Here is a 142,795-nt window from a genome sequence, read left to right on the forward strand (position 1 = left end):
CCCACCTGCAAAAGCAGATATACCTATTTTGCCTGGTATCTGTGGGAACTGGCAGTTAGAGATAATTTTTGCACAGTACCCAGTATAGTTCCCCATCACGGGGAGCTTTTATTATGGAAGCGATTAGAGTTGGTGGATAAACTGTCTACTTGATAGGTTAACATGTCTGAGAAGGGTGTGGCTGAAGCTGAAGGGAAAGGTGGGGGATGGGGTCCCCGTTAATCTTACCCTCTGTACAGTTAATGGTAGCTGGGAAGATACTGCTCTAACCTGAACCTTTTTAGTGTTTCAGCTGAACTGCCTACTCATCTTCAAGCCATCATGAGCTGTAAGAAACGCAGGTCACAGAAGGTCTCCTTGGACACAAAGAGAAATATGAAAATTGAGGACTATTTTCCTCAGGTACAATATGTTTGTAAATAGTGTTTACAGACTGTATAAATCCTAGACTTAGCCATCCTTGACACTGGGCTTCATAGTCCTCCTGTCCAGAAATTATCCCATTGAATGAAGTGGATGTTACATAAGTTAAAACCTTTCTCATTCATGTTTATTCTTTCCGTTTTCATGGGTGGTGGTGGTGAGGAGGAGTTTTAATAAAAATCCTAGCCATAGCAAATCAGCCTTTAACAAAAAGCGATTGTAACACTTTCTGAACAACAAAAACATCAAATATAATGTACAGTAAAATATGGGATGAAAACAAAATTAAAGTTATTTCATAGCTGGACACTCTATACAATACCTTGCAAATGTGGCTGATCTATTTGATAATGACAATACAATTGTGTAAGGCTCTACAATTTATGAAACAATTTTTAATATATTTATTCTTGGTATAAGCTTATTAGGCAGGCAGGCAAGATTTTCTCATCCTCAATTTGGTTTATAAAGAGAGGAGAGACGTGATTTGTTCTTAAGGCCATAGTGGGATGGAGCCTTGGACTTAAGTTTGCTGACATTAAGTGAGGGTGCTTTCTACTAACTGGGCTCTGTTGTTACATTGAACCACCGAATCCCACCCTGAGTCTAAAATGCTCCTTGGGTTTATTAAGAAAAAGAAAGGCTGAGAGATGATGAGCAACTGAGAATGCAATGTAGAACCCCCTTTAAGTTTTGTTCTGATTCTAATTAGAACATCCAAGTAGGTAGAAAAGCCCAGCCAAGCCTAGTTCTGCTTTTCCCTGTCCCACTCCATGGCAGTGCAAGCCAGTATCACGGAGAGCCGATTCTGGGTCCCCTTTTAGGAAGTGTCTGTATCTTCCCCAGAATCCTTGGAAGAGCCACAAATCCCTCAGAGTGTTCCGAGGGCCATATGACAAGGATGTTTGTAGCAGCAATAGGCTGAAGAGGATGCTCTTTGCGAGTGTGGATGTGTGTCCAGAATAAACATACATTACCTTATGTTTCTTCTCCTGTATCTAGAGTATTAGTACCATGACAAAGAAGGAAAATAAAAGTTAACCTACCAGTGTGCTGATCATGGTGCTAGGCATTGTCACACAGGATGTGACACTCAATCTTTACAACAACCCTGGTGTTGTTATTCCCGTTACCAGCAAGTGGCATCTCTCACCACGCATGCCATGATGACTCTGACTTGGCAAAAATGTATCTTTTAGACGTAGGAATCAGATGCTCTTAATCGTTTATTGAATTTTTGCCATTTGACTGATCCTCCTCATGTAATTCCTCTCCCATCCCCCAGCCCTGGTTTTTAAGATAATGCCCTATAAAAACAGGAATTTACCAAATGGCAAAAAATGTTGGACTGTATTGGAGTCCTCACACTCACGTCATTACCTGGTTGTGATGTAACCTTAAGAAAGGCACTTACAGGAGAAACTTTCTGTGCCTCAGTTCCTCCATTAAGAGGACAGAAAGGCCACATTTGTTTCTCTTCATTTCATAGGAATTTTGAATTAATTGATATAATGGGGGAAATAATTTGAGTTCTTTGCATGGTAGATGCCGGGTGAAACACAGTTTTATTTTTACAAATAACAATATTATCAGCAAATATTTAGCTAACTAATGATGGTTTGTTTAACATTTAATTCTCCATTATAAAATTAACAATAGTACTTCATTCACACTGATTTTGGTGTTTTAAGGACAATTTTTGGTGTAACCCACCACTGTGGTCAGAAATAGTAAAAATCGTGCAGCTGAAACTAGTAAACAAGACCTGAGAGAACACTGAGAACTGGCAGACTTTTAAGCATCTCTGTTTTTGATGCACATACAAAACAGTTGTTTTTCCTCTTGTTTCTCATAAAGATGTACAAGTCCAGCAGTATCAAAAGCTTATCTAACTGATGGGACAGGAAACTCACCTTATATTTTGTCTCTCAACTCAAACTCTGATTTAATTCTATTCATTGGAGCTTTGCAGGTTGGTTCTGAGTTTTCTGTAGAAATTTTCGAGTTGCATTAATTGATCTACTGTCTTTAACGTTTCCTTTTAGGTCAGTAAAGAACAACAGGGTAATTCCAGTGTTCCTCAAATGAAGAATGGCTCCAGGAGAAGTCCAAAAGATATAACTAATACTCAGGCTCAAGGACCCAAAGACCAGGCTATATCCCAAAATAAGGTACTTGACATGATCTTAGATGTACCTCACAGGAAAAACAAACAAATGAAATACCAGATCACATGTAATGAGAGGCATACCTTATCAACAGCACTTGACACCCTTCAGGTTGTCAAAAAAGAGAGAAACCCAGCAAGGCAAAGAAATGCTGTGGCAGAGCACAGAAGGAATTGAAGGCTACCTAAACCTTGGAATGCCCCTCAGTTGTTTGCCTGAAAATTGCCACCTGGCAAATTACATTTTTAAAGTAAAAGTTATGGTACTTTATTATCACTGATTTTGGTGTTTTGAGAATCATTTTTGGTGCAACCCACCACTGTGGTCAGAAATAGTAAAAATTGTGCAGCTGAAACTAGTAAACAAGACCTGAGAGAACACTGTGAGAACTGGCAGACTTTTAAGCATCTCTGTTTTTGATGCACCTACAAAGCATTTGTTTTTCCTCATATTTCTCATAAAGATGTACAGGTCTAGCAGTATTAAAAGCTTACCAACTGATGGGACAGGAAACTCACCTTATATTTTGTCTCTCAACTCAAACTCTGATTTAATTCTATTCATTAAGGCTTTGCAGATTAGTTCTGAGTTTCCTATAGAAATTTTCTTTTTTTTTAATTTTACTTATTTATTTTTAGAGAGGGAAGGGAGGGAGATAGAGAGAAAGAGAGAGAAACATCAATGTGCGGTTGCTGGGGGTCATGGCCTGCAACCCAGGTATGTACCCTGACTGGGAATCGAACCTGCGACACTTTGGTTCACAGCCCGCGCTCAATCCACTGAGCTATGCCAGCCAGGGCTGAAATTTTCTAATTGCATTAATTGATTTACCGTCTTGAACGTTTCCTTTTAGGTCAATAAAGAACAACAGGGTAATTCTAGTGTTGCTCAAATGAAGAACGGCTCCAAAAGAAGCCCACAAGATATGAATAATATGCAGGCTCAAGGACCCAAAGGCCAGGTTATATCCCAAAATAAGGTATTTTACATCACCTTGGATGTACACCACAGGAGAAACAAAAAAATGAAACACATGGTCGGAGGTAACGAGAGGGATAGCTTATCCACCGCACTTGACACTGTTAAGGCTGTCAAAGAAGAGAGAGAAACTCAGCAAGGCAAAGAAATGCTGGTGCAGGGCACAGAAGGAATTGAAGGCTACCTAAACCTTGGAATGCCCCTCAGTTGTTTGCCTGAAAATTGCCACCTGGTAATTACATTTGCCCAGAATAAAAGTGACCAGAATGAAGAGAACCAGATATTTGGTCGGCATGATAAGCCATCTACTGACTGTGTCAAATTCTTTATCAACCCAATTGGAAAGACGAGGAAAAGGATTGTCAAACGCGGGGAACTTCACAAAGAAGGGGTCAGACTCTGTGTCTATGCTTTCAAAGGAGAAACCATCAAGGAAGCTGTGTGCAAGGATGGCAGATTTCTTTCCTTTCTGGAGAACGATGATTGGAAACTCATTTTAAACCTGGACTCTGTTGTAGAAAACACACAGTGTGTTGATGACCTAGAGGGCAAGCTCTTCCAGGTTGAGGTTGAGAAAAGGAGGTCGTCTAGGGCAGCAGCCACTCAGAGCCGTGACTTGGCAACCACTGAGAACTATGGTGTGGTAACTGCTGAGAGCCGTGATTTGGCAGCCACTCAGAATTGTGATTTGACAGCCTTTCAGAATTCTGAGTTGGAGGAAAGAAACATGTCTGTGGTGACAGGAGAAATTGTGGCCCAGTACCCTAGTTTGAAAAGAGAAATTGGAAAAATTAGAGAATGCTTCCAGAAAAAGATTTTTAAAAGACAGGGAAAAAAATTATATCTTGCACACAAAACAAAATTTGGGAAACTGACAAAAAATGCTACTCCAGTTGAAATGCTCAAATGTCTTTCTCGTCTCAGTGACTCAGTTGGGTACTTGTCATGGGACAACAACGGAATTCGGGGTTGTGCCACCTGCTTTGTTTTTAGAGGGTTGTTCATTTTCACTTGTCGGCATGTAATACAGGACATTGTGGGGAAAGGAATAGAGCCAAGCAAGTGGGCAGACATAATTGGCCAATGTGTGAGGGTGACATTTGGTTACGAACGCAGCCAGGAAAGAGGGGACTACTTTTTCGTCAAGCCTTGGTTTGAGATATCTGATGAAACTCTTGATTATGCTGTTCTGGAACTGAAGGAAAATGGACAGCCAGTACCTTTGGGACTCTATAATGGAAAATGTCCTGTGCCCCTTAGTGGGCTGATATATATTATTGGCCATCCAGATGGAGAGGCAAAGTCTGCTGATGCTTGTGCTGTAATCCCTCAGGCTCAGCGAGCACAGAAATTTCAGGAATATCTGCAGGCTCAGAGTTTCAATGAGCATATGCAGGGTTTCTATGAGCATATGCAATTTATCCATATGTTCACTCAAAGAAGTTTCCAGGAAATGGCTCCCAGACGTGATGTGATTACCTATGACACCAGTTTTTACTTTGGGTCTTCTGGCTCACCAATATTTGATTCAAAAGGTTTATTGGTGGCCATGCACAGTGCTGGCTTCTATAATAACTACCAACCTGGGTATTCCAGTATCATTGAGTTTGGCCCTACTATGGAATCCATCCTATGTGATATTAAACAAAACCACAAAGCTTGGTATGAAAAAGTATGCGTAATTCCACAAGACATAGAAATGGTGAGTGTTGAGGATCGAGGTAGTGAGAATCCCCTCTATTTCTGAAATTTAAGAGAATTAGCTATGGAATGTTATTCCACAGGCGCGGATGATAGTTTTCTAAATTCAAAATGGTTGATTGCTCCCTGACCAATGTGGCTTGCTTGGTTGGCCCTTGTCCCATAGAGCAAAAGGTGGCTGGGTAGATTTCCAGCCATGGCACACCCCTTGGTTGCGGGCCCAGCCCCTGGTTGGGGCATGGGATAGATGCCCCATGCATGTGAAAGAATCTCTCTCTCTCTTCCCCTATCTTTAAAAATACATAAATAAAATATTTTTTAAAGTTATTAATTTCATCAATAATAATAATTCATATTTCTGACCACTTCTTTGCACCAAGCATTTTTCTAAGCACATGTATAAACTAATTCTAACAACTCTATGAGGTGGATTGTTATCTCTATTTTATTGTATTGTTTAAAGACTTAGTTTTAGAGAGTGTTTGCTTTTTCCAGAGTGTCATACCATGTAATCACATAGTATATAGCTTTTTTCCAATTGACTTCTTTTACTTAGCAATATGCAGTTGAAGTGCTTCTGGGTCTTTTTATGGTTTGATAGCTCATTTCTTTGTATCACTGAATAATATCCTGTTATATTGGTATACCACAACTGTTTATTCATTTGCCTTTTGAGAAAGTACTTACTTCCTTCTAGTTTTCAGTGATTACAAATAAAGCTGTTATAAGCATTTGTGTACAAATTTTTGAATGAACATATGTTTTCAATTCAGTTGGGTAAATACCAAGGAGGGTAACTACTGGACTGTGTGGTAAAGTCATGTTTAACTTCATAAGTATTATATCTGCTGAACTGTGTTCTAATGGGGCTATACCATTTTGCATTCCCACAAGCACTGAGGGAGAGTTTATATTCATTCACATCCTCACCAGCATTTGGTATTATAACTTTTTTGGACTGTGAACTATTAATACTGTTGAAATGAATAATATTCTTCAAGGGATTATAAGATTAATTCATGAAATTGGGGCTGTCCTCAATTTAACATACGTAAGTATAGTTACAATATCAGTCTATATTCTGTCAGGAGAGTAAAAATTACTGTCAGTACTACAAGAATGTGGTGTTTGATTAGGATGAGGGGTTAGATGAATGGGAGGAGCAGGGGAAGAGAAGATCTCTAAGGCTGCATCCAGAGGAGTGAAGTAGCTGATGTGGGGAAGTCTGAGATGGTCCCACCTCTTGTCACCATGATGGCAAAGTACTCACTCACAGAGAGGTTGCGAAATTGCCACATCAGACACAATTTACAAGTGCGAGCTTGTGTAGATATTACACAATCCTCTCACTTCCATGATTATCCAAAAAATAATGCCTAATACTTCATTTTCACCTTCCCAGTTTCCTCAGAGTTATTCTCATTGATAAATGCTGACCTTTAACACACAGGGATTCTAGGAAAAAGTAGTTCTCAGCTTTATAAAGAGGTGGTGTTGGCTAGATTATATATATATATATATATGTATATATATACACTAACACACTATATGCACATGTATATAAAGATTGTTAGTGAAGTTGCAATACAGTTTTTATTATGAAATGTATGTCACAACTTTGATTACTAACTGCAAAATATCGGCATATTCCTATTGCTATTATTATGCTATATTTAAATCCTATCACCAGGTGTTTTTTGTTCAGAGGAAATAATCTAACACAGGGAAGTATCAAGTTAACAAATCAGGCTAAAATTTGACACAGGTAGAAAAAGAAAATATTTTCTTCCTGTTTCCTTTTGACCTTTCATACTGCTCACCTCTTTTCTGTCCTTGCTTATTTCCACATGGGAATTCCAGATGAGCTCACAAAGCCATTAAACATGGCCCTTTTTTTTGACATCAATACTTTTGACACCAAAGCATTAGTTTTTGTGTGTGTCCCCACAAAACCATATGTCCAAGTCCTAGCTGTCTGTTATCTGTGAATGTGAATTTGACTTTGTCAGAGATCAAGTCTTTGCAGATGTAATTAAGTTAAAGATTTCTAGATGAGATCATTGGGATTTCTGGTGGGCCCTAAATCCAATGACTTGTGTCCTCATGAGGGATGGAAGAAGGAGGTTTGACCCAAGAAGAAGGCCTTGTGGAGGGAAGAAAAGAAGACATGAATATGTCTCAGGGAGGTGGTCCAAAGGGAGAGGAGAAAGAAAACCAAGAAGCCCACCAGCTCCCTTCCAGGCTGGAACCCATTTTTGAAGCCAGTGCCTCATTTAGAACCACCCTCCCTTCTTACACAGCAAGAGCCGACCTTGTCATTTGTTTGCCAGCCCCCAGGTCTCTCCAGTCCGTTCACTTCCTCTACTAAACTTCTGAACGCTGTCCAGAGCTCTCACTGCAAAGATGCTGGAATCTGTGAACAGGGAGTGGGACTCTGTCTCCATTGCATGGCACAGGCATTTGGAAATCTAAGACCTGAGGTGTCACCAGGGCAAGACATATGGGAAGGGGCATGAAGCTTCCTACAATCTCCAGCGCCTCCACTCTCCCAGCGCCTTCCCATTGCTCAACAACTGATCTTGCTGTTTGATGGCAATTACTATTGAGGAGCTTTAGGTGAGCTAAAACTTGAAAGTTCATTTGGTTGAACCCATGGAATATTAGAAAAAATAATGAGCCCTGGTCATGTGGCTCAGTTGACTGGAGGGTCATCCTGTGCACTTAATAGTTGTGGTTTGATCCCCGGTCAGGGCACACACCTAACATGCACCTTCAATCCGAGGTAGTGGTGTGGACCAAAGGCAACCAATCTGTGTTTCTCAGTTCCATCCTTGTGTCTCTCTTCCTCTCTCTTTCTTCCTCTCTCTCTAAAATTGAACAAGCATATCCTCCAGCGAAGATTTTAAAAATGAAAATATGTCAATAATTTAGAGTATCTGTGGCTGCTTTCATAAAGCATGATGAATATACTTTCTTAATTAGAAAACTTAATTGGAAAAACTAAAACACAGAAGTTCATTTGGTTGAACCCAAAGCACCACAGCCACTCAAAACCAAAAATAAAAGCATGTAGTCCCTCTTGTCTCCCTCCTCACCCTTCCCCTGATCCCTTTTACCCCCTTCACCAAAGCCTCCACTGCTTTTGGAGAAAGAAAATTGAGATGGAGCTGAGATCCCCCTGACCCCAAGAAATCCAAAGGCCATCCACTGTTGTGTGAACACCAGAGGGAAGGAATCTAACTTGGCCCAGTTGACTCCAGGTGCCCAAATTACCTTCCTTCTCTATTCCAGAAAAGGAAAAGACTCTGGGCACAGGAGTGGTCAGACACCAAGAACTGAGGGATGGAGCTGAAGCATTGGGGTGGGGTGGGGTGCAGAAAGGCATCCTGGGTCTGGGTGCTTACAAGACACTGAGAGGAGGACCTGGGAGAGGACCTAACACTGTGCCTAGATGTCAACCTTGGAAAAATAAGACAAGGTCGGGAGAAAGACTGGAGTGACCTGTCAGATGGGGCTCAGTGGACAGTTGTGGGCATGATGTGCTCTGTGCCAGCACTTCTCTCTCATAAGTGCCAGTGGAGATTCTCCTATTCAGGAACTGCTTCATATGGAACATATAGATGGTCCCCAAACCATTTCGCTGTCCCCTCTGAGTATTCCAGCAAAAATAATATAGAATCCCAAAAGAAGGAAGGCAAATCCCAGCTTGGGTTAAACACTGAATGGCCACCAGCCATGCAGAGGCCATTTCCTGGTCCACACTGCCACCTGCTGGATGCAGCCTCCAGGGCACCCCTTCCAAACAGAGGCAGCCCTTATTAACCTGTTGCTAAACTGTGTTGAAACTAATGGCTCCACCCGAGGGGGTGTCTTCCATCTGGCATTCCTCTTTGGGGGTAGTTCAACTCAGACTCATTGACTTAAGAAGGAAGGATACAAAATACCTTGGTAGTAAAATGCAAATGGTATGTGTGTGTATATTCAGGAGCTCAGCCAGCCTGGCCTTGGCATCCTCTTGGATTTTACATGAAAAAAAAAAAGACTGTTGCCTTTCTTGGGGGAAACTTTATCCCCTACTTTATCATCGGGATTTTGTTCTTCTCCTCTAGACAGGGCTCACCCTGTCGACTGATAGGCAGAGTGATGTAAGGCCAACCTGACTCAGCCTCTAGTCACTTCCGTCCCTGGCTAGTCACTTCCATCCCACAGAAGTGACTAGAGGCTGAGTCATAGAAGGTTAAAGCTCTGTCTACCTCTGGTTGCTCCACATCTTGAGTTTAGCCTTCTGAGGGTCCCAACAAAGAGCCTGGGACATTTACTAGTACCCTTTCCCTGACCCAGCCCTGCACTCCAATTTTTACCTTGTCAGCACTCTGCCCCACTCTTCACGGACTCACCAGGGTGGAGGGGGGCAGGGAGCAGGACATGAAAGGTAGTGAAGTCCTTAAGGGTCTAAAGAATATAGGGATAATTGACTTCCGGCCATGATGGAGTCATACGTAGACACGCTGTGTCTCCTCACACAACCAAAATAAGGACAACAAAAATTTAGAAACCAGGAGTGACAGAAAATTGAACTGTACAGAAGTCTGACAACCAATGAGTTAAAGTAGACACATTCATCCACACCAGTAGGAGGGGCAGAGTCAGGTAGCTACAAAAAAAAAGTGGTGGCTTGTTGACCCCAGTTGTTCAAGGCAGCAGCTGACAGACCCTGGTGCTCAGGCAGTGGCTGGCAGACCCAGGGCATGGGGTAGCAACGGGCAGACCCAGCAAAGCACACAAGGTCGCTACTTGACAAGGTGGTCATATATTCGCCCGCAGATAAACCAGGTGAAACTGGGGATTGAGACAGACCTCATAAGCCAGGGCTCCAGCAAGGGAAAATAAAGCCTCAAAACACTAATTGCAAACACCTGTGGGGGTTGAGGTGCTGAGAGAGACTCCCAGCCTCACAGGAGAGTTCGTTGGAGAGGCTCACAGGGTCCAGAATGTACATAAGTCCACCCACCCAGGAATCAGTACCAGAGGAGCCCAGTTTTTTGGCGGAAGCGGCAGAAGGCACTGGAATCTGACAGAGGGTGAAGCAAGCACCCCTCTCCCACAAACAGTGTCACAACACAATGACTGGGTTGACCCAGCCTCGTGAACGCCTAAGGCTATGCCCCTCACTACATAACAGGCGGGACAAGACAAAAAAAAATGGCCCAAATGGAAGAACAGATCAAAGCTCCAGAAAAAATACAAGATAGGTTGTATAGGTAGCCAACCTATCATATGCACAGTTCAAAACACTGGTGATCAGGATGCTCACAGAATTGGTTGAATTTGGTCCCAAATTAGATGAAAAAAAATGAAGGCTACACTAAGTGAAATAAAGGCAAATGTACAGGGAACCAATAGTGATGAGAAGGAAACTGGGACTCAAATCAACGGAGTGGACCAGAAGGAAGAAAGAAACAATCAAACAGAAAAGAATGAAGAAAAAGAATTCAAAAAAATGAGGAGAGGCTTAGGAACCTCCAGGACATCTTTCAATGTTCCAACATCCAAATTATAGGGGCAACAGAAGGGAAAGAAGAAGAGCAACAAATTGAAAACTTATTTGAACAAATAATAAAGGAGAACTTCCCCATTCTGGCAAAGGAAAGAGACTTCCAGGAAGTCCAGGAAGCTCAGAGTCCCAAAGAAGTTGGACCCAAGGAGGAACACACCAAGGCACAACAGAGTTACATTATCCAAGATTAATATGAAGAAGAGAATCCTAGAAGCAGCAAGTGATAAGGCGACAGTCACCTACAAAGGAGTTCCCATCAGAATGTCAGCTGATTTCTCAAAGGAGACTTTATAGGCAAAAAAGGGCTGGAAAGAAGTATTCCCAGTCATGAAAGGCAAGGACCTACATCCCAGATTGCTCTATCCAGCAAAGCTTTCATTTAGAATGGAAGGGCAGAAAAAGTGCTTCTCAGATAAGGTCAAGTTAAAGGAGTTCATCATCACCAAGCCCTTATTATACAAAAAGTTAAAGGGACTTATCTAAGAAAAAGAAGATAAAAAACATGTACAATAAAATGACAGCAAACCCACAATGATTAACAACTACACCTAAAACAAAAACAAACAACTAGAACAGGAAGAGAACCACAGAAATGGAGATCGCATAGAGGGTTAGCAACAGCAGAGTGGGAGGAGGAGGGAGGGGGAAAAGGTACAGAGAATAAGTAGAATAGGTGGTAGGAAGAAAATAGACAGGGGGAGGGCAAGAATAGTATGGGAAATGTAGAAGTTAAAGAACTTATAAGTATGACCCATGGAACTAAAGGGGGGGAATGTAGGTGGGAGAGGGTGTGCAGGGTGGAGGGGAGTGAAGGGAGGAATGGGATGATTGTAATAGCATAATAAGTAAAATATTTCTTAAAAATTTTAAAAATAATAATAAAAAACGTCTGCCTTGTGAAGGCACTGTTAGGGAATGGAGTCCCAGTGCCACACAGTGCAGAGTACGTGTGGGCAAGGCTGGAGGAAGTCCTGCGAGTCTAAGCACTGGGACTCTAAGGCACTTCTCACCACCCCTGGACCCTGTGGCATCTGCAGCACACCAGAAGTCACAAGCACCCACTCTTGAGAGAGAGAGAGAGAGAAATAATAAATGAAAAGATAAGCCACAGCCTGAGATAAAATATTTGTGAAAGACACATCTAATAAAGGACTGTTGTCTAAAGTATACAAAGATCTTTTTAAAACTCAACAATAAGAAAGCAAACACCCCACTTAAAAAACGTGGGCCGTAGAACCTTAACAGGCATTTTTATCAAAGACACTTAGCAAATAAGCAGGTGAAAAGGTGCTCAATGTCATATGTCCTTAGAAAACTGCAACTTAAAACAGCAATGAGATACCTCTACCTGTGTTCTGTGAGGTCCACGTCAAAACCCAGAGAATGCACAACACCAAGAGTGAACTTAATGTAGAATATGGACTTTAGATAATAATAACAGATTAATATTGGCTCACCAATTGTACCACATTAACACAAGAGGTGACATCCTCTTTGATTCCATATACATAACATTCTTGAATTGGCAAAATTACAGACATGAAGAACATATTAATGATGGCCAGGAGTTAAGGGTAGGGAGGTAATGGGGAGAATTGGGTGCAGCTATAAAAGGGCAACATTGTGGACCCTTGTGGTGATAGAAACTATACTGCATACACTTGTATATAAAATGTATATTGTATAATATACATTTACATGTATATAACATATACAAATACGTTTGAGGGCATCACCCACATACGTGCTTCTGAAACAGGAAATGATACTGTATGAATTCACCATGCAAAAAGTGCCTTGTTGTACCAGGTGACTGTCTGCTCAACAGAATATACATTTAATATCATTGGGGTCATAGACAGACATAGGTAGTAACAGTGCTAATATCTACTGAGAAGAGACTGTGTACCTGGGATTATGCTTTTCACTTCCTGTGGATTATCTTATTTAACATTTAATACAACCCTCTGCAATAAATATTACTCTCCCTCTTTCACAAAAGAAGAAAGTAAAACCCAACTTTATGAAAGTAACAAAAGTCATGGACTTCACAGCAAAGTTTTCTGAATGCAGTCAGTCAGGACCTAGTTTCTGACCAGCCCTCTCTTTTACTGAACAATAAGCAAAATGGTATTATTAAATCGTGGTAGACACAAGTGGTTTTAGGGAGCAGAGAGAAGGAGGCTTATTTGTTTCTATATGAATATGTACCCTTGTTTACACTTGAATATGTTTACCTGTTTGTCTATCTAGCCAATCTTCTGATTTATCAAGCATTTCATTATATTCCCTTAGTTTTCTTAAAACTGGGTACACATAGAAGCTAAACAGATACTTGATGGGAATTTTTCAAAGGGGATGTTTCAAATGTCCAAATGATGCATTAAGTATGTCCGGCTGTACTAGTAAGGGAACAATGTAGACAGACTTAAAAACAGTCAAATCAGATGACAGTTCATCTATCCATCGGCAAACATTTGTAATACCACTACCGCGATGCTTTAGAGAGTCAGCCACACAGTCCATCTTATTCGACAGTGGGGCGGACTGACGTGACTTATCTGGAGAGCATCTTGGCCGTGGATTTGTTGTGAAATACATTTACAATCTTTATCTCAGTATTTCCACTGCTGGGAATCTGGCCTAGGGAAATAATTGGATGGACAGACAGAAATGTTTTCAGTGTAGAAATGTTTGTCATGTTAGAGTAGTTAAACACTGGAGATAGTCTAAATATCCAGCAATGGAAGAATCGAGTAAAAGTTACTGTGCACTAAAATGTAATATGCCCCATCAAAATCTGTTTTCAAAGGCTGTCTAACAACTTGAGAAAGCAATGGTGGATTGCTCAGTGACAAACACGCTCTTCACCTAGTACAAGTCAAGTAACTTAAGATTTCTCTCTGCATATCAAGTCTTTGAAATAAAAAGATAATGCAGAGTGGTTATTTCTGGTGTTGAACTAATGACTGATAGTTTTCTCCATTATTCATCATCCATCATATTATCTAATTTTTATGGAGAATATCTATTAGTTTTCCAATTATAAAATATGAAACATCATTATTGAGGGTGATTCTTATGGGAAGTTTCATCTTTCCTTTGTTAAGGATATTGTCACAAAGCAGACACGTTCCAGCACAACTGTTGGTCCTTCTCCATCTGACAGGGGCAAGGGCAGCGGCACCGTTCAATGTGAAGTCGGTGGGCATGAAGCATCCCTTAAAATTCGGGACCCAGATGTGAGCAGGAGTGACAAGTGTTCTTTCCACTTTACTTTCAAAGAAGGCTCTGGGAAAAGAGACCATAGCGTGTTTACAGCATGTGGTGAACTCAATGAGAGTATCGACTCAGCTCTGAGAGCTAATGAGAATGTCCTCAAAAAGATAGAGAATTGTTTCAATAAGAACATTTTTGTCTATGGGAAGGAAGCAATAGAAGGATATATCAATTTAGGAATGCCTCTCAAGTGCCTACCAGAAGGTTCTAAGCTTGAAATATCAGTTGGTCAGAGAAAGGGGAACCAGAAGGAAGGTGATCAGATATTACGCCACTATGAAAATCCCAACATCGAGTGTGTTCTTTTTCATGTTGTGGCTATTGGGAAGACGAGGAGGACGATTGTTAGCAACAGGGCCCTTCATGAAACGGGAAGTACACTTTGTGTCTACACCTTGAAGGGTGAGACTGTCAGAGAAGCCCTGTGCAAAGATGGCCGATTTCGGTCTGACTTGGATGAATTTGAGTGGAAACTCAGAGAAAACCATAGAAACATTCATGGAAAACAGTCCACGGTGGAGGAAGTAGGAAAAACCTTAGAACTGGATGTTTCTAAAAAGCCGCCAGTCAGGAAACATACCCCCCTAAAAACTAGGCAGAAGAATGGAAATGCCACACATGAAATCAGTCCCTATGATGTGATGCCAAAGCAGAATCAGGACCACCAGCCGGAGAACGATAGAGAGCCTGAAGGTGTAGAAGATGACCAAGAAAACGTTCTGCCACCTCGAGGTCTAGAGAATGACCTGGAAGGTAAAAAATGCAAGACAATTTCCAGAATGAAACGTTATTACAGTGAGAGCAACAGAAAATGTGGGAAACAAACTTCACATGCTTGGGAAAGGCCCCGTCTGCATATGGAACGTGCTATTAACCAGGGTATCCAGGGAGAGGCAGCTCAGCACTGGCTACAGCACTGCATGGTGCTGAGCAACGTTATTATTATGTGGCGCTATCCTCGTTTCAGTGAAGATGCACGTTGGGTGAGAAAGGATTTTGAGGAGGAACAGAAGAGAACCAAACTGCCACCATCTCAACAATTCAAAATATATAAAGAATGCTTTGTCAATGTAACTAAAAATTCTGTTTCAGTTGCAACCTCTAAATGTCAAACTTGACTTAGTAAGTCAGTTGGGTTCCTGAGATGGGAGAATAATGGCATCAAAGGCCACGCCACTTGCTTCGTCTTCAATGATGGTTATATCTTCACTTGTCGACATATTGTACACATGTTGGAGGATACACACCTCCACGTCTGTGGCCACATATAAGAAGCAAATGTGCAGGAGTAACCTTCACTTACAAAGAATTCTGTCCCCCTGCTGAGGAATAGTTTTCCCTCGAGGCAGGTGTTGAAGTGTCTGCTGGAGATCTAGATTATGCCATTTTAAAACTAAGAGCAAATGGAAATGGATTCCCTCCAGGACTAGTTGGCCACATTTCCTCTCTGCCACCTAGAGGTTTGATTTATGTAATTGGTCACCCAGAAGGCGGGACGAAGGAAATAGATGGGTGTGCTGTGCTTCCTCTACAAGAGCATGAAGGGGGGTACTCCCAGCTCCACCAACATGAGGTGGCGGGACTAGAATCTGCCACTCATGATGTTTGTTCTATGTTTACCCCAAGAAGTTTCCCACCAGAGGCTTATGTAAATAGAACTGACATACTGAGGTATGATACTTGCTTTACAAGTGGGTCCTCTGGCTCCCCAGTGTTTAAGGCAGATGGCAAAGTGGTTGCTGTGCACTCCTTTGGGCAGTTTTATAAAAGTGACGGTAAGGAGCATGCCTTTATTAAATTTGGCTATTCTATGGATTCAATTCTTTGTGATCTCAAACAGAGGAAGGAGCCCTTGTATAAACTGTTAACTGGTGAGAAGAAATATGAGAATCTCAATCAAGAGAAAAATAACAAACAAGAGTCATCACTTGAAGATGATCAGATTGAACCCATGGAACATTAGGGAAAACATAGGCCCTGGCCTGGTGGTTTTGCTGGTTGAAGTGTCGTCCTGTATACCAAGAAGACTCTGTGGTTTTGATCCCCAGGCAGGGCACATACCTGAGTGGCATGTTGGATTCCTGGTCGTGTCACATATGGGAGGCATCAGATTGATGTTTCTCACACCAATGTTTCCCTCTCCCCCTTCCCTTTGTTCCTTCTCTCTCTCCCTCTCTCTCTAAAATTCACGAAACATATGATCATGTGCATACTGAAAAAGAACATATGCCAATAATTTAGAGCCTCTGGAGCAGCTTCTTTAAAGTATACTGAATATGCTTTCTTATTTAGAAAACTTTTAGAGAATTGTGTGGATGTGCAGAATATATATTGGAGCTGAAATAAACACTGATTTTTTTTTTTTTGCTCATTGGCTTATTTTCCATTTGAAGGGATCTCAAACCTCACATGAAATACTTAGCTTCTTTTTGTATTTTATTTTATTTTACTTTATTTTTTTGCATACAAACAATTTGGCACTAGCCACCATCTTCACCACGGGAATCCAGTCTCCTTCCTGTGGCCTGCAAAGTGCTTAGTGCCAAGGGCACAGGCAAGCACCCCGTGAAGCACATTTCTTTTCTAGGGTACACTATCTGTCCTCAAGATGTCAGGCAACTTCCACAGCACCACTCCCTACCACCTCTTGCCTCTCCTTTTTCACGTCTACAGAGTCTACAAGGAGACAATCGCAAGTCCCCTCATACAGTAACTTGTTCGCCGCCTCTGTGTGAGTATGTGCTGGTACCAGCCTCCTGTACGACTCGAGGAAGATTTAAGGAATAACTGGGACTTGAAAAAACTCAGTTTTCACTTTTTTCTAACTTTTTTCATCCTATTTTTACATTCATGCTCTTAAGGCTTGCTCTGTGCAAACCCCACCCACCACCTGGAGTGGAGCAGTGACTGTACTTCTCAGTGGGTACCTCACATTAGGTCAAGTTAGGAAAAGCTTTCCCCTCCAGTCCACCTACATCGTCAACTTGCACGCACACATCTACTTTGCCCTGAGGTAGGAAAGGAGTTGTCCCCGTCCTCACGGAGCAAGCCTGTTCTCCCCCTCTTTGAGCTGCTTTTCAAACAGGTCACCCAGTGCTGAAGGGATCTGCCCTGTTCGGGTTCTTAAACCACAAGGTGTTTGTCTGAAGCCCCAGGAGGGCGCGCCTTTGGCCGTCGGTTGGGAGATGCCCGACTCCGGAGTCCTCCCTGGGGACCTTCGAGTTCCGCTTCTAGCAACGCGCCCCTCCCGGACCCCAGGAGCAGGGGCGCGGGGCTCCTCCTCCGGCAGCCAGACTCTGTGTGCATCGGCCCCTCGGACAAGCTGACTCACTTGCCTGTGGGGAAGTGGGGAGGTCAAGCGGGGGTCCCCAGGTCCCAGCAGACCCCACACCGCTGGAGCTGTGGGACCACTTGGTCCCCTGGAAGCGGGTGGAACACGGGACAGGGACCGACGCCCACGGGACTCGGACAGCTGCCTCTGTCGAGTCTGGGTGATGATCCTCAGCGGCCGCCAGGTTGTTGTCGGGATGCCAGTCCCACCGTTGCCCACCCCGCAGCGGCTGAGGGCAGTGACCGCCTCGCAAGAAGCACGAAGCACCCGGGGGCGGCGGGGACCCGCTATTCGCCCCGCAGTTCCTGAAGCTGAGCCCGCGGCTCCTGCTCCACGCCGGTCCGCGCACTCACAGCCCGGGACACTCACTGGTCACCCGCCTCCCCCCACGCCGGTCCCATGCTCGCCCAGCTCCGCAGGCTGCGACAGCAGACACGGAAGCGCGGGGAAGGGATGGAGGGACGGGATTGCTCCGCCTGTGTTGGAGAATGCAGAAGCCCGCGGAGCAGGAGCACCGAGCGCGGCACGAGTGGGTGGGTGGGATCTGGCGGGAACATGGTGATCCCAGGGCGGCTGAACAGAGTTCTTCCCGGACACTTGCTCCCCTTTCGCCAGTCCGATAGTCCTTTCCCGCCGCGCCACTGCCACTCCGGGTCGGAAACGTCTACAGCTAGTGTGCAGAAGCGGTGTCAGGTCTGGAGCGCGGGATTTTCCACTGCTTACTGGGCCATAAATTCACGAGACAGGCTGCTCATCGCGGCCTCCAAAGCTCCTGCCACTCCTAGGGCAGCAGCCAACAGCAAGGTGGAAGGCAGATTCTGGGCCTCTGAGAGCGGTTCTTCTGCGTTGGAGTCGGACCTGGAGCTCTTGGGGGTGGTACTCCTGGAGGTTTCGGGGTGGGGAGAGGAAGTGAAGGAGAAAAGGACAGAAGGAGGGAGGGAGAGGCACCTTCCCATTGTGGACAGCACCCCACACCTGGAATGTCACTTGGAGACAGTCTAGACAGCTGTTCCAATGGATGTTTTGTGAGCAGCTGCAGGGCAGGAGGTGGGCTGTGTTACAAGAGCGACCTCCAGGACTGCACTCTAGACTTACTGGATGGTGATGCTGGAGGGTGAGATCCTGTAACAAGTCCACAGCGGTTGGGATATTCGCCGGCACAATCAAAGTTTAATCTGAGCCAAGCTCCTTCCTTTACAAATGAGAAAACTGACACGCCCCCTGTGGGGTGTAGGGACAGGGTTGTTGGGGGAAAGATATCCCCTGCTTGGTTTTTCTTGGTTGTGGGCTGGGGGTGGGGATTTTTCTCTGCCCTTACGTAGTTTCCACCATTGCTGCCCTGGCCCTTCTCAGCTGAATACTTCAGGGGAGCCCTCTGCCTGTGATACAGAGTTCTCTGTGTCTCCTTGGCATCTCAGTTCTATCTCCTCCAAACAGGAATTCCACCCCCTCTGCCTTGCTGCCCCTCCTTGCATGCTGGCCTGGAACCTCTCAGGGCAGTCACCTCCAGTGCCACAGAGTGAATTTCACGTGGGACTGTCCCTAACTGCGTAATGTCCAGTCCTTTGCTAACCAAGGTTTCATTTATGTTGCCCATTTTGTCTTCTTTTGTTTCCAGTCAGGAGGGTAAGTCCAGATCCTCTCATTCCATTTGGCCAGAAATCCAGGATGATACCTGTTTCAATGTTCTTGTTCTGTCCAGGTGTCACCTCTGGGCCTGTTTCTGTTCATTGATTGATTACTCTCCTCATTAGGGGCAATATTTTCCTGCTTCTGTCTAGGCCTGATCATTTTGGATTGGATACAAGCTTGGCTAATTTCATATTAGGGGGTGATTGCTGGAGATGCTCCTATTTCTCTCACTGTGCTTCCACTTTGCTCTCATGCACCGTTACTGTCCTCAGAAACACTTGTGTCCTCCCAAGTCGTCCTTTCCAGGTCTGTCAGGTGGCACCAGAGCAGCCTTTGCTGGAGGGCTGCTTTTGTCTCGCTGGGGAGGCCACAGCTTTCTGAACGCTCTGCCTGGTAGTCTATGAATGATGAAGTTCTCTGGTGTGGCCTTGGGGCACAGAAACAATTCTCAGCCCTGTGTGAGCCACAGAGTTGTCCTGTGTTTCCCTTTGAGGGGGAGGGGTCCATCTCCTGGCTTCCAAGAGTGTCATCACTGTCCCACACTGACACAGACTTGGCTGGAATTTCTCGGGGAGCCCACCACAGGCCTCCAAGTCTTCATCTCTCTGTCTGGGTAGCTGCTGCTCTCCTCTCTCTCTAGTTCTCTGCCCCACAGACTCAAGCCTCCCAGCCCTCCCACAACTCTCAGCTTGTCTTCTCAACCCAGGGGAACTGTCAGGCGCTGTTGTGCTGCCCCTCCCAACACATGGACTGGAAACTCCGCCAAAGACATGTAGTCGTCCACAGGGCTTAGGTCAGTTGACTTCCCTCTCTCAGGGGTCAGAGATCATGGTTCTGAGCTGCCTGATGTCCAGTGTTTGAAAGCTGTGTGTCACTTCGTATATCTTGTCTTGTCGTGTTTTAGTCTTTTGGAGTGGGAGGACCAACCCAGTCCCTGTTTCTTCACCTGAGCCAGTAGTGGACGTGAGTGAGATTCTCTCAGGACTCATCATGAATCCCATGAAATGTGAAGAGAATGAGTTACTCGGTGCCACTGAAAATGACCAGTCCCCCAGACCTGAAGTCACAAAGGTATGCCTGCACTTTCCACCTTCTGCCTGGAACAGCACTCTCACCACAGTGCTGCACTGGGGCCCTCGGAGGGGTTAGTTCATAAACAATGGCAGTGGTAATGCCTTCTTGTGGTCTTCCAAATACATCTGGGGACATTATCCACTTAAGTGCTTCTGAAAAAGGAAATGATACTGTATGAATTTACCACACAAAAGGGCCTTGTACCAGGTGACTACTCAAGAGAATATACATTTAATGTCATTGGGGTCATAGACAGAGGTAAATAGTAACGGTGCTAATATTTACTGAGAAGTGACTGTGTACCTGGGATTATGCTTTTCACTTCCTGTGGGTTATCTTGTTTAACATTTAATGCAATTCTCTGTAGTAAATATTATTACCACCCCTCTTTCACAAATGAAGAGAGTAACATACTGAACTTTATGAAAGTAACAAAAGTCATGGACTACAGAGCAAGGATTTTTGCACCCAGTCAGTCAGGACCCAGTTTTTGATGAGCTCTCTCTGCTACTGAAAATAGGCAAAACGGTAATATTAAGTTGAGGTAGACACAAGTGGTTTTAGAGAGAAGAATGCTTATTTGTTTCTATATGAATATGTACACTTGTTTGCACTTGAATATGTTTACCTGTTTGTACATCTAGCCAATCTTGTGATTTATCAAGTGTTTTATTATATTTCCTCAGTTTTCATAAAACTGTGTACATATAGAAACTAAACAGATACTTAATGGAAATTTTGGAAAGGGGATGTTTCAAGTGTCCAAAAGATACATTAAGTATGTCCAGCTGTACTAGTAAGGGAACAATGTAGACAGACTTAAAAACAGTCCAATTAGATGACAGTTCATCCATCCATCAGCAAACATTTGTAATACCACTACCACTGTGATGCTTTAGAGAGTCAGCTCCACAGTCCATCTTATTCACCAGTGGGGCGGATTGATGTGACTTATCTGAAGAGCAGCTTGGCCGTGGATTTGTTGTGAAATACATTTACAATCTTTATCTCAGTATTTCCACTGCTGGGAATCTGGCCTAGGGACATAATCAGATGGACAGACAGAAATGTTTTCAGTGTAGAAATGTTTGTCGTATTAGAGTAGTTAAACATTGGAGACAGTCTGAATATCCAGCAGTGGAAGAATAGATTAAAAGTTACTGCACACTGAAATATAATATGTCCCATCAAAATCTGTTTTCAAAGGTTGTGTGATGACTTGAGAAAGCAATGGTGGATTGCTCAGTGACAAATACACTCTTAGCCTAGTATAATGCAAGTAACTTAAGATTTCTATCTCCATATCCAGTCTTTGAAGGAAAAAGATAATGCAGAATGGGTATTTGTGGTGCTGGACTAATGATTGATAGTTTTCTCCATTATTCATCATCCATGGTATTTTCCAATTATTATGTAGAATATCTATTAGTTTTCCAGTTATAAAACATGAAACATCAGTATTGAGGGTGATTCTTATGGAAAGTTTCATCTTTCCTTTGTTAAAGATATTGTCACGAAGCAGACATGTTCCGGCACAACTGTTGATGAATTTATAAGAACCTCTCTGTGTCTGGATTCTGTTCCACAAAATTTGTTTACAAAGAGTAACACACATGTCACTTAAAATGTGTTTTCCTGATGAGCTGCTTTCCAGGATAAAATACTCTAAGCAACAAACATTGATTAAGTCCTCAGGCATGTTCACCATTGAAAGAAGTGAAGCCTTCTGTATTCATATAGCTTGCTAGTGACATTCATATGGCATACTATTCCTCTTTGTTCAACATAAATTTACTGTTCTAGGGAACTTTTGTCCAGGCACATGACACTTGCAAATATCTTTATTGTTTATTCTGACACATCCTCAAGGCCAATTACTGTTCAGTAGAAAACATCTAAGTACCACTTATTTCCCAAGACTTGAACCCTTACCTTCTTATATCCACCAGTCCTATGCTGTTACTTAGGGTTGACAGCTTCCTAACCAGTCCTCCACATTCAAGTCCCAACTTAAACCATACTGCAAAATCTCAACAAATAACCCCACGTTGCTCTCCCCACCCCCCGAGACACTACCAAAATTCTGTCAAGTTATTGTGCTTCATGACTTCAGTAAGAAAGAAACTTGGGCTTGTTGTCAACAGGTTGTTTTGGTGATATTTCTGGGAGTCAGCATCTGACATTCTTGGAGACCCCAGCAAAACCCAGGCAGCCCAACATCCTCAATTCAGAATCAGTGTATTCTGAGGCCCCTTCATCCTTCTCTCCCCACGCTCTGAACTCAAGGTGGGGAAAGCACTCTTGCATTAGGTCAAACTCCAGTTTCTTTTTGTTGAGCTCTGCAAGTGCTGGGTTTATTTTCCCCTGGGAGTAAAGAACACTTTTTAGGGGTCTTTTTGATTATCTCATCAAAATTTTAAAAGCTCTTACACTTGGTGAAAATCTGCCTTCTTGGCAATACTGCATATACTGTCTCTATTCTCGTCACTTGTACTTGTGTAAAAGACAAGGTCAAGAGAACAAGCACAGTCTCCCCCAGTCTGTTTCTCAGACTGGTCTTGGGGACTAAGAAGTCCTGAAGGATGTTTCAGGCTGATAGGACTTTCTGAAAACAACATTCAGCTCCCCTGTTCAGCAAATGTCCAAAAAAGCAAAGACCTAAGTAGATGGGGTGGGGTGAGGTGGAGGAAAGGCTGAGATGGAAGGAGGATGCTATACCTGAAAGAGCCTGCTAGATATGAAAGTGAAAATAACACTGTTACCAGCAGAGAGGAAGTTCTGAAGGACAGGAAATCTTTTAATCCTCAACCCCACCCAGTGCCTTCGAAGCTGGTCTGAGCTAACTTGGTTGCTCTCCTGAGCAGTTCTAACAAGAACTGACCCAGTTTGGCTCTGCATTGGAGTCCTGGCTGCTGGTGACAGGAGAGGTGTGCCCTGGAGTGGGTAAGTGCAGAGTTTCTGGGGCGGTGGGATGCTCTGTTGGGCGGGCAGGGGCCTGGGAGTCTGTGTGGCTGGGAGAGAAGAGAGGTGGGTCCCATCCTTTTGGACTGTGTTGGACATTGCTGCCCACCTGCTGTCCCAAGACTGCACAGTTTTATTTCATGGCTACTTCTTGTCAGGCTCTGTGTATTGGGATGGATGAAGGGGCCTGGAAGCATGGTGATGGGCTTGGTGGAGGCTGAGGGTCAGCTGGGATCAGCTCTAGCATGCCAGGCCAAAGCAGAGAGAAGAGTGAGAAGGGAGAAGGAAACAAGAGAGGGGAGAGGGAGAGAGTAGAGCAGTAGGGGAGAGAGAGGCAGGTGTGGGGTGGGGTGGGAAGGAGGGTGAAGAGTGCCAACTGAAGAAGAGCCAGAGGGAGAGGGAAGTAGTGGGGAAGGATAGAGATCTAGAGGGATTGAGAGATTGAGAGAGACAAAGAGAGAGAGAGAGAGAGAGAGAGAGAGAGAGAGAGAGGGAGAGAAGCGATGAGGGAGGAGATGAAATCTAAGGGGAAGTCCTTGGGTGGGCTAGAAATGGACCAAGGACAGGTTGTATATTGCTCTTTATTGGAGGACATAGATCCAGCCCTTTAGGTCAGCAGAGCCTTGACCTCTCCAATGATAATGCTGGTCTTGGACTTGGATAGCTTAGGACACTTCACACTTTGATATAGCATGGTTCAGTCTGGATACCGAAAACTATGTTGGGGAAGGGATGTGGGGTATTTTCCTAACCTTCTGCACCTCTCCACTGTGATTGCTCAAATTCATTCCAATGGAGTGCAAAACTCACAATTGTTCCTGCCCACGTTATATATATATATTTTTGGTCCATGTGTACTAATCACTCCTAAAGCACCTAGGTCTTTTCTCAATTCCGTAAGATAAGTCAGCAGCAGCAGACACAGCAAAACTCCAAATTCTTTTAATTTGGGGACAGTAAGTTCCTGCCTTCAAGGACCTTATGCAACATGGCACATCTCCTCCATTATAAGTACCTCATTTTTGTTTTCCCAGGGTCTCTGCTATTTGAAAAGTCTCCCTGTGGTAAGTATATTGATGATAACAATAATACTAACCATAGTAATATTTACTGGGCAATCTGTGCTGTGCCAGGCACTGTTCTAATGACTTTCCATTCATTCTTTAATCTTTGTAACAGTGGAGGCTGATCACACCACTAATTCCGTCTTAGAGGAGTGGAGAGTAAGGGACAGTATTAATTAATATGCCCAAGGTCAAGCAGCTAGTAAATGCTAATCTCAAATTTGAAGCCATGTGGACTTACAAAAACTAACACTGATGTAGCACTTCCATATTCATTATCTCCTGTAGAACCATTGCCGCAGTGTACAAACAGGAAACTAAGACTGAGAGAGGCTGAGGTGAGCTTCCTGAGAAGCTCATTACCAGGAAATGATGAAGCCAGGGCTCCCACTGCATGGTGGAATGGTGAAGAGAGGAAGCATAGTCTCTGTTGATGTACTGTTGCCTCAAAATTTTTAAATGGGTTTTATTAGTATAGTTAATAAATAGCTAAGCTTGAAGCTGGATATTCATGCTTTCTAATTTTTTTAATTAACTGCTTACATTCAATATCATTTTGTGTCATTTGCAGGTGCACAGCACAGTAGACAGACACTCATTTACTTTACAAAGTAATCCCCCCATAAGTCTAGTACTCACTTTCCACCATACACAGGTATTACAATATTGTTGGCTATGTTCCCTATTCTTTACTTTATGTCCCCATGCCTATTTTGTAACTACCAATTGCACTTCGTAATCCCTTCACCTTTAAACCCAGCACCGTCAGTCACTTGGTTCGATGTATTTATGAGTCTGTTTCTGTTTTCTCCATTGATTTTGTCCTTTAGATTCCACACATAAGAGAAATCACATGGTATTTTTCTTTCTCTGACTCTCTTATCTCACTTAGCATAATACTGTCTAGGTCCATCCATATTGTCACAAATGGTAAGCTTTCATTCTTTTTATGGCTGAATAATATTCCATTCTATATATGTACAAAATCATCTTTATGAGACTGATGTGCAGTCTACTGCACTACAAGGGCATCTTCCAAATCATCTTTAGAGCATAGTCTTTAGGTAAGTTCTACTTGACAAGAACTACAGGGGCTGAGCATGAATTAAGCAACAACACGAAGAAGCAAACCAGGAGGTAAACTGTCTGCTAACAACTTTTCTGTTCTTTTCAATGAATCAATTCTTTTCCCAGAATAAAAAAAAAACTTAAGAGATATAATAATTAAAGACAACTTATGCATCTCAATTGGATCTGGACTTGAATAAATTAGTATTGTGATTATGTAAGAAAAAGTCCAAGATTTTTAGAGCCGGAAAGTGATAATTAGGGTTAACATGTCATGATATCTCTAACTGTAAAATCATGTAGTAAAACGAAAATATGATTTGCAAAAAAATTAGCAATTATTGGTCCTATGTGATAAGTACATGTAGGCTCTTTATGGTATTCTCTCTCTTTTTTCATAATAAAAAGTCATTAAAAGTATACTCTCTGGGCTTTCTGACCTTGAGTACCAGTAAATACCTTAACGTCTCTGGGTGTTCAAGTTCTTTCCCAGGAAAATGGGACTAATCACACCTACCTCATAGGGTTGTAAGAATTATGCAAGGTAGTTTATGAAAGGCATGTGGAACAGGGCATAGTGCATCATATGCATATGCCATTCATTCATTGACTGTATCTTTATAAATCTGTCTTTATGAGGGCTTGCCACGTGACAGGCATGCATTACATGTTGAGATACTGAAGACAGGAGGTTGCTGCCCATCCATGGCTTCCATTCTAGCGTGTTTGTCACTAGTGAAGATTTCACTCTTTTGCTTCATTGTTCATCCTCCTCTGGGGAGACATCAGAGGAGGCACAGAGGGGAAAATACCTCTTTAAACAAACAAAAAAATCTAAAGCAGCCACTAACTTTCCTATCTTCCCAGTCAAACTCCCATTGTAAGTTGACTTTGTCTGTATGTTGTTTTTGCTGTTCATTGTCCTGCAATTATACCATCCCCACGCCATCTCCAACTTAAGTAGAGGCCATAACTTAACATTAATGGAACCAGAACACACTTTTTAAATCTCCAACAGCAAACCCTCCTGAAAGATAGTTATTCCTGCCTTTGAATTCCATCTCTGCCATGTCACTCTGACTGTGGAGAGAGCTCACCTGCCTTCTGTGAGTTATACTTTCCCCCTCTGCAAAAGCAGATATACCTATTTTGCTTGGTATCTGTGGGAATTGGCAATTAGAGATAATTTTTGTAAAGTATCTGGTATAATTCTCCATCATGGGGAGCTTTTGTTGTTGGGGTGATTACAGTTGGTGGATAAAATATCTACTTCCTAAGTTAACATCTCTGAGAAGGGTGTGGCTGGAGCTGAAGGGAAAGGTGGGACACAGGGTCCCCATTAATCTTATCCTCTGTACAGTTAATGGTAGCTGTGAAGATACTGCTCTAACTTCAACCTTTTTAGTGTTTCAGCTGAACTGCCTACTCATCTTCAAGCCATCATGAGCTGTAAGAAAAACAGGTCACAGAAGGTCTCCTTGGATACAAGGAGAAATACGAAAATTGTGGACTATTTTCCTCAGGTACAATATGTTTGTAAATAGTGTTTACAGAATGTATAAATACTAGACTTAGCCATCCTTGACACTGGGCTGCATAGTCCTACTGTCCAGAAATTATCCCATTGAATGTAGGGAATGTAGGGAATGTAACATAAGTTAAAATTCTCATTCATGTTTATTCTTTCTGTTTTCATGGGTGGTGGTACAGAGGAGTTTTAATAAAAATTTTAGCCATAGCAAATCAGCATTTAACAAAAAGCTATTGTAACACTTCGTGAACAACAACAAAAAAACAAATATAATGTACAGCAAAATATGGAATGAAAACAAAATTAAAGTTATTTCATAGCTTGGCAATATATATAATGCCATGCAAATGTGGCTGATGTATTTGATAATGGCAGTACAATTGTGTAAGGCTTTACAATTTATAAAACAATTTTTAAAATATTTATTCTTAAAGTGTCGCAGGTTCGATTCCCAGTCAGGATACATGCCTGGGTTGCAGGCCATGAGCCCCAGCAACCACACATTGATGTTTCTCTCTCTCTCCCTATCTCCCTTCCTCCCCTCTCTAAAAATTAATAAATAAAATCTTTTAAAAAAATTTATTCTTACTATAAGCTTATTAGGCAGGCAGGCAGGATTTTCTCATCCCCCATTTGGTTTATAAAGAGATGAAAGAAGTGATTTGTTCTTAAGGCCATAGTGAGATGAAGGCTTGGACTTAAGTTTGCTGACATTTGGGTGTTCAAGTTCTTTCCCAAGAAAATGGGACTAATCACACCTACCTCACAGGGTTGTAAGAATTATACAAGGTAGTTTATGAAAGGCATGTGGAACAGGGCATAGCGCATCATATGCATATGCCATTCATTCATTGACTGCATCTTTATTATTGACTGTAACAATATTAGTATTCATTTATTATTATTTATTAACAAGTAAATTCATTGGTTATTTATTAATCAATTATATTGATATATGATGATACGATGCATTCTTTATTATTTTTATTAATCTATTATTTATTGATAATATTATTATTTATTATTGACTGTATCTTTATTCATTGACTGTAACAATATCATTATGACAAAATAATTACTTAACTGATGATGATTTCTTTAGCATTTAATTCTCAATTATAAAATCAACGATGGTACGTTATTCTTGCTGATTTTGGTGTTTTAAGAACAATTATTGGTGCAATTCATCACTGTGGTCCAAAGTAGTAAAAATTATACAGCTGAAAAGAGTAAACAATACCCAAGAGAACACTGTGAAGGCTGGCAGACATTTAAGCATGCATCTCTGCTGTTGTTTTTTAAAAGATTTTATTTACTTATTTCTGGAGAGGAGCAGGGAAGGACAAAGAGGAAGAGAAACATCAGTGTGTGATTGCCTCTTGGGCACCCCCTACTGGGGACCTGGCCTGCAGCCCAGGCATGTGCCCTGACTGGTAATGGAACCAGTGACCCTTTGGTTCACAGGCAGGTGCTCAGTCCACTGAGCCACACCAACCAGGGCAGCATCTCTATTTTTGATCAAACTACAAAACCGTTGTTCTTTCCCCCTCACATTTCTCATAAGTATGCACAAGTCTAGTAGTATTAAAAGCTTATCTCATTGATAGGAAAGGAAACTCACCTTATATTTTGGCTCCCAACTCAAACTCTGATTTAATTCTATTCACTGGGGCTTTGGAGACTGGTTCTCAGTTTTACAAAGAAATTTTGTGAATTGCATACTAAAAAATGAAACAAAAGGCAGGTTGCATAAATAGTTTTACAGACTCTAATATTTCCTTTTAGGTCAATAAAGAACAACAGGATAATTCCAGTGTTCCTCAAATGAAGAATGGCTCCAGAAAAAGCCCACATCATGTAACTAATACCCAGGCTCAAGGACCCAAAGACCAGGCTATATCCCAAAATAAGGTACTTGACATTACCTTAGATGTACCTCACAGGAGAAACAAACAAATGAAATACCAGATCACATGTAATGAGAGGCATACCTTATCAACAGCACTTGACACTCTTCGGGTTGTCAAAAAAGAGAGAGAAACTCAGCAAGGCAAAGAAATGCTGGTGCAAGGCACAGAAGGAATTGAAGGCTACCTAAACCTTGGAATGCCCCTCAGTTGTTTGCCTCAAAATTGTCACCTGGGAATTACATTTGCCCAGAATAAAAGTAAGCAGAATGAAAAGAACCAGATATCTGGTCGGCATGACAAGCCATCTACTGATTGTGTCAAATTTTTTATCCACGCAATTGGAAAGACAAGGAAAAGGATTGTCAAATACAGGAAACTTCACAAAGAAGGGGTCAAACTCTGTGTCTATGCTTTCAAAGGAGAAACCATCAAAGAGGCTGTGTGCAAGGATGGCAGATTTCTTTCCTTTCTGGAGATCGATGATTGGAGACTCATTTTAAACCTGGACTCCATTGTAGAAAACACACAGTGCGTCGATGAGCTAGAGGGCAAGCTCTTCCAGGTTGAGGTTCAACAAAGGAGGACGCCTAGGGCAGCAGCCACTCAGAGCCGTGATTTGGCAACCACTCAGAACTATGGTGTGGTAACCACTCAGAGCTGTGATTTGACAACCACTCAGAATCCTGAGTTGGAGGAAAGAAACACCTCTGTGTCGAAAGGAGTAAGTGTGGCCCTGTACCCTAGTTTGAAAAGAGAAATGACAAAAATTAGAGAAAGCTTCAAGAAAAAGATTAAAAATAGACAGGGGAAGAAATTATATCTTGCACATAAAACATACTTTGGGAAACTGACAAAAAATGCTACTCCAGTTAAAATGCTCAAACTTCTTTCTCATCTCAGTGACTCAGTTGGGTACTTGTCATGGGACAACAATGGAATTCGGGGTTGTGCCACCTGCTTTGTTTTTAGAGGGTTGTTTGTTTTCACTTGTCGACATGTAATACAGGACATTGTGGGAACAGGAATAGAGCCAAGCAAGTGGGCAGACATAATTGGCCAATGCGTGAGAGTGACGTTTGGTTACGAAGACAGCCACGAAACAGGGGACTACTTTTTTGTCAGGCCTTGGTTTAAGATATCTGATGAAACTCTCGATTATGCTGTTCTGGAACTGGAGGAAAATGGACAGCCAGTACCTTTGGGACTATATAATGGAATTGGTCCTGTGCCCCTTAGTGGGTTGATATATATTATTGGCCATCCAGATGGAAAGCTAAAGTTGGCTGATGGTTGTGCTGTAATCCCTCAGGGTCAGCGAGTACAAAGATATCAGCAACATTTTCCGTCTCAGGATTCCAATGAGTGTATGCAGGATTTCGATGAGCATATGGAATATATCCATATGTTCACTCAAAGAAGTTTCGAGGAAATGGCTCCCAGAACTGATGTGATTACCTATGACACCAGTTTTTACTTTGGGTCATCTGGCTCGCCAGTATTTGATTCATACGGTTCATTGGTGGCCATGCACAGTGCTGGCTTCCGTAATTACTACCATTCTGAATTTTCCAGTATCATTGAGTTTGGCCCTACTATGGAAGCCATCCTCCATGATATTAAACAAAAGCATAGAGCCTGGTATGAAGGCACATGCATAACTCAGCAGGAGGTAGAAATGGTGTGTGATGAGGATTGAGGACAGTGAGAATCCCATCTATTTCCAAGCTTTAAGGGAATTAGCTATAGAAATGTTATTCCACAGCCTGTGATGATAATTTTGTAAATTTAAAGTGCTATTGCTCCCTGACCAACGTGGCTCACTTGGTTGGTCCTTGTGGCACAGAGTGAAAGGTGGCTGGGTAGATTTCTGGCCACAGCACACACCTTGGTTGTGGGCCCAGCCCTGGTTGGGGCATGTGATAGATTTCTCTCTCTCTCTCTCCCTCCCTTCCCCTATCTCTAAATATAAATAAATAAACAAACAAACAAATAAATAAATAAATAAAATCTTTAAAAAATTATTGATATCATCAATAATAACAAATACTCTTGACCACTTCTTTGTACTTTCTAAGTGCATTTTTTCTAACCTCATGTATAAACTAGTTCTAAAAGCTTTATGAGGTGGATTGTTATCTCTATTTTGTTTTATTTTTTAAAGACTTATTTTTAGAGAGAGTTTGCTTTTGCCAGAATGTCATGTAATCACCTAGTATATAGCTTTTTTCTGATTGACTTCTTTTACTTAGCAATATGCAGTTGAAGTGCTTCTGCGTCTTTTTACGGTTTGATAGCTCACTTCATTGTATCACTGAGTAATATCCTGTTATATTGGTATACCACTACTTTTTTGTTCATTCATCTTTTGAGAGAGCTCTTACTTGCTTCAAGTTCAGTGATTATAAATAAATTTGTTATAAGCATTTGTGTACAAATTTTTGGATGAACATATGTTTTCAATTCAGTTGGGTAAATACCAAGAAGGGTAATTACTGGACTGTGTGGTAAAGTCATGTTTAATTTCATAAGTGTTGTACCGGCTGAACTGTGTTGTAATGGAGCTACACCATTTTGCATTCCCACAAACACTGAGGGAGAGTTTATATTCATTCACATCCTCACCAGCATTTGGTATTGTAACTTTTTTGGGTTGTGAACTATTAGTACTGTTGAAATTAATAATACTGTTCAAGGGATTATAAGATTAATTCATGAATTGGGGCTGTCCTCACTTTAACATAACTAAGTATAGTTACAATATCAGTCTATATTCTGTCAGGAGAGTAAAAATTACTGTCAGTACTACAAGAATATGGTGTTTGATTAGGATGAGGGGTTAGATGAATGGGAGGAGAAAGGGAAGAGAAGATCTCTAAGGTTGCAGCCAGAGAAGTGAAGTAGCTGATTGATGTGGGGAAGTCTGAGATGGTCCACCTCTTGTCACCATGATGGCAAGGTAGTCACTCACAGAGAGGTTGCAAAATTGCCACATCAGACACAATTTACAAGTGGGAGCTTGTGTAGGTATTACACAATCCTCTCACTTCCATGAATATCCAAAAAATAATGCCTAATACTTCATTTTTACCTTCCCAGTTTCTTCAGAGTTATTCTCATTGATAAATGCTGACCTTTAACACACAGGGATTCTAGGAAAAAGTAGTTCTCAGCTTTATAAAGAAGTGGTGTGGGCTAGATTTTATATATATATATATATATATATATATATACACACACACTAACACACTGTATGCACATGTATGCAAAGATTGTTAGTGAAGTTGCAATGCAGTGTTTATCATGAAGTGTATGTCACAACTTTGATTACTAACTGCAAAATATCGGCATATTCCTATTGCTATTATTATGCTATATATAAATCCTATCACCAGGTGTTTTTTGTTCAGATGAAATAATCTAACACAGAGAAGTATCAAGTTAACAAATCAGGCTAAAATTTGACACAGGTAGAAAAAGAGAACATTTTCTTCCTGTTTCCTTTTGACCTTTCATACTGCCCACCTCTTTTCTGTCCTTGCTTATTTCCACATGAGAATTCCAGATGAGCTCACAAAGCCATTAAACATGGCCCTTTTTTGACATCAATACTTTATTTCTTTCCCAAAGCATTAGTTTTTGTGTGTGTCCCCACAAAACCATATGTCCAAGTCCTAGCTGTCTGTTATCTGTGAATGTGAATTTGACTTTGTCAGAGATCAAGTCTGTGCAGATGTAATTAAGTTAAAGATCTCTAGATGAGATCATTGGGATTTCTGGTGGGCCCTAAATCCAATGACTTGTGTCCTCATGAGGGATGGGAGAGGGAGGTTTGACCCAAGAAGAAGGCCTTGTGGGGGGAAGAAAAGAAGACATGAATATGTCTCAGGGAGATGGGCCAAAGGGAGAGGAGAAAGAAAACCAAGAAGCCCACCAGGTCCCCTCCAGGCTGGAACCCATTTTTGAAGCCAATGCCTCATTTAGATCCACCCTCCCTTCTTACACAGCAAGAGCCAACCTTGTCACTTGTTTGCCAGCCCCCGGGCCTCTCCAGTGCATTCATTTCCTCTCCTAAACTTCTGAATGCTGTCCAGAGCTCTCAATGCAAAGATGCTGGAATCTATGAACAGGGAGTGGGACTCTGTCTCCATTGCATGGCACAGGCATTTGGAAATCTAAGACCTGAGGTGTCACCGGGGCAAGACATATGGCAAGGGTCACAGAGCTTCCTACTCTCTCCATGGGCTCCACTCTCCCAGCACCTCCCTATTGCTCAACAACTGATCTTGCTGTTTGATGGCAATTACTATTGAGGAGTTTTAGATGAGCTAAAATTTGAAAGTTCATTAGGTTGAACCCATGGAATATTAGGAGAAATAATGAGCCCTGGCCATGTGACTCAGTTGGTTGGAGCCTCATCCTGTGCACTTAATAGTTGTGGTTTGATCTCTGGTCAGGGAACACACCTAACATGCACCTTCAATCCAAGGTAGTGGTGTGGACCAAAGGCAACCAATCTGTGTTTCTCAGTTATATCCATGTGTCTCTTTTCTGTCTCTCTCCCTTCCTCTCTCTCTAAAATTCAACAAACATATTCTCAGGTGAAGATTTAGAAAATGAAAATATGTCCATAATTTAGAGTATCTGTGACTGCTTTTGTAAAGTGTAATAAATACACTTTCCTAATTAGAAAACTTAATTAGAAAAGCTAAAACACGGAAGTTCATTTGGTTGAACCCAAAGTACCAAGCCACTCAAAACCAAAAATAAAAGCATGTAGACCCTCCTTTCTCCCTCCTCACCCTTTCCCTGATCCCTTTTTTCCCATCACCAAAGCCTCTGCTGCTTTTGGAGAAAGATAATTGAGATGGAGCTGAGATCCCTCTGCCCCCAAGAAATCCAAAGGCCATCCACTGTTGTGTGAATACCAGAGGGTAGGAGTCCAATTTGGCCCAGTTGACTCCAGGTGCCCAAATTACCTTCCTTATCTATTCCAGAAAAGGAAAAGATTCTGGGCAGAGAAGTTTCAGGCACCAAGAACTGAAGGATGGAGCTGAGGCATTGGGATGGGGGGTGGTGCAGAAAGGGGTCCTGGATCTGGATGCTTACCAGACACTGAGAGGCACCTGGGAGAGGACCTAACACTGTGCCTAGATACCCACCTTGGAAAAACAGGACAAGGTCGGGAGAAAAACTGGCGTGACCTGTCAGATGGGGCTCAGTGGACAGTCGTGGGCTTCATGTGCTCTGTTCCAGCACTTTTCTCTCTCATAAGTGCCAGAGGGGATTCTCCTATTCAGGAACTGCTTCATATGGAACATATAGATGGTCCCCAAACCATTTCGTTGTCCCCTCTGAGTATTCCAGCAAAAATAATATAGAATCCCAAAAGAAGGAAGGCAAACCCCAGCATGGGTTAAACACTTGAAAGGCCACCAACCACGCAGAGGCCATTTCCTTGTACACACTGCCACCTGCTGGATGCAGCCTCCAGGGCTCCCCTTCCACACAAAGGCAGCCCTTATTAACCTGTTGCTACAGTTTGTTGAAACTCATGATTTCACTCAAGGGGTGTCTTCCATCTGGCATTCCTCTTGGGGGTAGTTCAACTCAGACTCATTGACTTAAGAAGGAAGGATACAAAATTCCTTGGTAGTGAAATACAAATGGTATGTGTGTATATTCAAGAGCTCAGCCATCGTGGCCTTGGCATCCTCTTGGATTTTACATGAAAAAAAAAAGACTGTTGCCTTTCTTGGGGGAAACTTTATCCCGTACTTCATCATCTGGAATTTGGTCTTCTCCTCCAGACAAAGGTCACCCTGTCGTCTGATAGGCAGAGTGATGTAAGACCATCCCATCCTACTCAGGGACAGATGTGACTGGAGGCTGAGTCACAGAATGTTGAAACTCTACCTCAAATTGCTCCATGTCTTGAGTTTAGCTTTCTGATGGTCCCACCAAGAGCTTAGGACATTTACTAGCACCCTTTCCCTTACCCAGCCCTGCACTCCAATTTTTACCTTGTCAACACTCTGCCCCACTCTTCACGGACTCACCAAGGTGGAGGGGTGCAGGGAGCAGGACATGAAAGGTAGTGAAGTCCTTAAGTGTCTAAAGAATAGAGGGATAATTGACTTCCGGTCATGATGGAGCCATATGTAGACACACTGTATCTCCTCACACAACCAAAATAAGGACAAGAAAAATTTAGAAACCAGGACTGACAGAAAATTGAACTGTACAGTAGTCCGACGACCAATGAGTTAAAATAGACACATTCATCCAGACCAGTAGGAGGGGCAGAGTCAGGTGGCCCAGAGAGGGGCTACAAAAAAAAAAGCGGTGGCTTGCTGACTCCAGTTCTTCAAGGCAGCAGCTGACAGACCCTGGTGCTCAGGCAGTGGCTGGCAGACCCAGGGCATGGGGTGGTGGTGGGAAGACCCAGCAAAGCACACAAGATGGCTAGTTAACCAGGTGGTCACACATTCACCCACAGATAAACCAGGTGAAACTGGAGATTGAGACAGACCTCGAAAGCCAGGGCTCCAGCAAGGGGAAATAAAGCCTCAAAACACTGATTGCAAACACCTGTGGGCATTGAGGTGCTGAGAGAGACTCTCAGCCTCACAGGAGAGTTCGTTGGAGAGACGCACATGGTCCAGAATGTACATAGGCCCACACACCCAGGAATCAGTACCAGAGAGGCCCAGTTTTTTGGTGGAAGCAGTGGAAGGGACTGAAATCTGACAGAGGGTGAAGCAAGTGCCATTGTTCCCTCTCTGACCCCTGCCCCACAGTGTCACAACACAGTGACTGGGTTGACCCACCCTCGTGAACGTCTAAGGCTCTACCCCTCACTACATAACAGGCGTGACAAGACAAAAGAAATGGCCCAAATGGAAGAACAGATCAAAGCTCCAGAAAAAATAAAAGTAAGCAACAAAGAGATAGCCAACTTATCATATGCACAGTTCAATACACTGGTGATCAGGATGCTCACAGAATTGGTTGAATTTGGTCACAAATTAGATGAAGAAAATGATGACTACACTAAGTGAAATAAAGGAAAATGTACAGGGAACCAATAGTGATGGGAAGGAAACCGGGACTCAAATCAATGGAGTGGACCAGAAGGAAGAAAGACACAGTCAAACAGAAAAGACTGAAGAAATAAGAATTCAAAAAAAGAATGAGGAGAGGCTTAGGAACCTCCAGGACATCGTTAAATATTCCAACATCCAAATTATAGTGGTACCAGAAGGGAAAGAAGAAGAGCAACAAATTGAAAACTTATTTGAACAAATAATATAGAAAAACTTCCCCAATCTGGCAAAGGAAATAGACTTCCAGGAAGTCCAGGAAGCTCAGAGTCCCAAAGAAGTTGGACCCAAGGAGGAACACACCAAGGCACAACAGAGTTACATTATCCAAGATTAAAATGAAGGAGAGAATCCTAGAAGCAGCAAGAGATAAGGAGACAGTCACCTACAAAGGAGTTCCCATCAGACTGTCAGCTGATTTCTCAAAGGAGACCTTGCAGACAAGAAGGGGCTGGAAAGAAGTATTCCAACTCATGAAAGGCAAGGACCCACATCCCAGATTGCTCTATCCAGCAAAGCTTTCATTTAGAATGGAAGGGCAGACAGATCAAGTGCTTCTCAGACAAGGTCAAGTTAAAGGAGTTCATTATTGCCAAGCCTTTATTATATGAAATGTTAAAGGGACTTATCTAAGAAAAGGAAGATAAAAATCATGTAAAATAAAATGACAGCAAACTCACAATGATTAACAACTACACCTAAAACAAAAACAAACAACTAAAACAGGAACAGAACCACAGAAATGGAGATCACATGGAGGGTTAGCAACAGGGGAGTGGGAGGAGGAGAGAGGGGGAAAAGGTACAGAGAATAAGTAGAATAGGTGGTAGGTAGAAAATAGACAGGGGGAGGGCAAGAATAGTATGGGAAATGTAGAAGTTAAAGAACTTACAAGTATGACCCATGGACATGAACTAAAGGGGGATAATGTGGGTGGCAGAGGGTGTGCAGGGTGGAGGGGAGTGAAGGGTGGGAAATGGAATGACTGTAATACCATAAGTAAAATATATTTAAAAAAATTAAAAAATAATAAAAAAAGTCTGCTTTGTGAAAGGCACTGTTAGGGAATGGAGTCCCAGCACCACACAGTGCAGAGTATGTGAGGGCAAGGCTGGAGGAAGTCCTGCAAGTGTAAGCACTGGGACTCTAAGGCACTTCTCACCACCCCTGGGCCCTGTGGCATCTGCAGCATGCCAGATGTCACAAGCACCCATTCTTAAAAGAGAGAGAGAGAGGCAGGGAGGGAGGGAGAGAGGGAGAAATAATAAATGAAAACATAAGCCACAAACTGAGATAAAATATTTGTGAAAGACACATCTAATAAAGGACTGTTATCTAAAGTATACAAAGATGTTTTAAAACTCAACAATAAGAAAGCAAACACCCCACTTAAAAAAGGTGGGCCAAAGAACCTTAACAGGCATTTTAATCAAAGACAGTTAGCAAATAAGCATGTGAAAAAGTGCTCAATGTCATATGTCCTTAGAAAACTGCAACTTAAAACAGCAATGAGATACCTCTACCTGTGTTCTGTGAGGTCCACGTCAAAACCCACTGAATGTACAACACCAAGAGTGAACTTAATGTAGAATATGGACTTTAGATAATAATAACAGATTAATATTGGCTCACCAATTGTACCACATTAACACAAGAGGTGGCATCCTTTTTGATTCCATATACATAACATTCTTGAATTGGCAAAATTACAGACATGAAGAACATATTAATGATGGCCAGGAGTTAAGGGTAGGGAAACAGTGGGGAGAATTGGGTGCAGCTATAAAAGGGCAACATTGTGGACCCTTGTGGTGATAGAAACTATACTGCATACACTTCTATATAAAATGCATATTGTATAATATACATTTACATGTATATAACATAAAGAAATACGTTTGAGGACATCATCCACATAAGTGCTTCTGAAAAATAAAATGATACTGTATGAATTAACTATGCCAAAAGTGCCTCGTTGTACCAGGTGACTACTCAACAGAATATACATTTAATGTCACTGGGGTCATAGACAGAGGTAAATAGTAATGGTGCTCATATTTACTGAGAAGTGACTGTGTACCTGGGATTATGCTTTTCACTTCCTGTGGATTATCTTATCTAACATTTAATGCAACTCTCTGCAAGAAATATTATTACTGTCCCTCTTTCACAAATGAAGAAGGTGACACTGAACTTTATGAAAGTAACAAAAGTCGTGGACTTCAGAGCAAGGATTTTTGCACCCAGTCTGTCAGGACCCAACTTTGATGAGCTCTCTCTTTTACTAAAAAATAGGCAAAATGGTAATATTAAGTTGAGGTAGACACAAGTGGCTTTAGGGAACAGAGAGAAGAATGCTTACTTGTTTCTATATGAATATGCACACTTCTTCGCACTTGAATATGTTCACCTGTTTGTACAGCTAGCCAATCTTGGGATTTATCAAGCATTTTATTGTACTTCCTTAGTTTTCTTAAAACTGTGTACACATAGAAACTAAACAGATACTAGTCCTGGCTGGCATAGCTCAGTGGATTGAGTGTGGGCTGTGAACCAAAGTGTCACAGGTTCGATTCCCAGTCAGGGTACATGCCAGGGTTGGAGGCCATGACCCCCAGCAACCGCACATTGATGTTTCTTACTCTCTCTCTCCCTCCCTTTCCTCTCTAAAAATAAATAAATAAAATCTTTAAAAAAACAAACAAAAAAAGATTTATGTTCTAAACCAGCAATTTTCAACCAATGTGCTGCAAGAATTTTCAAAACATGCAATACCTGACTGTTTAGTCAGGGACACTGACCTCTTCCCTTAAATTGTCAAATAAAAAAATGACAACAGCCAAAAAAAAAAAAGGAAACTAAACAGAAACTTAATGGAAATTTTTGAAAGGGGATGTTTCAAATGTCCAAAAGATGCATTGAGTATGTCCAGCTGTACTAGTAAGGGAACAAATATAGACAGATTTTTAAAACAGTCAAATTAGATGACAGTTCATGTATCCATCAGCAAACACTTGTAATACTACTACTGAGATGCTTTAGAGAGTCATCCACACAGTCCATCTTATTCGACAGTGGGGTGGATTGATGTGACTTATCTGAAGAGCAGCTTGGCCGTGGATTTGTTGTGAAATACATTTACAACAAATATATTTATCTCAGTACTTCCACTGCTGGGAATGTGGCCTAGGGACATAATCGGATGGACAGACAGAAATGTTTTCAGTGTAGAAATGTTTGTCATATTAGAGTAGTTAAACATTGGAGACAGATTAAATATCCAGCAATGGAAGAATAGATTAAAAGTTACTGCACACTAAAATATAATATGCCCGATCAATATCTGTTTTCTTTTTTTTAATTTTATTTTAAACATTGTTCAAATACAGTTTTCTTCTTTTTACTCCCAGTCCAGCCCCCCCTCCCACCCCTCCACACTTCCCTCCCATTACCACCTTCCCCCTAATTTTTGACCATGTGTCCTTTAAGTTTGTTCCATGAATCCTTCCCAAAATCCCCTGAAATTCCCTCTACTCTCCTCTGTGGTCACTGTCAGCCTGTCCTCTATTCCAGTGTGTTTGGTTATATTTTGCTTGTTTCTTTGTTTTGTTGTTTAGGTTCCTGTTAAAGGTGAGATCATATGGTATTTGTCTTTCACTGCCTGGCTTGTTTCGCTTAGCATAATGCTTTCCAGCTCCATCCAAGCTGTTGCAAAGGGTAGGAGCTCCTTCTTTCTTTCTGCTGCATAGAATTCCACTGTGTAAATGTACCATAGTTTTTGGATCCATTCATTTACTGATGGGTATCTAGGTTGCTTCCAGCATCTAGCTATTGTAAATTGTGCTGCTATGAACATTGGGGTGCAAAGGTTCTTTTGTACTGGTGTTTTAGTGTTCTTAGGATAGAGTCCCAGCAGTGGAATCGCAGGGTCAAAAGGCAGATCAATTTTTAGTTTTCTGAGGAAGTTTCATACTGCTTTCCATAGTGGTTGTACCAGTCTGCAGTCCTACCAACAGTGCACTAGGGACCCCCTTTCTCCACATCCTCTCCAACTTTTTGTTGTTTATGCCATCCTCTCCTCTTGTTGTTTGTTGCTTTGTTTATGATGGCCATTCTGACTGGTGTGAAGTGGTATTTCATTGTGATTTTAATTTGCATCTCTCTGATAGTTAGCGATATTGAACATCGTTTCATGTGTCTTTGGATTTTCTGTATGTCCTCCCTGGAGAAGTGTCTGTTCAAGTCCTTTGCCTGCTTTTTAATTGGATTCCTTGTCTTCTTAGAGTGCAGTCGTGTAAGTTCTTTATATATTTTGGAGATTAAACCCTTGCCTGAGATATCATTGGCAAATATGTTTTCCCATACAGTTGGTTCTCTTTTAATTTTGATACTGTTTTCTTTAGCTGTGCAGAAGCTTTTAATTTTGATGAGGTCCCATTTGTTTATTCTTTCCTTTATGCCCCTTGCTCTAAGGGGCAAGTCAGTAAAAAAGTTTCTTTGTGAAATATCTGAGATTTTCCTACCTACATTCTCCTCTAGGACTTTAATGGTGTCACATTTTATATTTAAGTCTTCTATCCACCTTGAATTTATTTTTGTATATGGTGTAAGTTGGTGTTCAAGTTTCATTTTTTTGCACGTGGCTGTCCAGTTCTCCCAACACCATTTGTTGAAGAGGCTACTTTTACTTCATTTTATGTTGCTTCCTCCTTTGTCAAATATTAATTGACCATAGAGACTTGGGTTTATTTCTGGGCTCTCTGTTCTGTTCCATTGGTCTATGTGTCTCTTTTTATGCCAATACCAGGCTGTTTTGATTACAGTGGCCTTGTAGTTTAGTGTCGGGTATTGTGATCCCTCCTACTTTACTCTTCTTTCTCAAAATTGCAGCAGCTATTTGGGGTCGTTTATGATTCCATATAAATTTTTGAACTGTTTGTTCTATGTCTGTGAAATATGCCATTGGTACTTTAATAGGAATTGCATTCAATGTGTAAATTGCTTTGGGTAGTATGGACATTTTGATGATATTAATTCTTCCAATCCATGAACATAGCATATGTTTCCATTTGTTTGTGTCTTCCTTGATTTCTTTCTTCAGTGTTGTGTAGTTTTCTGAATACAGGTCTTTTACCTCTTTGGTTAGGTTTATTCCTAGATATTTTATTTTTCTTTTTGCTATTTCAAATGGGATTTTTTCCTTGATCTCTGTTTCTGCTGTTTCATTGTTGGTGTACAGAAATGCCTTTGATTTCTGGATATTGACTTTGTATCTCACTGTTTTGCCAAATTCATTGATTAGGTCAAGCAGTTTTTTGGTGGAGTCTATAGGATTTTCTATGTATACTATCATGTCATCTGCAAACAGTGACAGTTCTGTTTCCTCCTTTCCGATTTGGATGCCTTTTATTTCTTTTTCTTGTCTGATTGCCGTGGCTAAAACTTCCAGTACTATATTGAATAGAAGTGGTGAAAGTGGACAGCCTTGTCTTGTTCCTGATCTTAGTGGAAAAGATTTTAATTTTTGGCCATTGAGTATGATGTTGGCTGAAGGTCTCTCATATATGGCCTTTATTATGTTGAGGAATGCTCCCTCTATTCCCACTTTGCTGAGTGTTTTTATCATGAATGGGTGCTGTACCTTATCAAATGCTTTTTCTGCATCTATTGATATGATCATGTGGTTTTTGTCTTTGCTTTTGTTTATGTGATGTATTACATTTACTGATTTGTGAATATTGAACCATCCTTGCATCCCTGGAATGAATCCCACGTGGTCATGGTGTATGATCTTTTTAATGTATTGTTGGATGCGGTTTACCAGTATTTTGTTGAGGATTTTAGCGTCAATGTTCATCAGTGATATTGGCCTGAAGTTTTCTTTCTTTGTTGTGTCTTTATCTGGTTTTGGAATTAGGCTGATGTTGGCCTCATAAAAAGAGTTTGGGAGACTCCCATCTTTTTGGATTTTTTGGAATAGTCTGTGAAGGATAGGGGTTAGCTCTTCCTTAAATGCTTTGTAGAATTCTCCTGTGAAACCATCTGGTCCAGGGCTTTTGTGTGTTGGGAGTTTTTTGATTACTGCTTCAATTTCTTTTGTTGTTATTGGTCTGTTCAGGCTTTCTGCTTCTTTTTCATTGAGTTTTGGAAGATCATATTTTTCTAGAAATTTGTCCATTTCACCTAGGTTTTCAAATTTCTTGGCATACAGTTCTTTGTAGTAATTTCTTACAATCCTTTGTATTTCTGTGGTATCTGTTGTAATCTCTCCTCTTTCATTTCTGATTGTGTTTATTTGGGTCTTCTCTCTTTTTTTCTTGACGAGTCTGTTTAAAGGCTTGTTGATTTTGTTTATCTTTTCAAAGAACCAGCTTTTGGATTCCTTGATCCTTAGAATTGTGCTTTTAGTCTCTATGTCACTTAATTCTGCTCTGATCTTGGTTATTTCCTTCCTTCTGCTTGCTCTGGGCTGTCTTTGTTATTGTTCCTCAAGTTCTTGTAGATGTAGGGTTAGGTTGTTTGTTTGGAATGTTTCTAACTTTTTTAGGTGGGCCTGTATCGCTATGAACTTCCCTCTCAGGACTGCCTTGGCTGTGTCCCATAAGTTTTGGGTTATTGTGAATTTGCTTTCATTTGTTTCCAGAAACCTTTTGATTTCTTCCCTAATTTCATTCTTGACCCATTCATTGTTTAATAGCATGCTATTTAAGCTCCATGATTTTGAGTGTTTTGGGGTTTTTTCCCCTGGGGTTGGTTTCTAGCTTCAGTCCCTTGTGGTCCAAGAAAATGCTTGGTATGATTTCAATTTTCTTGAAATTCTTGAGGCTTGTTTTGTGTCCTATCATGTGGTCTATCTTTGAAAATGTTCCGTGTACATTTGAAAAGAATGTATACTTAGGTTCTTTTGGATGGAGGGCTCTGTATATATCAGTAAAGTCCATTTCATCAAAGGTATTGTTCAATGCCACAATATCTTTGTTGATATTTTGTTTGGAAGATCTGTCCATTTTTTATAGTGGGGTGTTAAAATCTCCCACTATAATTGTGTTGCTATCCATATCTTTCTTGAAGTCCTCTAAGATTTTCTTTATGTATTTGGGTGCTCCTATGTTGGGTGCAAATATATTTACAATATTTATGTCTTCTTGGTGGATTCTTCCCTTGAGTATTATGAAGTGACCTTCTGGGCCTCTCTTTATGGACCTTTTTTGGAAGTCTATTTTGTCTGATATGAGTATTGCTACTCCGGCTTTTTTTTCCTGTCCATTTGCTTGGAAGATTTGTTTCCAGCCCTTCACTTTCAGCCTGTGTAGGTCTTTTATCCTGAGGTGGATCTCTTGTAGACAGCAGATATGTGGGTCATTTTTTCTTATCCATTCAGCTATTCTATGTCTTTTGATTGGAGCATTTAATCCATTTACGTTTAAGGTTATTATTGATAGGTACTTATTCATTGTCTTTTATGTACGTGTGTTCTCTCTCTCTCTCTCTTTTCCTTCCCTTCTTTAAAGCAGTTCCTTTAGAATCTCTTGCAGAGCTGGTTTGGTGGAGGTGTATTCCTTTAGACTTCTTTTGTCTGGGAAGCTTCTTATTTGGCCTTCTATCTTGATGGAGAGCCTTGCTGGATATAGTAGCCTTGGTTGCAGCCCTCTGGTTCTCATTACCTGGAGTATTTCTTGCCATTCTCTTCTGGCTTGAAGTGTTTCCATTGAGAAGTCAGCTGTTAGCCTTATTGGGGCTCCCTTGTATGTTACTTCCTTTTTCTCCCTTGCTGCCTTTAAGATTCTCTCTTTGTCTTGAAATTTTGCCATTTTAATTATGATGTGTCTTGAGGTGGGCCTCTTTGGGTTCCTCTTGATTGGGACTCTCTGTGTTTCCTGGATTTGTGTGACTTTTTCTTTCATCAAATTAGGGAAGTTCTCCTTCATTACTTTTTTGACTAGGTTTTCGATCCCTTGTTCTTCTTCTTCTCCTTCTGGTATCCCTATTATACAGATATTATTACATTTCATATTGTCTTGCATTTCTCTTAATCCCTCTTTATTCTTTCTGAGCCTCTTTTCCTTTTCTTGCTCTTTCTGGGTGCTGTTTTCTACTTTGTCCTCCTGCTCGCTTATCTGATCTTCTGCTTCATCAATCCTGCTTTTCATTCCTTCTACTGTGTTCTTCAGTTCAGAGATTGTATTCTTCATTTCCTCTTGACCTTTGTTGAGAGTTTCTATCTCCTTTTTCATGTTTATATAGTTTGTAGTGAGATTGATGTAGTTTCCCTCTAATTTCTGATAGCTCATTGTGAGTTCATTGAACTTTCTGATAATCATTGTTTTGAACTCACTATCTGATAGTTGAGTTGCCTCTATTTCATTTAGCATTTTTCCTGAGGCTTCCTCAATTCCCTTCAATTGGGGGTTGTTTCTTTGTTTTCTCATTGTTTGTGGGTTTCTTCTTGTTTCTTAAATTGATCTGTTCTGGTTCCCTGTAATTATGGTGTGAACTTCTGTGGTAGAATACTTGTGAGATTCAGTGGTGCAATCTCCTTCATGTATCCTGGTGTTCACAGCTTCCCCCTACTCTTTTTTTTGTGATCAGTTGGCGGAGTAAGGCGAAATGATTTAATACAACAAGACAGTGTATATGATATTTACATTAGCAGCCAGTAGAGAAGAGGTGGGTTATCCTTTGGCTCCTTATAGTGTTAACCGTGATCCTCCACCCCACTATCCACGTTTTAGAAAGGATGGAAAGAGGGTAAGACTCTTATTGGGGACGAGAGGATTGTTAGTTGGATCTAGAAAGTTGTGAGGCTGTGGGAGGTCAGATTCTAAGGTAGGGTTGGATTAAAGATTAGTATAGAGGAGTAGTGTGTAAAAGAATAGAGACAACCCCCCACAATAGTATAGTTTAAGAAGTTGCAAAGTGGGCTGAGATCAGGTAGGGGTATTGAGTAGTATTTACAATTGTATGGACTAGGTCTTAGTAATAGTAATAGTAAAGTGACAGTCTTGTGGCAGAATCGATGAGATCTAGATAAGGAGAATAAAGAGTATAGAACCTTGAGAGGTGTATTAATGGAACACAGATGAAGGATAGTAAATTATCAACAGACTGTGACTGAGATACCAGGGGGAACCTATCAAATGACAGTATAACCAGCCAAGCAAAGAAGATTATAGAAAAAGAAAAAGAATACCAAAATATTATTAAAATAAAAAATGTCGGAAAAGTGAGAAAAAGATAATACAAATTTACAGTAACTTGCAAGATAAAAAAAGGAAAGAAAAGCAGAAGATGGAGTGCAGGAGAGATAAATTTGGATTGGAAAGAATGTTATTAGGATGAATGGAAGAGAAACATAAGGGATTGCGAGATATAAAAATAGTAAGAATTGAAAAATAAAATGTCACTTAAAACACAAGATAAAATCAATCATCCAACAACAGCCACAAAAAACAAACCAAACCAAACAAAATTTTAAAAAAAAAAAGCCCCTCTTGTTGGTTTCTAACTGGCCAGACCAGCTTTTCTGATCTTGCTGGCTTCAGCTGGCTGAGGGACCTTTGAAATGCTTCTCTCTCTTCCCAGCCAGATCTCAGCAAGTCTCTCAGGAACCCTGGGCACTCCCGAGCACACTCGCTCTCCGGAGCTCACTGCCACGTTCTTCCAGACTCCGGGTCCCTGCAGGGTTCCAGCTCTATGATCTCAGGAGGCACCCACCACGTTTTGGGATTCACTGAGCCTTCTTTGGGAGTTGTAAAAGGGTGTGCCCCTCCACTGAACTTTTGAGATTTGGGCTATAGGAAGGCACTAAGCGCTGCTTCCCTTCCGGGATCACAGCTTGCGAGTCAAGATTCCCGATGGGGTGCGCACTTCCCCAGATCAGAACTGCTGGCTCCCAAGACCTGAAAGCGCCTGAGCCCTTCCCGGCTCTGTGTCCTCCACTGATCCACACTTCCACCAGGCTATGGGTGTGGGCACATTTCCCGGCTGCCCCTGGTCGGGCTAGCTGGAAATTTTTGAGTTTCAGGCTATAGGAAGGCACTAAGCGCTGCGTCCCTTCGGGATCACAGCGCAAGAGTCAAGAATTCCTGATGCGGCGCGCACTTCCCCAGATCAGAACTGCTGACTCCCAAGACCTGAAAGCGCCCGAGCCCTTCCCGGCTCTGGGTTTTCCACAGATCCTCACTTCCACTGGGCTAGGGGTGCGGGCGCTCTTCCAGGCTGCCCCTGGTCATGCTGGCTGGAGGCCCTCACTTCTCCCAGGTCTCTGGGTGGGTGTTCATAGTCCCTGGGTGATTCCCTCCCAGTCCAGCTGGCCAATCTGTGCCTTCAAGCAACAAGCTCTCCCCTGGAGTTGCTCAACCCCTGTATCCAGGGGAGGGAGCAGCGACTCCCCTCTCCCGGGAGCCCTGAGGCAGACCTGGGAGCACCAGGCCTGGGGACTGCACACCCCTAGTCCCCACGCTGATCCCTAGGTCCCTTTTGTCCTGAAGCAGTCTCCTTATTGTCTGGTTTTTCAATGATTGCAATAATTTTTGATGTCCTGCTTTCAAAAGTGATTTGGTAACCTACTCCACTTGCTCTGCTTCTCCATGGAACCACCAGTTTCCCTCCTCTTCACAGAAGCCGAGAAACACGCTGCCTAGAGCAAAGCCGCCATCTTCCCAAGAGAATCAATATCTGTTTTCAAAGGCTGTCTAATGACTTGAGAAAGCAATGGTGAATTACTCAGTGACAAACACACTCTTAGCCTAGTATAACACAAGTAACTTAAGATTTCTATCTGCATATCAAGTCTTTGAAGTAAGAAGATAGTGCAGAATGGTTATTTATGATGCTGTACTAATGATTGATAGTTTTCTCCATTATTCACTAACCATCATATTCTCTATTATGCAGAATATTTATTAGTTTTCCAATTATAAAACATAAAACATCATTATTGAGGGTGATTCTTATGGAAAGTTTCATCTTTCCTTTGTTAAGGATATTGTCACAAAGCAGACATGTTTTGGCACAAGTGTTGATCTTTCTCCATCTGACTCGGGGAACTGTAGCAGCACCGTTCAACCTGAAGTTGGTGGGCATGAAGCATCCCTTAAAATTCAGAACCCAGATTTGAGCAGGAGTGACAAGTGTTATTGCCGCTTTACCTTCAAAGAAGGCTCCGGGAAGAGAGACCATAGAGTGTTAAGAGCATATGGTGAACTCCGTGAGAGTATCTACTCAGCTCTGAAAACTAATGAAAATGTCCTCAAAAAGATAGAGAATTGTTCCAATGAGAACATTTTTGCCTATGGACAGGAAGCAATAGAAGGATATATCAATTTAGGAATGCCTCTCAAGTGCCTACCAGAAGGTTCTAAGCTTGAAATATCAGTTGGTCAGAGAAAGGGGAACCAGAAGGAAGGTGATCAGATATTACGCCACAATGAAAATCCCAGCATCGAGTGTGTTCTTTTTCACGTGGTTACTGGGAAGAGGAGAAAGACGATTGTTAATGACATGGCTCTTCATGAAAAGGCAAGTACACTTTGTATCTATGCCTTGAATAGGTAAGACTCTAGGAGAAGCCCTGTGCAAAGATGGCTGATTTTTGTCTGACCTGGATGAATTTGAGAGGAAACTCATAGAAAATCAGACAAACATTCATGGAAAACGTGACAGTCCACAGTGGAGGGTATGGCTGGAAAAACCTTAGAACTGGACATTTCTAAAAAGTCATCAGTCAGGAATCGTATCCCCCTAAAAACTGAACAGAAGAATGATAATGGCACGGGTGAAATCAGTCCCTACGATGTGATGCCAAGGCAGAATCAGGTCCACCAGCCAGAGAACGATGGAGAGTCTGAAGGTGTAGAACACGACCAAGAACATGTTCTGCCACCTTGAAGTCTAGAGAATGATTTGGAAGGTAAAAAAACACCAGTCCATTTCCAGAATCAAAAGGTATCACAGTGGGAGCAACAGAAAATGTGGGGAACAAAGTTCACGTGCTTGGGAAAGGCCCCGTCTGAGTATGGAATGTGCAATTAACTGGGATATCCAGGGGGAAGCAACTCAGCACTGGCTAAAGAACTGCACAGTGTTGAGCAACGTTATTATACCGCACAATCCATGTTTTAGTGAGGATGCGCTCTGGATGAGAAATTATTTTGAGGAGGAACAGAAGAAAACCAACCTGCTGCCATCCCTAAAATTCAAAATATATAAAAAGTGCTTTGCCAAAGTAACTAAAAATTCTGTCAGTTGCAACCTGTGAACATCTTACTGGACTTAGTAAGTCAGTTGGGTTCATGAGATGGGAAAATAATGGCATCACAGGCAACGCTACTTGCTTCGTCTTCAATGATGGTTATATCTTCACTTGTCCACATGTTGTACACATGATGGTTGGAGAAGACACACATCCAAGTCTGGCCAGATATAATAAGCAAATGTGCAAAAGTAACCTTCACTTACAAAGATTTCTGTCCCCCTGCTGAGGAATGGTTTTCCCTCGAGCCAGGTGTTGAAGTGTCTGCTGGAGATCTAGATTATGCCATTTTAAAACTAAGAGAAAATGGAAATGGATTCCCTCCAGGACTAGTTGGCCACATTTCCTTCCTGCCACCTAGAGGTTTGATTTATATAATCAGTCACCCAGAAGGCCAGAGGAAGGAAATAGATGGATGTGCTGTGATTTCTCTAAGAGACTGTGAAGGGAGGTACTCCCAGCTCCATCAACATAAGGTGGGAGTGGTGGGACTACAAGCTGCCACTCAGGATATTTACTCCATGTTCACCCCAAGAAGTTTCCCACCAGAGGCTTATGTGAATAGAACTGACATATTGAGGTATGATACTTGCTTTACGAGTAGGTCCTCTGGCTCCCCAGTGTTTAATGCAGATGGCAAAGTGGTTGCTGTGCACTCCTTTGGGCAGTTTTATGTAAGTGAGGGTAAGGGGCATGCCTTTATTGAATTTGGCTATTCTGTGGATTCATTTCTTTGTGATCTCAAACAGATGACAGAGCCCTTGTATAAAGTGTTAACTGGAGAGAAATATGAGAACCTCAATCAAGAGGAAAATAACAAACAAGAGTGGTCACTTCAAAATGATCAGATAAAACCCATGAAACATTAGGGAAAAAATAAGTCCTGGTCAGGTGGCTGAGCTGGTGGAAGTGTCGTCCTGTACACCAAGAGTCTGTGGGTTTGATCCTCAGTCAGGGCACATACCTGAGTCACATGTTGGATTCCTGGCTGTGTCACATATGGGAGGCAACGGATTGATGTTTCTCACACCAATGTTTCTCTCTCCCCTCTCCCTTTGCTCTGTCTCTCTCTCCCCACTCCTCAAATTCAATAAACATATAATAATATGGGGATTAGAATGAAAATATGTCAATAATTTTGAGTATCTGGAATGGCTTCTTTAAAGTTTACTGAATATGCTTTCTTATTTAGAAAACAGAGAATTATGTGGGTGTGCAGAATATATATTAGAGCTGAACTAAATACTGATTTCCTTTGCTCATTGGCTTATTTTTTTATGTGAAACAATCTCAAACCTCACATATAATACTTAGCTTCCTTTTTTGCATACAAAGAATTTGGCACTTGGCATAAGGTGTAGCCACCAGCTGCACCATGGGAATCCAGTCTCCTTCCTGTGGCCTGCAAGGTGCTTAGTGCCAAGGGCACAGGCAAGCACCCCGTGAAGCACATTTCATTTCTAGGGTGCACCCTCTGTCCCCAGAGATGTGAGGCAACTTCCACAGCACCACTCCCTACCACCTCTTGCCTCTCCTTTTTCACGTCTACAGATTCTACAAGGGGACAATGGCAAGTCCCCTTTTACAGTAACTTGTGCACTGCCTCTGTGTGTGTGCATTGGTACCAGTCAACTGCGCCCCTTGAGGAAGATTTAAGGAATAACTGGGACTTGAAAAAACTCAGTTTTCACTTTTTTCTAACTTTTTTCATCCTATTTTTACATTCATGCTCTTAAGGTTTGCTCTGTGCAAACCCCACCCACCACCTGGAGTGGAGCAGTGACTGTACTTCTCAGTGGGTAACTCACATTAGGTCAAGTTAGGAAAGTTTCCCCTCCAGTCCACCTACATCGTCAACTTGCACGCACACATCTACTTTGCCCTGAGGTAGGAAAGGAGTTGTCACCGTCCTCACGGAGCAAGTCTGTTCTCCCCATCTTGACCAGCTTTTCAAACAGGTCACCCAGTGCTGAAGGGATCTGCCCTGTTCGGGTTCTTAAACCACAAGGTGTTTGTCTGAAGCCCCAGGAGGGCGCGCCTTTGGCCGTCCGTTGGGAGACGCCCGACTCCGGAGTCCTCCCTGGGGACCTTCGAGTTCCGCATCTAGCAACGCGCCCCCCGGACCCCAGGAGCAGGGGCGCGGGGCTCCTCCTCCGGCTGCCGGAGTCTGTGTGCATCGGCCCCTCGGACAAGCTGACTCACTTGCCTGTGGGGAAGTGGGGAGGCGAAGTGGGGGTCCCCAGGTCCCAGCAGACCCCACACAGCAGGAGCTGTGGGGCCATTTGGTCCCCTGGAAGCGGGTGGGGCGCGGGGCACGGAAGGACGCCCACGGGACTCGAACAGCTGCCTCTGTCCAGTCTGGGCGGCGTTCCGCAGCGGCCGCCAGGTCAAAGCCGGGATACTTGTCCCACTGTCACCCACCTGGAAGCGTCTGAGGGCAGCGACCGCGGAGCACGAACCACCCAGGGGTGGCGGGGACTCGCTATTCGCCCCGAAGCTCCTGAAGCTGAACCCGCGGCTCCTACTCAGCGCCGGCCCGCGCACTCACAGCCCGGGAAACTCACTGGTCACTCGGCTCCTCCCACACCTGTCCAGTGCTTCCCCAGCTCCAGGGGGCGGCGACAGCGGACGCAGAGGGTTGGGGAAGGGTCGGCAGGTCAGGGTTTCTCCACCTGTGTCGGGGAAAGCGGAAGCCAGCAGAGCACCGAGCACGGGATGAGTGGGTGGGTGGCAAATGGCGGGCACCGAGGATCTCAGAACAGCTGGGCCGGGGCTCTTCCCGGATCCTTGCTTCCCCTTGGCCAGCCCTCTAGTCCTTTCCCACCGAGCCCCTCTGGGGCCGCAATGTCGCCAGCTAAAGGCCAGAAGGGGTGCGCTGTCTGGAGCGCGGGATTTTCCACTTCTTGCCAGGACATAAATTCATGAGACAGCCCGCTCAGCGCGGTCTCTGAAGCTCCTGCCACTCCCAGGGCGGCGGCTGCTGGCAAGGTCGAGGGCAGATTCTCGGCTTCTGAGAGTGGCTCTTCTGCATTCCACTCGGACCTGGAGCTCTTGGGGGTGGTTGGCCTGGAGGTTTAGGGTGTGTCGGGCGGGGAGGAGGGAAGCAGAAGCCCCTTCCCATTGTGGACAGCACCCCGCACCTGGAATGTCACTTGGAGACAGTCTAGGCAGCTGTTCCAATGGATGTTTTGTGAGCAGCTCCGGGGCGGGAGGGGGGCTGTGTTACAAGAGCGACCTCCAGGACCTCCAGGACACCACTCTAGACCTACTGGATGGTGATGGTGAAGGGTGAGACCCTGTAACTTCCAAGTCCACAGAGGGTAGGTAATTCACGGGCACAGTCTAAGTTTAATCTGAGCCAAGCTCCTTCCTTTACAAATGAGAAAACTGGCATGCCCCCCGTGGGGAGTAGGGACAGGGTTGTTGGGGGAAAGATATCCCCTGCTTGTTTTTTGTGGTTGTGGGCTGGGGGTGGGGGTTGTTCTCTGCCCTTACGTAGTTTCCACCATTGCTGCCCTGGCCCTTCTCAGCTGAATACTTCAGGGGAGCCCTCTGCCTATGACCCAAAGTTCTGTTTCCTTGAAATCTCAGCTCTCTTTCCTCCAAACAGGAATTCCACCCCCTCTGCCTTGCTGCCCCTCCTTGCATGCTGGCCTGGAACCTCTCAGGGCAGTCACCTCCAGTACCACAGAGTGAATTTCACGTGGGACTGTCCCTAACTGCGTAATGTTCAGTCCCTTGCCAACCAAGGTTTCATTTGTGTTGCCCATTTTGTCTTCCTTTGTTTCCAGTCAGGAGGGTAAGTCCAGATCCTCTCACTCCATTTGGCCAGAAATCCAGGATGATACCTGTTTCAATGTTCTTGTTCTGTCCAGGTGTCACTTCTGGGCCTGTTTCTGTTCATTCATTGATTGCTCTCCTCATTAGCAGCAATATTTTCCTGCTTCTTTCTATGCTTGATCATTTTGGATTGTATAGCAAGCTTGGCTAATTTCATATTTGGGGGTGATTGCTGGAGATGCTCCTATTTCTCTCACTGTGCTTCCACTTTGCTCTCATGCACAGTTGCTGTCCTAGGAAACACTTGTGTCCTTGCAAGTCTTACTTTCCAGATCTGTCAGGAGGCACCAGAGCAGCCTTTGCTGGAAGGCTGCTTTTGTCCCGCTGTGGGGGCCACAGCTTTCTGAACGCTCTGCCTGGTAGTCTATGAATGATGAAGTTCTCTGGTGTGGCCTTGGGGCACAGAAACAATTCTCAGCCCTGTGTGAGCCACAGAGTTGTCCTGTGTTTCCCTTTGAGGGGGAGGGGTCCATCTCCTGGCTTCCAAGAGTGTCATCACTGTCCCACACTGACACAGACTTGGCTGGAATTTCTCGGGGAGCCCACCACAGGCCTCCAAGTCTTCATCTCTCTGTCTGGGTAGCTGCTGCTCTCCTCTCTCTCTAGTTCTCTGCCCCACAGACTCAAGCCTCCCAGCCCTCCCACAACTCTCAGCTTGTCTTCTCAACCCAGGGGAACTGTCAGGCGCTGTTGTGCTGCCCCTCCCAACACATGGACTGGAAACTCCGCCAAAGACATGTAGTCGTCCACAGGGCTTAGGTCAGTTGACTTCCCTCTCTCAGGGGTCAGAGATCATGGTTCTGAGCTGCCTGATGTCCAGTGTTTGAAAGCTGTGTGTCACTTCGTATATCTTGTCTTGTCGTGTTTTAGTCTTTTGGAGTGGGAGGACCAACCCAGTCCCTGTTTCTTCACCTGAGCCAGTAGTGGACGTGAGTGAGATTCTCTCAGGACTCATCATGAATCCCATGAAATGTGAAGAGAATGAGTTACTCGGTGCCACTGAAAATGACCAGTCCCCCAGACCTGAAGTCACAAAGGTATGCCTGCACTTTCCACCTTCTGCCTGGAACAGCACTCTCACCACAGTGCTGCACTGGGGCCCTCGGAGGGGTTAGTTCATAAACAATGGCAGTGGTAATGCCTTCTTGTGGTCTTCCAAATACATCTGGGGACATTATCCACTTAAGTGCTTCTGAAAAAGGAAATGATACTGTATGAATTTACCACACAAAAGGGCCTTGTACCAGGTGACTACTCAAGAGAATATACATTTAATGTCATTGGGGTCATAGACAGAGGTAAATAGTAACGGTGCTAATATTTACTGAGAAGTGACTGTGTACCTGGGATTATGCTTTTCACTTCCTGTGGGTTATCTTGTTTAACATTTAATGCAATTCTCTGTAGTAAATATTATTACCGCCCCTCTTTCACAAATGAAGAGAGTAACATACTGAACTTTATGAAAGTAACAAAAGTCATGGACTACAGAGCAAGGATTTTTGCACCCAGTCAGTCAGGACCCAGTTTTTGATGAGCTCTCTCTGCTACTGAAAATAGGCAAAACGGTAATATTAAGTTGAGGTAGACACAAGTGGTTTTAGAGAGAAGAATGCTTATTTGTTTCTATATGAATATGTACACTTGTTTGCACTTGAATATGTTTACCTGTTTGTACATCTAGCCAATCTTGTGATTTATCAAGTGTTTTATTATATTTCCTCAGTTTTCATAAAACTGTGTACATATAGAAACTAAACAGATACTTAATGGAAATTTTGGAAAGGGGATGTTTCAAGTGTCCAAAAGATACATTAAGTATGTCCAGCTGTACTAGTAAGGGAACAATGTAGACAGACTTAAAAACAGTCCAATTAGATGACAGTTCATCCATCCATCAGCAAACATTTGTAATACCACTACCACTGTGATGCTTTAGAGAGTCAGCTCCACAGTCCATCTTATTCACCAGTGGGGCGGATTGATGTGACTTATCTGAAGAGCAGCTTGGCCGTGGATTTGTTGTGAAATACATTTACAATCTTTATCTCAGTATTTCCACTGCTGGGAATCTGGCCTAGGGACATAATCAGATGGACAGACAGAAATGTTTTCAGTGTAGAAATGTTTGTCGTATTAGAGTAGTTAAACATTGGAGACAGTCTGAATATCCAGCAGTGGAAGAATAGATTAAAAGTTACTGCACACTGAAATATAATATGTCCCATCAAAATCTGTTTTCAAAGGTTGTGTGATGACTTGAGAAAGCAATGGTGGATTGCTCAGTGACAAATACACTCTTAGCCTAGTATAATGCAAGTAACTTAAGATTTCTATCTCCATATCCAGTCTTTGAAGGAAAAAGATAATGCAGAATGGGTATTTGTGGTGCTGGACTAATGATTGATAGTTTTCTCCATTATTCATCATCCATGGTATTTTCCAATTATTATGTAGAATATCTATTAGTTTTCCAGTTATAAAACATGAAACATCAGTATTGAGGGTGATTCTAAGTAACATTCTAATGTTATTCTAATACTCTAAGTAACAAACATTGATTAAGTCCTCAGGCATGTTCACCATTGAAAGAAGTGAAGCCTTCTGTATTCATATAGCTTGCTAGTGACATTCGTATGGCATACTATTCCTCTTTGTTCAACATAAATTTACTGTTCTAGGGAACTTTTGTCCAGGCACATGACACTTGCAAATATCTTTATTGTTTATTCTGACACATCCTCAAGGCCAATTACTGTTCAGTAGAAAACATCTAAGTACCACTTATTTCCCAAGACTTGAACCCTTACCTTCTTATATCCACCAGTCCTATGCTGTTACTTAGGGTTGACAGCTTCCAAACCAATCCTCCACATTCAAGTCCCAACTTAAACCATACTGCAAAATCTCAACAAATAACCCCACGTTGCTCTCCCCACCCCCCGAGACACTACCAAAATTCTGTCAAGTTATTGTGCTTCATGACTTCAGTAAGAAAGAAACTTGGGCTTGTTGTCAACAGGTTGTTTTGGTGATATTTCTGGGAGCCAGCATCTGACATTCTTGGAGACCCCAGCAAAACCCAGGCAGCCCAACATCCTCAATTCAGAATCAGTGTATTCTGAGGCCCCTTCATCCTTCTCTCCCCACGCTCTGAACTCAAGGTGGGGAAAGCACTCTTGCATTAGGTCAAACTCCAGTTTCTTTTTGTTGAGCTCTGCAAGTGCTGGGTTTATTTTCCCCTGGGAGTAAAGAACACTTTTTAGGGGTCTTTTTGATTATCTCATCAAAATTTTAAAAGCTCTTACACTTGGTGAAAATCTGCCTTCTTGGCAATACTGCATATACTGTCTCTATTCTCGTCACTTGTACTTGTGTAAAAGACAAGGTCAAGAGAACAAGCACAGTCTCCCCCAGTCTGTTTCTCAGACTGGTCTTGGGGACTAAGAAGTCCTGAAGGATGTTTCAGGCTGATAGGACTTTCTGAAAACAACATTCAGCTCCCCTGTTCAGCAAATGTCCAAAAAAGCAAAGACCTAAGTAGATGGGGTGGGGTGAGGTGGAGGAAAGGCTGAGATGGAAGGAGGATGCTATACCTGAAAGAGCCTGCTAGATATGAAAGTGAAAATAACACTGTTACCAGCAGAGAGGAAGTTCTGAAGGACAGGAAATCTCTTAATCCTCAACCCCACCCAGTGCCTTCGAAGCTGGTCTGAGCTAACTTGGTTGCTCTCCTGAGCAGTTCTAACAAGAACTGACCCAGTTTGGCTCTGCATTGGAGTCCTGGCTGCTGGTGACAGGAGAGGTGTGCCCTGGAGTGGGTAAGTGCAGAGTTTCTGGGGCGGTGGGATGCTCTGTTGGGCGGGCAGGGGCCTGGGAGTCTGTGTGGCTGGGAGAGAAGAGAGGTGGGTCCCATCCTTTTGGACTGTGTTGGACATTGCTGCCCACCTGCTGTCCCAAGACTGCACAGTTTTATTTCATGGCTACTTCTTGTCAGGCTCTGTGTATTGGGATGGATGAAGGGGCCTGGAAGCATGGTGATGGGCTTGGTGGAGGCTGAGGGTCAGCTGGGATCAGCTCTAGCATGCCAGGCCAAAGCAGAGAGAAGAGTGAGAAGGGAGAAGGAAACAAGAGAGGGGAGAGGGAGAGAGTAGAGCAGTAGGGGAGAGAGAGGCAGGTGTGGGGTGGGGTGGGAAGGAGGGTGAAGAGTGCCAACTGAAGAAGAGCCAGAGGGAGAGAGAAGTAGTGGGGAAGGATAGAGATCTAGAGGGATTGAGAGATTGAGAGAGACAAAGAGAGAGAGAGAGAGAGAGAGAGAGAGAGAGGGGGAGAGAAGTGATGAGGGAGGAGATGAAATCTAAGGGGAAGTCCTTGGGTGGGCTAGAAATGGACCAAGGACAGGTTGTATATTGCTCTTTATTGGAGGACATAGATCCAGCCCTTTAGGTCAGCAGAGCCTTGACCTCTCCAATGATAATGCTGGTCTTGGACTTGGATAGCTTAGGACACTTCACACTTTGATATAGCATGGTTCAGTCTGGATACCGAAAACTATGTTGGGGAAGGGATGTGGGGTATTTTCCTAACCTTCTGCACCTCTCCACTGTGATTGCTCAAATTCATTCCAATGGAGTGCAAAACTCACAATTGTTCCTGCCCACGTTATATATATATATTTTTGGTCCATGTGTACTAATCACTCCTAAAGCACCTAGGTCTTTTCTCAATTCCGTAAGATAAGTCAGCAGCAGCAGACACAGCAAAACTCCAAATTCTTTTAATTTGGGGACAGTAAGTTCCTGCCTTCAAGGACCTTATGCAACATGGCACATCTCCTCCATTATAAGTACCTCATTTTTGTTTTCCCAGGGTCTCTGCTATTTGAAAAGTCTCCCTGTGGTAAGTATATTGATGATAACAATAATACTAACCATAGTAATATTTACTGGGCAATCTGTGCTGTGCCAGGCACTGTTCTAATGACTTTCCATTCATTCTTTAATCTTTGTAACAGTGGAGGCTGATCACACCACTAATTCCGTCTTAGAGGAGTGGAGAGTAAGGGACAGTATTAATTAATATGCCCAAGGTCAAGCAGCTAGTAAATGCTAATCTCAAATTTGAAGCCATGTGGACTTACAAAAACTAACACTGATGTAGCACTTCCATATTCATTATCTCCTGTAGAACCATTGCCGCAGTGTACAAACAGGAAACTAAGACTGAGAGAGGCTGAGGTGAGCTTCCTGAGAAGCTCATTACCAGGAAATGATGAAGCCAGGGCTCCCACTGCATGGTGGAATGGTGAAGAGAGGAAGCATAGTCTCTGTTGATGTACTGTTGCCTCAAAATTTTTAAATGGGTTTTATTAGTATAGTTAATAAATAGCTAAGCTTGAAGCTGGATATTCATGCTTTCTAATTTTTTTAATTAACTGCTTACATTCAATATCATTTTGTGTCATTTGCAGGTGCACAGCACAGTAGACAGACACTCATTTACTTTACAAAGTAATCCCCCCATAAGTCTAGTACTCACTTTCCACCATACACAGGTATTACAATATTGTTGGCTATGTTCCCTATTCTTTACTTTATGTCCCCATGCCTATTTTGTAACTACCAATTGCACTTCGTAATCCCTTCACCTTTAAACCCAGCACCGTCAGTCACTTGGTTCGATGTATTTATGAGTCTGTTTCTGTTTTCTCCATTGATTTTGTCCTTTAGATTCCACACATAAGAGAAATCACATGGTATTTTTCTTTCTCTGACTCTCTTATCTCACTTAGCATAATACTGTCTAGGTCCATCCATATTGTCACAAATGGTAAGCTTTCATTCTTTTTATGGCTGAATAATATTCCATTCTATATATGTACAAAATCATCTTTATGAGACTGATGTGCAGTCTACTGCACTACAAGGGCATCTTCCAAATCATCTTTAGAGCATAGTCTTTAGGTAAGTTCTACTTGACAAGAACTACAGGGGCTGAGCATGAATTAAGCAACAACACGAAGAAGCAAACCAGGAGGTAAACTGTCTGCTAACAACTTTTCTGTTCTTTTCAATGAATCAATTCTTTTCCCAGAATAAAAAAAAAACTTAAGAGATATAATAATTAAAGACAACTTATGCATCTCAATTGGATCTGGACTTGAATAAATTAGTATTGTGATTATGTAAGAAAAAGTCCAAGATTTTTAGAGCCGGAAAGTGATAATTAGGGTTAACATGTCATGATATCTCTAACTGTAAAATCATGTAGTAAAACGAAAATATGATTTGCAAAAAAATTAGCAATTATTGGTCCTATGTGATAAGTACATGTAGGCTCTTTATGGTATTCTCTCTCTTTTTTCATAATAAAAAGTCATTAAAAGTATACTCTCTGGGCTTTCTGACCTTGAGTACCAGTAAATACCTTAACGTCTCTGGGTGTTCAAGTTCTTTCCCAGGAAAATGGGACTAATCACACCTACCTCATAGGGTTGTAAGAATTATGCAAGGTAGTTTATGAAAGGCATGTGGAACAGGGCATAGTGCATCATATGCATATGCCATTCATTCATTGACTGTATCTTTATAAATCTGTCTTTATGAGGGCTTGCCACGTGACAGGCATGCATTACATGTTGAGATACTGAAGACAGGAGGTTGCTGCCCATCCATGGCTTCCATTCTAGCGTGTTTGTCACTAGTGAAGATTTCACTCTTTTGCTTCATTGTTCATCCTCCTCTGGGGAGACATCAGAGGAGGCACAGAGGGGAAAATACCTCTTTAAACAAACAAAAAAATCTAAAGCAGCCACTAGCTTTCCTATCTTCCCAGTCAAACTCCCATTGTAAGTTGACTTTGTCTGTATGTTGTTTTTGCTGTTCATTGTCCTGCAATTATACCATCCCCACGCCATCTCCAACTTAAGTAGAGGCCATAACTTAACATTAATGGAACCAGAACACACTTTTTAAATCTCCAACAGCAAACCCTCCTGAAAGATAGTTATTCCTGCCTTTGAATTCCATCTCTGCCATGTCACTCTGACTGTGGAGAGAGCTCACCTGCCTTCTGTGAGTTATACTTTCCCCCTCTGCAAAAGCAGATACACCTATTTTGCTTGGTATCTGTGGGAATTGGCAATTAGAGATAATTTTTGTAAAGTATCTGGTATAATTCTCCATCATGGGGAGCTTTTGTTGTTGGGGTGATTACAGTTGGTGGATAAAATATCTACTTCCTAAGTTAACATCTCTGAGAAGGGTGTGGCTGGAGCTGAAGGGAAAGGTGGGACACAGGGTCCCCATTAATCTTATCCTCTGTACAGTTAATGGTAGCTGTGAAGATACTGCTCTAACTTCAACCTTTTTAGTGTTTCAGCTGAACTGCCTACTCATCTTCAAGCCATCATGAGCTGTAAGAAAAACAGGTCACAGAAGGTCTCCTTGGATACAAGGAGAAATACGAAAATTGTGGACTATTTTCCTCAGGTACAATATGTTTGTAAATAGTGTTTACAGAATGTATAAATACTAGACTTAGCCATCCTTGACACTGGGCTGCATAGTCCTACTGTCCAGAAATTATCCCATTGAATGTAGGGAATGTAGGGAATGTAACATAAGTTAAAATTCTCATTCATGTTTATTCTTTCTGTTTTCATGGGTGGTGGTACAGAGGAGTTTTAATAAAAATTTTAGCCATAGCAAATCAGCATTTAACAAAAAGCTATTGTAACACTTCGTGAACAACAACAAAAAAAACAAATATAATGTACAGCAAAATATGGAATGAAAACAAAATTAAAGTTATTTCATAGCTTGGCAATATATATAATGCCATGCAAATGTGGCTGATGTATTTGATAATGGCAGTACAATTGTGTAAGGCTTTACAATTTATAAAACAATTTTTAAAATATTTATTCTTAAAGTGTCGCAGGTTCGATTCCCAGTCAGGATGCATGCCTGGGTTGCAGGCCATGAGCCCCAGCAACCACACATTGATGTTTCTCTCTCTCTCCCTATCTCCCTTCCTCCCCTCTCTAAAAATTAATAAATAAAATCTTTTAAAAAAATTTATTCTTACTATAAGCTTATTAGGCAGGCAGGCAGGATTTTCTCATCCCCCATTTGGTTTATAAAGAGATGAAAGAAGTGATTTGTTCTTAAGGCCATAGTGAGATGAAGGCTTGGACTTAAGTTTGCTGACATTTGGGTGTTCAAGTTCTTTCCCAAGAAAATGGGACTAATCACACCTACCTCACAGGGTTGTAAGAATTATACAAGGTAGTTTATGAAAGGCATGTGGAACAGGGCATAGCGCATCATATGCATATGCCATTCATTCATTGACTGCATCTTTATTATTGACTGTAACAATATTAGTATTCATTTATTATTATTTATTAACAAGTAAATTCATTGGTTATTTATTAATCAATTATATTGATATATGATGATACGATGCATTCTTTATTATTTTTATTAATCTATTATTTATTGATAATATTATTATTTATTATTGACTGTATCTTTATTCATTGACTGTAACAATATCATTATGACAAAATAATTACTTAACTGATGATGATTTCTTTAGCATTTAATTCTCAATTATAAAATCAACGATGGTACGTTATTCTTGCTGATTTTGGTGTTTTAAGAACAATTATTGGTGCAATTCATCACTGTGGTCCAAAGTAGTAAAAATTATACAGCTGAAAAGAGTAAACAATACCCAAGAGAACACTGTGAAGGCTGGCAGACATTTAAGCATGCATCTCTGCTGTTGTTTTTTAAAAGATTTTATTTACTTATTTCTGGAGAGGAGCAGGGAAGGACAAAGAGGAAGAGAAACATCAGTGTGTGATTGCCTCTTGGGCACCCCCTACTGGGGACCTGGCCTGCAGCCCAGGCATGTGCCCTGACTGGTAATGGAACCAGTGACCCTTTGGTTCACAGGCAGGTGCTCAGTCCACTGAGCCACACCAACCAGGGCAGCATCTCTATTTTTGATCAAACTACAAAACCGTTGTTCTTTCCCCCTCACATTTCTCATAAGTATGCACAAGTCTAGTAGTATTAAAAGCTTATCTCATTGATAGGAAAGGAAACTCACCTTATATTTTGGCTCCCAACTCAAACTCTGATTTAATTCTATTCACTGGGGCTTTGGAGACTGGTTCTCAGTTTTACAAAGAAATTTTGTGAATTGCATACTAAAAAATGAAACAAAAGGCAGGTTGCATAAATAGTTTTACAGACTCTAATATTTCCTTTTAGGTCAATAAAGAACAACAGGATAATTCCAGTGTTCCTCAAATGAAGAATGGCTCCAGAAAAAGCCCACATCATGTAACTAATACCCAGGCTCAAGGACCCAAAGACCAGGCTATATCCCAAAATAAGGTACTTGACATTACCTTAGATGTACCTCACAGGAGAAACAAACAAATGAAATACCAGATCACATGTAATGAGAGGCATACCTTATCAACAGCACTTGACACTCTTCGGGTTGTCAAAAAGAGAGAGAAACTCAGCAAGGCAAAGAAATGCTGGTGCAAGGCACAGAAGGAATTGAAGGCTACCTAAACCTTGGAATGCCCCTCAGTTGTTTGCCTCAAAATTGTCACCTGGGAATTACATTTGCCCAGAATAAAAGTAAGCAGAATGAAAAGAACCAGATATCTGGTCGGCATGACAAGCCATCTACTGATTGTGTCAAATTTTTTATCCACGCAATTGGAAAGACAAGGAAAAGGATTGTCAAATACAGGAAACTTCACAAAGAAGGGGTCAAACTCTGTGTCTATGCTTTCAAAGGAGAAACCATCAAAGAGGCTGTGTGCAAGGATGGCAGATTTCTTTCCTTTCTGGAGATCGATGATTGGAGACTCATTTTAAACCTGGACTCCATTGTAGAAAACACACAGTGCGTCGATGAGCTAGAGGGCAAGCTCTTCCAGGTTGAGGTTCAACAAAGGAGGACGCCTAGGGCAGCAGCCACTCAGAGCCGTGATTTGGCAACCACTCAGAACTATGGTGTGGTAACCACTCAGAGCTGTGATTTGGCAACCACTCCGAATTGTGATTTGACAACCACTCAGAATCCTGAGTTGGAGGAAAGAAACACCTGTGTTTGGGAAGGAAAAAGTATGGACCAGTACCCTAGTTTGAAAAGAGAAATGACAAAAATTAGAGAAAGCTTCAAGAAAAAGATTAAAAATAGACAGGGGAAGAAATTATATCTTGCACATAAAACATACTTTGGGAAACTGACAAAAAATGCTACTCCAGTTAAAAGGCTCAAACTTCTTTCTCATCTCAGTGACTCAGTTGGGTACTTGACATGGGACAACAATGGAAATCGGGGTTGTGCCACCTGCTTTGTTTTTAGAGGGTTGTTCATTTTCACTTGCCGGCATGTAATACAGGACATTGTGGGAAGAGGAATAGAGCCAAGCAAGTGGGCAGACATAATTGGCCAATGCGTGAGGGTGACGTTTGGTTACGAAGACAGCCTCGAAACAGGGGACTACTTTTTCGTCAAGCCTTGGTTTCAGATATCTGATGAAACTCTTGATTATGCTGTTCTGGAACTGAAGGAAAATGGACAACCAGTACCTTCGGGACTATATAATGGAATTGGTCCTGTGCCCCTTAGTGGGTTGATATATATTATTGGCCATCCAGATAAAGAGGCAAAGTCTGCTGATGCTTGTGCTGTAATCCCTCAGGGTCAGCGAGTACAAAGATATCAGCAACATTTTCCATCTCAGGATGACAATGAGTATATGCAGGATTTAGATGAGGATACGAAACATATCCGTATGTTAACTCAAAAAAGTTTCGAGAAAATGGTTCCCAGATCTGATGTGATTACCTATGACACCAGTTTTTACTTTGGGTCATCTGGCTCGCCAGTATTTGATTCATACGGTTCATTGGTGGCCATGCACAGTACTGGCTTCCCTAATTACTACCATCCTGAATATTCCAGTATCATTGAGTTTGGCCCTACTATGGAAGCCATCCTCCATGATATTAAACAAAAGCATGGAGCCTGGTATGAAGGCACATGCATAACTCAGCAGGAGGTAGAAATGGTGAGTGATGAGGATTGAGGACAGTGAGAATCCCATCTATTTCCAAGCTTTAAGGGAATTAGCTATAGAAATGTTATTCCACAGCCTGTGATGATAGTTTTGTAAATTTAAAGTGCTCATTGCTCCCTGACCAACGTGGCTCACTTGGTTGGTCCTTGTGGCACAGAGTGAAAGGTGGCTGGGTAGATTTCTGGCCACAGCACACGTCTTCGTTGTGGGCCCAGCCCCTGGTTGGGGCATGTGAGAGATTTCTCTCTCTCTCTCTCCCTCCCTTCCCCTATCTCTAAAAATAAATAAATAAATAAATAAATAAAATCTTTAAAAAATTATTGATATCATTAATAATAACAAATACTCTTGACCACTTCTTTGCACTTTCTAATTGCAGTTTTTCTAAGCTCATGTATAAACTAGTTCTAAAAGCTTTATAAGGTGGATTGTTATCTCTATTTTGTTTTATTTTTTAAAGACTTATTTTTAGAGAGAGTTTGCTTTTGCCAGAATGTCATGTAATCACCTAGTATATAGCTTTTTTCTGATTGACTTCTTTTACTTAGCAATATGCAGTTGAAGTGCTTCTGCGTCTTTTTACGGTTTGATAGCTCACTTCATTGTATCACTGAGTAATATCCTGTTATATTGGTATACCACTACTTTTTTGTTCATTCATCTTTTGAGAGAGCTCTTACTTGCTTCAAGTTCAGTGATTATAAATAAATTTGTTATAAGCATTTGTGTACAAATTTTTGGATGAACATATCTTTTCAATTCAGTTGGGTAAATACCAAGAAGGGTAATTACTGGACTGTGTGGTAAAGTCATGTTTAATTTCATAAGTATTGTACCTGCTGAACTGTGTTCTAATGGAGCTACACCATTTTGCATTCCCACAAACACTGAGGGAGAGTTTATATTCATTCACATCCTCACCAGCATTTGGTATTGTAACTTTTTTGGACTGTGAACTATTAATACTGTTTAAATTAATAATATTCTTCAAGGGATTATAAGATTAATTCATGAATTGGGGCTGTCCTCACTTTAACATACGTAAGTATAGTTACAATATCAGTCTATATTCTGTCAGGAGAGTAAAAATTACTGTCAGTACTACAAGAATATGGTGTTTGATTAGGATGAGGGGTTAGATGAATGGGAGGAGTAGTGGAAGAGAAGATGTCTAAGGCTGCAGCCAGAGGAGTGAAGTAGCTGATTGATGTGGGGAAGTCTGAGATGGTCCACCTCTTGTCACCATGATGGCAAGGTAGTCACTCACAGAGAGGTTGCAAAATTGCCACATCAGACACAATTTACAAGTGGGAGCTTGTGTAGGTATTACACAATCCTCTCACTTCCATGAATATCCAAAAATAATGCCTAATACTTCATTTTCACTTTCCCAGTTTCTTCAGAGTTATTCTCATTGATAAATGCTGACCTTTAACACACAGGGATTCTAGGAAAAAGTAGTTCTCAGCTTTATAAAGAAGTGGTGTGGCCTAGATTTTATATATATATATATATATATATATATATATATATATATATACACACACTAACACACTGTATGCACATGTATGCAAAGATTGTTAGTGAAGTTGCAATGCAGTGTTTATCATGAAATGTATGTCACAACTTTGATTACTAACTGCAAAATATTAGCATATCCCAATTGCTATTATTATGCTATATATAAATCCTATCACCAGGTGTTTTTTGTTCAGATGAAATAATCTAACACAGAGAAGTATCAAGTTAACAAATCAGGCTAAAATTTGACACAGGTAGAAAAAGAAAACATTTTCTTCCTGTTTCCTTTTGACCTTTCATACTGCTCACCTCTTTTCTGTCCTTGCTTATTTCCACGTGGGAATTCCAGATGAGCTCACAAAGCCATTAAACATGGCCCTTTTTTGACATCAATACTTTTGACACCAAAGCATTAGTTTTTGTGTGTGTCCCCACAAAACCATATGTCCAAGTCCTAGCTGTCTGTTATCTGTGAATGTGAATTTGACTTTGTCAGAGATCAAGTCTGTGCAGATGTAATTAAGTTAAAGATCTCTAGATGAGATCATTGAGATTTCTGGTGGGCCCTAAATCCAATGACTTGTGTCCTCATGAGGGATGGAAGAAGGAGGTTTGACCCAAGAAGAAGGCCTTGTGGGGGGAAGAAAAGAAGACATGAATATGTCTCAGGGAGATGGGCCAAAGGGAGAGGAGCAAGAAAACCAAGAAGCCCACCAGCTCCCCTCCAGGCTGGAACCCATTTTTGAAGCCAGTGCCTCATTTAGATCCACCCTCCCTTCTTACACAGCAAGAGCCAACATTGTCACTTGTTTGCCAGTCCCCAGGCCTCTCCAGTCCTTTCATTTCCTCTCCTAAACTTCTGAATTCTGTCCAGAGCTCTCAATGCAAAGATGCTGGAATCTGTGAACAGGGAATGGGACAATGTCCCCTTTGCATGGCACAGGCATTTGGGAATCTAAGACCTGAGGTGTCACCGGGGCAAGACATATGGCAAGGGTCACAGAGCTTCCTGCTCTCTCCAGGGGCTCCACTCTCCCACCGCCTCCCCATTGCTCAACAACTGATCTTGCTGTTTGATGGCAATTACTATTGAGGAGCTTTAGGTGAGCTAAAACTTGAAGGTTCATTAGGTTGAACCCATGGAATATTATAAAAAATAATGAGCCCCGGCCATGTGGCTCAGTTGACCGGAGGGTCATCCTGTACACTTAATAGTTGTGGTTTGATCCCTGATCAGGGTACACACCTAACATGCACCTTCAATCCAAGGTAGTGGTGTGGACCAAAGCCGATCTGTGTTTTTCAGTTATATCCATGTGTCTCTTTTCTCTCTCTCTCCCTTCCTCTCTCTCTAAAATTCAACAAATATATCCTGTGGTGAAAGTTTAAAAAATGAAAATATGTTCATAATTCAGAATATCTATGGCTGCTTTTGTAAAGTGTAATACATACACTTTCTTAATTAGAAAACTTAATTAGAAAAGCTAAAACACGGAATTTCATTTGGTTGAACCCAAAGCACCACAGCCACTCAAAACGAAAAATAAAAGCATGTAGACGCTCTTGTCTCCCTCCTCACCCTTCCCCTGACCCCTTTGTCCCCCTTCATCAAAGCCTCCGCTGTTTTTGGAGAAAGATAATTGAGATGGAGCTGAGATTCCCCTGCCCCCAAGAAATCCAAAGGCCACCCACTGTTGTGTGAACACCGGAGGGAAGGAATCCAATTTGGCCCAGTTGACTCCGGGTGCCCAAGTTACCTTCTTTCTCTATTCCAGAAAAGGAAAAGATTCTGGGCACAGGAGTGGTCGGACACCAAGAACTGAGGGATGGAACTGAGGCATTGGGGTGGGGTGGGGCTCAGAAAGGTATCCTGGGTCTGGGTGCTCACCAGACACTGAGAGGCACCTGGGAGAGGACCTAACACTGTGCCTAGATGCCAGCCTTGGAAAAACAGGACAAGGTCGGGAGAAAGACTGGAGTGACCTGTCAGATGGGGCTCAGTGGACAGTCGTGGGCTTCATGTGCTCTGTTCCAGCACTTTTCTCTCTCATAAGTGCCAGAGGGGTTACTCCTATTCAGGAACTGCTTCATGTGGAACATATAGATTGTCCCCAAACCATTTTGTTGTTTCCCCTGACTATTCCAGCAAAAATAATATAGAATCCCAAAAGAAGGAAGGCAAATCCCAGCTTGGGTTAAACACTGAAAGGCCACCAACCACGCAGAGGCCATTTCCTGGTACACACTGCGACCTGCTGGATGCAGCATCAAGGGGACCCCTTCCAAACAGAGGCAGGCCTTATTAACCTGTTGCTAACCTGTGTTGAAACTAATGGCTCCGCCCAAGGGGGTGTCTTCCATCTGGCATTCCTCTTGGGGGTGGTTCAACTCACACTCATTGACTTAAGAAGGAAGCATACAAAATGCCTTGGTAGTGAAACACAAATGGTATGTGTGTGTATATTCAAGAGCTCAGCCAGCCTGGCCTTGGCATCCTCTTGGATTTTACATGAAAAAAAAAAAAAAAAGACTGTTGCCTTTCTTGGGGGAAACTTTATCCCCTACTTCATCATCTGGATTTTGTTTTTCTCCTCCAGACAGGGCTCACCCTGTCGTCTGATAGGCAGAGTGATGTAAGGCCACCCTGACTCAGCCTGGGACGGAAGTGACTAGAGGCTGAGTCTTAGAAGGTTAAAGCTCTGTCTACCTCTAATGGCTCCTTGTCTTGAGTTTAGCCTTCTGATGGTCCCAACGAAGAGCTTAGGACATTTACTAGCACCCTTTCCCTTACCCAGCCCTGCACTCCAATTTTTACCTTGTCAACACTCTGCTCCACTCTGCACGGACTCACCAGGGTGGACGGGGGCAGGAAGAAGGACATGAAAGGTAGTGAAATCCTTAACTGTCTAAAGAATATAGGGATAATTGACTTCCAGCCATGATGGAGGCATATGTGGACACACTGTGTCTCCTCACACAACCAAAATAAAGACAACAAAAATTTAGAAACCAGGACTGACAGAAAATTGAACTGTACAGAGGTCCGACAATCAATGAGTTAAAGTAGACACAGTCATCCAGACCAGTAGGAGGGACAGAGTCAGGTGGCCCAGAGAGGGGCTACAAAAAAAAAAAAGCAGTGGCTTGCTGTCCCCAGGTGTTCACGGCAGCAGCTGACAGACTCCTGGTACTCAGGCAGTGGCTGGAAGACCCAGGGCATGGGGTGGCAGTGGGCAGACCCAGCAAAGCGTACAAAGTGGCTGGTTGACCAGGTGGTCATACATTCGCCCACAGATAAACCAGGTGAAACTGGGGATTGAGACAGACCTCAAAAGCCAGGGCTCCAGCAAGGGAAAATAAAGCCTCAAAACACTGATTGCAAACACCTGTGGGGGTTGAGGTGCTGAGAGAGATTCCCAGCCTCACGGTAGAGTTCATTGGAGAGGCTCACAGGGTCCAGGATGTACATAAGCCCACCCACCCAAGAGTCAGTACCAGAGGGGCCCAGTTTTTTGGTGGAAGCAGCAGAAGGGACTGAAATGTGACAGAGGGTGAAGGAAGCGCCATTGTTCCCTCTCTGACCCCTGCCCCACAAACACTGTCACAACACAGTGACTGGGTTGACCCACCCTCGTGAAGACCTAAGGCTCTGCCCCTCACTACGTAACAGGCATGAGAACACACAAAAAAATGGCCCAAAGAGAGAACAGATCAAAGCTCCAGAAAAAATACAAGTAAGTGACAAACAGATAGCCGACCTATCATATGCACAGTTCAATACACTGGTGATCAGGACGCTCACAGAATTGGTTGAATTTGGTCACAAATTAGATGAAAAAAATGAAGGCTACACTAAGTGAAATAAAGGCAAATGTGCAGGGAACCAATAGTGTTGGGAAGGAAACTGAAACTCAAATCAATGGAGTGGACCAGAAGGAAAAAAGAAACAGTCAAACAGAAAAGAAAGAAGAAATAAGAATTCAAAAAAATGAGGAGAGGCTTAGGAACCTCCAGGACATCTTTAAACATTCCAACATCCAAATTATAGGGGTACCAGAAGGGAAAGAAGAAGAGCAACAAATTGAAAACTTATTTGAACAAATAATAAAGGAAAACTTCCCCAATCTGGCAAAGGAAATAGACTTCCAGGAAGTCCAGGAAGCTCAGAGTCCCAAAGAAGTTGGACCCAAGGAGGAACACACCAAGGCACATCAGAGTTACATTATCCAAGATTAAAATGAAGGAAAGAATCCTAGAAGCAGCAAGAGATAAGGAGACAGTCACCTACAAAGGAGTTCCCATCAGACTGTCAGCTGATTTCTCAAAGGAGACTTTATAGGCAAAAAAGGGCTGGAAAGAAGTATTCCCAGTCATGAAAGGCAAGGACCTACATCCCAGATTGCTCTATCCAGCAAAGCTTTCATTTAGAATGGAAGGGCAGAAAAAGTGCTTCTCAGATAAGGTCAAGTTAAAGGAGTTCATCATCACCAAGCCCTTATTATACGAAAAGTTAAAGGGACTTATCTAAGAAAAAGAAGATAAAAAACATGTACAATAAAATGACAGCAAACCCACAATGATTAACAACTACACCTAAAACAAAAACAAACAACTAGAACAGGAAGAGAACCACAGAAATGGAGATCGCATAGAGGGTTAGCAACAGCAGAGTGGGAGGAGGAGGGAGGGGGAAAAGGTACAGAGAATAAGTAGAATAGGTGGTAGGAAGAAAATAGACAGGGGGAGGGCAAGAATAGTATGGGAAATGTAGAAGTTAAAGAACTTATAAGTATGACCCATGGAACTAAAGGGGGGGAATGTAGGTGGGAGAGGGTGTGCAGGGTGGAGGGGAGTGAAGGGAGGAATGGGATGACTGTAATAGCATAATAAGTAAAATATTTCTTAAAAAAATTTAAAAATAATAATAAAAAACGTCTGCTTTGTGAAGGCACTGTTAGGGAATGGGGTCCCAGTGCCACACAGTGCAGAGTACGTGTGGGCAAGGCTGGAGGAAGTCCTGCGAGTCTAAGCACTGGGACTCTAAGGCACTTCTCACCACCCCTGGACCCTGTGACATCTGCAGCACACCAGAAGTCACAAGCACCCGTTCTTGAGAGAGAGAGAGAGAGAGAGAAATAATAAATGAAAAGATAAGCCACAGACTGAGATAAAATATTTGTGAAAGACACATCTAATAAAGGACTGTTGTCTAAAGTATACAAAGATCTTTTTAAAACTCAACAATAAGAAAGCAAACACCCCACTTAAAAAACATGGGCCATAGAACCTTAACAGGCATTTTTATCAAAGACAGCAAATAAGCAGGTGAAAATGTGCTCAATGTCATATGTCCTTAGAAAACTGCAACTTAAAACAGCAATGAGATACCTCTACCTGTGTTCTGTGAGGTCCACGTCAAAACCCACAGAATGTACAACACCAAGAGTGAACTTAATGTAGAATATGGACTTTAGATAATAATAACAGATTAATATTGGCTCACCAATTGTACCACATTAACACAAGAGGTGACATCCTCTTTGGTTCCATATACATAACATTCTTGAATTGGCAAAATTACAGACATGAAGAACATATTAATGATGGCCAGGAGTTAAGGGTAGGGAAACAGTGGGGAGAATTGGGGGCAGCTATAAAAGGGCAACATTGTGGACCCTTGTGGTGTTAGAAAGTATATTGCATACACTTCTATATAAAATGTATATTGTATAATATACATTTACATGTATATAACATATACAAATACGTTTGAGGGCATCACCCACATAAGTGCTTCTGAAACAGGAAATGATACTGTATGAATTCACCATGCAAAAAGTGCCTTGTTGTACCAGGTGACTGTCTGCTCAACAGAATATACATTTAATATCATTGGGGTCATAGACAGACATAGGTAGTAACAGTGCTAATATCTACTGAGAAGAGACTGTGTACCTGGGATTATGCTTTTCACTTCCTGTGGATTATCTTATTTAACATTTAATACAACCCTCTGCAATAAATATTACTCTCCCTCTTTCACAAAAGAAGAAAGTAAAACCCAACTTTATGAAAGTAACAAAAGTCATGGACTTCACAGCAAAGTTTTCTGAATGCAGTCAGTCAGGACCTAGTTTCTGACCAGCCCTCTCTTTTACTGAACAATAAGCAAAATGGTATTATTAAATCGTGGTAGACACAAGTGGTTTTAGGGAGCAGAGAGAAGGAGGCTTATTTGTTTCTATATGAATATGTACCCTTGTTTACACTTGAATATGTTTACCTGTTTGTCTATCTAGCCAATCTTCTGATTTATCAAGCATTTCATTATATTCCCTTAGTTTTCTTAAAACTGGGTACACATAGAAGCTAAACAGATACTTGATGGGAATTTTTCAAAGGGGATGTTTCAAATGTCCAAATGATGCATTAAGTATGTCCGGCTGTACTAGTAAGGGAACAATGTAGACAGACTTAAAAACAGTCAAATCAGATGACAGTTCATCTATCCATCGGCAAACATTTGTAATACCACTACCGTGATGCTTTAGAGAGTCAGCCACACAGTCCATCTTATTCGACAGTGGGGCGGACTGACGTGACTTATCTGGAGAGCATCTTGGCCGTGGATTTGTTGTGAAATACATTTACAATCTTTATCTCAGTATTTCCACTGCTGGGAATCTGGCCTAGGGAAATAATTGGATGGACAGACAGAAATGTTTTCAGTGTAGAAATGTTTGTCATGTTAGAGTAGTTAAACACTGGAGATAGTCTAAATATCCAGCAATGGAAGAATCGAGTAAAAGTTACTGTGCACTAAAATGTAATATGCCCCATCAAAACCTGTTTTCAAAGGCTGTCTAACAACTTGAGAAAGCAATGGTGGATTGCTCAGTGACAAACACGCTCTTCACCTAGTACAAGTCAAGTAACTTAAGATTTCTCTCTGCATATCAAGTCTTTGAAATAAAAAGATAATGCAGAGTGGTTATTTCTGGTGTTGAACTAATGACTGATAGTTTTCTCCATTATTCATCATCCATCATATTATCTAATTTTTATGGAGAATATCTATTAGTTTTCCAATTATAAAATATGAAACATCATTATTGAGGGTGATTCTTATGGGAAGTTTCATCTTTCCTTTGTTAAGGATATTGTCACAAAGCAGACACGTTCCAGCACAACTGTTGGTCCTTCTCCATCTGACACGGGCAAGGGCAGCGGCACCGTTCAATGTGAAGTCGGTGGGCATGAAGCATCCCTTAAAATTCGGGACCCAGATGTGAGCAGGAGTGACAAGTGTTCTTTCCACTTTACTTTCAAAGAAGGCTCTGGGAAAAGAGACCATAGCGTGTTTACAGCATGTGGTGAACTCAATGAGAGTATCGACTCAGCTCTGAGAGCTAATGAGAATGTCCTCAAAAAGATAGAGAATTGTTTCAATAAGAACATTTTTGTCTATGGGAAGGAAGCAATAGAAGGATATATCAATTTAGAAATGCCTCTCAAGTGCCTACCAGAAGGTTCTAAGCTTGAAATATCAGTTGGTCAGAGAAAGGGGAACCAGAAGGAAGGTGATCAGATATTACGCCACTATGAAAATCCCAACATCGAGTGTGTTCTTTTTCATGTTGTGGCTATTGGGAAGACGAGGAGGACGATTGTTAGCAACAGGGCCCTTCATGAAACGGGAAGTACACTTTGTGTCTATACCTTGAATGGTGAGACTGTCAGAGAAGCCCTGTGCAAAGATGGCCGATTTCGGTCTGACTTGGATGAATTTGAGTGGAAACTCATAGAAAACCATAGAAACATTCATGGAAAACAGTCCACGGTGGAGGAAGTAGGAAAAACCTTAGAACTGGATGTTTCTAAAAAGCCGCCAGTCAGGAAACATACCCCCCTAAAAACTAGGCAGAAGAATGGAAATGCCACACATGAAATCAGTCCCTATGATGTGATGCCAAAGCAGAATCAGGACCACCAGCCGGAGAACGATAGAGAGCCTGAAGGTGTAGAAGATGACCAAGAAAACGTTCTGCCACCTCGAGGTCTAGAGAATGACCTGGAAGGTAAAAAATGCAAGACAATTTCCAGAATGAAACGTTATTACAGCGAGAGCAACAGAAAATGTGGGAAACAAACTTCACATGCTTGGGAAAGGCCCCGTCTGCATATGGAACGTGCTATTAACCAGGGTATCCAGGGAGAGGCAGCTCAGCACTGGCTACAGCACTGCACGGTGCTGAGCAACGTTATTATTATGTGGCGCAATCCTCGTTTCAGTGAAGATGCACGTTGGGTGAGAAAGGATTTTGAGGAGGAACAGAAGAGAACCAAACTGCCACCATCTCAACAATTCAAAATATATAAAGAATGCTTTGTCAATGTAACTAAAAATTCTGTTTCAGTTGCAACCTCTAAATGTCAAACTTGACTTAGTAAGTCAGTTGGGTTCCTGAGATGGGAGAATAATGCCATCAAAGGCCACGCCACTTGCTTCGTCTTCAATGATGGTTATATCTTCACTTGTCGACATATTGTACACATGTTGGAGAAGACACACCTCCACATCTGTGGCCACATATAAGAAGCAAATGTGCAAAAGTAACCTTCACTTACAAAGAATTCTGTCCCCCTGCTGAGGAATAGTTTTCCCTCGAGGCAGGTGTTGAAGTGTCTGCTGGAGATCTAGATTATGCCATTTTAAAACTAAGAGCAAATGGAAATGGATTCCCTCCAGGACTAGTTGGCCACATTTCCTCTCTGCCACCTAGAGGTTTGATTTATGTAATTGGTCACCCAGAAGGCGGGACGAAGGAAATAGATGGCTGTGCTGTGATTCCTCTACAAGAGCGTGAAGGGGGGTACTCCCAGCTCCACCAACATGAGGTGGCGGGACTAGAATCTGCCACTCATGATGTTTGTTCTATGTTTACCCCAAGAAGTTTCCCACCAGAGGCTTATGTGAATAGAACTGACATACTGAGGTATGATACTTGCTTTACAAGTGGGTCCTCTGGCTCCCCAGTGTTTAATGCAGATGGCAAAGTGGTTGCTGTGCACTCCTTTGGGCAGTTTTATAAAAGTGACGGTAAGGAGCATGCCTTTATTAAATTTGGCTATTCTATGGATTCAATTCTTTGTGATCTCAAACAGAGGAAGGAGCCCTTGTATAAACTGTTAACTGGTGAGAAGAAATATGAGAATCTCAATCAAGAGAAAAATAACAAACAAGAGTCATCACTTGAAGATGATCAGATTGAACCCATGGAACATTAGGGAAAACATAGGCCCTGGCCTGGTGGTTTTGCTGGTTGAAGTGTCGTCCTGTATACCAAGAAGACTCTGTGGTTTTGATCCCCAGGCAGGGCACATACCTGAGTGGCATGTTGGATTCCTGGTCGTGTCACATATGGGAGGCATCAGATTGATGTTTCTCACACCAATGTTTCCCTCTCCCCCTTCCCTTTGTTCCTTCTCTCTCTCCCTCTCTCTCTAAAATTCACGAAACATATGATCATGTGCATACTGAAAAAGAACATATGCCAATAATTTAGAGCATCTGGAGCAGCTTCTTTAAAGTATACTGAATATGCTTTCTTATTTAGAAAACTTTTAGAGAATTGTGTGGATGTGCAGAATATATATTGGAGCTGAAATAAACACTGATTTTTTTTTTTTTTGCTCATTGGCTTATTTTCCATTTGAAGGGATCTCAAACCTCACATGAAATACTTAGCTTCTTTTTGTATTTTATTTTATTTTACTTTATTTTTTTGCATACAAACAATTTGGCACTAGCCACCATCTTCACCACGGGAATCCAGTCTCCTTCCTGTGGCCTGCAAGGTGCTTAGTGCCAAGGGCACAGGCAAGCACCCCGTGAAGCACATTTCTTTTCTAGGGTACACCATCTGTCCTCAGAGATGTCAGGCAACTTCCACAGCACCACTCCCTACCACCTCTTGCCTCTCCTTTTTCACGTCTACAGAGTCTACAAGGAGACAATGGCAAGTCCCCTCTTACAGTAACTTGTTCGCCGCTTCTGTGTGAGTATGTGCTGGTACCAGCCTCCTGTACCACTCGAGGAAGATTTAAGGAATAACTGGGACTTGAAAAAACTCAGTTTTCACTTTTTTCTAACTTTTTTCATCCTATTTTTACATTCATGCTCTTAAGGCTTGCTCTGTGCAAACCCCACCCAGCACCTGGATGGAGCAGTGACTGTACTTCTCAGTGGGTAACTCACATTAGGTCAAGTTAGGAAAGTTTCCCCTCCAGTCCACCTACATCGTCAACTTGCACGCACACATCTACTTTGCCCTGAGGTAGGAAAGGAGTTGTCACCGTCCTCACGGAGCAAGTCTGTTCTCCCCCTCTTTGACCAGCTTTTCAAACACGGCCCCCAGTGCTGAAGGGATCTGCCCTGTTCGGGTTCTTAAACCACAAGGTGTTTGTGTGAAGCCCCTGGAGGGCGCGCCTTTGGCCGTGGGTTGGGAGATGCCCGACTCCGGAGTCCTCCCTGGGGACCTTCGAGTTCCGCATCTAGCAGCGCGCCCCCCGGACCCCAGGAGCAGGGCCGCGGGGCTCCTCCTCCGGCTGCCAGAGTCTGTGTGCATCGGCCCCTCGGACAAGCTGACTCACATGCCTGCGGGGAAGTGGGGAGGTGAAGCGGGGGTCCCCAGGTCGCGGGGGTCCCCAGGTCCCCGCAGACCTCACTCCACAGGAGCTGTGGGACCACTGTGTCCCCTGGAAGCGGGTGGGGCGCGGGGCACAGACGGACGCCCACGGGACCGGACAGCTGCCTCTGTCCAGTCTGGGTGATGTTCCGCAGCGGCCGCCAGGTCAAAGCCGGGATGCTTGACCCACCGTCGCCCACCCCGCAGCGGCTGAGGGCAGCGACCCGCCCAGCACCAAGCACCCGGGGGCGGCGGGGACCCGCTATTCGCCCCGCAGCTCCCGAAGCTCGGCCGGTGATCCTGCTGCACGCTGGTCGGCGCACTCACAGCCCGGGACCCTCACTGGTCACCCGGCTCCTCCCACACCTGTCCCGAGGGTAGGAGTGTCGCCCAGGTCTGCGGGCTGCTACCGCGGACGCGGAGGGTCGGGGAAGGGATGGCGGGTCGGGATTGCTCCACCTGAGACGGGGAAAGCGGAAGCCCGCGGAGCGCCGAGCGCGGCGGCGTGTGGGTGGGTGGGTGGGTCTCACCGAAACCCGTGATTCGAGGGCGACTGGGCGGGGCTCTTCCCGGATCCTTGCTCCCCCTTGTCGGGCCCGCTAGTCCTCTCCCGCCGCGCCCTTCCCGGGCCGCGTGGTCCCCAGCTAAAGGCCAGAAGCGGTGCGGCGTCGGCAGCGCGGGATTTTCCATTTCTTGCTGTGGACACAAATTCCCGAGACAGCCTGCTCCGCAGGATCTACCAAGCTCTCCGCGCAATCTCCAAAGCACCTGCGGCTCCCAGGGCGGCGTCCACCGGCGCAGTGACGCCAGACTCTGGGCTCCTGTGAGTGGTTTTGTATTTGAGATGGACCTGGAGCTCTTAGGGGTGGTTGGCCTGCAGATTTGCGGAGGGGGGGGTGGGTGGGTAGGGGGGCTGTGTTAAAAGCGCGACCTCCAGGACCGCACTCTAGACTTACTGGATGGTGATGCTGGAGGGTGAGATCTTGTAACTTCCTTTGTCACAAGTCCAGAGGGGTTAGGTAATTCACTGGGCACAAAGTGGAATGTGAGGTAAGCTCCTTCCTTTACAAATGAGAAAACCCATTTGTGGGGTGTAAGGACAGGGGTGGGGAAAGATATCCCTTGCTTGGTTTTTCTTGGTTGTGGGCTGGGGTTGGGGGGTTCTTTACTGCTCTTAGGTAGTTTCCACCATTGCTGCCCTGGCCCTTCTCAGCTGAATACTTGAGGGGAGCCCTCTGCCTGAGACCCAAGTTGTGTTTCCTTGAAATCTCAGCTCTATCTCCTCCAAACAGGAATTCCACCCCTTCTGCCTTGCTGCCCCTCATTGCACGTTGGCCTGGAACATCTCAGGGCAGCCACCCCCAGTAACCACAGTGTGCATGTCATGTGGAGCAGTCCCTAAGTGCGTGATGTCCAGTCCCTTGCCAACCAAGGTTTCATTTATGTTGCCCTTTTTGTCTTGTCTTGTTTCTAGATAGGAGGGTCAGTCCAGTTCCTCTCACTCCATTTGGCCAGAAGTCCAGGGTAATACTTGTTTCAGTGTTCTTGTTCTGTCCAGGTGTCACCTCTGGGCCTGTTTCTGTTCGTTGATTGATTGCTCTCCTCATTAGGGGCAATATTTTCCTGCTTCTTTCTATACCTGATCATTTTGGATTGGATACAAGCTTGGCTAATTTCATATTTGGGGGTGATGCTGGAGATGCTTCTATTTCTCTCACCGTGCTTCCACTTTGCTCTCATGCACAGTTGCTGTCCTAGGAAACACTTGTGTCCATGCAAGTCTTACTTTCCAGGTCTGTCAGGAGGCACCAGAGCAGCGTTTGCTGGAGGGCTGCTTTTGTCCTGCTGTGGAGGCCATGCCTTTCTGAATGCTCTGCCTGGTAGTCTATGAATGATGAAGTTCTCTGGTGTGGCCTTGGGGCACAGAAAGTATTCTCAGCCCTGTGTGAGCCCCAGAATTGTCCTGTGTTTCCCATTGAGGGGGAGGGGTCCTTCCCCTGGCTTCTAGTAGAATTGTCATTGTCCCACACTGACAGAGACTTGGCTGGAATTTCTTGGGGAGCCCACCACAGGCCTCCAAGTCTCCGTCTCTCTGCTTGGGTAGCTGCTGCTCTCCTCTCTCTCTAGTTCTCTGCCCCACAAACTCAAGTCTCCCAGCCCTCCCACAACTCTCAGCTTGTCTTCTCAACCCAGGGAGACTGCCAGGTGCTGTTGTGCTGCCCCTCCCAACACAAGGACTGGAAACTCCGCCAAAGTCATGTAGTCGTCCACAGGGCTTAGCTCAGTTGACTTCCCTCTCTCAGGGGTCAGAGATCATGGTTCTGAGCTGCCTGATGCCCAGTGTTTGAAAGCTGTGTGTCATTTCGTATATCTTGTCTTGTATTGTTTTAGTCTTTTGCAGTGGGAGGATGGACCCAGTCCCTGTTTCTTCACCTGAGCCAGTAGTGGACGTGAGTGAGATTCTCTCAGGACTCATCATGAATCCCATGAAATGTGAAGAGGAGGAGTCACTCGGTGCCACTGAAAATGACCCGTGCTCCAGACCTGAAGTCACAAAGGTATGCCTGCACTTTGCACCTCCTGCCTGGGAGAGCACTCTCACCACAGTGCTGCACTGGGGCCCTGGGAGGGGTCAGTTCATAAAGAATGGCAGTGGTAATGCCTTCTTGTGCGCTGCCAAAAACGTTTGGGGACATCATCCACATAAGTGCTTCTGAAACAGGAAATGATACTGTAGGAATTCACTACACAAAAAGGGCCTTGTACCAGGTGACTGCTCAACAGACTATACATTTAATGTCATTGGGGTCATAGATAGAGGTAAATAGTAACAGAGCTAATATTTGCTGAGAAGTGACTGTGTACCTGGGATTATACTTTTTACCTCCTATGGATTATCTTATTTAACATTTAATACAACTCTCTGCAAGAAATATTATTACCGTCCCTCTTTCACAAATGAAGAAAGTGACACTGAACATTATGAAAGTAACAAAAGTCATGTGCTTCAGAGCAAGGATTTTTGCACCCAGTCAGTCAGGACCCAGGTTTTGATGAGCCCTCTCTTTTGCTGACAAATAGGCAAAATGGTAATATTAAGTCGAGGTAGACACAAGTGGTTTTAGGGAGCAGAGAGAAGAATGCTTATTTGTTTCTATTTGTATATTTGTTTGCACATTTGAATGTTTACCTGTTTGTACAGCTAGCCAATCTTGGGATTTATCAAGCATTTTGTTGTATTTCCTTAATTTTCTTAAAACTGTGTACACATAGAAACTAAAAAGATACTTATGGGAATTTTTGAAACGGGATGTTTCAAATGTCCAAAAGATGCATTGAGTATGTCCAGCTGTACTAGTAAGGGAACAAATACAGACAGATTTTTAAAACAGTCAAATTAGATGACAGTTCATCTATCCATCAGCAAACACTTCTAATACTACTACCGAGATGCTTTAGAGAGTCATCCACACAGTCCATCTTATTTGACAGTGGGGCAGATTGATGTGACTTATCTGGACAGCAGCTTGGCCGTGGATTTGTTGTGAGATACATTTACAATCTTTATCTCAGTATTTCCACTGCTGGGAATGTGGCCTAGGGACATAATCAGATGGACAGACAGAAATGTTTTCAGTGTAGAAATGTTTGCCATATTAGAGTAGTTAAACATTGGAGACAGTCTAAATATCCAGCAGTGGAAGAATAGATTAAAAGTTACTGCACACTAAATATAACATGCCCCATCAATATCTGTTTTCAAAGGTTGTCTAATGACTTGAGAAAGCAATGGAGAATTGCTTGGCGACAAATACACTCTTAGCCTAGTATAATTCGAGTAACTTAGGGATTCTATCTGCATATCAAGTCTTTGAAGTAAAAAGATAATGCAGAATGGTTATTTCTGATGCTGGACTAATGATTGATAGTTTTCTCCACTATTCATTATCCACCATATTCTCTAACTATTATGCAGAATATATATTAGTTTTCCATATTATAAAACATGAAACATCATTATTGATGGTGATTTTTATGGGAAGTTTCATCTTTCCTCTGTTAAGGATATTGTCACGAAGCAGACACGTTCCAGCACAACTGTTGATCCTTCTCCATGTGACATGGGGAACTGTAGCAGCACTGTTCAACCTGAAGTCAGTGGGCATGAAGCATCCCTTAAAATTCAAAACCCAGATGTGAGCAGGAGTGACAAGTGTTATTTCTGCTTTACTTTCAAAGAAGGCTCCGGGAAGACAGACCGTAGCGTGTTTACAGCATGTGGTAAACTCAATGAGAGTATCGACTCAGCTCTGAGAGCTAATGAGAATGTCCTCAAAAGGATAGAGAATTGTTCCAGTAAGAACATTTTTGCCTATGGACAGGAAGCAATAGAAGGATATATCAATTTAGGAATGCCTCTCAAGTGCCTACCAGAAGGTTCTAAACTTGAAATATCAGTTGGACAGAGAAAGGGGAACCAGAAGGAAGGTGATCAGATATTACGCCACTATGAAAATCCCAGCATCGAGTGTGTTCTTTTTCACGTTGTGGCTATTGGGAAGAGCATAAAGAAGATTGTTAACAACACCGCCCTTCATGAACAGGCAAGTACACTTTGTATCTATGCCTTGAAGGGTGAGACTCTCAGAGAAGCCCTGTGCAAAGATGGCCGATTTCGGTCTGACCTGGACGAATTCGAGTGGAAACTCATAGAAAATCATACAAACATTCATGGAAAACAGTCCACAGTGGAGGAAGTAGCTGGAAAAACCTTAGAACTGGGCATTTCTAAAAAGTCACCAGTCAGGAAACGTACCCCCCTAAAAACTAGGCAGAAGAATGATAATGCCACCGGTGAAGTCAGTCCCTACGATGTGATGCCAAGGCAGAATCAGGTCCACCAGCCAGCGAATGATGGAGAGCCTGAAGGTGTAGAACACCACCGAGAAAACATTCTGCCTCCTCAAAGTCTAAAGAATGATCTGGAAGGTAAAAAACGCCAGACAATTTCCAGAATGAAAAGAAATGACAGTGAGAGGAACAGAAAATGTGGGGAAGAAACTTCACGTGCTTGGGAAAGGCCCCGTCTGCATATGGAAAGTGCTATTAACTGGGGTATCCAGGGGGAGGCAACTCAGCACTGGCTAAAGAACTGCACAGTGTTGAGCAATGTTATTATGCAGCGCTATCCTCATTTTAGTGAGGCTATGCTCTGGATGAAAAATTATTTTGAGGAGGAACAGAAGAGAACCAACCTGCTGCCATCCCAACAATTCAAAATATATGAAAAGTGCTTTGCCAAAGTAACTAAAAATTCTATGTCAGTTGCAACCTGTGAACATCTTACTCAACTTAGTAAGTCAGTTGGGCATGTGAGATGGGAAAATAATGGCAACACAGGCCACGCCACTTGCTTCGTCTTCAATGATGGTTATATCTTCACTTGTCGACATGTTGTACACATGATGGTTGGAGAAGACACACCTCCACATCAGTGGCCAGATATAATAAGCCAATTTACAAAAGTAACCTTCACTTACAAAGATTTCTGTCCCCCTGCTGAGGAATGGTTTTCCCTCGAGGCAGATGTTGAAGTGTCTGCTGGAAATCTAGATTATGCCATTTTAAAACTAAAAGCAAATGGAAATAGATTTCCTCCAGGACTAGTTGGCCACATTTCCTCTCTGCCATCTAGTGGTTTGATTTATATAATCGGTCACCCAGAAGGCCGGAGGAAGGAAATAGATGGGTGTGCTGTGATTTCTCTACAAGAGCGTGAAGGGAGGTACTCCCATCCCCACCCACATGGGGTGGCAGGACCAGGACTGCAAGGTGCCACTCAGGATGTTTGCTCCATGTTCACCCCAAGAAGTCTCCCACCAGAGGCTTACCGCACTTACATACTTAGTTATGATACTTGCTTTACAAGTGGGTCCTCTGGCTCCCCAGTGTTTAATGCAGATGGCAAAGTGGTTGCTGTGCACTCCTTTGGGCAGTTTTATAAAAGTGAGGGTAAGGAGCATGCCTTTATTGAATTTGGCTATTCTATGGACTCAATTCTTTGTGATCTCAAACAGAGGAAGGAGCTCTTATATAAATTGTTACCTGGAGAGAAATATGAGAACCTCAATCAAGAGGAAAATAACAAACAAGAATAGTCACTTCGAGATGATCAGATTGAACCCATGGAACATTAGGGAAAATATGAGTCCTGGTCAGGTGGCTGAGCTGACTGAAGTGTCATCCTGTACACCAAGGGTCGGTGGGTTTGATCCCCAGTTGCATGTTGGATTCCTGGTTGAGTGACATATGGGGGGCAACCGATCGGTATTTCTCGCATTAATGTTTCTCCCTACTGCCTTTGCTCCTTCCCTCTCTCCCTTTCCCCATCTGAAATTCAATAAACAGAAAATATGTGGGGATTAAAAAATGAATATATGTCAATAATTTAGAGTATCTGGAGTGGCTTCTTTAAAGTATACTGAATATGCTTTCTTATTTAGAAAACTTTCAGAGAATTATGTGGATGTGCAGATTATATATTAGAGCTGAAATAAATACTGATTTCTTTTGCTCATTGGCTTACTTTTTTATGTGAAATGATCTCAAACCTCACATGTAATACTTAGCTTCCTTTTTTGCACACAAAGAATTTGGCACCTGGCATCAGGTGTAGCCACCAGCTGCACCACGGGAATCCAGTCTCCTTCCTGTGGCCTGCAAGGTGCTTAGTGCCAAGGGCACAGGCAAGCACCCCGTGAAGCACATTTCTTTTCTAGGGTGTGCCCTCTGTCCCCAGAGATGTCAGGCAACTTCCACAGCACCACTCCCTACCACCTCTTGCCTCTCCTTTTTCACATCTACAGATTCTACAAGGAGACAATCGCAAGTCCCCTCATACAGTAACTTGTTCGCTGCCTGTGTGTGTGTATGTGCTGGTACCAGTCAACTGCGCCCCTTGAGGAAGATCTACGGAATAACTGGGACTTAACAAAACTCAATTTTCACTTTTTTCTAACTTTTTTCATCCTATTTTTACATTTATGCTCTTAAGGCTTGCTCTGTGCAAACCCCACCCAGCACCTGGAGTGGAGCAGTGACTACACTTCTCAGTGGGTAACTCACATTAGGTCAAGTTAGGAAAGTTTCCCCTCTATTCCACCTACATCGTCAAGTTGCACGCACACATCTACTTTGCCCTGAGGTAGGAAAGGAGTTGTCACCGTCCTCACGGAGCAAGTCTGTTCTCCCCCTCTTTGACCAGCTTTTCAAACACGGCCCCCAGTGCTGAAGTGATCTGCCCTGTTCGGGTTCTGAAACCACAAGGTGTTTGTCTGAAGCCCCTGGAGGGCGCGCCTTCGGCCGTGGGTTGGGAGATGCCCGACTCCGGGGTCCTCCCTGGGGACCTTCGAGTTCCGCATCTAGCAACGCGCCCCCCGGACCCCAGGAGCAGGGGTGCGGGGCTCCTCCTCCGGCTGCCAGAGTCTGTGTGCATCGGCCCCTCGGACAAGCTGACTCGCTTGCCTGAGGGGAAGTGGGGAGGTGAAGCGGGGGTCCCCAGGTCCCAGCAGACCCCACACCGCAGGAACTGAGGGCAGCGACCGCTGAGCACCAAGCACGAAGCACCCGGGGGCGGCGGGGACCCGCTATTCGCCCCGCAGTTCCTGAAGCTGAGCCCTCGGCTCCTGCTCCACGCAGGCCCGTGCAATCACAGCGGGGAAACTCACTGGTCACCCGGCTCCCCCCCACACCTGTCCCGTGCTCGCCCAGCTCCGCAGGCGGATACAGCAGACGCGGAAGCGCGGGGAAGGGATGGCGGTCGGGATTGCTCCACCTCTGTCCGGTAAGGCAGAAGCCCCCGGAGCACCGAGCGCGGCACGAGTGGGTGGGTGGGATCTGGCGGGAAGAGGGACAGCGGGCTTGGCCTCCCCACTCGCTAGCCCGTTCCCGCCGCGACACTTGGGGGCCACAAGGTCCTCATCTATTGGCCAGAGGCGTTGCCCTCTCTGGAGCGCGGGATTTTCCACTTCTGGCTGGGCTATAAGTTCACGCGACAGCCCTCTGAGCGCCATCTCCGAAGCTCCTGCCGCTCCCAGGACAACGGCCACGGGCACGGTCCGGGCAGATTCTCCGCTTCTGTGAGTGCAACTCCTGCAGTTGAGTCGGACCTGGAGCTCTTAGGGGGGATTAGTGTGGAGGTTTGGGGGTTAGGGGGAGGGAGGGGGAGGCAGCTTCCCATTGTGGGCACCTCCTTCAGGCTCCCTGCGTCTAAAAATCAAGACACTTTTGCAGACCATCTAGGCCGCTGCTAACCCTGGAAGAGCCCTGTAGAAATGAACGCGAAAATAACCGTGCTACCAGCACACGGGTTACCCAGAGACAGGAAAGCTTTGCAAATCTCAGTCCCACCTGCTGCCTGCCCAGGTAGTCGGAGCTAACTGGGTGGCTCTCTCCTGGATTAGAGTGCACGTGCTGGTTGCGGCGGCGGGGGGGGGGGGGGGGGGGGGGGCGGGGGGGGGGGGGGGGTGGCGGTACTCAGCAGCCTGTGGGACTGGGAGAAGAAGGACCTGGGCCTCCCTCGTCTGGACTGTGTCGGACAGCGCTGCCCAGCTGCCTGTCCAAGACTGCACAGGTTCTATTTCAGTGGCTACTTCTTGTCAGGCGCTAGGTACTGGGACGGAGTAGGGGGGCGGGGGGGGGGGAGGCGCTGAGAGCGTGGTGGTTGTCTTGATGGAGGCCTAGGGTCAGCCGGGATCGCATATGTCCCCTCTACAACCTAGCTCAGGTCTAGCAGGCCAGGCCAGAGCAGAGAGAAGCGTGAGAAGGGAGAGTGGTTAGGGTAGGGGACGGGAAGTAGGGGACAGTGGAGCAGAAGGGGAAGAGAGAGGCAGGGGTGGGTGGGAAGGAGGGAGAAGAGTGCAGACTGAGGAAGAGCCAGACAGAGAGGGAAGTAGTGGGGAGGGATGAGAGAGAGACAGAGACAGAGACAGAGACAGAGACAGAGACAGAGACAGAGAGATGAAGGAGGAGATGAAACTTAAGGGGAAGCTCTTGCTAGGGCTGGAAATGGACCAAGAACAGGCTGTATATGTCTCTTTACTGGAGGACATAGGGCCAGCCCTTTAGGTCAGCACAACCTTCACTTCTCCAACCACAATGCTGGGCTTGGACTTGGATAGCTTAGGACACTTCACACTTTCACATAGCAGGGTTCAGTCTGGATACCGAAAACCATGTTGGGGAAGTGATGTGGGGTATTTTCTCAACCTTCTGCCCCTCTCCACTGTCATTGCTCAAGTTCATTCCAATGGAGGGCAAAACTCACAATTGTTCCTGCCCACTTTATATTTCCTTATTGGTCCATGTGTACTAATCACTCCTAAAGCACCTAGGTCTTTTCTCAGATTCCATGAGATGAGTCAGTGGCAGCAGACACAGTGAAACCCCACATTCCCTCAGTTTGGGGCCAATAAGTTCCTGCCTTCAAGGACCTTATGCAACATGACCCATCTCCTCTCTTACAGATATGTCACTTTTGTTTTCCCAGGGTCTCTGCTGTTTGCAAAGTCTCCCTGTGGCAAGTATATTGATGATAATAATAATACTAACCAGAGTAATATTTACTGGGCAACCTGTGCTGTGGCACAGTAATATTTGCTGGGCAACCAATGACTTTCCATTCACTATATTCTTTAATCTTCACAACAATAGAGGCTGATCTCATCACTGTTTCCATCTTAGAGGAGTGGAGAGTAAGGGACAGTATTAATTAATATGCCCAAGGTCAAGCAGCTAGTAAATGCTAATCTGAAATGTGAAGCCATGTGGACTTAAAAAATTAACAATGATGTAGCACTTCCATATTCATTATCTCCTGTAGAACCATTGCCGCAGTGTACAAACAGGAAACTAAGGCTGAGAGAGGCTGAGGTCAGCTTCCTGAGAAGCTCATTGCCAGTAAGTGATGAAGCCAGGGCTCCCGCTGCACGGTGGAATGGTGAAGAGAGGAAGCATAGTCTCTGTTGATTTGTTGTTGCCTCAAATTTTAAAATGGTATTTATTAGTGTAGTTAACAAATAGCTAAACTTGAAGCTAGTTATTCATGCTTTTTAATTTTTTTCAATTAACTGCTTACATTCAATATCATTTTGTGTCATTTGCAGGTGAACAGCACAGTAGATAGACAATCATTTACTTTACAAGTAATCCTCCCATAAGTCTAGTACTCACCTGCCACCATACACAGGTATATCAATATTATTGGCTATATTCCCTATACTTTACTTTATGTCCCCATGACTACTTTGTAACTACCAATTGTACTTCTTAATCCCTTCACCTCTTCACCCAGCACCATCGGTCACTGGTTCTATGTATTTATGAGTCTGTTTCTGTTTCCTCCATTTATTTTGTTATTTAGATTCCACACATACGTGAAATCACATGGTATTTGCCTTTCTCTGACTCTCTTATCTCACTTAGCATAATATTGTCTAGGTCCATCCATGTCATCACAAATGGTAAGATTTCATTCTTTTTACAGCTAAATAATATTTCATTGTGTACGTGTACCAAATCATCTTTAAACCATATCTTTAGGTAAGTTCTACTTGACAAGAACTACAGGAGCCTGAGCATAAATTAAGCAACAACACGAAGAGGCAAACCAGGAGGTAAACTGTCTGCTAACAACTTTTCTGTTCTTTTCAATGAATCAATTCTTTTCCTAGAATAAAACAAACTTAAGAGATATAATAATTAAAGACAACTTATACACTTCAATTAGATATCATCTGAATAAATTGGTATTGTGATTATGTAAAAAAAAGTCCAATATTTTTAGAGCTGGAAAGTGATAATTAGGCTTAAAATGTCATGATAGTTTTAGCTGTAAAATAATCTAGTAACATAAAAATATGATACAAATGTGCAAAAAAAAAACCCCTAGTAATTATTGGTTCTATGTGGTAGGTATATGTAGGTTCATTTGTTTTTCTTTTTTTTCATAATAAAAATTCAATAAAAGTATACTCTCTGGGCTTTGTGACCTTGACTACCAGTAAATACCTTAATGTCTCCGGGTGTTCCAGTTCTTTCCAAGGAAAATGGGACTAATCACACCTACCTCATAGGGTTGTAAGAATTATACAAGGTAGTTTATGAAAAGCATGTGGAACAGGCTTTTTCTACGTAGTGCATTATATGCATATGCCATTCATTCATTGAACGTAGCTTTATAAATGTGTCTTTATTGATGGCTTGCCACGTGCCAGGCATGCGTTACATGTTGAGATACTGAAGACAGGAGGTTGCTGCCCATCCATGGCTTCCATTCTAGCGTGTTTGTCACTAGTGAAGATTTCACTCTTTTGCTTCATTGTTCATCCACCTCTGGGGAGACATCAGAGGAGGCACAGAGGGGAAAATACCTCTTTAAACAAACAAAAAAATCTGAAACACCAACTAATGTTCTTATCTTCCCAGTCAAACTCCCATGGTAGTTGACTTTGTCTGTATGTTGTTTTTGCTGTTCATTTTCCTGCAATTATACCATCCCCATACCATCTCCAACTTAAGTGGAGGCTGTAATTTAACATTACTGGGACCAGAACACACTTTTTAATTCTCCAACAGCAAACCCTCCTGAAGGGTATTTATACCTTCCCTTGAATTCCATCTCTGCCATGTCACTCTGGCTGTGGAGAGCTCACCTGCCTTCTCTGAGTTATACTTTCCTCATCTGCAAAAGCAGATATACCACTAGAGGAGGGGAATGTGGGTGGGGGAGGGTGTGCAGGGTGGAGGGGGGATGGGACAGCTGTAATGGCATAATCAGTAAAATATTTTTTTAAAAAGCAGATATACCTATTTTGCCTGGTATCTGTGGGAATTGGCAATTAGAGATAATTTTTGTAAAGTATCTGGTATAATTCTCCATGATGGGGAGCTTTTATTATTGGGGTGATTACAGTTGGTGGATAAACTGTCTACTTGCTAAGTTAACATCTCTGACAAGGGCGAGGCTGGACTGAAGGGAAAGGTGGGACATGGGGTCCCTGTTAATCTTATCCTCTGTACAGTTAATGGTAGCTGCAAAGATACTGCTCTAACTTGAACCTTTTTAGTGTTTCAGCTGAACTGCCTACTCATCTTCAAGCCATCATGAGCTGTAAGAAATGCAGGTCAGAGGAGGTCTCCTTGGATACAAAGATAAATATGAAAATTGAAGACTGTTTTCCTCAGGTACAATATGTTTGTAAATACTGTTTACAGACTGTATAAATCCTAGACTTAGCCATCCTTGACACTGGGCTTCATAGTCCTCCTGTCCAGAAATTATCCCATTGAATGAAGTGGATGCTACATAAAAGTTAAAATCTTTCTTGTTCATTTGTATTCTTTTCATGTTCATGGGTGGTGGTGAGGAGGAGTTTTAATAAAAATCCTAGCCATAGCAAATCAGCCTTTAACAAAAAGCTATTATAACACTTCCCGAATAGCAAAAGAAATCAAATATAATGTACAGTAAAATATGGAATAAAAACAAAATTAAAGTTATTTCATAACTTGACAATATATACAATGCCATGCAAATGAGGCTGATCCATTTGATAATGGCAATACAATTGTGTAAGGCTTTACACTTTATGAAACAATATTTAAAGTACTTATTCTTGGTATAAGCTTATTAAGCAGGCAGGCAGGATTTTCTCATCCTCAATTTGGTTTATAAAGAGAGGAGAGAAGTGATTTGTTCTTAAGGCCACAGTGAGATGGAGACTTGGACTTAAGTTTGCTGACATTCAGTGAGGGTGCTTTCTACTAACTGGGCTCTGTTGTTACATCGAACCACTGAATCCCGTCCTGAGTCTAAAACACTCCTTGTGTTTATTAAGAAAAGGAAAGGCTGAGAGATGGTAAGCAATTGAGATTGCAACTTATAACCCCCCCTTTAAGTTTTGTTCTGACTCTAATTAGAACATCCAAATAGGTAGAAAAGCCCAGCCAAGCCTAGTTCTTCTTTTCCCTGTCCCACTCCCTGACAGTGCAAGCCAATAAATATCATGGAGAACCGATTCCAGGTCCCCTTTTAGGAAGTGTCTGTATCTTCCCCAGAATCCTTGGAAGAGTCGGAAGTCCCTCAGAGTGTTCTGAGGGCCTTAAGACAAGGATGTTTCTGACAGCAATACACTGAAGAGGATGCTCTTTGCGAGTGTGGACGTGTGTCCAGAATAAACGTACATTACCTTATGTTTCTTCTCCTGTATCTAGAGTATTAGTACCATGACAAAGAAGGAAAATAAAAGTTAACCTACCAATGTGCTGATCATGGTGCTAGGCATTGTCACACATGAGGTGACACTCAATCTTTACAACAACCCTGGCGTTGTTATTCCCATTACCAGCAAGTGGCATCTCTCACCACCCATGCCATGATGACTCTGACTTGGCAAAAATGTATCTTTTAGAAGTAGGAATCAGATGCTCTTGATTGTTTATTGAATTTTTGACATTTGACTAATCCTCCTCATGTAATTCCTCTCCCATCCCCTAGCCCTGCTTTTAAGATAATGCCCTATAAAAACAGGAATTTACCAAAAAAGTATTTGTTTTTTTTGTTTTTTTTTAAAGATTTTATTTATTTATTTTTAGGGAGGGAAGGGGGGAGACAGAGAGAAAGAGAGAGAGAGAGAGAGAGAGGGAAGAGAAACATCAATGTGCAGTTGCTGGGGGTTATGGACTGCAACCCAGGAATGTACCCTAGCTGGGAATCGAACCTGGGACACTTTGGTTCCCAGCCCGTGCTCAATCCACTGAGCTACGCCAGCCAGGGCCCAAAAAAGTATTTGTAGTCTAATGGAAAAAATGTTGGACTGTACTGGCGTTCTCATACTCACTTCATTACCTGGTTGTTATGTAACCCTAAGTAAGGCACTTATAGGAGAAACTTTCTGTGACTTGGTTTCTTCATTAAAAGGACAGAAAGGCCACATTTGTTGCTCCTTATTTCATAGGAGTTTGGAATTAATTGATATAATGGGGGAAATAATTTGAGTTCTTTGCATGGTAGATGCTGGGTGAAACACAGTTTTATTTTTACAAATAACAATATTATTATGAGAAAATAATTAGTTAACTGATGATGGTTTGTTTAACATTCAATTCTCAATTATAAAATCAATGATGGTACTTTATTCTTGCTGATTTTGGTGTTTTAAGAACAATTTTTGGTGTAACCCACCACTGTGGTCAGAAATAGTAAAAATTGTACAGCTGAAACTAGTAAACAAGACCTGAGAGAACACTGTGGGAACTGGCAGACTTTTAAGCGTCTGTTTTTGATGCACCTACAAAACTCTTTTTTCCCTCATGTTTCTCATAAAGATGTACAAGTCTAGCAGTATTAAAAGCTTATCTAACTGATGGGACAGGAAACTCACCTTATATTTTGTCTCTCAATTCAAACTCTGATTTAATTCTTTTTTAAATATATTTTATTGATTATGCTATTACAGTCATCCCATTTCCCCCCTTCACTCCCCTCCACCCTGTACACCCTCTCCCACCCATACCCTCGCTTTAGTCATGTCCATGTGTCATACTTATAAGTTCTTTAGCTTCTACATTTCCCATACTATTCTTACCCTCCCCATATCTATTTTCAACCTACAATCTATGCTACTTATTCTCTGTACCTTTTCCCCCTCTCTCCTACTCCCACCCCCCTGTTGCTAACCCTCCATGTGATCTCCATTTCTGTGGTTCTGTTCCTGTTCTAGTTGTTTGCTTAGTTTCTTTTGGTTTTGCTTTAGGTGTGGTTGTTAATAAGTGTGAGTTTGCTGTCTTTTTACTATACATGTTTTTTCTGTATCTTCTTTTCTCAGGTAAGTCCCTTTAATATTTCATAAAATAAGGGTTTGGTGATGATGAACTCCTTTAACTTGACCTTATCTGAGAAGCACTTTATCTGCCCTTCCATTCTCAATGAAAGCTTTGCTGGATAGAGGAATCTGGGATGTAGGTCCTTGTCATTCATGACTTGGAATACTTCTTTCCAGCCCCTTCTTGCCTGTAAGGTCTCTTTTGAGAAATCAGCTGACAGTCTGATGGGAACTCCTTTGTAGGTGACTGTCCCCTTATCTCTTGCTGCTTCTAGGATTCTCTGCTTCATTTTTACCTTGGCTAATGTAATTATGATGTGCCTTGGTGTGTTTTGTCTTGGGTCCACCTTCTTTGGGGCTCTCTGAGCTTCCTGGATTTCCTGGAAGTCTATTTCCTTTGCCAGAATGGAGGAGTTTTCCTTTATTGTTTGTTCAAATACACGTTCAATCTGTTGCTTTTCCTCTTCCCCTTCTGGTACCCCTATAATTTGGATGTTAGAACGTTTAAAGATGTCCTGGAGGTTCTTAAGCTTCTCCTCAATTTTTTGAATTCTCATTTCTCCATTCTTTCCTGTTTGGTTGTTTCTTTCTTCCTTCTGGCCCACTGTATTGTTTTGAGTCCCAGTTTCCTTCCCATCACTATTGGTTCTCCGTGCATCTTCCTTCATCTCTTTTATGGTAACCTGCATTTTCTCATCTAATTTGTGCCAGAAATCAACCAATTCTGTGAGCTTCCTGATCACCAGTGCTTTGAACTGTGCATCTGATAGATTGGCTGTTTCTTGGTCGCTCAAAAGGATGAGTCCTGGGGCATTGATCTGTTCTTCTGTTTGAGACATGTCTCTCTCTGTCTCTGTCTCTGTCTCTCTCTCTCTCTTTTTTTTTGGGGGGGTCTGGTCGCTCCTGTTATGGTGAGGGGCAGAGCCGTAGGTGTTCACCAGGGAGGGGCACCCCAGCCACAGGATTGTGACGTTGTATGTGGAAGCGGGGGCGGGGGCGCGAGGGAACAATGGCAGTATCTTCCTTCTCCTTGGACCTCAGTTCCTTCTCCTGGGTTGTGCTGTATGCCCTGGTCCACAATTGCCACCTCACTGGCTCTGCCAGCTGCTGCTTGAGTACGCAGGGTCCACCCACTGTGATCTTGCGCGCCCCAGATGCCTTACACACTCCTGGTTGCCTTATACACCCAGTTTTCCCTGTTCTCCACGTGCCGCAACCCACACCCGGCTGCTCCTCTCTGCCCCTCCTACCGGTCTGGATAAACGGGTCTACTTCAACTTCTTGGCTGTCCGACTTCCATTCAGATAAATTCTCTATCAGTTCTGGGTGTTATTCTCCCTCTAAATTGTTGTTGTTCTAATATTGGTTGTGCATGGAGGTATGGTGCATCCACCTATGCCTCCATCTTGCCAGAAGTCCCAGATTTAATTCTATTCATCGGGGCATTGCAGATTGGTTCTGAGTTTTCTATAGAAATTTTTGAGTTGCATTAATTGACTTACAGTCTTTAATATTTCCTTTAGGTCAATAAAGAACAACAGGATAATTCCAGTGTTCCTCAAATGAAGAATGGCTCCAGGAGAAGCCCTAAAGATAAAACTAATACCCAGGCTCAAAGACCCAAAGACCAGGCTATATCCCAAAATAAGGTATTTTATATCACCTTGGATGTACCTTACAGGAGAAACAAAAAAATGAAACACATGGTCATAGGTAAGAAGAGGGATAGCTTATCCACCGCACTTGACACTATTAAGGCTGTCAAAAAAGAGAGGGAAACTCGGCAAGGCAAAGAAATGCTGGTGCAGGGCACAGAAGGAATTGAAGGCTACCTAAACCTTGGAATGCCCCTCAGTTGTTTGCCTGAAAATTGCTGCCTAGTAATTAGATTTGCCCAGAATAAAAGTGAGCACAAAAAAAAGGACCAGATATCTGGTCGGCATGACAACACATCTGTTGACTGTGTCAAATTTTTTATTAACCCAATTGGAAAGACAAGGAAAAGGATTGTCAAACGTGGGGAACTTCATAAAGAAGGGGTCAGACTCTGTGTCTATGCTTTCAAAGGAGAAACCATCAAGGAAGCTGTGTGCAAGGATGGCAGATTTCTTTCCTTTCTGGAGAACGATGATTGGAAACTCATTTTAAACCTGGACTCCGTTGTAGAAAACACACAGTGTGTTGATGACCTAGAGGGCAAGCTCTTCCAGGTTGAGGTTGAGAAAAGGAGGGTGCCTAGGGCAGCAGCCACTCAGAGCCATGATTTGGCAGCCACTCAGAATTGTGGTGTGGTAAGCACTCAGAGCTGTCATTTGACAACCACTCAGAATCCTGAGTTGGAGGAAAGAAACACCTGTGTTTTGGAAGGAAAAAGCATGACCCAGTACCCTAGTTTGAAAAAAGAAATGGAAAAAATTATAGAAACCTTCAAGAAAAAGATTAAAAATAGACAGGGGAAGAAATTATATCTTACACACAAAACAAAATTTGGGAAACTGACAAAAAATGCTACTCCAGTTAAAATGCTCAAACTTCTTTCTCATCTCAGTGACTCAGTTGGGTACTTGTCATGGGACAACAATGGAATACAGGGTTGTGCCACCTGCTTTGTTTTTAGAGGGTTGTTTGTTTTCACTTGTCAACATGTAATACATGATATTGTGGGAAATGGAATAAAGCCTAGTAAGTGGGCAGACATAATTGGCCAATGTGTGAGGGTGACATTTGGTTACGTAGACAGCCAAGAAAGAGGGGACTACTTTTTCATCAAGCCTTGGTTTGAGATATTTGATGAAACTCTTGATTATGCTGTTCTGGAACTGAAGGAAAATGGACAACCAGTACCTTCGGGACTATATAATGGAATTGGTCCTGTGCCCCTTAGTGGGTTGATATATATTATTGGCCATCCAGATGGAGAGGCAAAGTCTGCTGACGGTTGTGCTATAGTCCCTCAGGGTCAGCGAGTAGAAAAATATCAGCAACATCTTCCGCCTCAGGATTCCAATGAGCGTATGCAGGGTTTCGATGAGCATGTGGAATTTATCCATATGTTCACTCAAAAAAGTTTCGAGGAATTGGCTCCCAGAACTGATGTGATTACCTATGACACCAGTTTTTACTTTGGGTCTTCTGGCTCACCAATATTTGATTCATACGGTTCATTGGTGGCCATGCACAGTACTGGCTTCCGTAATTACTACCATCCTGAATTTTCCAGTGTCATTGAGTTTGGCCCTACTATGGAATCCATCCTTCATGATATTAAAAAAAAGCATAGAGACTGGTATGAAGGCATATGCATAACTCAGCAGGAGGTAGAAATGGTGAGTGATGAGGATTGAGGACAGTGAGAACCCCATCTATTTTCGAGCTTTAAGGCAATTAGCTATGGAATGTTATTCCACAGGCTGTCATGACAGTTTTGTAAATTCAAAGTGCATATTGCTCCTTGACTGACGTGGCTCAGTTACTTGGTCCTTGTGGCACAGAGCAAAAGGTGGCTGAGTAGATTTCTGGCCACAGCACACGCCTTGGTTGTGTGCCCAGCCCCTGGTTGGGGCATATGATAGATTTCTCTCTCTCTCTCTCCCTCCCTTCCCCTATCTCTAAAAATAAATAAATAAATAAAATCTTTTTAAAAATTATTGATTTCATCAATAATAACAAATACTATTGACCACTTCTTTGCATTTTCTAAGTGCATTTTTTCTAAGCTCATGTATAAACTAGTTCTAACAACTCTATAAGATGGACTGTTACCTCTATTTTATTTTATTTTTTAAACTCTTATTTTTAGAGAGAGTTTGCTATTTCCAGAATGTCATGTAATTACATAGTATATAGCTTTTTTCCGATTGACTTTTTTCAGTTAGCAATATGCAGTTGAAGTGCTTCTGCATCTTTATAGGGTTTGATAGCTCATTTCTTTGTATCACTGAATAATATCCTGTTATATTGGTATACCACAACTGTTTACTCATTCACCTTTTGAAAGAGCTCTTACTTGCTTCTAGTTTTCAGTGATTATAAATAAAGTTGTTATAAGCATTTGTGTACAAATTTTTGAATGAACATATGTTTTCAATTCAGTTGGGTAAATACCAAGGAGGGTAATTACTGGACTGTGTGGTAAAGTCATGTTTAACTTCATAAGTATTATATCTGCTGAACTGTGTTCTAATGGGGCTATACCATTTTGCATTCCCACAAGCACTGAGGGAGAGTTTATATTCATTCACATCCTCACCAGCATTTGGTATTCAGACTTTCTTGGATTGTGCACATATGAGTACTGTTGAAATGAATGATATTCATTAGGGCATTATGAGATTAATTCATGAAATTGGGGCTGTCTTCGATGATTTAACATTCATAAATATAGTTACGGTATGGGTCTGTGTTCTGTCAGGAGAGTAAAAATTAGTATAAGTACTACAAGAATGTGGTGTTTGATTAGGATTAGGGGTTAGATGAATGGGAGGAGCAGTGGAAGAGAAGATCTCTAAGGCTGCAGTGAGAGGAGTGAAGTAGCTGATTGATGTGGGGAAGTCTGAGATGGTCCCACCTAGTGTTACCATGATGGCAAAGTAGTCACTCACAGAGAGGTTGCAAAATTGCATATCAGACACAATTTACAAGTGGGAGCTTGTGTAGATATTACACAATCCTGTCTCACTTCCATGATCATCCAAAAAATAATGCCTAATACTTCATTTTCACCTTCCCAGTTTCTTCCGAGTTATTCTCATTGACAGATGCTGACCTTTAACATACAGGGATTCTGGCAAAAGTAGTTCTAAGCTTTATAAGGAAGTGGTGTTGGCTAGGTGTTGTGTGTGTGTGTGTGTGTGTGGTTATACACACACACACACACTAACACATACTATATGCACAAGTATATAATGATTATTAGTGAAGTTGTAATGCAGTTTTTATCATGAAGTGTATGTCACAATGTTGATTACTAACTGCAAAAAATCAGCATATTCCTATTGCTATTACCATGCTATATATAAATCCTATCACCAGGCATTTTTTTTCAGATGAAATAATCTAACACAGAGAAGTATCAAGTTAACAAATCAGGCTAAAATTTGACACAGGTAGAAAAAGAAAACATTTTCTTCCTGCTTCCTTTTGACCTTTCATACTGCCCACCACTTTTCTATCTTTGCTTATTTCCACTTGGGAATTCCAGATGAGCTCACAAAGCCATTAAACATGGCGTTTTTTTCATATTGATACATTATTTCTTTCCCAGAGCATTCATTTTTGTGTGTGTCACCCCAAAACATATGTCCAAGTCCTAGCTGTCTGTTATCTGTGAATGTGAATTTGACTTTGTCAGAGATCAAGTCTTTGCAGATGTAATTAAGTTAAAGATCTCTAGATGAGATCATTGGGATTTCTGGTGGGCCCTAAATCCAATGACTTGTGTCCTCATGAGGGACGGAAGAGGGAGGTTTGACCCAAGAAGAAGGCCTTGTGGGGGGAAGAAAAGAAGACATGAATATGTCTCAGGGAGGTGGTCCAAAGGGAGAGGAGCAAGAAAACCAAGAAGCCCACCAGCTCCCCTCCAGGCTGGAACCCATTTTTGAAGCCAGTGCCTCATTTAGATCCACCCTCCCTTCTTACACAGCAAGAGCCAACCTTGTCACTTGTTTGCCAGCCCCCAGGTCTCTCCAGTGCATTCATTTCCTCCACTAAACTTCTGAATGCTGTCCAGAGCTCTCACTGCAAAGATGCTGGAATCTGTGAACAGGGAGTGGGACTCTGTCTCCATTGCATGGCACAGGCATTTGGAAATCTAAGACCTGAGGTGTCACCAGGGCAAGACATATGGGAAGGGTCACGGAGCTTCCTGCTCTCTCCAGGGGCTCCACTCTCTCAGCACCTTCCTATGTTCACCAACTGGTCTTGCTGTTTGATGGCAATTACTATTGAGGAGCTTTAGGTGAGCTAAAACTTGAAAGTTCATTTGGTTGAACCCATGGAATATTAGAAAAAATAATGAGCCCTGGTCATGTGGCTCAGTTGACTGGAGGGTCATCCTGTGCACTTAATAGTTGTGGTTTGATCCCCGGTCAGGGCACACACCTAACATGCACCTTCAATCCGAGGTAGTGGTGTGGACCAAAGGCAACCAATCTGTGTTTCTCAGTTCCATCCTTGTGTCTCTCTTCCTCTCTCTTTCTTCCTCTCTCTCTAAAATTGAACAAGCATATCCTCCAGTGAAGATTTAAAAAGTGAAAATATGTCAATAATTTAGAGTATCTCTGGTTGCTTTAGTAAAGGGTACTGAATACACTTTCTTATTAGAAAACTTAATTAGAAAAGCTAAAACATGGAAGCTCATTTGGTTGGACCCAAAGCACCACAGCCACTTAAACCAAAAATAAAAGCATGTAGTCCCTCTTGTCTCCCTCCTCACCCTTCCCCTGATCCCTTTTTTCCCCTTCACCAAAGCCTCCGCTGCTTTTGTAGAAAGAGCATTGAGATGGAGCTGAGATCCCCCTGCCCCCAAGAAATCCAAAGGCCATCCGCTGTTGTGTGAACACCAGAGGGAAGGAATCCAACTTGGCCCAGTTGACTCCAGGTGCCCAAGTTACCTTCCTTCTCTATTCCAGAAAAGGGCACAGAAGTGGTCAGACACCAAGAACTGAGGGATGGAGCTAAGGCATTGGGGTGGGGGGTGCAGAAAGGGATCCTGGGTCTGGGTGTTTACCAGACACTGAGAGGCACCTGGGAGAGGACCTAACACTGTGCCTAGATGCCAACCTTGGAAGAACAGGACAAGGTCAGGAGAAAGACTGGAGTGACCTGTCAGATGGGGCTCAGTGGGCAGTCATGGGCTTGATGTGCTCTGTGCCAGCACTTCTCTCTCATAAATGCCAGAGGGGATTCTCCTATTCAGGAACTGCTTCATGTGAAACATATAGATTGTCCCCAAACCATTTCGCTGTTTCCCCTGACTATTCCAGCAAAAATAATATAGAATCCCAAAAGAAGGAAGGCAATCCCAGCTTGGGTTAAACACTGAATGGCCACCAGCCATGCAGAGGCCATTTCCTGGTACACACTGCCACCTGCTGGATGCAGCCTCCAGAGCACCCCTTCCAAACAGAGGCAGCCCTTATTAACCTGTTGCTAACCTGTGTTGAAACTGATGGCTCCACCCAAGGGGGGGTCTTCCATCTGGCATTCCTCTTTGGGGGTGGTTCAGCTCAGACTCATTGACTTAAGAAGGAAGGATACAAAATGCCTTGGTAGTGAAATACAAATGGTATGTGTGTGTATATTCAGGAGCTCAGCCAGCCTGGCCTTGGCATCCTCTTGGATTTTACATGAAAAAAAAAAAAGACTGTTGCCTTTCTTGGGGGAAACTTTATCCCCTACTTCATCATCTGGATTTTGTTCTTCTCCTCCAGACAGGGCTCAATCTGTCGTCTGATAGGCAGAGTGATGTAAGGCCACCCCGACTCAGTCAGGGACAAAAGTGACTGGAGGCTGAGTCACAGAATGTTAAAGCTCATGGCTGCTCCATGTCTTGAGTTTAGCCTTCTGAGGGTCCCAACGAAGAGCTTAGGACATTTACTAGCACCCTTCCCCTGACCCAGCCCTGCACTCCAATTTTTACCTTGTCAGCACTCTGCCCCACTCTTCACGGACTCACCAGGGTGGAGGGGGGCAGGGAGCAGGACATGAAAGGTAGTGAAGTCCTTAGGAGTTAAAGAATATAGGGATAATTGACTTCCGGCCATGATGGAGGTGTATGTAGACATACTCTGCCTCTTCACACAACCAAAATAAGGACAAGAAAAATTTAGAAACAAAAAAACAACCAGACTGACATAAAATTGAATTGTACAGAAGTTTGCAAACCAAGGAGTTAAAATAGACACATTCATCCAGACCAGTAGGAGGGGTGGAGTCAGGTGGCTGGGTGGATAGGGGCCGCAACAAAAATTAAAAACCTGTAGATTGAGGACCCTAAGCGTGCAAGGCAGCAGCTGACGGACCCAGCACACAGACAGCAGCGGGCAGACCCAGTGAGGCGAGCAAGGTGGCTGGCTGACTGAGTAGTCACACATTGGCACGCAGATAAACCAGGCGAAACTGGGGAGTGAAACAGACTGCAAAACCCACGGCTCCAGCTTGGGGAAATAAAGCCTAAAAACACCAGTTGAAAACACCTGTGGGGGTTGAGGTGCTGAGAGAGACTCCCAGCCTCACAGGAGATTTCACTGGAGAGACCCATAGGGTCCTAGAATGTACACAAGCCCACCTACACAGAAATCAGTACCAGAAAGACTCAAGTTGCTTGGAGGAAGTGGCAGAAGGGACTGAAATCTGACAGAGAGCGAAGCAAGCGCCATTGTTCCCTCTCTGATCCCTGCCCCATAAACACTGTCACAACACAGTGACTGGGTTGACTCACCCTCATGAACACCTAAGGCTCTGCCCCTCACTACGTAACAGGCGTGACAAGACAAAAAAAAAATGGCCCAAACGGAAGAACAGAGCAAAGCTCCAGAAAAAATACAAGATAGGTTGTATAGGTAGCCAACCTATCATATGCACAGTTCAAAACACTGGTGATCAGGATGCTTACAGAATTGGTTGAATTTGGCTGCAAATTAGATGAAAAAAAATGAAGGCTATGCTAAGTGAAATGAAGGAAAATGTACAGGGAACCAACAGTGATGGGAAGGAAACTGGGATTCAAATCAATGGAGTGGACCAGAAAGAAGGAAGAAACAACCAAACAGAAAAAAAAATGAAGAAATAAGAATTCAAAAAAATGAGGAGAGGCTTAGGAACCTCCAGGAGATCTTTAAATGTTCCAACATCCAAATTATAGGGGTACCAGAAGGGAAAGAAGAAGAGCAACAAATAGAAAACTTATTTGAACAAATAATAAAGGAGAATTTCCCCAATCTGGCAAAGGAAAGAGACTTCTAGGAAGTCCAGGAAGCTCAGAGTCCCAAAGAAGTTGGACCCAAGGAGGAACACACCAAGGCACATCATAATTACATTACCCAAGATTAAAATGAAGGAGAGAATCCTAGAAGAAGCAAGAAATAAGGAGACAGTCACCTACAAAGGAGTTTCCATCAGACTGTCAGACTGCCCTCCTTTTCTCAAAGGAGACCTTACAGGCAAGAAGGGGCTGAAGGAAGTATTCCAACTCATGAAAGCCAAGGACCTACATCCAAGATTGCTCTATCCAGCAAAGCTTTGATTTAGAATGGATGGGCAGATAAAGTTCTTCTCAGATAAGGTCAAGTTAAAGGAGTTCATCATCACCAAGCCCTTATTATATGAAATGTTAAAGGGACTTATCTAAGAAAAAGAAGATAAAAAACGGCACAACAAAATGATAGCAAACTCACAATTATCAACAACCACACGTAAAACAAAAACAAAAACAAACTAAGTAAACAACTAGAACAGGAACAGAACCACAGAAATGGAGATTACATGGAGGGTTATCAACAGGGGAGTGGGAGGAGGACAGAGGGGGAAAAGGTATGGAGAATAAGTAGCATAGATGGTAGGTGGAAAATCGACAGGGGGAGGGCAAGAATAGTATGGGAAATGTAGAAGCTAAAGGACTTATGACACATGGACATGAACTAAAGGGGGGGAATGTGGGTGGAAGAGGGTGTGCAGGGTGGAGGGGAATGAAGGGGGAAATGGGACAACTGTAATAGCATAATCAATAAAAAATATTTTTAAAAAAGAATAAAAAAAGAATATAGGACTAATGATCTCTGTTATATATGCATTTCACTTATCAGTCTGGCCCCTGTGGAAACCGAGTGAGTCCGGGAGAATGACAGCTGACTACCACAGAGGCAAGCCAAGTGGTACGCCCAGTTGCGGCCACTGTGCCAGATGTGGTGTCAAATTAGCACTGCCTCGGGTGCATTGTATGTGGCCACTCATTAAGTGAATGCATTCTTTGCTGTCACAGTCAGGAAAGGGGATCGTAACCAGTTCAATGCAGGTGAATGGAGTAGACAACAGAATATGTATTTCCGTTTAAGCCCAAGACTATATTAATACTCTCTTCTTTTGTTATAACATAGATAGGAAATGTCTGGACTATTCGTAATTCCTGTGGACCACTCCATCAATCCACCCTATCAATGATATCAGGATAATCAGGCCAGATGAGCAAAAAGTAACCAACACCTGAGAGGTCATGATCCACACACATTTCAGATGATGGGAGATGAGCCCTGTGAAGAATCAGAGGCCCACTAAACCAGGGAGATGCCCAAGACATCTCCTCCAAAGTAAAAGATAAATTACTGAATCACACACACCCCACTGTGGAGAAGGAAGTGCATTGCCTCTTTGGTTTCTGAAGGCAGCTGATTCCACACCTGGATGCACTGCTTCAGCCTATTTACAGGGTGACACAATAGGCTGCCAGCTTCAAGTGAGGCTTAGATTAGGAAAGGTTCTGAAGGAGATCCTGGCTGTGGTCAAAGCAGTGCTGCTACTTGGACTGTGCAGTCTAGGTGACCCTATGATATTAGAAGTATCAGATGCGGGAAGCATACCAGGTGGAGTTTCTGGCAAGCCCACATGGAAGAACCACAGTGCAGGCTCCTGGGGTTATAGAGCAAGCCCATCCCCTCTGCAGTGGAAATGTATACCTTTTGAATGACAACTCCTGGTGTATAATTGGCTCAGGAAATATAGAGCACCTGACCTAGAGACATTGAGTGACTGTGCATCCAGAACTGCCCATTATGTAGTGCATTCTGTTAGATCTACCAAGGCACAATGTTAGGTGTGGCTAAAAACTTTCTTGCAATATGAAGGTGATGCACCCAGGACTGAGTATGAACAGCACAAAAGATCGCAAGTGAGTCATATGAGCAACATAGGGAGCTTTCCTGCAAAGTCATCCACATCCTGGTTCCTGGGACTGTGTTGGGTTACATGGCAAAGGGAAAATGTGGGGCACCTCTGATTGGCCATTTTACTCCTGAGCTCCCTATTGGCCAACACTGTTACAGTCTACAGTTCAGAAGGCCCCAAAGACCACCTTCAGGTTCAATAATTTGGTAAAAAGGACTCATAGAACTCAGAAAACTGTTATCATCATGGTTATGGTTTATTATAGTGAAAGGATGCAGATGAAAATCAGCAAAGAAGTGGGATTTATTTCAGGAATGCAAAGGTAATTCACCATTTAAAAATATATTCGGACTTCCGGCAAGATGGAGGCATAGGTGGACGCACCGTATCTCCACGCACAACCAAGATAGGGACAACAATTAAGAAACAGAGTAACACCCAGAACTGACAGAGAATTTATCTGAATGGAAGTCGGACAACCAAGAAGTTGAAGGAGACCTGTTCATCCAGACCGGTAGGAGGGGCGGAGACGAGCAGCTGGGCGGGTGCGGGTCGGTGGCGTGCAGAGGTCAGGGAGAACTTGGTGCGAACTTGGCGCGAACTTGGCGTGTAAGCCATCTAGGGTGCGCAAGATTGCAGCGGTGGACCCTGAGTACACAAGCAGCGGCTGGCGAACCCAGTGAGGCGGCAATTGTGGACCAGGGCAGAGCTCGCAACCCAGAAAACCAGAGAAGGGACTGAGATCCCAGGAGAGTGGGACTACCGCCATTGTTCCCTCCCGCCCCCACATATAACGTCACAATCTAGCGACTGGGGTGCCCAGCCTCAGTGAACACCTAAGGTTCTGCCCCTCACGGTAAGAAGAGCGACCAGACTGGGGAAAAAAAAAAAAAGGAGAGACAGGGAGAGAGTCATGTGTCCAACAGAAGAAGAGATCAGTCCCCCAGGACTCATCCTTTTGAGTGACCAAGAAATAGCCAATCTATCAGATGCACAGTTCAAAACACTGGTGATCAGAAAGTTCACGGAATTGGTTGATTTTGGGCACAAATTAGATAAAAAAAATGCAGGTTACCATAAAAGAGATGAAGGAAGATGCACGGAGAGCCAATAGTGAAGGGAAGGAAACTGGGTCTCAAAACAGTAGAGTGGACCAGAAGGAAGAAAGAAACAACCAAGCAGGAAAGCATGAAGAAATAAGAATTCAAAAAAACGAGGAGAAGCTTAGGAGCCTCCAGGACATCTTTAAACATTCCAACATCTGAATTATAGGGGTACCAGAAGGGGAAGGGAAAAAGCAACAGATTGAGCACGTATTTGAACAAATAATAAAGGAGAACTTCCCCATTCTGGCAAAGGAAATAGTCTTCCAAGAAATCCTGGAAGCTCAGAGAGCCCCAAAGAAGTTGGACCCAAGAAGAAACACACCAAGGCATATCGTAATTACATTAGCCAAGGTAAAAATGAAGGAGAGAATCCTAGAAGCAGCAAGAGATAAGGGGACAGTCACCTACAAAGGAGTTCCCATCAGACTGTCAGCTGATTTCTCAAAAGAGACCTTACAGGCAAGAAGGGGCTGGAAAGAAATATTCCAAGCCATGAAAGACAAGGACCTACATCCCAGATTCCTCTATCCAGCAAAGCTCTCATTTAGAATGGAAGGGCAGATAAAGTGCTTCTCAGATAAGGTCAAGTTAAAGGAGTTCATCATCACCAAACCCTTATTTTATGAAATGTTAAAGGGACTTATCTAAGAAAAGAAGATAAAGAAAAAACATGTATAGTAAAAGGACAGCAAACTCACACTTATGAACAACCACACCTAAAGCAAAACCAAAAGAAACTAAGCAAACAACTAGAACAGGAACAGAACCACAGAAATGGAGATCACATGGAGGGTTAGCAACAGGGGTGTGGGAGGAGGAGAGAGGGGGAAAAGGTACAGAGAATAAGTAGCATAGAATGTAGGTTGAAAATAGATATGGGGAGGGTAAGAATAGTATGGGAAATGTAGAAGCTAAAGAACTTGTAAGTATGACATATGGACATGAACTAAACGGGGGGGAATGTGGATGGGAGAGAGTGTACAGGGTAGAGGGGAGTGAAGGGGGGAAATGGGACAACTATAATAGCATAATCAATAAAATATATTTTAAAAAGAAAAAAACACACAAACAGGAAGGCCCACCCCTGCTCCCTGGCTCTCAGCCATGGCCTTGCTGTGGAGTGGAGGGCAAGGGAAGTGGGGAGGGAGTCCCAGGGAGACTTCTGAGACAGGGCTGTGGCCCAGAACCAGAGAAGGCAGGGGTCCTAATAGGAGGTTAGTGTAACCCTAGCTCCTTGAGAAAGGTGATGGGTGAGCCACCACTAAATGTTTCACAGCCTTGACACCACCCTCTCTTGGGTGTCTTCCTACCTGCCCTCCCCAATCCCAACCCTCAGGGCGGCGTCAAAGACAGAGGGATTTGGAAGACCAAGCCCCAAGTCGCAGGAAAACTCCTTCCTCTGTTCCCCAGGATTAGGAGATTAGGAGGCGAACAAAGGAGCAATTCACCAGTGGATTCTACAATTCTCCCACGTCCAACCCAGCCACCACCGAGTTCCCACCATCTCAAGTGGCCAGCGAGAGGATTGAGACAAGCTGGCTAGCCTTAACAGTGTGTGCACAGAACTCCTCCCAGAGACACTTCAGGGCCCTTTGTGCACGTAGCTTGGGGTAGAAGGGAGTGTGTGTGTGTGTGTGTGTGTGTGTGTGTGCATGTGTGTGCATGCACGCAGGTTGCTTAGAGAAAAGTCAGAAGTAAAGAAGATAGATATGAAACCAGAAAACCTCTCACAGGTCTTCTATTCAGAAAAATGCCTGGTTCCCACCCAGCTTTCTTAAATCCAGAAGACCGACCTTGAGCAGGTGACAACTGTATGACGGATAGAACCCAATCCGACCTCCAACAGATACACTCAGCAAAAGGGTGCATTTTGAAACTTCGGGGAAATTGAGGGGGGAAACGTACCCACAATTGCATCACGGGTAGCATTTTGGTGTATTTCTTCCAGCTTCTTCCCCTACATAACCTTTAAAATAAATACAATACCAGCCAATTCACAGTTCCTTGGGTTCTGCACTGTCTTCTTGTCTTCTTTTTCCTAACATTATACCACAAGCACTTTTCCACGTTGCTTCATTTTGCCCATTCAACTTTCTTATGAGATGGAGACCAATTTGAGCTCTGACTATTGAAGTGGTTCAAGGTGATTCACAACAGGGAAGGGAAGACTAAAGCCAGTCCTGAGTTACCACGTTTAATCTCCTGCAAGGTCCTTCCAAATACAATACAGTCTAAATAAAATAAGCGGAAAAGCAATGAAAAAAAATACATTCATGCAATCCATGTAGCAACAGGCTATGGAAGAAAAGCAGTGTGATCATATCATAGATGCAGAAAAAGCATTTGACAAAATCCATCACCCATATATAAAAACTCCCAGCAAACTAGGAGGAAACTCCTGCAAACAGACCAAGAACATCTACAAGAAAATCTATAGCTAATGTCATACTTAACTGTGAGAAGCTAGGTGCTCTCCTGCTAAGATCAGAAACAAGGCAAGATGCCTGCCTTCATCATTCCTATTTAACATTGTACTGGAAGTTCTAGAGAACACAATACGATAAGAAAAGGAAATTTAAAAAGAAAAGGAAATAAAGATATACTAACTGGGAAGAAAGAAAACTATCTTTGTTCACAGATGACATGATTGTCTCTGTACCATGTAGAAAATCCCTAAGAACAACAACAACAAAACAATCTTGAAACTAATAAGCAATTATAACAAAGTTGCATGAAATACTGTTAATATAAAAAACTCAGTTGCATTTTATATACCAGCAATGAACAATTGGAGTTTGAAATATAATACCATTTACTTTACCACCCCCCAAAAGAGAAATAGTTAGGCATAGATCTAACAAATAAGTACAAGATCTATATAAGGAAAGCTCTGGTGAAAGAAATTCTAAATAAATGGAGAGATATTCCATGTACAAGTAGAGGAAAATGCAATCTACCATAATCAATGTAATAATACCAATCAAAATCTCAGCAAGATATCCTGTGGATATTGAAAGACTGTTACTAAAGTTTATAAGGAAAGGCAAAAGACCCAGAATTGCCAATACAATTTTGAAGGGGAAGAAAAAAAGTTAGAGAACTCTCATTATTGAATTTCAAGACATCCTATAAAGCTGCAGGAGTCAAGACAGTACAGGACAGTGAAAGAACAGACAAGGAGATCAACAGGACAGAGGAGAGAGCCCAGAAATAGACCCCCATAAATGTGGTCACCTGATCTTTGACAAAGGAACAAAACAATGCAATTGAGCAAATAACAGTCTTTGCCGCAAATGTTGCTAGAACAACTGGACATCCCCAGAACGAATCTAGATACAGACTTTACACCTTTCACACAAATGAACTCAAAGTGAATTATAGACCTAAATGTAAAACACAAAAACTATAAAATTCCTAGAAGCTAAAAAAAAAATCTAGGTGACCTTGGATTTGGTGAGTCTCCTTAGACACAACACAAAAGCATAATCCATGAAAGAAAAAATTGTTATTTTGTGCTTACTATAAAAAACGTCTGCCTTGTGAAAGGCGCTGTTAGGGAGTGGAGTCCCAGTGCCACACAGCGCAGAGTACGTGTGGGCAAGGCTGGAGGAAGTCCTGCGAGTCTAAGCACTGGGACTCTAAGGCACTTCTCACCACCCCTGGGCCCTGTGGCATCTGCAGCACACCAGATGTCATAAGCACCCGTTCTTGAGAGAGAGAGAGAGAGAGAGAGAGAGAGAAATAATAAATGAAAAGATAAGCCACAGACTGAGATAAAATATTTGTGAAAGATACATCTGATAAAGGACTGTTATCAACAATAAGAAAGCAAACACCCCACTTAAAAAAGGTGGGCTGAAGAACCTTAACAGGCGTTTTTATCAAAGACAGTTAGCAAATAAGCAGGTGAAAAGGTGCTCAATGTCATATGTCCTTAGAAAACTGCAACTTAAAACAGCAATGAGATACCTCTACCTGTGTTCTGTGAGGTCCACGTCAAAACCCACAGAATGTACAACACCAAGAGTGAACTTAATGTAGAATATGGACTTTAGATAATAATAGATTAATATTGGCTCATCAATTGTAGCAAATGTACTACATTAACACAAGGGGTTACATCCTCTATGATTCCATTTACATAAAATTCTTGAATGAAAAAATTACAGACATGAAGAACATATTAGTGATGGCCAGGAGTTAAGGGTAGGGTGGTAGTGGGGAGGATTGGGTGCGGCTATAAAAGGGCAACATTGTGGGCCCTTGTGGTGATAGAAAGTATACTGCATACACTTGTATATAAAATGTATATTGCGTACATTCATTACAGTATACAGTATACATTCATTATAATACAACATATATTATTATGTGTGATTAACATAACATATTGTATACTATATGATGCAATTATATTGTTTCAATACAAGAGCAGAACTGTAACTACTTGGTATCTTCACCATGTCAGTATCAGTAGTGACTACAATTTTGTAAGTCGTTTTGTAAGATGTTACCATTGAGTAACATGGGAGAAGAAGGTACATGGTATCTCTCTGTCTTATTTCTTACCACTCCATGTGAATCTACAATTATTTCAAAATTAAAAAAAAAAAAAACAAGTCTTAATTTTAGAAGACAATGCAGTTTCTGTCCAGCTCTTCCTCTTGGGCCATGCTCATTTGAAACCCAACCACCTCTCTGCTGTGAAGAAGCCAGTCAGCAAAATAGACAGGCCAAGTGTAGGTGTTTGGGCTGCAGCCCTCGCTGAGTTGGCAGGTGACCGCCAGCATCAAGCACGATCCCTGCAAATGAGCAAACCCACGGGTGATTCCAGCTCCAGACCATCCTTTGAGCTGCCTTGAGCTCCATGTGGAGCAGAGACTGGCTGTCCTCATCAAGCGCTTCCCAAACTGCAGATTCGTGTGCGAAATAAATGCCGATTGCTGTTTTCAGCAACTAATTTTAGGGCCATTTGTTATATAGTGCAATAGGTAACTGGGGGTAAAAAAAAAAAAAAGGATGATTTTTATCAGTGAATGTTCCATGGAAAAAATTGGTTTTTGCATTGAAACTTGATGTTAAGCAATGGTGGCAAATTTTGAAGTATCATCAAAGTATAGCTTTGAACAATACAGACTGGCTTCATTCCAATCAGTCGAAATTAGTGAGGTTTTATTGTAGCTGCCATATCACAAATTACAAATTGGGCACATCATTTGGTTAAAGATTATTAAGCCACTTATGGGGTGAGAACAGAGAGCAATTTAGGAGATATAGTTTGGATACCAAAATGAAATGAGTTTTCTCAGGCGTAGTACAGATTATTTGAAATTAGGATTGTCTTGGAAGGTCTAAGAAACACAAATACAAATACATTACTATCATTATGGACATTACAAATTATAATTGCCAAGTAGATTATTATGAATTATAAATGATCATAGCCTATCAAAAATACACATTATCTTACTGCTGTAATTGATGACTAACACCAAGCATCTAAATATTTACTTCTGTTTGCACATGAATCAGGCCATATACACGCCCTTTCATGTGGGGTTAGGCATGTATTTTTGTTCATTTTTAATACTCTGCCATGTTTAACATGGCAGATACAAGAAGATCAGAAACAAAACCAGGCTGGACATAGGTAAGAACCATTTTCTTCCTGCTTCCCATTCACTTTCCAAACAGCCCATCTGACACTTGTCAATAACCTCCTCATCTTCTTTCACCTGGTGATTTCTCACTTAGCTGGTCCTGTGCTGAGTTCTACCTGTTCCTTCTAGCCTCCCCTTGCACCATTACTGATAGTTTCTGCATCTCCACCTACCTGGATCACAAGAAGGTTTGCAGAGTTTCTTTATACTCTTGGTCTCATGATTAAAAGTAAAAATAGCTCGATAAAACTTAGATTACTTTTTCTTCAAGTCTCTTCCTGTTTTTTTTTCCAGAACACTCTAACCTCATTTCTCCTTTTCCTTCTTTTACATTGAGAAACTTTTACATTGCCACATCCCTCGCAATATGTGTGGGGTTGTTTTTTGGTTTTTGAGGGACGGGAGGCGGGGAGGATCTGAACTAAGGTTTGAATACTAATTTCCCCTCTGGCTAAATGTGTAATCTCAGACAAATTGCATAAATTTCCAAAGCCCTGTCATTTTGAAATGGGAATAATAATGGCTCTTGGTAGATTAAATGAGGTATCCTTTACTCCTTCTCCTTTTGTCCTTCAAATCCTAAAATTTGATATCTTTTAAAAAAAATTTTAAAGATTTTATTTATTTATTTTTGGAGAGGGAAGGGAGAGGGAGAGAGAGAGAGAGAGAGAGAGAGAGAGAGAGAGAGAGAGAGAGAGAGAAACATCAATGTGCAGTTGCTGGGGGTTATGGCCTACAACCCAGGAATGTACCCTGGCTGGGAATTGAACCTGTGACACTTTGGTTCGCAAGCCCGCGCTCAATCCACTGAGCTACGCCAGCCAGGGCAAAATTTGATATCTTAATAAATGGCATTGATTGAGTTGGATTGGGAGACTGGCCTTAAGGGAGACGGGAGGTCACGGTGGGGAGACTTGTGGGTGAGGGCACCACTACTGAGAACAAAGCTCAGAGGCACCCCTGAGCCTGGTGCGTTTGGAGGCACAAAGAGGAGCATGTATGATATTATTTTTTCTTTTGCTTTGCAATTAAAACTCTGTAAGGAGCTAGAAGGATGAAAGAGATATGGAAAATTCCAGTAAGGTACTAAGAGTGGCCGTAGTTCAAGAGAGCACAAAAACGAGATATGGAAAGCAAATCTTCCCTCCCCAAAATACTGTAAGATATTATGAAAAATGATTACCTCAAAAAAATTCATAATCCCAATCCCCAATACACCATAGATTTTTTTATATTCTTTTCCATATTCTATCTGGGATCTTGATCATATAAATGTATTGTTTTGTGTGGTTGCAACCTCAGCAAAACAAAGCTTGTATTCTCAGGAAAGAACATGTAATATTCCTGACGGCAATCGGCCCTTTTAGATTACTTCCCACATTAATCACTTAAGACCAAAACAAACCAAGTCTAGCTTGGGTGGTGTGTCCTGGCGTCTCATTATTTTGGTCACAGAAACCCTGCAAAATAAATCAATTTAGCGTAAGTCTTCTTGATTCAAGGAACTCGAAACGGGCCAGAAAAAGCACATATGCTCTGGACATAGACAATATAAATCCACCGTTTACCAAATTGCTGCATCCCTTTGGACTGGGTCTCCTTAGTCCTGGTTGGAGTTGGGCAGCAACTAGTGTGTGGCCATTGGCCGGCACGCGTCGCCTGGAGCCAGCAGGGGGCGAGTGAGCTGCGAGCCCTGCTCTGCATCCTTGACTGACAGCTAAGGATGCCGGCGAAGATGAGGTAATACCACCCGAACCAGGAGGGCGTGGGGGTGTGGACGCGCGTGTGTGCGAGTGTGAGCGTGCGGGTGCGTGACCGAGCCGGAGACTCTTCGTGTCTCAGAGCTCGCACTGCAGACACTGATCACGCTGCATTTAAAAAAAAAAAAAAGAAGAAGAAAAAATTGCATTTCTGGAAGGGAGGCTGCAAAGTTGTGGCCCGGCGACAGCGGCGGTATCAGGGCCGTGTCATGGCGGGTCTCTTTTCGGCGTCTAGGGACTGGGGTAACCTCTGCAGGCACGGATTTGCCTTGGCGCCCCGCTTGGGAGGAGCGATTCATTCTGGAAGCAACTGAGCAGAGCCACAGGGAGGGGGAGCTCTCGCCCAGGCGGCGACAGCGTTTCGCGCGGCGCTAGGGTGGGAAGGGAGGAGAAAGAGGGGAGGGGAACACCGTGTCATTCCCAGCGTGAGCGCGCGGCGAGATCCCACCCGGGCGACTGCAGAGCCCGAGGCGCAACTGGTGCGAGGGCTGGTACCTCGCATCGCCGTCAGCGCCAGCTCGCGGCCGCCGGGGCTCCCGCGGCTTGCCCGTCGGGAAGCTTTGCAAGGCGGGGGCCTGTTTGCAGAGAGCCGGACATTTGCATGAAGCCACCCGACCTCACGGAGCAGCGGCAGCAGCGGCGGCAGCGGCGGACCCCGGCGGCGGCGCGCGGTCGGAGCCAAGCGGCCCCGGTCTCCGGGCCCCGGTGGATGCGCGGCTGGGGAGCGGCCCTTGGGCCGGAGCTGAGGCTGCCCGGGGCGGCGGGGCGCGGGGCAGGGGGCGCGGTCGAGGCCCGGAGGCGGCGGCGCAGAAGGAAGCGGAGGAGGACCGGCGTGCCGAGCCCGGTAGAGGGAGAGCGCGGCGCCGCAGCCCCGGGCTCACCATGCTCCTGGCCTCGGCGGTGGTGGTCTGGGAATGGCTGAACGAGCACGGCCGCTGGCGTCCCTACAGCCCGGCGGTGAGCCACCACATCGAGGCGGTGGTCCGCGCCGGGCCCCGCGCCGGGGGCAGCGTAGTGCTGGGCCAGGTGGACAGCCGGCTGGCGCCCTACATCATCGACCTGCAGTCCATGAACCAGTTCCGCCAGGACACGGGTGAGCCGGCCGCCCCTGCCCCGCCCGCGCGCACCTCCGCGCCCTGCCCAGAGGTCTTCCGCTGCGTGAGCCCACCGCCCCCCCCACCCCAGTCCGCACCTCCTTGCTGTGGTGTCACCCAGAGGTGGTCGTGGAGGGGGCGCTTCCTCCTCGTGATCCTCGTATAAACGGCCATGTAACTAGTAGTGTCAGTGTGCTGGCTATGCGAAGCCAGCTGCACCCTTGCCCCGAACAACTCCTGTTTTACGCCCCCTTTAAAGCACTTGGTGGGCCCAGGTCCTCCCCCCTCCCCGTGGAGATTCGGGGGCCACCCCTCCCACCGGCAATCCCAGCCCCTAGCAAGGGCTTCCTGCTCCCGTCGCTCACACGCCGGTTGACCCTGCTTCGCCCCTGGCACCCTTGGGCCGGCTACTCATCCCTCTCGCCACCTGCTCTACTGCCTCTGCCTCTCCTGGGTGGGGTGCCTTCCGACCGCGGGGCGCTGGGTGTGGGGACTGGGGGAAGGAGGCAGGGATTCCCCGAAGGCTCTAGCGGTAGTCTGGAATGGTCAGGGCCGGGCTCCCTGGGAGGGGAGACTGGAGTTGGGGGGATTCCGGGGCATGAAGCCCCCTGGATGCTGTGGCGTCGGCGAGGGCGGCTGCTGGCGCACTCCAAGTGCTGAAGCAACAGGCCAGAGCAGATGGAGGGAAGAGGGGGAGGGCCGGGGCTCCGGAATGCCTGGCAGGGAAGCCGCTCGGCTCCCTTTGTCCGCGGAGGAGGCGGCGGCGGATTCCTAAGCAGAAACTGCCCTCACGCTTCCTCCTGAATCCGTCGCCTAGGAGGGACGCTCTGGACTCCCAGACCACTGCACTCCTATCTTTTCATGATACGCGAGTTGCCACTGGGGCCACAATCCCACTTCCCAGCTGACCAGCCTGCCCCACGTCAGGGCAAGGCAAGAGGCGTCAGGGAAGAGGTCCCGGCGGCGGGTCGTGGGCGGGAGGGGCAGAGCAGGGCCGCGTCCCTTTGCTTGGCCCAGGGTGTCCAGGCTTAGGGGATGATTTGGGACAAGCCTGGCTCTCCTAGTCTCCGCATGAGGGTGGGGGTTGTTTCAGGAATTCTGGCTGAGCTTTCCCAAGAGTGTGAAGAGGAGCCTGGAGAGGCAGGTGTGTGTGTGTGTATGGGGGGGGGGGGGCGGTACTAGAGGGATGGCTGGGAGCGTCCCAGAAGGCCGCCGGAGAACAGCTGCAGGACTGGGCATCTCGGCCCCTTGGAAAGCCCCCACATCCTGCGCGCTAATTAGGGCTGTCATGGGAAAGAGATCAGACCTGGGGGAGGTAACTTCTGCCTTGAGCCCAAAGTTCTCTAGTCATGACTCCCAACAACCTCTTTGCCAACCACTTTGCAGACGCTGGTGGAGAGAGTCAAGTTTTCTGGGGAAAGGCTTCCAGAAGTGTTCTCATCCGGGGCGGGGGGCAGGGGGAGAGGACTTAACCCCTGGTGGGAACGGGTGGGAGGCGCAGCCCGGAGGACTGAGGGGAAGAGGGAAGGAGGCGTCTGTGGTAGATTGAGAAAGAGGGTTAAGTGTGGCTGAAGGGGAGGGAGAGACCGTCATTGTGCAATTTGGGTAGAGGTTGTGGAGGTGAGAGGGCAGAGACGTCAGACGGGGGGGGGGGATAGGTGTTTGGAGAGGGGGACAGCTGAGCCATGGCGATGAGACCAGGAGTTAAAACACCTGGCAGGGAATTCCTGCTTGAAATAAACAGGCAAGTGCGAGCTTTTCTATTTGACACTGCATTACATCTCTGCAGCATAAGGAGAAACCGCCCTGGTGACATAAAGGTCCCAACCCTTGTCCCACCTTTGAGAAAGGAGACAGTTCAATCAGTGTTTAGGGACACGGTACCTAGGAAGGGTCACGGCCTGAAGGGCCCTTTCTATAGAAGCAAAGAAGTTCTGGAGAAAATTTCCCCAGAGCTGGGAGAACTTTGGGCTGAAGGCAGAAGCTACCTCCCCCAGGTCTGATCACTCTTCCCCGAGGACGACAGGCTGACCACTACCTGGTGGTCCCTCTAGCCCAAGCCCAGGCACCCGGCTGTGGTCAGCCTGTGCTCAGGGAAGAGTGGCTGGGGTCCAGCAGATTTTAGGCAGAGAGCTGGCCCTGGATCATTCAAAGCCTGCCTCAGGGTGTGTTTCGCATTCATGTCTGTCTCCTCAGCCCTGCAGTGGGTGCTGGAGGCCCTGGGCTGAATCCCAGGAATGCTGGGTCTGTCAGGGAGCTTGTCAAAGTAGAATAGGATCCCAGGGTTTCTGGACTCGGAACCCCCTTCTCTCTGCTCTCCACCAACAGACACAAGTTCCCCTCAGTGTAGCTCGTTGATGAGGCCGTGACAGGGTAGGAACTTTAAACCACCGTCTCCCAGGCAACCTTGGCCAAGCCCTGGCAATGTTTAATTAAATTACCCACTGTCCCTGCTAAGCCATAGTTTGAAGCTGGGAACCAGAAACATCCCCATAAACAAAGGAGAGCTGGAAGTCCCCTGTGTCGAGGCAATTCCTCTCTCTCTCTTTCTGGTCTCTCCATGTGGGGACATTTCCCGACATGGGAGCTTTGTTCTTCAGGGAGTTTTTTTCCCCCCTGAAGTCGCCTGCTCTGCCACCACGGGAGTCCTCAGACTCTCCGCTCTCCTGGGTTCCTACTTCGTCCAGCCTGTCTCCAGGGAGATGGCTAGGAGGTTGCAGACACCCTCTGCCAGTTCCGTTTGCCCTGGACCCTTCTTCCCCAGACAGCCTCCCAGTCTGAGCTTATGTGCATTCTATGCTGGTCTCCTCAAAGCGTGCGGGGCTAGAGAATCTGGAAGAAGGGAAGAGATGGGGTGAGACAGAGGCGACTGGGGCTTGGCTGCTTCTGAAAGCTGTGGTTGAGTCCTCTCCACCTATGGCCATATACCTTGCCTGGGCTGGCCTTCTCCTGTTGTAAGACAGGAGAGCTCTGGGCTGTGGCATCACTTTCCCCTGTGTCTTCTGATGCACCCGATTGCTGCCACCTCCTGGGCCCAGGCACCCTTGAGCCGGCTACTCGTCCCTCTCACCACCTGCTCTACTGCCTCTGCCCCTCCTGGGTGGGGTGCCTTCCCACAGCAGGGCGCTGGGTGTGGGAAGGCACCTCAGGATGGAGGAAGACCCCCACCGGAAAGGGGAGACATGACTCAGGCTCTCATCCCAGACTCACTGACTTACAAGGTGACCTTGAACAAGCCCCTTAACTGCTCAGACCTCCTTTTCCTCTGCAGAATGAAGAACAGGCTTTAGGTTCCTCTGGCTCCTTTCCACCCATTCTGCAGATGGGCATGTGAATGGGTTTGGCCCCTCCACCAGTGAGGACGCGACTTAGAAGCGGCACGGTGTGAGGGAGGGATCTTCCCAGCTCAGAGTTTTCTGTGCAACTGTGGCCTCTTTCATGCCTTTCATGTGGTGAGAGGGTCAGATGGAGAGAGATTAAAGGATGTGACAGAAGCTGATTTTAGCGTCCCCCCCGCCCAGTACCCTCCATCCTCACAGGAATGGAGGAGGCAACCGTCACGATGACCACATGACATGACCACATGACCACATCCAAGGTAATTTTAGGGGGTGCCTCAGGCACATTGCTCACATTATCTTGTTTAATTCCACCAGCCATCTTATGAAAGATCTATTGTTCCCATTATATAGGAAAGGGAGCAAGCTGAGAGAGATTAAGTTGTTCAAAGGTTTACAGCTAGTCAGTGGCAGAGCTGAGGTTCCAGATCAAGTGCCCCATGCTCTACTCCTTTAAGTGGTGAACAGGTATGGTGCAGCCACTGTTCCAGGCACGTGAGGTACAGCAGTAACAAACACCTATGTTTCTGCCCGAGTGGAATATTCTAGCAAGGGTGAAGGATGATGGGATTTCTTGGGCGCAGCAGATGCTCTAACCATGTTGCAAAGGTGTGGTGAAATGCCCTAGAGACCTCAGGTCATTCTTAGAAAGTGTTGTCGCCCAAGAAGTATCTTGGGTGCTTTGGGGCGCAGGTGTCTGAATTGCCAACAAAAATTTATTTTCTTTCTCTTTCTTCCTCCTTAGTCTGGGAATGTCCTTTGTCTCGATCCCATTAGAGGCCTTTTGCTTGGGCCACTGCACCTTAGGGCCAAGTGGACTTCCTCAGATGATCTAGTTCGTGGTTCTGATTATAATAGAAAGGTCCAGGACTAACCCATTCCAGATGGAATGGGCTCCAAAAATAATCTGAGAATTAAATCCCACCATCTCTGCCTCCTCATTGCCTACAAATAAAACCATCTCTCTTGTCCCAAAACGTTGGTTCTGAGGTCTGCTTTGTACCTATAATTAACCTGCTAGGACTGAACTGAATTCAACATTTTCCCCTTCCACACCCAGCTCTTCCTCCTGACACCCCTCTCCCTGTGACTGGTGCCGCCATTGACCACTTGCCCACGGTCAAACCTCAGGGTTCTCTGACGCATTCTGTCTTTCAGAGTCTTATCAGGTGCCTGGCATGATGAGAACTCAGGGTGGCAGTTCACATGCAGATGCCCAGGCCCAGTCCCTGGAGGTGCTGACCCCCAGGGCTGGAGGCTACTGCACCCCAGGAGATTCTGAGGCAGGTGACCCTGGAACCTCCCCTGGAAAGCATTCAGCTCCTCATGGTCAAGTTCTACCGATTTCCTCTCTGCAGGGCCCCTGCAGCCTGTCCCCTCCTTTTCATTTTCACTGCCAACACCCTCATTAGGTCTCACTTAGAACCAATTAGCAGAACAGCTCTGGTCTTGTCACTTCTCTGTGTCACAGACTTCACCGCCTCCTCGTCGCCTACAAAGAAAACCCAGCGCAGCCGGGCAGTCTGACCCTTTACACCCTGGCTCCCACACACCTTTCCAGGTTTCTCGTCCTCATCTTTTCCTCCACAACTGACAAACAGATGTCCCTTTAACCCTCCTGAATTCCCTCAGAGTCCTCTGACTACCCACCACCAACTATTTACAAGGTCTCTTCAACTGAAATGCCCTCCTTTGCCATTTCTGCCCATTGAAATTCTCTTTATCATTCTGATCTTATGCTATTTGTCATGCATTTCTTGAAGTGTTCTCCAAACTGTCATTACTTTCTCTAACGTGTAATTGATATTTATTGAGCCCCCTAGGACATTCCAGGCATGGGGGGCGGGGGGGCGGATACAGCCCTGAACAAACACCTGGATGCCCACTCTTGTGGGGTTGGGGGTCCAGTGGAGGGAGACAGACATTCATCAAATCAATCACACAATAAATGGGTCATTGCCCGTCAAGAAAAATGCTATATGGAAAATAGGAATGGGAATTTGACCTGGTCAGGGCAGAGCAGAGCAATCTGAAGGGTGAGCAGTGAGGAGGGTTGCCAGAGTGTGTGGGGGGAGGCACCGGCATTGTGAAAAGACCCAGACAAGCACGGCAGTGGGCAGAGACCGAAGGAGGCTGGGGTGGCAGAAATGTGGGCAGAGTGTCTTAGTGTGAGGTTGGTGGGCAGAGGGGATCTCAGTCCTGAACTCAGGGGAAGTTACGGAAAGGATTTAAGCCCAGTGAGAATGTGGTTGGATTTTCTGCCGACGTGCTTTGAGCTGGAACTCTTCCTGTGGCTGTTCTGCCTCATGAACAGTCATGCACACACCTGTCTTGTGTTTACTGTGAGCCACTTAAGGAGCGCCTAGGTCTTGGCATCCCTCGCAGCAGCTAGTGGGCACTCAGCAAGGTAAGATAAACAACGAAGTGCTAAAGTAGCCAGAAGCGGTCAGCCTATCACAGCACGCTATGGAGCCCTCATTGCTGCCAGACACTGCAGAAGGCACTAGAAAGCAGGGGCCTACACGGCGGTGTCTTATGCCTCCACTTAGAGCACCAGCATGGAACGTGCAGAGAGACGCTAGTGAACCCTAGACTTCCTGAGGGCGGGGCCAGGACTGGGAGAAACTTCCAAGAAATGGATGGCCAATGGCATAGGGCCTGAATGAGCAGGAGGATAGCAATAGGTAAAAGAGGCAAAGGAGAGCATTTCAGTAGGAGAGACCTGATGAATAGCAGGTGTGGAGCTCCGGGCACCATGAGGGAATCCATGGGGATAAAAGGGGTGTCTCTTTGTCAGGAGCAGAGGCAACACGAGACCAGGGGAAGATAAACCTGGAAGTGTGTGTGAGAGCCAGGGCTTGGTCTCCAGATGTTCTGGGGCAATGCTCGGACATCTCTGGCATTGCTAACATTGTTGTAAAAAAAAATGCCTTTTAAGCACATCTGTGAAAATTGGCCAAGCACAATACATTGCCCCTGCTACCCTGAATAGAATATAAAATAGTGTCATTTAAGCTCTCAAAATGTAATTTTCTCATCTCGACAAGATGTTTCATAGGATTGCCATGAGGATCCTGTGGTCTGGGATAGGTGAAGTTGCTTCCTAAGTAATAAAGATTGTATAAATATGAGTTGTAGGTACACATTCTTTTCTCCTCCTACTCCTCCCGCTTCTCTCTCTCTGCATCCCCTGAACTAAACTTTCTGCACAGCTCCTCCATCCTTAGTCATAAAATAGAAAATAAATTATAATAATAATCACCAACTTTTACTGAGCTCTTGCCATGTGACAGGTGTTATTTCAGTTCTTCATATTCATTCCTTCATTTCATCCTCACGTTCACCCATTGAAGTAGCTTCCCCTGGGGCCCCAAACAGATGAGGAAACTGAGGCTTCGTCACACAGCTGGAAGGGGCAGGACCTTTGCCGCTGGACACAAAGTCTGTGCTCTTTGTTCCCCAGCAAGCTGGCTGCAGAGGAAGGAAATGGAAGCAAACCAAGACACTATTGCCTGCCCCTTCCTCCTGTCCTGCTAGCTACCCCCCTGTCCCCCAGCAGAGATCCTGCTGCTGAATAGGGGATTGTTCTGCTTCTCCCTCCTGCCTCTGAATGTTGATGTTTTGGGTCATTAAGGGGCTTGGAGATGGGGTGGGGGGGCAGGTTATGACCCTGGCAAAGGCTTGAATAGCCATTGTTCCTTTTCTTCCCCCCTTGAATGGGATTCTGTCCCCAGTCCTGGTATCTCCCTCCGGGTTGGAGGAGGGCTGGGTCAGAGGCCGGAGGAGGGGAGCCTTTTCCCACCACTGGGATGGATAGAGCTCAAGATGACAGATTTGGCAATTCTGGCCACCCTGGAGTCCCCCTCAGCTTCCCCACCCTCCTTGAGCTGGGCATCTTCAGCCTCAATGACGATGCCCATGAAATGAGCCGTGGTTGGGTCTGAATTCAGGTCTGGGGTGGGTAGGGGAGAAAGAGGCAACCGTGACAGGCTTAGTATTTCCTTCTGGTCCTGCAGGCTCATTTCCGCTGTGCTATTCTCCTGCACTGACCCTGGTCTTGACCCTACCCCCACCCCCAGCAAGACTGTACCAATTAAGAAGATCTCTTGAGGAGGGGTTTGCGCTTCTTGAAAGAAAGACATCAGATAAATAGAAAATTATCCTTGTGGTCATTAGCGTGGTTGATATACGACGATGCTGGGAAGTTTGAGAGAGTGGTCTCCACCTGCTTCTCCCTTCTCTTCTCACAGTAAGGGGCTCAGTCACCGCTGTCGTCACTCGCTGTCACTGCGCAGCCTTCCCGGAAGACTCTGCCTCCTAGGTTCCATGGCCCTGTGCTCTGTTCCTTGATGACGCTAGAGGCGGGGCATTGGAGGGACAGGGAAGAAGGGACATGATATTTAGGAGTGTCTACGGTGTGTGGAGGGGAAAGAGAAATCCAGAGCCTGGCAGAAACAAATGCATATTTGTTAAGAGGCAGCCACAGTTAATTCTCACAGTCACTCAGCACAGGAGTTATTATCCTGTTGTCTAAGGGGAGAAAAGGAGGCGGAAGGGTCTCTATCAGTTAGTAAGTGACGGACTTGACTGCAAGCCAAAGGGTCCCCACTCCCAGCCAGGAGGTGCCCCTTCTGGTAGCAGGCACTGCCTGCCATGTGGTGGTCCTTGTCACTCGTCTGTGTTCACCCCGGTGTGATGCAGACTCCTGAAAGGCAAGAATGAGTCTCGTTCAAAGCTGACCCCTCACCAGGGGGCCTCATGCCCGGCACACCGGAAGACTCATGTAATGTTTGCCTGTTAATGAAACACAATTCACTGTCATTCTTTGCTGACCCTGACCCTTTCCTCTGTGCCCCTCTGGCAGGGACCCTCCGCCCAGTTCGCCGAAACTACTACGACCCGTCCTCGGCCCCCGGCAAGGGCGTGGTGTGGGAGTGGGAGAACGACAATGGCTCTTGGACGCCCTACGACATGGAAGTGGGCATCACCATCCAGCACGCCTACGAGAAGCAGCACCCCTGGATCGACCTCACTTCCATCGGCTTCAGCTACGTCATTGACTTCAGCACCATGGGCCAGATCAACCGGCAGACCCAGCGCCAGCGCCGCGTGCGCCGGCGTCTGGATCTCGTCTACCCCATGGTCACGGGCACCTTGCCTAAAGCGCAGTCCTGGCCCTCCAGCCCCGGATCCGCCGCTTCGCCCCCGGGCCCGCCCTGTTCCTGCCCGCAGTGCGTCCTGGTGATGAGTGTCAAGGCAGCCGTGGTGAGCGGGAGCGCTGGCCCCCTGCAGCCTCCAGCAGCCCGCAAGAACATGCCCCCATCTGCAGCGGTCAAGCTGCCCCCACCACCAGGACCTGGGGCCAAGCCACTGGACAGCATGGGCACCATGCGAGGCCCGGTGAAGACCGCGCCATCGCAGCCGATCCAGCGACAGGCCTCCAGCTCGCCCGCAGGGGCCACTGCGGGCCCTCCCACCAGCCCCCCAGGTGCCAACGGCAAGACCGGAAGGGTGGCCCTGGCGACCTTGAATCGGACCAACCTGCAGCGGCTGGCCATCGCCCAGTCCCGGGTGCTGATCGCCTCTGGGTAGGTGCTTGCATGGCTGCCTCAGAGCCTTTACTCGTCAGGCATAGCACGTGACTGACCATCGGGTCAGAGATGGAGGAGGGGCTGCCAGGACTTAAGCTCCCTCTCATCTTGTCCTACCCTCTGGCCGCAGGTGGAAGGCAGCATGGTGTGGTGGATGAGGAGGCTTTGGCCTTTGGGGGCTGGGCTCCAGATTCTCATTGAGACTTTGCCTCTTTCTGGCCCTGAGATGGGCAGTCCCTCCTAACCTCAGAGCCCTAACTTCCTGCAGGGTGAATGCTGACAGTCATGTGCAGGTCAGGGGCACAGTGAGTGCCAAAGCAGATCACACACCCTTAGTAACAGCAGCAACGTGCATTGTCCTCCCACCGTGGTCCAGTTTGGGGGCGTCATCTCCTCATTCAATCCTTCAGGGCAACTCTGTGAAGGAGGCCTCTCGATCCCATTTTACACAGGAAGAAACTACAAGTTCACTGGCTCAAGGGCACGTAGCTGATCACCAGGGCAGACCAGGATTCACCCTTTAGGAAGTCTGGTGTCGCAGCCAGACTCTTTCTGACTCTGCGTGTCCCTCCCCATCCAGCACGCACCACGGTGCCTGGCATACAGTAGGTGCCAAATAAGGGTTTGCTCCTTTCCTCTGGTCTCTCTGGCACCCAGAGGAGTGCCTTCAGATGAGGTTAGCAGTCCACATTACTGAGTACTTTCCATGTGCTGGGCACATTCCCTGCATGGCCTCAGTTACTCCTGTAACAATGTGATGTGTGTTCTGTGATTATTGCTTTTTGTGACCATCTTGGTCTGCTCGATCATAAAATGGGAGAGTCCCAGGTCCGTGGGTGCCTGCAGCCTTTGCCTGCCAGCCCCTGGTTTCTTGTGAGATTGGCCTCTCATAGCCACCCAACCCTCGCTTTCTCTAGAGGCGCCTGGCCCTGCCTGCAGCCCGGGAGCCCGGACAGTAGGGTGGTGTAGAGTTAGGGTGGACAGCTGAGTGTAAAATTCAGGCTGTCTAGGGGACGGTCTCTGCACAGAGAGATTCGGTGCTGGGAGGAGAGAAGAAGGAGGGTGCACCATAGACTGAGAGGCCCAGCCTTTACTCCTGTCTCTGCCGCTCGGGTGAGCCACAGAATCTGCAAGGCGCAGTTTCCTAGTGTGTGTGACGGGGATCCTCGTGCTTGCCCTGTGTACCCCAGGGAGTCCTCCTGAAAACCTCCACTGAGGGAGTTCAGCCCTTCACAGTTCACCAGGTGCCCTCCCCAGCTTCCCTTACCCTCTGATGTACGTGTCGGGCATGGCACTTGGCTCAGAATTAACTCCCCAATGAAAGCCACACAGCTTGTGTGTTGTAGGTTGGGGGTTGGAACTCAGTTTTAGTCTCCTAGTCCACTGCTCTTTTTTTTTTTTTTGGTTAAGCCCAGCTCCTCATTTATGCAAAAGCAATTTACACACGGTCAAATGCTGGTCAGATGCATGGGATTTTCATACGAAGAGTCACAGAAGTGCACAGAAGTATTTGGGAGAAGGGACTGGGTACCCAAACAGTGCCTCCGCTCAATTTCTGTGCAGTGTCACACAGCAGCCTCCTGGGGGCCTCTGCCACAGTTCAGCAGGATTACTGGCGTGGGTGAGAACCCAGCCTCCAGAACCTGACTGCCTGGACTTGAACCCAAGTTCCTTGCTGTGTAATGGGGAGAGGGGGCAAGTTTGGCACCCTCTGTCTTCAATTTGCTCATCTTCAAAATGGGAATAAGAATAGCACCTCCCTTCGAGGGCTGTCCTGATGATTAAATGAAATATTTGGTGTGTAGATTCAGCACGATGCTGGGTACATAAGTAAGAATTCTGTAGAATTGTCATTTACTTTCATTAGCCACAGGTACTTATTGAATACGTGCCACGTAGTTGTTGAATCGAAGTCCAAGCTGAGCAGCCTTACCTCATCTCTGGCGCCCTCGACAAGTGCCAAGTGACCCCCTGCCATAACTGAGTGAAAGGAAGCCCGGATCGCTTTAAATCCCAGAGAGGGCGTCGGCAGCTCTTTATCTCTCTGCTTTCTTCCCTCTGCCAGCCAGCAGAACTGGAGCGAGAGAATAGGCTGCAGGGCCGGCCAGTGCAGTTTCAAAAGGGCTATAGAAACAAGTTGATTTTTCTCTGCTCTGTTTTCCTGACAAGGGAGGCCCCTCCCTATCGTCCAGCCCTCTTCTTTTCACCTCTTACCACTGCCCTCACCCCCACTCCCATCTTCTGCTCCAGTCTTTCTTGGCCATTTAATTGGCGTGTTTATTCTCTTTGTCTGGTGTTGCCATCGGCCTTCTGTCACCCAGCGGCCCCTCCCCCTCCTCTCGGCTGCCCGTGACCTCTTCAAGCAACTTTCCCACGGATAAAGGAAGACCCGGGAGGGTGGGAGAGGTGGGATGGAGAGAAGGGTTTGGGGGGAACAAAAGACCCCCGTGAATTATTCAGAGACACAAACAGGGGGCTTCCCAAGAGAAGGGAGACAGCGCCTATACAGGGGAGGGCAAGAGTCGCCCCTCTGGCCCTCTGCTCCAGAATGGGAGGCTTCTCTATCTCCAGCGGAGACCTCGGTTGCTGGAGAGACACGACCATTGTCCTGCCCGAGCGTCCTGGGTTGGCCCAAGACTCCAAGGAAAACACTGATTCTCAGCCTGGTATCTGCCTTAGACGGCCCTCCCCTGCCCCCTCGCTTGCTCTTCTCTTTTCTTGGTTTTATATTTTAGGGACAGAAAGTAAAACTTGCACCCTCCATAACTGGGGTCAGCCCGACAGAATGGGGGCAGACAGGGTGTCTTCTGATTGGTCAAAAAGTGGTCAGGCAGACAGCTTCAGCCGCTGCACTGAGCTGCCTGGAGGATGTGGAAGCGTGCCTGCCATTGGGCTGCCGGTTTCTGGAAGGAGGGCTCAGGCCTCTGGAGCTGGGGCCCCAGCAGGGTGTGACCGGTGTGGACTACAGGGGCCGGTCTCCTGGTTCTCGTTTTGTCTGCCGGGATCAGTGGGGGAGGGGTGACCAGTTGTTGCAAACTCAACAGTCCTCAGCACTGTCCAGCACTGGGCTTGACACTTCACCCTCCATAGCCTCAAGAATCTGAGAAAACTGCAATATTACAGCAGGAGAAGACGGCATCAAGCCCAGCTTCTTCTTACAGTGGGGAAACAGAGACGTAAATAATCACCCGAATTTGCATAGGGCTTGGCTCTTTACAAAGTATTTTCTCAAGATCCCTTATCCTTACAGGGACCCCGCGGGACAGAGAGGTAGGGGGCCCTGTTTACTCAGGTGTGGTGGACAAGGGCAGAGAGGCTGTGTGGCCCTCTCAAAGGCACATGCCACTGTGCAGCTGGACTGGAAGGCGGACTTCCTGGCCCCCTGGGGGGAAGGGCTCCTTCCTCTATACCCTTCTGTATTTCATAAATAAATATCCCCTTCCTCCCCAAGCCCCAGTGCCACCCAGAGCCTAGTGACAAGCCCTTCTGCCACGCTGTCCCTTTCCTGGCATAGCAGGGACACCCACCTCTCCCACAGTATTACAGGGGTCCCTGGCCCCAAGTGCAGACCCTCCCTCTCTTCAGACCTTATCCCCCCCACCCCCAGTTCTTGGGCTGCCTGGAGGGGTGTGCTCTGCTGGTTGGAGTATTTCCTGGTTAAGCAGATTGGGTGTGGAAACCTGCCAGTCCAGTTTGTGGGAACAAAGGTAGCTTTTGTCACCCAGATCACAGCTATTCATCAGCGAGAGTGGGGGCCTTGGAGTGGTGAGGGGGTCAGGCAGGTGCGGGAAGGGGGGGTGGCTGGGTGGTGCGCTGCCCCCTGGTGGGGAGCTGGGGACAGGCACAGGAGTTCAGGCTTGCATCCCCAGCCTCTCCAGATGCAGCCGGGGGAAGGAGGCAACTCAGCTGCAGGTAGAGGACTCAGGCTGCCACCCAATCTTGGGGACTGGGGTGGAAAACTGTCAAGGAGTCTCCCTGACATCTTCTAACCCCAGACCCTGGCAGGTTCACGGATAAGGAAATTGAGGCTCAGAAAAGTTAACAGGCTTTGGGAGGCGTTAGTGGCAGGATTTCCTGACTCCCCATCCACCATACTATGCCTGGCCCCTTGGGGCAGGTCACAGGGTCCAGAATCTAGTCTGAGCCTCTTTATTTTGTTTTTTGGCCTACTTTCCTTGTTTTGAATTCCCCTCCCCTCATCTGAGTTTGATTTCTCCTGTGGACAGTTTCCGAGGAAAAGTAGCCTTTGGTGGCCTGCTGAGACACAAACACTTCCACATCTGTTATTTCCACATCCTTCTCACAACCCGGGTGCACAAGGTCCCTGCGGAGACACAGATGCCGTGGAGGACTCAGCATAGCAGGGGAATCACCCTGGGCAGTTGGGACAGGCAGACCCACTGCTCAACCTTGAGGTCCATCCCGGCCCTGCTGCCTCTTAGGTGTGGGCTTACTCCCTCCCTCTCTGAGCTTCATGCTCTCTGTCTGCGGCGTGGGGCGATGGGATGAAATAGACATAAGAATGTCGTGAGCGACTAAAGCTGGGTATTCCTGCATTCAGATCCTTAGCTGCGTGATCTTTATCGAGTTTGTTTAACCTCTCTGTGTCTCAGCTTCCCGGCCTGTTAAAATAAGGTTGACAATACTAACACCTCCCACACAGGTTGCTGGAAGGACTGGATGCTGTCTATACTGTGAGCAGTGAGGACGTGCCTCGTGCGAGGTGGGCTCTCTCTGCCTGTGCATGTGGAACATTATAACACACGGGTGAGAGCTCACGGGCTCTCTTGTTCATGACAAATAAACAAATAAGAAGCAACATAAGCAAACACGCCAACATGCTCTTTCTCCCTCCTCCTGTTTTCCCGGCACCCCCCGACCCACATCACAGAATTGCCATCTTCTCAGGCTGCCTGGCTCCTGGAGTCCTCTGCGACCCAGTCCACTGGCCCCTCCAAGCCCACGTCGCCCTCTAAGCCCAGCTGTGGAAGCCTGAGTGGGGGGGATTAGGAGGGAGGTGGCGCAAGACCCAGTCCCACATGTCCCCTATTTTTCCAGGAGTTGGCGCCGTGGGAGGCCTCGTCTTTCCCAGGCAGCTGCGCTGTCTCCTCTCCAGCTTGGCTTGAGTTGCTGGGAGAGGGACGGAGAGAGGAGGAGGCTTTGCCTGATATTTGTATTTCTCAGGGAAAAGGAGAAGCGACAGCTGTTAGAGCAGTGGTTTCCAAATGTTGGACGGGGGATTGGCTGCATCTGCATCCTCTCCACAGAAGCACATAAACATGCAAGCTCTTGCGCCCCAAACCAAGCCTCGGGCTCTGGCTCTCTCCAAGCCTCTTAGGTGGCTCTGATGTCCACCCAGGTTCCAATGTGTTTCTTTATATTTTCATTCCTTCAGAATGAATGGAGGAATGCCTACTAGTGTTAGGCTGCTGAACAAAATGAACAAAGAAATTTGCCCTTATAGAGCTTAGCTTCTAGAAGGGGAGATAATAAGCAACAACTTATTTTAAAAGATTGTAAGTTCTATAGGGAAGAACGTACAGCCGCATAAGAGGGTTTAGGGCCCTCAAGGTAGGATGGATGAGTGGGTGACAGTATTAAATAAAATGGTCTCAGGAACCTCTCCAGGAAGGCAAGATGTGAGCCAAGAGTGAAGGAGTTGAGTTGTAGGAGGGAGCTGGGAATATATCTGGTGGAATAGCATTTCAGGCAGAGGGAACAGCATACGCAAAGGCTCTGAGTCAGGCTATGCCAGCCATGTAGGAGGAACAGCTAGAGCAAAGAGGCGAGCGATATGAGGGAGAACTGAGAGAGAGGAGGACTGGGTGGGCAGGATGGGCAGAACATGCAGGCCGTGAACTTTGAGTGAACCAAGGGGTCATCCTGAGTTCTGAGGTTTGAGTGGAGAAATGACATGGCTTGACTTAGTTTTTAAGGCCTCACCTCCAGCTGGGGTGCTTAGCACTTGCTGCATCTTGAGTAGGGTTGATTAGTTCCTGCAAGAAAGGGCAATATGTCAGTGGGTGAAATTCTGGGATCTCAACGCTGGCTCGTTTTGTCCCACTTGTCCAACCCATAATGCATCTGCTCTCTCCTTCCACAGGGTCCCCACGGTGCCAGTGAAGAACCTAAATGGGTCCAGTCCTGTCAATCCCGCCCTCGCAGGTAAGAGGGACCCTGGGCTGGTCTTGTGAAAAGGTAGAAAAATGAAAACAATGAAACAGGTAGTGAGCATGGGTACAAGAGAGAAAATTCGGATGTTAATTCAAACAAACAGGGATGTTAGGCGTTGGGTCCGATGGGCAGGAAGAGCTTAGGGAGAACTGGCTGCTGAAAACAAAGCATGATGTTGAAGGTGAACCAATGAAAGTCGGTTTCTGGGGAAAGCAGAGAGTACGTGGAGAATCTGTATGTTATGAGAACTCTGGAGCGAGGAGGAGAGGAGGTTAATGGAGAGGCAGGAGTGGAGGGGGTGTTGGGGCTGACTCCGCAGTCCTTCCTGACTCGTGCTCTTCCCTTCCAGGCATCACAGGGATCCTCATGAGCGCGGCAGGGCTGCCTGTGTGTCTCACCAGGCCCCCGAAGCTGGTCCTCCACCCGCCCCCCGTCAGCAAGAGCGAAATAAAATCCATCCCAGGGGTTTCCAACACGAGCCGCAAGACCACCAAAAAGCAAGCCAGGAAAGGTACCGGCCTCCTTATCTTCCGGGGGGACTGGCAGCCACAACCTTGGCTCCCAGCCCTGGCTCTGCCTCCACCGCTGAGGGTCACCCCCATGGCTTACCCACTCTGTGCCTTAGCTTCTGCCTCGGCTAAGCAGGCCAGACTCTTACCTGTTCTGATGATGATACCACACTAGACTGTGTGTGGATCGGATGGAGACACCTTAAGAAATATGACGATGCAGGGCAGAGTCATAGAAACACAGAGAAATGTGATGTGTGACACTGATAAAGTATGTTAGCGAGAAAGATCACCTTGGCAGTGGAACCAAAACAGGCTGAATCCAAACCCCAACTTTGTCACTTGCAAGTCATGACCTCAGAGGACCCCTCTTTTCTCACCTTTATCTTGGGGTGAAAACAGTCACAGCCAGTGTCCAGCAGGTACGCCCCAGAATGCATGTGTGACGGTTGGGAAGTGGCCACGGTTTTGTGTCCTGCTCGAGCCTCCAGATGCTCTGGCTACTTGAACCCTCGTCAGGAGCTCCTTCCTACCTACACACGATCCCACACGGCTCTGCGCCAGCCCTGGTGCCAAGGGGCCCTGCCTCAGCCCCGTGGCTGGTCTTTCTTGTTCCTGGTATTGGTGGCCAAATGTGTGGACTGTCACCCTTAAGTCCCCACCTTGCAAACACATGATTTAGTTTCAGTTTGACCGCACGTGCACTGCACCGAGCCCAGGGCCTGGCGAGTCACAGGCTGGCCGTTAGTGGAAGCTTAATTCTTATAAGAGAAGCAGGACAGTGGGAAGGAAGGGCCGGCATCCAGCGCTGGGCTGTTGCCTGATGCACTTCCTCAAACCCCTGTCCTACTTTTCCAGTCTATTAGAATCTCTGCTTGGATGAACTCAATTGCCTTTGCTCATTATCTGATAGGAAGTGACAGGATTTTGCACTTTCCCGCTCTTCCTGTTATTATTAATAGCCCATATGGGATCCTTAGCTGGCAGTGTGCTAAAAGGGCTGTACGTCCATTAGCTCATTTAATTATCAAAACGACTCTTGAGTAGGTGCTATTGGCTCTTCCTCCTCTAATAAGTGAGAAACGGAAGCTTAGAAAAGTTAAGAGCGTCGCCTGAGGAGAGACACTGGCCCTTCTTTCCTTCTCTGCCTCCTTGTGAGGCTGTATGGTCTCATTTCCCTGCCTTCAGGCTGGGCTGCTTGCCAGGGGTCCAATCCCCCACAAATTCCAGAATCATCGCACCTGTCAGGATGCTTCCCGTCAGCCTTTCCCTGCTGAGGAGCTACGTCTGCCAGTAGTGACCATGCTGCCGACCACCAGGGAAGACCTCTCAGAGCCACGGTCATAACTTCCCGGCTTCCCACGAAAATAATACCAGTTTGACGCCACAGTATAGATGGAGACAGTGCTTGGCACATTGTAAAATAAATGTGATAAGCCTCCCTGGCATTTTTTATTTTTATTCTTATTTTATCTTGTAACAGTGCACAGAGTGCTTTTATTTCTGCTATCTTATCGCCTTGTTTGGGCAGGCCCAGGCTTTTTGATTTTATGGGAGAGAAACCCACTCAGTCTTTCTCTGTAAAAAGTGGCTTTGTTGTGACTAGCCAGGGGGGCGTCAGGGAAGTGACGCAGGAGGTAAAGGGAGGCAGAACCACCTCCTACCTCCTCAGACCACCTCTCTGCCTCTTCTACCCCTGAGTCCCTTTCAAAGTCTTGTACCCATTGCACAATGAATTCCTTCCCTTTCTTGCCTTTAGCCTTGTTGATAACGCTCCTCTCTGGTGTGCCCCGCTTGGCAAGGCTGTTTGAGCCCTTGTCCCAGTCTCGGTGGCACTCTGATCACCCTGTCCCCACAGGTAAAACCCCAGAAGAAGTGCTCAAGAAGTACCTGCAGAAGGTCCGGCACCCACCAGATGAGGTGAGTGCAGGGACACGAGGCAGGGCTCACCTTCTCCATTGGCCACCAGCCTTCCTGCTGCCTATGCGGCAAGAGCTGCTAAGTCCTGACAGGTACAGAGCTGGTCGGAAGGGACGCCGCGCACCTGGGGTCCAAGGCTGGTGGTCACAAGAGGCCGCTTAAACTCTCTCGCCTCTCCATACAGCGAAGAGCTGATCGATTCTAAACCACCTTAACGTGACAGTCTGAATTTAAGAAACACAGAATGATAAGCAGTGGGAATTGACTTGAAAATGAGCTGGATGAAGATCAGTGGTTCTCAGCCAGAGGCAGTTTTGCACAATTTGGGTGAGGAGGGGAGGAGGTGCTACTGGCGTCCAGCGGGTAGAGGCCAGGGGTGCCGTTAAACACCCTCCAATGCCCAGGACAGCCCCTGCGGCAGAGAGTTATCCAGCTCCTCTCGTCAATAGTGCCAAGGTTGAGCAATCCTGTTGTAGATTTATTTAAACAGCCGTCCCTCTGGTGTACTAGAATTATAGTTCTTCTAAAGAGTCAGCTTAAATAAAGCTCATCCATGGGGCTGTCAGCAAGCATTTGTTTCCTTCACAAGCCACTCAAGGACGCCCGGGAAGGACGCTGCATCGTCACAGCCCTCAAGGAGATTGTCATTTTGGTGGCCAGCCCAAGTTAACGTGTACTGACACCCGCAGTTATTTCAGGAATTTTTCTGTTGTGTAAAGCAAGGCACAAATATACTCCGATTCCCAAAGGCCCAACTATACTTAGATTCCCAAAGGCATGGCTACCCTAGTTTGTGGGCTTCCTAGAAGAGGGGCAGTGACAGCTCGCCTGACCTCTGAGCGTTCGGGGACCAGCGTGGGGACGCTGCAGCCTCCCAGGCTGCAGGAGGCTTGACGGCCTCTCGGCGTTGTCCCCTGCCCCCCAGGACTGCACCATCTGTATGGAGCGCCTCACGGCCCCCTCGGGCTACAAGGGCCCGCAGCCGACCGTCAAGCCTGACCTGGTGGGAAAGCTGTCCAGGTGCGGCCACATCTTCCACATCTACTGCCTGGTTGCCATGTACAACAACGGCAACAAGGTGAGTGCCAGCCTGTGGGGCTGCTGCCCTGGGCCCTGGAGGAGCAAGAGTGGGAAGGCCCTGTTGGTGTTTTGCCCCGGGGGGCGTGGGGAGTCTTAAAGGTGTCCCAGGGCAGCAGGAGTGGCCATTTTGGCTGTTCTGAGCAGGATCCATCCTCCACAAAATTATAATGTGGGAAAACCTGTCTTTATCTTTCCTTCGGGCTCTGCTACCCAATCCCCCTGATCTCGACATGAGGCACGGTGGTCGGAGAGGTGCAGACTTCTGCCCCTGAGGTCTGTGAGAATAGTGGTTCATTGTCATGGCCTGTGGCTGGGTGAAGTGGGCCCCCATCCATGAGGGAGACGGAAACTCTCATCACAACACTGGGCCGATGGTGGGCGTTCACTCACATGGGCAGAGATGGGTTTCCCAATCATCCGTCCTTCTTCTGGTTATAATTCATTTTCTTTGGATATTTTCAAAACACCCTTGATTGCCCCTTTGACGGCATTAGGGACTGTTGCTGAGGTCTACTTGGCAATCCCTTAAGAAGCCCCCGCTGGAGGCGGGGAAGCTGTGATGTTCATCTTGCTCATGACAGACTGTGGTGCGGTGTTCCCCGGTTAGAGCTGGTTTCTGGGACTCTGGGGATGTCCCTGGATGACAGCTCTGTCCTTCCAATGCCCCAGCTTTTTCTGAGTCCTGACTTTTCTAATATTCTTTCCTATGCCTGCAATAACCTCCACTCCCTCATCTCCGTGAATTTGAACCCTACACATTTCTCCAGGCCTAGCTTGGATTGCATCAGAGTCTGAGATTTCTCTGATCTTCAACCTCTTACTCATCCAAAATAAATGTCTGGCTTTCGGGGGGCTGCTGTGTGGCTCCCTTGTTGTGGGAAAGAGTGGAGGCAAGAGAGGCAGCTGACCCGAGATTGAACCCTGGCCTTGTAGCCAAATGACCTCGGGCAAGATTTTCAACTCCAAGATTTCATTTTCCATCTGGAAGATGGAGATAAAACAATACCTACTTGATAGGGTGTTTCACTACTATGAGTTAAGTTGGTATCTCCTTTATGTTAGTCATGACTATAGTTTTTTCCCTTCATCTTTATGTATCCTTATGATTGAGTTTCCAAAAGTGCTGGGGGCCTTTCTGAGTGTCCTGGGGAGTGCACATTCAATCATTGATGGATGTGGCCCACCTGGACCCCGTGCTCACCTTCCTGACCCTAAGTAAAAGGTTCCATTGGGACTTTGCACTTTCAGGGGTTGTTTTGGCTTCAAAGGCATTTCGTAACATATTCATCCCCTTTTCAATGACTGTATTCAAGAATAACTTCTACCTTTTTGCATTTATTTCCATGGTGCTTTTAAAATGTTTCGTTAGACACTATCTTTTATTCTCTTTGGCACTAATACTTGGAGGCATGTTTTGTTTTTTTCATTTTCTTTACACAAAAGAGGAAAGAAAAGGGCCCAGAGAGAAATGGAGTGAGTCACCCAAGGTCAGGAAGCGCGGTAAGGCCAGAGCAGAGAGTGGGGCCTGGCTTCCTGACCCCAAGTCTTCGGGTTCCCGTTCCTTGATCACAGGCAGTCGTTGCTCTGAACACAAGCTATGCCTTTAAATGAGTGCAGCTCGAACTGAAACGTCCCTAAATAGCTCCGTGGAGGATCCCTGCCATCCTTCCCGAGGAGATGGATGCGGGTGTCCTGAAGAGCTTCAGTCCCAGCTGTGCGACAGCATTTTTTACACGAGTTGCTCCCTGCACACTCACGCCTTCCTTCCCCTCCTTCCCTCTCTCCTTGGGAGCCTGGGAATAGAATTCACTGTCCAGGCTCTTGTCCCTCCCCTCCAGGTGACAACTCCCCAGGCCCTGCTGTGAAACAGTGACCCCTTACAGCACTGCAGCAGCCAGAGTCCCCCCAGCCCTCCCCCAACAGAGCCCTGAGGTGCCGTGCAAAGCCAGGTCTCCTCCTCCAGCACAGGTTCTCTCTTACAAGCCCCTGAGAGTTTGGAGTAAGGGGCTGTTGGTGGAATGTACCTCCTGTCACATTGGAGAAAGCAGAAGTGGCCTTGGTAGCCCAAGCAGGGGAGGGGGACAACCAAGGTCTGTTACTCGTTTGGGTGCCTTTTGTCCCCCAGGCCCTTTATCTCTGGTACCTTTTGGAGTTGGTTCCGGAGGTTATTACTGAAACTGTTTCCCTAGCTGGTTGTTCTGGTCTTATCCCCTCAGGATGGCAGTTTGCAGTGTCCAACCTGTAAAACCATTTACGGGGTGAAAACAGGCACCCAGCCTCCGGGGAAGATGGAGTACCACCTCATCCCCCATTCCCTGCCTGGCCACCCAGACTGCAAAACCATCCGGATCATCTACAGCATCCCTCCCGGCATCCAGGTGAGCCCGCCGCAGCCCTTGACTGCTGTTGTTTTCAATGTTTGCACGTAAATGTTTGTCCGAGTCCACTCAGGCTGCCGTAGCAAAGTACCAGAGACTGGGTAACTTTTAAACAACATAAGTTTAACAGCTGGGAGGTCCAAGATAAGGTGCCGGCAGATTCAGTGTCGGCTGAGGGCTGTCTTCTTGCTGTGTCCTCCGCGGGTTGAAGGGGAGATGGTCCCTCTAATACAGGCACTAATCCTGTTCATGAGGGCTTTGCTCTCCTGACCTAATCACCTACCAAAGACCCCCCACCTCCTAATACCATTATGTTGGGGATTAGGTTTCAACCTATCAGTTCTGGGGGGGACACAAACTTTCAGTTTATAGCATTCCACCCCTGCCCTCTCAAAATTCATGTCCTTCTTGAATACATTTATTTTCTATCCCAACAAGCTCAAAAGTCTTAACTTATTGCAACATCAACTTTAAAGTCTAAGTGCAAGGTCTCCACTGAATAGCACTTAAACCAGATGTGGGGGAGACTCCAGGTGCGATTCATCCAGGAGCAAATTCTTCTCCAGCAAGGAGCTTGTGAAACCACAGAAGTTATGTGTTGGAGCCTCACCAGATGCTGAATCTGCCAGCACCTTGGCCTTGGGACTTCCCAGCCTCCAGCGCTATGAGAAATGAACTTCTGCCATTTAAAAGCCACCCAGCTTGTGGTATTTTGTTAGCGCAGCCCAAGCTGACTGCGACCATGTTGTATTCTGAAAAGTCCCCTTCCCACTCTTGTCCCCCATCTATGAAGCCGGAACCAGCCCCACCCTCCGCCATTGTTCTTACTTTCTTTTGTCTCCTTCTCGGGTTCTTTGCCCACAGGCAGCAGAGACTGCATCCACTCCTCCCGTTTTTACACAAAGTGTGACGTACTAGACATATTGTTCTGCACTCTGCATTTTTCAATTAACAATATAGTCTGTATATCTCTTCATGTTTGCATAGAGAGAGCTTCCCCATTCCTTCTCGGCTCTGTGCGATAATCCATTGTGCAAAGCTACCGTAATTCATATTCAACAGCCTCCGTTTGATGGACATATGGATTGTGTCCAATCTTTTGCTACAACAAATAATGCCATAATGAATAACCTTGTATGCATGTGAGTGTGTCTATAGAATCATTTTCTGGAAGCGGAATTTCTTTGTCACATGGTATTAGCATTTGTAATTTGATAGCTATTCCTTGGCTCTGATTTTTGCAGGCATTTCTTTCCTCTTTTGATTCTTTGAAAGACGGTCAAAGAAACAAACTGAACAATTTCCCTGGCAGGAAATACAGATGTGTTCCTCCGTCACACATGGAAGTGTTTTCTAAATGCTTTAGGGTGCTTATTGGATTCATTTCTTTAGAAAATATTTATTAGTCCACCCTCTCTTTCCTCCCTCTCCTCCTCGAATTTTTCATTTTTTTTTGTTGTTGTTGATGTGGAACAAACGTCTGAGTGTGGACTGTGGGCCAAGGCGTCTTCTAGGCTCTAGAGAAACAATGGTGAGCGAAACAGACACAGTCCTCCCTCCTCTGAAGTCCCCGTTCCAGTGGGAGGAGGAAGATAATAAAATAAACAGATAAATAAACGGGGCATTTCCAAATGGTGATAAGTCATGTGGAAGAAATAAAACAGGGAGATGGGATAGCCTGTAAACAAAAAGTGAGTAAAAAATATGGTACTTCTTGGAGGGACTTACCAGCCAGTCGGAGGGGGAAATCACCGTGCATCACTGAGCTCCAGAGCAGAAAGAGGGTGTGCACCACTAACAAAAGCTGTGCGAGGCTCGCAACACCTGGCTGACCCTCACGCACTGGGGACTTCGGACAGCCACCTGACCTTCCTGACCCGGTTTCCTTCCTGTGCGGCTGGGAACCTAACACGCAGGGGATTTGTGTGCATGTTGTGGTACAGGGCGCAGCTCTAGGGCGCTCAGTCCCTGGCCACGGTCATCATTGGTGTATCTTCCTCATCTGGGTAAGGAGGAGGGTCTGTGTCCCTCTGATAGGGAGGCTTGGGGGAGACTTTCTTGTGCAGGGCAGTTGCTAGTAGAGCCTTGAACGAAGACGTGAAGAAATGGAGAAGAGAGACTTTCAGAGGAGGAGTCTGCAAAGTCTCAGAGGAGAGAGTGCAGGGTGTTGGAGGGCGATAAAGAAATGTTTATTTGGGGGCCTCCCTGCTTAAGGTCCTGATTTTTATTTTTTTTATTTTTGTTCAAGTACAGTTTTCTGCCCCCCCCCCCCACTCCTCCCCACCACCCCAGCTATCCTCACCTCCCTCCCCGGTTTCCACCCCCACCCCTTGTTATTGTCCATGTATCCTTTATAATTGTGGGTTAAGATCCTGATTTCATTGCCCTTTCTCAGCCCGTGAAAGCTTGGGCTTCCGTGAGGAGTCGAGGCCTGTAAGCTTGGCCTTGACTGCAGGGAGCAGTTCCCTGGGGGAGAAACTCGGAGGCCGAGTCGTGACTGCGTGACTGCTTCGCTTAGCAGTGAGCAGTGCGCCAGGAGCCTGCAGCCTCGCTGGGTCAGCGCCAGGCAGGCCGGCGGCTGTGCCTGTGCCGGCCGCGCTGCGGCTTGTGTCAGGCAGCAGAGGAGCAGGCCGCGCGGTGGTGGGAACCGGCCCTTCAGTAAAGCAACCTGGCTGAGAAACAGCCCTGGCCACAGGGACGTTGCGCCTGGGGAGCGATTTTATGCAAATATGAAATGCAGGACCGGCTAGTCCTGCATCGCCAAGAAGTCTCTGTGGCTGTTTCAGTGGGGAGTGACCCTTCCCTTCTCTGAGACCCCACCGCACTTACAGTGCTGTCCGGTTTGCAAAGCCACAGGTGACCCCAAACCGCGCTGTTAACAAGAAACAACCACAACGAAAACTAAACCCCAGGAGCTAAAAATTATTTTGGAATCGTTGCCTATAATAAGAGAAAATGAAAAATCTGTGCTTTCTTGCAGCTTTGTCATGCATGCATAGGTTCACCCAATCATTCATTTCTTCAGCCAGGACACATTTACTGATTATTGGTGCCAGGACAAGTGTGTCATGACCAATATTATGTTGCTTTTATCTAGAAAGGATTTTAAAACAGGTTTCACAGACTCCGAGGGGGTCAGGGATGCTCTGAAACGATAGTCAAATATTTGTGTTTAGGTAAAAAAACGTGTTACTGGGGGGGAAGTCCCTCCCTTTTCATGAATTTCTCAAAGGGGCCAGTGGACCCACTGTGGACCCTGACTGGGAAGCCTGGTTTCTGGTTAAATTCTGCTTCGGTTTTGTCCCTACCCAGGGGCCTGAGGCTGCGTAGTAGGACTGGGCCACAACAGTGGACACGTTGTTAGATTTTCAGTCGTGAATTTCCCAGTCCATATTGTTAAACAGGGAGACAAACCAGAAAGCCATGAGGGCCGAGGAGAAAACCCCTGGGAATCACTCAGACAATGCTGCTTGCACGGCTCAGAGCTCCGAGGCCCTAGAGTTCTCCTGAGCTGTTCGGGGGTAAAAAGTCCAGTGTGTGCCTCAGAAATCCGAGGCTTACGTTTTGGCAAAGCCATTAACTGCGGAAGTCATGTTGCCTCTGAGGGTGGTAGTATTTTGCCTCTTGTAAAACACAATAGTCAGAATGGATGATGGTGGCAAGGCCCAGCATTCACTGAGTGAGCTCTCAGCATGCGAGCAGGCACCGTGCTCACTTGACATTCAGAATAGTCTCAGAAGATGAGAATTCCACGTCCGTCCTGTCTGATGGGTGGGAAGCCAAGGGCTGCAGCTCGCACAGCTGGGAGGCTGCAGCTCGGGTCCAATAAGCCCAGGTCTGAGGGCTCTGCTCCCGCTGCTTTTGGGACCACTCTCTGTCTAGACTCTACAGCCATTATTATCGTCTTCTTTATTGGCATGAGTCACTGCGTGCCTCCCCTCACCAGAAACACGTGGGAAAATGCCCTTCGTTTTCTTTCTGTGCTTTCAGGGGCCAGAACACCCGAATCCTGGGAAGAGTTTCAGCGCCCGTGGCTTCCCGAGACACTGTTACCTTCCAGACAGCGAGAAAGGGAGAAAAGTAAGAGTTGGGGTGTCAGGTTATTTATTGACTTCTGTGTCAGGGGCCCCAGTTTTACTTCCTGTGATGCCCAGGGTAAAAAGCACTGGGTCTTTCTCCCTTCTAGATGTCCACAGAAGTGAGGTCCTAGTTGAGTCAACCATAGATAAGGGTGGATAGGACTCAAATTTTTTTTCGTAGAATGATGGGGCAAGACTTTGGTGTTTTTTTCCCCTCACCTGGCTATTCCTGCAATAATTCGTTTGTTTTATAATCCTTCCTTTAGAATTTTACTGCTTAACAGCTGGTCCTGGGACCAATACCAGTGGCAACATCTATAAGCTTGATAGAAATTCAGAACCTTAGAACCTACTTTGTTTGAACAGGTGCTCTGAAGCAGGGAATGGCAGCTCACGGTTTTCAAGTCTGCTATTACTATTATCAGTACTGTAATGATTCCTCACCTCTGGCCCACGCTGTGTCTGCCGTCCTTCAGTTTTGAAACCAGTGCATTTTTATCAGGAATCTTCTTCATGCTGGACAGGGCATTGCATATTTGTCTTGCTCAAAAAAAGAAATGTGCACTTTTCATTTTAGCTGAATTAGAACACTCTCGCAAGCCCTAACACTTCTCTGGGCCTCACCTGTAAAAGTGAGGAGCCAATAGCACCTGCCAGACTTCACGCAAAGTGCAGTTGTAAGGACCAGGTGAGCAACACATATGAAATGGCCTTGAAGGGTCACAACACGTCAACCTTGCCATTGCAGAAATAGTCCACAGCATTAGCTATGGGTAAATTAATACCGCTTTCAGGTGGGGGTGGGTGGCAGGCACAGCTTCAGAAGATCTCAGATCAGAAGTGCCTCGCACCCCTGGGTCCTAACTTTCCGACCACAGCTGTGACGTTGGTAGCTAACGTTTGCTGAAGGGTGTGTGCCGGGCACTGCTATTCAAGTCTTCTTCACACAGCACCTGCCAACCTACTCACAGCCTTTAGAGGCAGATCGTACCATTGCCATTTTGTAAATAAGGAAATTAAGCCCCAGAGAGGTGGTATAACTTTTCTAAGGTCACACAGTCAGACAGTGACAGAACCAAGACGGACCCGCAGGTCCCTGACTCTGCATCCAAACTGGCCCTTCCCTTAGGGCATTGCAATGCAGGACGAGGCGGGGCCCTTGGCAGGACTCCCTCCCCTGCAAAGGATGGCCTCTGGCCAACACAGAAGTCTGACTCTGATCTCTGCCTTTTGTCCCGTAGGTTCTGAAGCTGCTGCTGGTGGCCTGGGATCGCCGCCTCATCTTCGCCATTGGTACTTCCAGCACGACGGGCGAGTCAGACACCGTCATCTGGAATGAGGTCCACCACAAGACAGAGTTCGGCTCTAATCTCACTGGCCACGGCTACCCAGATGCCAATTACCTGGATAATGTGCTGGCTGAACTGGCTGCCCAGGGCATCTCTGAGGACAGCACTGCCCAGGAGAAGGACTGAGCTGGAAGGGCTTTAGTAGGGAGGAGAGGTGGGGACTACAGAGCAGGAAATGGGGAGAGTCGAGGTAGAAGTTGGTTCCCTGCCCTCCCGACTCCCTCATCTCCCCTCCCGTCCTGCCTCCATCCTTCATCCCTCCCAGCAACAGGGGGGAGCCATATTGAATAAGGGGACATCATTCATAAACCTCATCCATCACAAAAGGGACCTGGGATGAGGGCCATCCCTGGCCTGTTCCTATGGAGTTTTCGGTGCTGGGTAGGCACGAACACCACCCCTCAGCCCCTTAAGTGGGGGCGTGGTCAGCACACTTAGGGTACGGGCAGTGCATGGTCACTCCGTGCCCTGGCCTCGTGAAGCCTGAGGTCCATCGCCTCCACTGGCTTCTTGCTGCTTCCACTTCCAAACGTGGAATTTCCGCTTTTCTCTCCTCCCCGGGAGGCGAGGAGCTCTCACTGTGCAAGGTTGGGGGGCCAAGGGGTGAACCACTAAACTGCTGTGACACCAGAAATCAATGCCTCGGTATAGAGCGAGGACGCACTTCTTGCCAGAGGGTCAGGGAAGCAAAGGCCTCTGGGAGCACACTCAGCTCTCATAAGAGTCCACGGCTTCTCCGGGCCTTGCTTCCTCCTCTCACCGTTGACCTGCCCACAGAGGCATTTGCTTCTCTCACGCAGATGGATGGGCTCTGGGGTTCCTCTCCGGGTGGCATCCCGTGATGCTTCCAGCCACGCCCTGGTCAGACCGGAGCCGGCATCCCACTTAGCATCTGCACTGTCCTCAGGGAGAGGAGCCCGTGGCCTTCTTCCCAACGCATCCCAGACCAGCTCAAAGATTCCATGAGTCTCATCAAGTCACTGTGAACAGAGCCTGTGCTGGGCTCTGTGCCTCCTGTGCATGTGCGTGCGTGTGTGTGGGTGTGAGCACACATGTGTGCATGTGCGCACCGCTGGTGGAGAGTCCCATCATGTTCTCACAGTCTGTTTTGCCAGATGTCGAACCCCAGTTCCGACGAGGATCAGAGAGCCGGGGGGTGGCCCCTTGGCTTCTCCCACCCGCTGCCAACCATTCCCTTAGTAAACTTGGACCCTGACCGAGTCAGAACTGTGTTTGGGGAGATGTGTAAGGTGAGGGCTGGACTGACCCCTTTTTCTGTGTCTTTCAAGACTGCATTGGAGCCAAGCTCCATCCAGCCTTGTTTTTCTGAGAGCTTTGATCTCGGTTGATGCAAATTTGTTCACTGAAGCCGAGGGGTGGTGCTGGGCCTCTCATCTCCCTCTCCTGCTACAGACTGACCTAGAACATGGAGGGAGCCTCTTCAGCTCATCCACCAGGGTTAGGACTACCTTATGGTCTAGTCCAGCATCTGTCTGGGTTGTGTCCCAAGACCCTGCCTATCTCCTCCCCATCATTCCCCTTGCCTTTGGCTCCTGCCAAGGAATGAATCGAGGGTCAGGGAGGAGAGAAGGGGTATCAAGAAGGGAAACCCAATTCCCCCTTTGAAAGTGGGTTCTTTGAACTATATGTTTGGGGGAAGTTCCTCTGGATACTAGTTTGAATTATATACCTCATGTTTTGGGGGTTTGACGTATATATATGCATATATATTTCATAATATTTGGAAGGTTTTTGATGCTAGAAAAATGGAAACAAAAGAACCTTCAAAAATGGTACTTAAACGAGAACCGGAAACCAAGGTTTCCTGAGAGCCGGCTTCGGAGCTGCTCGCTCTTAGGCCCGCAGCCGTTTTGCTGTTCGTGTGACCAGTGGGTTTACGTGAGCATCACCCAGCTCTTGGGGACATGCTGCTGGTGCTGAGCCTCTCCTTGGTTTCCAAATGGCCGTAGGGACATTAACCGGCTCCAGCAGAGGGAGCTGTGACAGGAACGATTGTGTCTGCCACCTTGGTGCCCGTGGCTCCCATCCGACGGCAGCCGTGTATCTCACCAGCAAACCTGGAGGTCAGTCCTGAGCTCACTGCGCCACAGAGTGATTGATTTCCTGCCACAGTCGTGGAAGAAACATCCGAACTCAATGGAAGAGACACCCCTGCAGTGTTCATTGTCACGCCCCGTGCCCTTGCCAGGCTACCGTGTACCAGGGATCAGCAGCGAGCCCCACCGTAGGCCACTACTGTCTCCGCCTTCACCCTCGTCACGTCTCTGCTGGGCGTGTCACCCACAGTGGTGAGGAATCAGACGGAGGGTGGGTGGGTAGAAACACAGCTGTGCACTAGGGGGCGGGGGAGGAAGAAGACAAGCTTTGACAACTGGCCATGGGCAGCGGGGAGACGCTGATTGGCTGCAGCAGGCGGAGGAAGGCATGGGTGGGAGAGGGGACCCAGAGAGGGACCAGGCAGGCGGTATGCCAGGGCAACACCACTTCGGGAGCAAGTCTTCATGGCTTCAAGCCTCTCCCCGGGATGTCGGTTGTGTCTGTGCCCCGTTCCCTTCCTCTCAGAGGATGCTCAGCAGGGGCTACCTCATCCTCATCTTCTTGTGGGACGTCTGGGCAGAAAGAATCTTGAACTTCCTTTCTGGCACTGTGCCAGCCAGGCAAGGCGGCAGGCATTCCTTTGCTCCTTCTCTTGAGCCACCTTGGAAAGGTACGGTCTCAGGTTCAGCGGCCACCCTGCCGGCAGAGGCCCTGTGCATCTACCGCTCTGACACAGGGGTGTCCCCACCGGAAGCCCTGCTGAGCTCCCTGGTCCACGCAGGGGCATCCCTGCCTTTCCTTTCGTCTTAGCACCAGCAGCCCGGGTCCTCCCTCCCTGAGTCTGCAGGGATGACAGACCCTGTCAGACGCTCATCCCTTAAGGATTAATTGTGTATATGTGGTTGTGTGTACTTCACGTTTTATCCCTTCCCTCCGTGGTTTTAGACTTGGTCGAAAGTACTTGTCCTGGTATTGCACTGTTTGTGTGCATGAGAAGATGGGGGGAAGGCCCCACGCGGTACAAGAAAGGGTCCTGTCCCCTTTTCTTGTCTGTGGTCACTGGCATTTGAGTGGGGGTGGGTTTCTGGGAGAGGACAGGTGAATGTCCTGATGTAAATCTTTATAACTGGTGTGTTTTGAAGTCCTTGGTGTTGCTCTGTGAGAGGACATCGCCACCTGGTGCTCATGAGGTGTATGTGCAGAACAATAAATGGAAAAATGACCAACCACACATTGTTGAACCTTCTGTTTTCTGTAGGTCAGGGCACCTATCACGAGACATTGGGGTACCTCCCTGAGCCTGTAAGCAACCACAAGCCCTTCTGCCAGATGGGGTGGGGGTAGTCCCTCTTCCCTATGCTTTTCACATCTTTTTCACCCACATATTTGACCAAGGGACCTGGTTTGACTTCTTGTTTCTCTAAAGGAAACCAACCACATGACAGGGGAAGTAAGTAAATGAACCTGTGGGGAAAAGACCTTCTTAAAAACCCTGAATGTTCACTTAAAGCTCCCTCCACCTGGCCACCCTAGAGTGTACGCTTCAATAGTTTACAAGCTGTCGTTTTTCAAATAAATGTTTAGTATTAGCCATCCCAATATTCACGAGACCATAAGAGTAAAATATAATTGCAAAGCCTCCTTTGTTCCCCAAGCGGGGCTCCATTTCAGAGAGTCTATAGGGTGTGGTTTTCTTGGAAGCCGGACTGGCCTCCCCGCAGACCCCAGCCTGAGCCCACCAGCCAGGAAAGCAGGGCCTGGGGGGCTCTCCCCTCTGGGTGCTGACTTGCACACTATGAACCCCATGTTCCGATTTCCTCTGGGTGAACAGTCGGACAGAGTAGTCCTTAGGTATGTGTTTTAAATGCACAGCTTTGTTAGTCAAAATATAAGTCTGGGACTTTTTCATTTCAATGGGCAGTTCGTGCATGAAAAGTCTAGAAACCAGCAGCCCTACTTTGTCTCTCTGACTCAGTAATCTTCAAAGAATTCGTGGGAAAGTCAGTATTTGCAGAAAAGTGGTTAGCTTGGCTGACACTCACCCACAAAACACCCGGAGGTTTAGAGAAACATTTAGGCAGGGTTAAGTGAAGGGGTTGGAGAAATTAGTGTCCCCGGCTGGGCAGTCAGGGGAGGGGGGCTCTGGGTCTGTCACGTTCTTCATCACAGCAGGAGGGGAGGGGGGCCCCTTCCCATCATCCCTCAGGCTGGGGCGCTCCACGCTCCTCAGAAGAAGGACCTTTTGTAAACCTCAGCTCTTGACTGTGACTGTGAACCAGGAGAGGACAAATTGTCCTTCACAGGACATCACTCACTAATGACATTCAACTGGGTGAGAAATATCTGACTTTTAAAAATGGTTTGGAGGAACATTAACAGATTCACCCTGGTCATCACAACTGGGTGAGCTTGGTATTAACACTGGGCAAGGGCTCCCAGGGCCAGGTGACAGTCATGTCTTTTGTCAGCTCCCTGCGGGAAGTCAACTGACGCCACTTTTGTTTCCTTGAAGAGCATGGATCTGATTATGCCTGCCCCCTTTCTGTTGGAGAAAAAGTAAAGGTGAGGTGCATGGTTGGCGTCTATGCTCCTTGGTTTTCAGGAGAACATAAGACTTAGGTGTGGGCTTACTTCGACTTCCTGCTTCATTCCTTGTGTCCCACCCCCAGAAAAAATGTGGACTTCTTGTTGGAATGTGGGGCGGGGCAGGGGAGTCAGGAAGGGTAAGGTCCATTCATGGAAAAGAAAGGGGTTCTACTTTGGTAACTTAGACCAGGAAACTGCAACGCTTGATCTGTTCAAATCAATGCACTGATTTGTTTCGGTGTTTGTGCCCTGTTTATGACGAGCTAAGAGAAAGAAGCCAGGTAGCTGGTCATAGGCAGGAATTCCAATTTCCCCTGAGCACCAAACTCTTCTACACTTTTTACCCTTTCCTCACTCACTGCTTCTCTACAAATTACCCTTTCTCCCTTGACATCCTAATAGAACTTCATAAGGTAAAATAGTTTCTGAGAACTTGATGAATTAGGCCAAATTCCAAGGGTGGTCTGTCTAAGTGAGTCTTAAATTGTGGGGAAGTTGGAAAGCATGGGCTTGGTGTAAACAACATTTTTTGTTCAGAGGATGTTGAGACGACCCAGAGGAAATGACACAGGCCATCAACACTAAGCCCTCAAACTGAAAAGCTGTGGTCGCCAAGGACTTCTGTGTTGTCTGGGGTTCTGTCAGCCCCCAGGAACATGAGACCCAGACAACTTTAAAAAACAGAACAGTTGGAGGGTAAGCTTTAAAGGCAGAAATTCTTACAGCTCATGAATTGGAAACCATGGCCAACCTCGGACGAAATGCATCATCTCCAAATCCAAAGGTCAACATTCCCCCTCCTCCTTTTACACATCTGCAGTCAGGTGAAAATAATTCATGGTTTACATAGAAAAAAGATACCCCTTCAGTTTTTACTCCCCAGGAAGACTCTTGGCTTAGAAAGTCACAACTTCTCCCCACCCCCTACCTCAACGTTGTCCATGTAGCTCTATTAATGTCCTGGCCCAGGGACATAAAGAAGTCACAAAGTCATACCTGGTTTTGATTGCATTTGCCACTTCAATAGTTAGGAAGCAGAAGTGGAGAGAGAAGGAATGAAAGACATGCTTGAAGCTCTGCCCAGAAATGAAACCGCTTTCTGGGGCAGACTTAGGCTGGACATTGTTCCTGCTCTTCGTCAGGGGTGTCCCCTGT

General features: G+C 45.3%; 6 protein-coding genes and 1 pseudogene across 9 annotated transcripts in view; 6 read left to right on the forward strand and 1 right to left on the reverse strand.

Moving 5' to 3' along the window:
* Nucleotides 1-5,513, forward strand: part of LOC114499109 (protein FAM111A-like) — a 5,907-nt gene extending 394 nt beyond the window's left edge. The window contains exons 2-4 of one of the 3 annotated variants that reach the window (XM_036029483.1): nt 285-402; nt 2,469-2,594; nt 3,445-5,513. In XM_036029483.1, the coding sequence (XP_035885376.1) occupies nt 322-402; nt 2,469-2,594; nt 3,445-5,316 (2,079 nt within the window). In that variant the 5' untranslated portion in view covers nt 285-321 and the 3' untranslated portion in view covers nt 5,317-5,513. The remainder of the gene's footprint in view (nt 1-284; nt 403-2,468; nt 2,595-3,444) is intronic. The other 2 variants (XM_036029484.1, XM_036029485.1) reach the window with 2 other exon arrangements.
* A 20,512-nt stretch (nt 5,514-26,025) lies between these two features.
* On the forward strand, nt 26,026-30,422 carry LOC114500806 (protein FAM111A-like). Its single transcript, XM_028517589.2, has 3 exons — nt 26,026-26,116; nt 26,642-26,759; nt 28,553-30,422. Exons 2-3 carry the CDS (start codon nt 26,679-26,681, stop codon nt 30,371-30,373), a joined length of 1,902 nt encoding a protein of 633 aa, XP_028373390.1. The 5' UTR covers nt 26,026-26,116; nt 26,642-26,678; the 3' UTR covers nt 30,374-30,422.
* Nucleotides 26,039-94,132, forward strand: LOC114500051 (protein FAM111A-like). Its single transcript, XM_028516633.2, has 3 exons — nt 26,039-26,116; nt 87,324-87,441; nt 91,604-94,132. Exons 2-3 carry the CDS (start codon nt 87,361-87,363, stop codon nt 93,422-93,424), a joined length of 1,902 nt encoding a protein of 633 aa, XP_028372434.1. The 5' UTR covers nt 26,039-26,116; nt 87,324-87,360; the 3' UTR covers nt 93,425-94,132.
* On the forward strand, nt 51,643-81,472 carry FAM111B (family with sequence similarity 111 member B). The gene is made up of 3 exons (XM_028515061.2): nt 51,643-51,869; nt 77,588-77,756; nt 79,263-81,472. Exons 1-3 carry the CDS (start codon nt 51,757-51,759, stop codon nt 81,354-81,356), a joined length of 2,376 nt encoding a protein of 791 aa, XP_028370862.2. The 5' UTR covers nt 51,643-51,756; the 3' UTR covers nt 81,357-81,472.
* On the forward strand, nt 57,688-63,244 carry LOC114500638 (annotated as a pseudogene).
* Nucleotides 94,133-108,952: 14,820 nt separating the features above from the next.
* Nucleotides 108,953-140,285, forward strand: DTX4 (deltex E3 ubiquitin ligase 4). 2 transcript variants are annotated; one of them, XM_028517634.2, is made up of 9 exons: nt 108,953-110,577; nt 118,781-119,504; nt 125,611-125,672; nt 126,031-126,192; nt 128,049-128,110; nt 129,036-129,188; nt 131,407-131,568; nt 135,559-135,648; nt 136,889-140,285. In XM_028517634.2, the coding sequence occupies exons 1-9, from the start codon at nt 110,367-110,369 to the stop codon at nt 137,120-137,122; spliced, it is 1,860 nt and encodes a 619-aa protein (XP_028373435.1). In that variant the 5' UTR covers nt 108,953-110,366; the 3' UTR covers nt 137,123-140,285. The 2 variants fall into 2 exon arrangements, with proteins under 2 accessions (XP_028373435.1, XP_035885390.1); XM_036029497.1 differs by lacking the exon at nt 108,953-110,577 and adding an exon at nt 110,612-111,722.
* Nucleotides 140,286-142,220: 1,935 nt separating this feature from the next.
* Nucleotides 142,221-142,795, reverse strand: part of LOC114500455 (macrophage-expressed gene 1 protein-like) — a 2,761-nt gene continuing 2,186 nt past the window's right edge. Inside the window, exon 1 of the mRNA XM_028517154.2 lies at nt 142,221-142,795. This exon is cut by the window's right edge and continues 2,186 nt beyond it. Within this exon, the coding sequence (XP_028372955.1) occupies nt 142,751-142,795 (45 nt within the window). The 3' untranslated portion in view covers nt 142,221-142,750.

Source organism: Phyllostomus discolor, chromosome 6 (assembly GCF_004126475.2).
Source record: "Phyllostomus discolor isolate MPI-MPIP mPhyDis1 chromosome 6, mPhyDis1.pri.v3, whole genome shotgun sequence".
NCBI classification, from domain to species: Eukaryota; Metazoa; Chordata; class Mammalia; order Chiroptera; family Phyllostomidae; genus Phyllostomus; species Phyllostomus discolor.

Bases quoted from the DNA above. Each gene is read 5' to 3' on its own strand.
- LOC114500806 (XM_028517589.2), top strand. From the start codon at position 26,679: ATGAGCTGTAAGAAAAACAGGTCACAGAAGGTCTCCTTGGATACAAGG. The intron at 26,760-28,552 runs GTACAATATGTT...ATTTCCTTTTAG, and splicing joins TTGTGGACTATTTTCCTCAG to GTCAATAAAGAACAACAGGA.
- FAM111B (XM_028515061.2), top strand. From the start codon at position 51,757: ATGTTCAGTCCCTTGCCAACCAAGGTTTCATTTGTGTTGCCCATTTTG. The intron at 51,870-77,587 runs GGATGATACCTG...TTGTATTGTTTT, and splicing joins TCCATTTGGCCAGAAATCCA to AGTCTTTTGCAGTGGGAGGA. The intron at 77,757-79,262 runs GTATGCCTGCAC...TCCTCTGTTAAG, and splicing joins CCAGACCTGAAGTCACAAAG to GATATTGTCACGAAGCAGAC.
- LOC114500051 (XM_028516633.2), top strand. From the start codon at position 87,361: ATGAGCTGTAAGAAATGCAGGTCAGAGGAGGTCTCCTTGGATACAAAG. The intron at 87,442-91,603 runs GTACAATATGTT...TATTTCCTTTAG, and splicing joins TTGAAGACTGTTTTCCTCAG to GTCAATAAAGAACAACAGGA.
- DTX4 (XM_028517634.2), top strand. From the start codon at position 110,367: ATGCTCCTGGCCTCGGCGGTGGTGGTCTGGGAATGGCTGAACGAGCAC. The intron at 125,673-126,030 runs GTAAGAGGGACC...CTTCCCTTCCAG, and splicing joins TGTCAATCCCGCCCTCGCAG to GCATCACAGGGATCCTCATG. The intron at 126,193-128,048 runs GTACCGGCCTCC...CTGTCCCCACAG, and splicing joins CAAAAAGCAAGCCAGGAAAG to GTAAAACCCCAGAAGAAGTG.